At 36.7% G+C, this 114114-nt stretch overlaps 1 protein-coding gene across 1 annotated transcript; it reads right to left on the bottom strand.

Moving 5' to 3' along the window:
• Positions 1–19110: 19110 nt before the first annotated feature.
• nfasca (neurofascin homolog (chicken) a) lies at positions 19111–87397 on the bottom strand. The gene is given in 35 exon segments (XM_051913296.1): positions 19111–23408; positions 25460–25477; positions 27161–27172; positions 28427–28496; positions 28990–29118; positions 30673–30822; positions 34868–34987; positions 37329–37613; positions 41580–41609; positions 41884–42001; positions 42003–42058; positions 42229–42348; positions 42465–42675; positions 43884–43999; positions 44085–44307; positions 44391–44461; positions 44614–44811; positions 45686–45787; positions 45920–45961; positions 46332–46462; positions 46916–47063; positions 47209–47375; positions 47920–48031; positions 48120–48263; positions 48352–48483; positions 48583–48767; positions 51152–51263; positions 55977–56024; positions 56361–56531; positions 57910–58032; positions 59190–59380; positions 60439–60544; positions 65433–65606; positions 73119–73177; positions 87120–87397. Coding segments are annotated over 33 exon segments (4164 nt in total). The 5' UTR covers positions 65527–65606; positions 73119–73177; positions 87120–87397; the 3' UTR covers positions 19111–23179.
• Positions 87398–114114: the final 26717 nt, after the last annotated feature.

Below are 114114 nucleotides of genomic sequence, written 5' to 3'. Positions count from 1 at the left end.
TTGATTAAAAAAACTAGTTTCAGGCAAAAGTTGCTCAAGGGCCTAATCCAGTAATAAACTAATCTTGAAATTGACGTTCAGATGCCCATGTGAAGGAAAGAAAAAAACACAATGCATTGAGAGATGTTTGGCACAGATGAAGACAAAGAGATTTGTTAATTGATTGTGTTGTCTGCAGCATGAAGTCATGAAAGGAGAGATTAAATATCTGTCAGGCCGTGGCAAATGATGCTGGAGCACGATGGTTTTAAATGAATTTATTCTACAAGATTCCAGGAAGTTCCAGACTCCTCATTTTCCCCTGGCTCTCTTGTACACGGACAAGAGGATGCGATCATTTTTCAGTGCCCTTGTCCCCTGAGACCAACACTGGCCGTCTAAACCGGACCTCGTCAGGTCGGTACTAAGAGCCTAGCCCCTGATTGACTGCATGCACTGGTCCCTGCTGTCGTATTAATTTTCATTTTGACTGCTGGAGCCTCTACAAATCTCATCAGTGCTGTCACAGACTGTGGCAGCGTGCATGTGATTCAGGCTCTGAGCCCGTGTGTGTGCTCGCCTGCCTGATGCGATACGTATTCTGATTCTCTTTGTTCAGGCCATGTAATGAATAGCTACTGATGTCAGAAGAAAACAAAATATTGTTTATGTGTTGCTGAAAAAACAGAAAAGGCGGAGATCTGAATGGCCCTTTGCCAAAATGAAAAGGCTACTAAGACTATATCTTGTCTTTAAAGATGCACAATTTCGCTTTTAAAAAAGTTTGAAAGTTTTAGAATAGTAGAAAAAGTACTTTTGACCAATAATGTTAAAATTTTTATTAAATTGCATTTTATTAAATCACAAAATTATCCATTTTTATAGAAATCACATGACTGGCCAAATGCAACTCCCTTTTTATGGACAATTTGTTTTATATTTTAACATATTTTTGGACACTCCCCGCTAACAAAGAATGTTTTGCTATTGTTCTTCTTAACTTATGTTAGTAAGTTATTTCTGAGCATTCTCTGAGCATTCAAAATGTCAAAATGTTTCCTGGTTGGTATTCTTAGCTAGTCTGAAAACATTATGGGAATGTTACTTTTGAATGTTTTCTGAATGTTCTGAAACCAGTAGAAACATGAAACACTGAAACATTGTTCCATGAATAATGTATAAATAATGTTTTTGTGAACATTGAGAACATTATTAAAGAGAACATTCTTAAAGACCTGATAACTTTGAATGAACATTCTATTAACTTTACTGGAAGAATATTTGTTCATAACTTTGAGAGAACCTTGCCAGAACGTTCTAGGAACATTCCATATTAGCTGGGCTTTTTGTGCATGACAGATTAAATGAATCATGGGTGAAAAATATACCTGCAATTCCACTGATAATGTTTGCTTTGCCATGATGCTTCATCCATGACAACAGTCGACTCGTATCCACCTGCAACATAAACAAAAATTACTTACAAAGCATGTCGACTACATGAACTGAATATTATGCTGATAGTGTTTCTGTCTGGTCATTCCAGGCTTACTGTATCAGCTGGCTCCAAAGCCTCTGTATGTGAGCTGAGCTCCATCTGTTGCTTTCAGAAGGATCAATAGTTGTGATTTCTAATGATGTCTAAAAGCTCTAGGTAACTTGAGCATTCTGCCCAAAGCCCCACTGCTTGCCTTCAGCTAACACTGAAAACCAACCCTTATGCCCATGCAGAAGTCACCCAATCGCTCTTCTGGACTGATCAGATGCTCAGTTCTGATTGTGTAGCACTAATATGGGAGATTAGAGAGTCATACAGCATTTTCATGTCGACATCTTAGCTAAAAAGTTAAAGGATAAATTTCCTTTTATTTCAGTGTCACAATTAAGTGAATATGGGTATGAATTTTAAATGATTTTCTCAATTTTAAATAATTTACCCAAGTGTAAAGTTGTAAACCCCTAATTGTCAGGTGTAGACCTATGTTCTAGGTTATGGACTCTTATTTTGTTATTCAGGTTCATTTCCTTTAGTTTCTGTTTCCCTGCAGTGTTTATTTTCGGTTTCCTTAATTGGTTACTTATTATGTCCTCGTTTATACCCTTGGTTTTGTACTATTATCACCTGTGTATCGTTATATTTGCAATGTATACTCTTCTTTGTCGGTTCACACAGAATACGTTTTTGCTTTGAAAAAATGTGAGATGTGGGCAGTGGAACGGGTTCAATAAGTTTAAAATTAAAAATAATGGAAAAGTAGTGCAGTGGGATGGAAAAATGCGTTCTGTGAGAAAGACCCCTAAGCAGAGGTTGTTCTTGTCGCCTAGCAGTTGTGACAGCTGCTGTTGATGAGTAATGTTTGTAGTGAACATTTTTGAAAGTTATATTAAAATGTCTGAAAACAAAACAGGGTTCACAAACTGTGTAAATATGTTCACCACGGTCCGGGTCCATTTCTGTATATAATTAAGAGTATAAACTATATATAGCTTAATCTAATAGCCTAATTAGATGTATGAAATGTACATCAAATTCATGGAAATATTAGGCTAAATAATAACCCCATTAATTACAATGATTATTAAATTTAAAAATAATAACACTAATCAAAGCTGCAAGCAGCGATGAAAGGGCCCTCGCACCCTCGGCCACAACCACGCGGTGGCCATAGGAAAACAGTGAATAGTGGGTGACATGCATGTAAGAGAATAAATACAGTTGAAATATGGCAAAGTCATTTCAATGTGCCACACTTCCTGCTGCCAACAGGTGGCACTTTGACTATTACTAAATATTGCCATGTAGATGTCTTCAGGCTAAGACTACTATCAATCCTGTGAAGTTTGGAGCAGATCGGACATTGTTTGCTTGAGTTACAACAACTTCCTGTTAGGTGGGAAAACATCGAACTTCAGTGAAAAGTAAAGATCTTCGTAATTTAATGTCGCAAAGGCCTTTAGATTAGACTGACCAAATATGACCTTGATCTGATTAAAGCTCTAGGAGGAGTTTGCTAAAGTACAACGTCTGGAAATGGCAAAAACTGCAAAAATTTTGCAGAGAAAATTGACTTTTTTGTAGGTATTGGGCTGTTACATCTGTCTACCGAATTTCATACCTGTACGTGAAACGTAGCGTGAATGGTGCTTAATTGAAATTTTGTAGGTGGCGCTATCGAGCCATTTTGCCACACCTAATTCTGAAACCCATATCAGACGTAAATTTTCACCACTTCTGACGCGTGTGCAAAGTTTCATGAGTTTTCGAGCATGTTTAGGCCCTTAAAAATGTGATTCATTTCGGAGAAGAAGAAGAATTGACTGAGCAATTACAAAAGGGTCCTCACACCATCGGTGCTCGGGCGCTAATAACAACATGTCATTTGGTGCCTTCTGTCCCAATTCTGGGGGGCTATCTTACCCCAAGTTATAAAAACTATAACCTTTGCTCCACAAATCCAAAAACATTGATGTGTCCACAAATCATTAACAGACACAAAAACTTTGATTACATTGTCGAAGATCATGAATGTTGAAATTCAGATGAAATGAAAAAATTAAAAATAGCCATTCATCAGATGTGCTTGTCACAGTCACCAGCACTAGCACTCCATTTCCCAGCATCCCTCCTGTTCCTCACCTGCGCACATTCGTTTGTCACTATGGACACTAATCATCTTCACAGCTGCACGTCATCAGTTAATTCCCCTTTGTGTATAATAGTTCCTGCTTCAGTTCTGTTCTTTGTCTGTTCACCGTCTTATTATGTTGTGTTGTTCTCTGCCTGCATGCCTTTTGGATTAAACTTGGATTTTTGATATTACCCTGTTCTTCTTCGTCTTCCTTCGAGAACACAGTGTGACAGTGCTGAGATGAGATTTTGTGTGGTCAGGAGAAAAAATTAAATTGGGGGGTGGGTCATCTTACCCCATGTTACCCTAAACATGTATTGCAGGACATCCATACAGTCCTGCATGCATATCTGAACTTACATACACAATCCTGCATAGAAGAATGAACTTATGAAAAAGCAAAAAAAAACAACAACAAAAAAAACAAAAAAAAAACAAACAAAAAAGTGTTTCATCTGCTAATTGATGGAACCCTATTCATTCTGTTTCTCTTTTCTCATCTTCAGGCAAGGGGACAATTAGCATTTAGATAGGAAGTACTTTACGGCATGGCTGGCCCTTTCTCGAAAACACTTCATACCCTGGAGACACCTAAACAGTGGCAGCAGCCTAAAGCAGCACTGCTACTCTTACCTGAAGGATGGCACCTGGACACGATCCTCTAGGGGCTGTCTGTCATATCTCTTAAATGGGCTCCATGGCCCCCAGCTATATATATACGTGTGTGTGTGTGTGTGTGTGTGTGTGTGTGTGTGTGTGTGTGTGTGTGTGTGTGTGTGTGTGTTGGGGTGGGTGTTTGTGGGTGTGTGTGCATGACTTGAGCAGAGACAGACTGAGTTGATCAGAGGTCCTGCTGGGCTCTGCCTGTCAGCCTGCAACAGTCTGTAAACACATTCCCAGAGCAGCTAGATGCATACACCAAAAATATGGTTCATTAGTCATATTCATTGGAGAGACTGAATATTTTTCCATTTATTTATGCATATATATATTTATATTTATATATATTTGATTTTTATATTTTTATATAAATGTAGGCCTATTTAATTGATATATTTTATTTAAATATTTTTATATTATTTGAATATGCTGAATCATTTTTGAAAATACACATTACAATAATTTATATGTAATTTAATAATAAATAATAATATAAGATAATTTAAATGTAATTTAATATAAATATGAAACTATAATCTAATAAGAATCTCGGGGGAAAAAACAACTGTATACTTTTATTAGGGAATGAACCATGAAGCACTACAAATGATGTAATCAAATAAAACAAATCAAATATGACAATATTCGTTTATGGTCATTGACTATAGGTAGCCTATACATACTGTATATTTCTTATTTTCATTTTAGTGAAAAATAATTTAGTAAAAGTAAAAGTTTGAGAGTGTATGGAGATCGACTCGACTGAGTCAAATGCATGCGATTCACTGACTGGTGGATCTTTCGCTTCAGAATTAGGTGTAAGTGTTCACATGGATTTTGACTATTAAATACGATATGTTTACAATGAAGTTTAAATAACGCTGACTGATGGCTTGAACAGAAGCATATATCATTGATTATTTACCTTATAGCCTATGGTAAATAAATAAGACGCTTTTTTAGCTGAAATAGGCTGGTAGCCTACCGCACGTGAAAGTGGCTCAACTATTTACGGAATTCTCCCCTCAGAGTTTAACTGTGCTGTTGTCGAGATATTTAGCTTCAGAATAAGACATAAATATGTCTGACATGAATCCACCAGTGACCACTAGTTGGCTTGCCTTTTGTACATCTTGCTCTTGACTTGTACACCGCGCTCTATTTCTTGAACAACATCTCTCACAGCACACATCGGAGGGGTGTGGGCAAGCGTGCCAACGAAGAGCTGTTTATCCCTGCCACCCGGGAACAACGGCGAAACGAAAAACATAAAGCTCAGAGCAGTTTCAGCATCTTTATCTTTAGAAAGTGTCAGGCCAGGCTGCCTGCAAATCCCTGGACTGGGAATTGAGGATGCGAGCTTTGGCAGTCGTAATGCCATCTGCCCGCTGGGCATATTGTGACGGCTCGCCGGGGCGCTGCCAGGGTGCAGCACGTGATGTGACGCGGAGTCAGCACACACCTGCGTTAAAACAGCTGGTAGCCTGGGACATGCAGGAAAAATAAGATGAGACAAAAATAAAAGAGTCTTGGATTTAGGTTCCGCTTCAGAGTGCGTTAGCAGACCCACATGTGCTAGGCTATGAATTCATATGAATATGAATTCATATTTACTTATATTTACTTATAAGACTTCATATTTACTTATAAGCCTATAAGACTTTCTGACAGGAAGTTAGCTCATTGATGCAGTGCAAGATGTAATTTAGAGTGGAATTTAACAAAATGTTTTTTTTTTAAATCTTTATTAAATCAAATTAATTATTGTAAGTAAGAAACAAAAATTAGATTTAAAAATTAATTTGCTCATTCATTTTAATATGAAATGCCTGTGAATTTTTTAATAGCAATTTGGGTAATACTTTATTTCGAATCAGCTTTAGACATTCTACTAACTATAAATAACTTTTCAGTCATTAGAGTATACACCGCGTTCCAAATTATTATGCAAGTGACATATCAGTAAGATTTCAGTACAATAAACATTCAGATTTTAGTTTTTCTAAGAAAATGTTTGTTTGTTTATTTATCCATGTCTTTTTAGATAACTGGTATCAATCTCAGACAAAATAATTTGCCAGGTCTATGGAAACCCTACTTAGAGGTTGTTTCACATTATTAAGCAAGTCACAGTTCTCCTGCAATATGGGGAGGAAGAAAGATCTTTCTGAAGATGAAAAGTATGAAATGGTCCATTGTTGTGCAAAAGGCATGAAAACAACTAATATTGTGTGAAAACTGAATGGAGATAAGTAAGATTTGTAATAAGATTAATTGTATTAAAAGGGAAGCTATAAAAAAGCCAGTGTTGAGCAGCAAACAGGTATTTGAAGCTGCTGGTGTCTCTGGAGTCTCAAGAAGCTCTCCATGCAGGTTGGCAGTTGTGCGGAAAGATGCATTTTAGCCACCACTAACCAAACCTCACAAAGAGAAACATTTACAGTGGGTGTAGAAATACATTTTCAAACAGTTTTATTGCTGTGGTGTTTTTTTGCAGCATGGGATAGTGCATAGTGCATTGTATTTCAGAAGGCACTATCCTCCTTTTTATACCATAGCTGAAAATGGCCAGTTATGAACTCCACATATCTTGCAAAAGTCATTGTAATACCCTCAGAGACCCTAAAGGGACCTTGCATCTCACTTCCCAATATTCCAGCCCAAATCATCACCCACTAGCTCCTTGCTGATGTCGCAGTCTTGTTGGAACGTGGTGGCCATTTACCAACCATCCAGAAATCCATCCATTTAGACCATCCATTGTAGTACGGCATTAGTCAGTGAATAAAACTATTTAAAAATGAGTCTACATGTATTTCTAAACCCACTGTAAATGTTTCTCTTTGTGAGCTTTGGTTTGGAGTGGCTGAAATGCATCTTTACGCACAACTTCCAGCCTGCATGGAGAGCTTCTTGAGACTCCAGTGACACCAGAAGCTTCAAATACCTGTTTGCTGCTCAACACTGGCTTTTTTTTATAGCTGCCCTTTTAGTACAATTAATTTTTTTTGACAGAAACTTTCCTTAATAAGCCTTTATCTGATCGAGTTCTGCTGTGCTCTGTGCTCACTCACAAATCTTATGATAATTTGATAATCTCCATTCAGTTTTCACACAATATTAGTTGTTTTCATGCCTTTTGAACAACATTGGACCATTTCATGCTTTTCATCTTCAGAAGGATCTTTCTTCCTCCCCATATTGCATGAGAACTGTGACTTGATTAATAATGTGGCAAATTATTTTGTCTGAGATTGATACCAGTTATCTAAAAAGACATGGATAAATAAACAAACAAACATTTTCTTAGAAAAAATAAAATCTGCATGTTTATTGTACTGAACATCTGCTTAAAGGATAAGTTCACTTTAAAATGAAGATTACCCCAAGCTTTAGTCACCCTCAAGCCATCCTGGGTGTATATGACTTTCTTCTTTCTGATGAACACAATCGGAGTTATTAATAAATATATTATATTAATAAATATCCTGACGCATCCAGGCTTTATAATGGCAGTGAATGGGACCAATGAGTATGAAGCTCAAGAAAGTGCATCCATCCATTATCAACATACTCCACATGGCTCCAGGGGGTTAATAAAGGCCTTCTGAAGCGAAGTGATGCGTTTAAAAATATCCATATTTAACAAGTCATAAAGTAAAATAGTTTCCGCCAGACCGCCTTCCGTATTCAACTTAGGAAGAAAGTGTAATGCCTCTCAGAGTTCAAAATGCTTACGCTACATCCTACGCCTTCCGTATTTAACTTATGCTTTCTTCCTAATTTTAATATGGAAGGCGATCTGGCGGAAGCTAGATATTTTACTTTATAACTTGTTAAATATGAATATTTATTAATATAATTCCAATTGTGTTCATCAGAAAGATGGCTTGAGGGTAATTAAAGCTTGGGGTAATTTTCATTTTAAATTGAACTAATCCTTTAAAAGTACAACTTATTCTAATAGCCCTAACCTAACAGTCTACTATACTCTAATGAGAGTTAATTGACATGTAGTTGCAAATTAATGAGAGTTGACATTTTTTGAAGAAAAAAATATTACATTCAGATAAACAGACATGTCATATTAAAGTGGATAATTACAATAAGTAAGAAATAATTATAAATTCAATAATAAAAATGTAATTATATCAATTATTATAAACAATAATTATAATAAAATAATATTTGAAGCAAAACAAAAATGGAACATTTCTGTATATGAATATATTCACATCATTTACCTTGGGGAATAAAGCAACTGCTTTGAAGCATGTTAAACTCCAATAACTCAAGGCACACTTGACTTTCTTCATTTTAACACTGGTTCCAGGAAACACAATGGGCTATAATCAAAATCTTTTGTATAGAGAAATGTGTGTTCGTACTGAGCTCTAGATAGATTACAAAATTAGCCATGCAAACAGAATTAATCTTTGTCATTTGAAGCAGCATGTGCAGATGGTTGCATATGTAATTCGAGTCTGATTAATTCTTCAGTCCTGATGTGCGTATTGAAAATGTAATAACATTCTGACATGAAAAGAGAGACAGTTCAGTGATGGCCACAGGTGGAGTGGACCCACAACAGATGAGCCACCCAGACCCTAAACAGACCACACCCCTCGGCTCTTATCACAGTGCATGAATCCCATGGGACACGACCCATTAAACCCCATTATCTAGATAGAGAGAATATGAGAGAGCAGGACCATTGATCCATCAGAGGAGGGGGGTGGAGAGATGGCTATCATCTCTTGTCTGCTGGCTGATCTTCCTGGGGAGGCTGACATTTTTGGAGGTCCTCAGAAGCCTGGAGGTGACACCGCTTTGTCACAGGACAGCTGCTTTGTGTCCATCTGACGTCGGTCTTGGCCCAAACCTCAGCTCATTGACCATTTTCCAAATGAACATCGACCTTAACCGGCTAGACGCCTTTTTCCTGATATCAACCAGAAGACTTTTAATTGTAGACTGAGATGAAGTTCCTTTCAGCATGGTGCCGTGCGAGAAGCTCTGCAGATTAAAGTGATGTGCAAACTCTATGAACTGCGTATCCGGAGGAGAAACGTGGCTCAGATGCAGAGATAAAAGAACCCCTGTGCGTGACGATTAACCAGATTGACAGACACTTGCTTTCCATGCACACTACTTGAATTCACTCTTCTTGACAGCTACATGTTAGAAAGAGTAAAGCTGGAGAACGAGTTAGATTTTACTGTACTTTGGAAAAAAAAGCACAACTTTTTTCAACATTGATGATAATATAGAAACCAGTTATAATAGTTTAAATTTTAATAATATTTCACTATATTACTGCATTTACAGTTGATTAACCCTCTGGTGCTGTTCAGTCATTTTTGACCAAAGAATTTATTTATTTATTTATTTTTTTTATTTATTGGAATGGTACAAAAGGTTTTGGCACACACACACACACACACACACACACATACTTGTATGTGGTTTATGAGGACTCTCCATAGACGTAATGGTTTTTATACTGTACAAACTGTATATTCTATCCCCCTACACTACCCCTACCCCTAAACCTACCCATCACAGAAAACATTCAACATTTTTTGAATTTCAAAAAAACACTGTTCAGTATTTTATTTAAAGCTGTTTGGTTTACGAGGACACAGGAAGTGTCCTCATAAACCATGTTTACGTTGTAATACCTATGTCATTATACACATTAGTCTCCTCATAAACCATGCATACAAGAACACACACACACACACACACACACACACACACACACAGACACAATCATGGATATGATTCGAAAAGGTTAAATGGTCCTGATAAAAAGTCAACTTTGTATTGTTCACCGCATTGAAAATAAAGGGGAGCTGAATTTCATCTAGTGGAAACATTTGGTACTGCGCCCAAACAAAATCTTACTGAAAGCTAATTTTTTGAGATATCAACCTCAATTATGGAGCACAACTTTTTTAGATTCATGGCTTTGATTTTCTATCAGTTTTAGAGTAAGACATGTTTTGGAAAATATACATTTCATATAAAAATTTGAAAATAGTTTTTTTATTATTATTATTTTTTTATAATAAACCTAAACTTCTATAACTTTTTAGTTTCACTTTTTGAACTTTTTGTGTCTTCTTCATGACAGTTTAATTTCAGATCTATGCTCAAAAAGTGGTTAACAGGCAATAAATGATTCATAACTATTCCATAAATATAATTTAGTACCATGAAATCCCCTAAAAATACAAAATATTAAATAAAAAACATTATCGAACTAAAATATAGTATATTCATTTTATTGGGAAAAAAAAAATATCTGTCATTTTTGAAAGCCATGTGAGCAGCACCAGGGTTAAATTAATGCAGCCTGTGAGCAAACTTCTTATATCTATATTTATATTCAATATACAATATATTCAAACCAACAGTTGTCCAAAATTATTCATCCGGCACCATGAACATACAAACTTGCCCATCATGTTATATTACCTTTGGATACCTTCTGACAAAGCAGAATTTTAATATTTCAAACCCACTGTACATTATTGAACTATTAACCAATTTGTATTGTATTGCCTACATTTTGTTACAGTCTATAAAAATAATTTACACAGAAAATAATTAAAAGAATTTAATGTGCAGTTTAAAAATGAAACAGGTAGAAATAAATGACAGTGGCTCACATCAGAAAACCCAATTATCTGCTGACATAGAAAACACCAGATGACAGCAGAAGTAATGAAATGCGTATTTGAAAGATTAATATCTCTGACTTTGAGGACCCTAAATGAATTATTAATAGCATATGTATTTATTTTAGACCCCCTTCCCTTCAGTGGGGTGATTAGTTACTCTTCATTTCTTCATGCTCAGTGGCGAAGGCACCCATGGCACCACACTGTCAAGAATCGGACAAGTGAAGAAAGGGGGAGGGAGGTGTGTCTCTGTGACATGTGAGCTAATTGACTTCCAGTGGCATCCACCCATTGTGCCAGCTGGGGCTGTTCAGTCTGATCTGCTTTCATTTGGCCTCAGGGACCAGAAACCCCCCCCTTCTCCCACTTCCCACCACAGACATGGATTTGAAAGGATGGATGTTTGGATGGACAGACAGAAGGACGGAAATTCGGAAAACACCTTTCCACCATGCATGTCATTAGCGTTGTATTGGTCTACTGCTCTGTGGTCAGATGTCGTAAGTGACATTAATTATTGAGAGCTTGATGAGTGATGGAAGCTGTACCTTTTAAGCACAGAGTGCCGCCTGACGTTCAGACCAGGCCCGTTTGACAAATGAATGGTAATAAGATTACTCACGGCTGCTTTTTGTTTTTCCTCCTTGATAAATGATCAGTGGGTGACAAATGTCACATGTCCCTGATTAATGTTGAAAGGTAGAAAGGTGCATTTATCACAACATAGTATCACTGGAATCTCTGGCAGCTTCCTAATTTCTTTATTTATTCTCCTTTGTTTATGTACATGAAGGTGGAAAAATGATGATTTGATTGTTTACTCGTGGTAGAAAGTAGAAATAATAATAATAAAAAAACACCATAGAAAAGTCTAAGAAATACAATTGTTGTAAAACAAACTCTTTGTTGTGTATATATATATATATATTTACGTTCTTAATGAATAATATTAAAAAAGACAATTCCAAAGTACTTGGTTGAAAAAAGTTGGTTTGACCCATTTCTCTCACAAATGCATTGAAGATACATCAAAGAAGTCATTGTCTGTTTGAATTGCATTCTTAATGTATCTTTAGATCCGGACAAAAAAGATGACAGTGACGTCATTGACCCATATGTGTAGTGGATATATCTAAAGTGACATAGTGTTTGATGAATGTCATACAAACACAATAAACACACACACAAAAGAAGGGATTTAATTTAGTGGACTGGAGAATGACTGATTGCGTATGGTGCACTCTCAGAGATTGAACACTATTACAGGCCGTAGAGTCTGGAACAGATGTCACCTGACAGACAGCTGTACGTCCATCAGCGAGGATCAATATTGGTCATGTTTTTGAGAGAGACAGAAGGAAAGGGTTGGAGAACAAGGCATGTTTATAGCCTTTCTAGTGTAGAGGACAAACCAGACACAGCAGCAACCACCAGTAGGCCTATTTGTTTTTCTGTGACACCGAAAAATGCTAATAGCTCCACAGAGTGACTGTGTGACCCTTACCTCATTTCTGTAGTCTGACATTCTTATTAGAAGAGCTGGCATTACTTTTCCATATGCATTTAAGTGATCAGTCATTTGGACAGTTAAGATGAACTGAAGTGTATGCTGAATGATGTCATCAGAGTAGGAGGGGCTTTGACTGATGACTGGCACTTATGATGTGTTGTGTACAGAATGTGTCATCAGACACATATACTTTTTAGACTCATTGTCTTACCATGTATATGGGAATGTTATGAGCACATTGCAAGCAACTGTGGAATTTTGTAATGATGGAATGAATCTTTATAGGCTACTGCAAATTAGGACTGAAGGCACTTTTAGGATTAAAACATTTAGATAAAACCTTAAATTTCAAAGTACAAAAAAAAAAAAAAATCAAAATGTACATGTTGTTAATAAACGGCTCGTTATTTCTATAAAACGGGTGAATTCAGATAAATTGGACTACTTTTTGACATTAAAAGTAAAAATTCACTCTATATTCATTTAAAATATTCAATTACTATATATATATAAATTTGCCAATATTAAATGCGAAACATTTAACTGTTCTAAAAAAATGGAATTCTTTACCATTCAAAAGTCTGGAGTTAATGAATGTTTATGAAAGAAGTCCCTTACACTCACCATGGCTGCAATTATTTGATGAAAAATACAGTAAAAAGAGTAATATTTAAAATAACTATTTTATATAATATATATATATATATATATATATATATATATATATACACACTTTTTTTTTCTGATAGCAAAGCTGAATTTTTATCATGTTTTCAGTATGACATGATTCTTCAGAAATCATTCTAATATGCTGATTTGGTGCTCAAACATTTATTATTATTATCAATGTTGAAAAAAAGTTGTGCAGCTTAATATTTTTGTGTAAACCGTAATACATTTGTTCCAGGATTCCTTGATGACTAGAAAGTTCAAAAGAACAGCATTTATTTGAAATAGAAATCTTTTGTAACAATATAAATGCCTTTATTGTCAGTTTTGATTAATTAAATGCATCCTTGCTGAATAAAAGTATTAATTTCTTAACAAAAATCTATTGACCCCAAACTTTTGAATGGTACATAAAATAAACTATTTGTTTAATATTTCCATTTTTCCAATGCAAATGATGTGGATGAAAAGAACAGTACCACTCCTTTTGCTTGCATCTGACCCTAAACTCAACATTTATTAAAACCCCAAGCTAATGGCACAGTTGACAAATCATAATGCGTAACTTTGATGACGGACATCAAGCTGCTTAGCTCTCAGCGAAACTCTGTGGTCTCAGTACCCCACTGACTCTGCCAGAGAGCAAAGAGCTGGGCAAAAAAAAAAAAATGGCAGATGAGACTGGACAGTCTTTCTGTCTTTACCTTTGAAGTTGCAGGTGGCTGTGAGACATGGCTGGACACTGACTAACTCCTCATCCCAACTGGTGTTTTTAAAGGAGAATGACACAATTAAATCCAGCCTTACCTGCTACAACATTCTTTGCTAATATAATTACAAGCAGATTTAACAACTGTTGTCTTCGAAGTGGTTGACTTTGCAGAACAGAGTTATTGGTGATTTTATTGCCCTTATAAAGACCCAAAGAGCTAATGTTTGCAGTTTACAGAGTGGACAGTTAGCCTGATGTCATGTAAAATATGGTTCACAGAATAATCAATAAACACAAATGGGCTCACTAAAGCATCAGGAACATGGATGAGCTCAAAGCTAAGTGTTCAGTATAAGTAAGTGTTAGGTCTGTTTCACAACACGTTTTATTTTGATGCCCATGTTAACAGATTAGAGTATTTACACGACTTGCATACATGTGCAGATCAAATCCTAAGAATATGTGTATATGTAAAGTATACTTATAGGCCTATATGTAAAGTACATACATAAAAATATTTATTTAAATTATTGTTTTTTTTGTTTGTTTGTTTTTTTAATTAAGTTATTATGGGTAAATTAATTGATATTTATTTATTTATTTATTTATTTATTTTCATGTTTGTTAGTGTTTGTTATTTGTTAACACTAAAATGAATGAAATAAAAATGATTTATTTATTTTTGTATTTGCTGGTGTTAGTTTGATTCAAGTAAATAAATAAATAAATAAATAAATAAATAAATAAATTTTTAATAGTTTTAGTATAATAACCCTAAATTTTAGCATGTGTACTTAAATTTTTTTTTAATGCATTTTGATGCGATAGGAGTATTTAGGTGCTTCTTGTTGCTTAAAAATATTTTGTGTGGTGAAGATCTTCTTGCTCAAAAGTTCACTTGTCTGTTTGCAATGCAAATTAAACTGAATCATGGTTTTAATTTCATTATCAGACTTTCTAAAATATTGCACACTATGCCACAACATGACCTGCATTGGCAAAATGAATCAATCAGGTTTTTGGCCATGGTATCTGAAGTCTAGCTCCTTGATGGAGGGAAAACTAAATTAAGTGACTTGAAATGCAGGGTACTCTGAATGATTAAACCAGACTGAATGATCCGGACAGGTTGAAATGTGACGACTGGCATGAGTTTGTACCACAGGAGCATCTGCCCGTGTTTAATCAAATCATCCTCATTATCTTTTGATATCTCTCTTAGGGTTCAAGGATGGAAGATTATGAGCATCTTTTTGGGGTTTCTGAAGCTATCAAATGGGCTACAATGATTCTAAAGGGAAGCTCACACCAAACTGCATAAACCTGAACAAAAATCTGTTTAGCTAACATTTAATTACTCAATAATTAAATTTGATTTAATTAAAACCAATTTCAGGTTAATGTTGCGCCACTTTCACATGAATCACTCGACTGCACTTTGTCAATGCACCTACATTAAGAGAGTAACTTAAACCCATTTATTTAAAGAAGTAATTACAGAATCCTATCTAGTACTGAAAGGTGGCTTGAAGCTCTGGCCATTGATATTTTAGCTAATGGTGTCTGTGAGAGATATATGTGACAGGTGTTTAAAAGGCCTGGCTTTTCTCTCAGACGGCGGAAGGCAGAGGGCATTAATATTTACCAGTCTCAGGGGGGTCAAGGCAAAATGTATTCATCTCTCCTAAATAAAATATGTCTGAGGTGCACTCTTTCCTGGATCCACAACAGATTTATCGTCACAGGCCTGTTATTAATTTCACCAGTGGTTTTTTTGTGCCTCCTGCCATCTGAGTAAAAGAGAGAAGTTGTATCAGCTACATTAAGCTGTGGAAGTCATTGTGGTCATCTGGATATGAACAAAATCAATGGAGTGAGCTGTGGCTCAGTGAAATGTAGTGTGTAACCAGGGGCCGCTTACAGTAGAGAATGATAAATGGAGATCTACATTGTTTTTAATAGTGTTAGCCTACCATGAAAATGAAAGACAGTGATTGTGATGCTCACTTTAAATAACTTCAGTAGAATAGATAACTTCAGGTGTTTTGTTTCAATCTTTTAGGCCTACTTTAGTTTGTTGCCATTTTGAAAACCATTAGAAAGTAAGTGATCCTCCAAAAATTTATAAAATATGTGTATTATATTAAAGGTTTGGTTTATATATACAGAGGTATCACTGGAATAACTAGTTGCTTAACAGCACAAATTTTACTAGCATATTGGCAGTTTATTAATACTTATAAAGCACATGTAATGCCTTAATCTGCATGACCATATTGTAGATCCCTTAACCTATACACTATACCTAAATCTACATACTTTGTATGTATGTATATATATACATACATACAAAGTTCTGTCATGAAACTCTAGATGGCGCAGGCTAATAGGTCCTTTAAGGTTCACATTTCGCGTCTAGGTTTATATATATATATATATATATATATATATATATATATATATATATATAACGGTTAGTTCCTTTCCTTGATTCTGATTGGTCAATAGCTGTGTTTTAATCACGATAAAACACGACAATGACCGCTTCACCCAATGGTTCTGTGTATCACTACACAACACCCTTAGCAGCCACTCTTAGCAACATAAACTGTATGTTCTCAATTGATATTGTTCATTGAAGCTTACTGAATTATGTAGAAGAGTATTGTGAGAAAGAGATTATTTATTATTTAGTACCTGCATTCAGATTTAGCATTTTCCTTCAGGTCAGTCCTATGTTCATAATAAAAAATATGTTTAAAGTCTGATGTATTATCTTGTCATTTTAACAGTTAAGGGGTTTTCCCGTGACTGACAGCGCTAGTCAAAGCATTTGTCAGTTGCGTCTTGTTCCGTTTTCAAAACAATTCAGTCTTTTCAATATAAAAGTCTTCGTTACTGACTGACACACTCATAAAGACAGTCTAATGGCGTAATAATGTAACTTCTGTTGCTGATCGCGGAAAGAAGGCTTTATATAGTGAAAGTTTACTTCATGAAAGTTGCATTGATACATATTTTTGGCTTTAATATTTGTATTTTGTGGTAACCATTTTATAACGCTTCATGTCGTGCCTAACAACGCCCTTCAGCCATGACTTATTCACGATACAGCACAGTCTCTTGTACCTTATTGCTTACATATACAGTAGCGTGTTTACCCACAACACAAAGCACGCAATTGCGTGATTTCTCCCTAGGGGGATCCCCCCAGTGGTGTAGTCTACGTGATGTATACCCACTAGGAAAGGCCAAGGATTTCCGTATATCCACTTAAAAAAGCGCGAGGATACGGATTTGGCACTCTTTGACGTGAAACATATTTAGTGACCATAAACTCATTGGTCAGCTAGAAAAATTAACTCTAGAGAGGAGCATTTAGCTAAATATATGCACCATATTACATATTAATTATATTTTTTTATGTTCTTCAATAGCATATGCATGTTTGAATAAATCCATAAAGTTGACAGCCACCATTTAAATGTTTATATTTAAAAAAACAAATTGGAGTAGAAATAATTTTAAAGTTAGTAGGCCTATTATAACTTTATTATTATAAAAACATTCCTTTAGTGTAATTTAAGTTTGTATACAAATTGGTTCATTTTAACCTTCAAAATTAAAGTAGTACCAGCTGATTCCCATGTGTATTATACAGCATTAGTTGAGAGATTTTTTTTTTCTTGAGAAAATTTGTCATGTACTGTACCTGATATACAGTATCCAAAATAACTCATATTGACTCAAATTGCAAGCTTGTGAATTGAAATGCATAACTATGATGACAGACTGGCAGGAAATGGTGCAAAACGGAGTCCAAGGGTGAACATGTGACGTACTGATAAGCCTCATCTTTCCATTATTGTTAATAATAGTTGCAACTTGCACTATTAAATGTGCATTGAAAATTGCCAGCTGATAAAACCTATGCTCCAGGGACCATATTCATATAATATCTAAGGCTAAATGTAGATCTTAACTGGCTGAATTAGATGGTGATTGACACTAAATAGTAGAAAATCAGTCCAGTCTCTCCAGCAGTAAATGTCATTGGCTTTTAAAGTCTTGTGTTGTTTATAATAAATTGACATTTTGATAACACACACATAAGCATTGTTTCAGAATGCTCTCAATTACATGTAGCTTATCAGATGCATACTATACATTAATGTGGTGGTGCTTATGGGGTGTCGCTCTGGGACGGGAGTATGAGGCTGAGAGGGAAAAAAGCAAAAATCACAGTATACTCACTACTCACTACAGACCCCTCAAATATATATATATATATATATATATATATATTTTTTTTTTTTTTTTCTTTCACGCCCTGTTGTAATTACCGTAGGCTCAGGATGACAACATATGATGTTTTATTCGGAGCTGTTCACATCCTCCTACTGGGAATTATGCATTTCTATGGCGACACTATCAACGCCTAAATGAATCTGCAGTGGTCAGGTGGTACAGCGGTCACGTGGTACAAGTAGAAGCTCTAAGAAAAGTCCCATCTTAAAAGCTGTAATTTCAAGCTCTACAAGGATGTGAATGCTTTTTACAAGTTTAAACCTCAAAATTAAGATAATTTCAGCATGGCGTGAATGCACCTATATACACATTTAGAAGATATATATTGCTGTTTGGATTTAATGCTTAAGAGTCTATTATTGGATCATTATTGCTGTGATTATTATGTTTCTAGCATGTTATATGTTTGGGAAAAGTTCTTTGAACCCTAATTGATGGAGTGTGTAGCATTTCTTTTAAACAACCTTTTAGGAAGACGTATTATGGCCATATTCAAGGATGGCAAAGCCAATCAGGCTCAAATTGTGAGAGAATGCTTAGTAGGGAGCATGAAGAATCATTTTCACACATGAATTGGCATCTCTGAGTCCAGACCTTAAATTCATTGAAAGTCTCTGGGATGTGCTGGAGTAGACTTTAAAGAGTTCTCACCTCTTGCATTGTCAATACAAGATCTTGATCAAAACCTGATGATGGAAATAAATGTTGTGATGTTATTTCCATCAACAATTTTTGGTATATTTGGTATTTTTCTTTGAATTTAATTAAATTTTAATATTTAATATAGAAGTCTGCATCCTGTTTGCTACGTTATTAAAATTCAGGAACTGAACTGGAATTTAAAAAGCATTATGATGTCGATCCAAACAGTTGAATAGTTGTATAAAGTTCACAGACCAAAATATTAGGTGTTAAGAAGTGGATGAACTATTAGTAATCAGAGGCAAGGACAGATCAGAAGGTTGAGAAAATGACACAGCTTTACTATAAAGAAAGGCGTCTCGAGCAGATTAAGTTGCAGCATCTCGTCATACACGCATACATGGTGAACAATAATGATTTCTATGGCCAGATTTACAGAAAAAAAACACTGTTAACCTGCATAAGCAATTTAAAAAAGTTGATCTGATGCACAAATGGCTAAAAATACAATAATAATAGTAAACATATGTATGGTTTTGCTGAATTTAAAAATCAAATGTGTCACGGGAACAGCTGTGGCAATTATTGTCCTCTGTTTTATGGATACTAGATTATGGATGTTACCAGTCAATAAGTACACAAATGATCTGACATTGGGAGAAAGACAGAATAAGCAATATACCAACAAATATATAATTGTATATATTTTGTGAACATCGCCAGTCCACTACAACCCTACAATGGACGGGGGGAACAATCTGCGAAGACGATAAAAGTGGCTGCAGAAGTTCAAGGCAAGGTTGGACAAAATAGGGTCAAGCCGACTTTGAATTGCCTTGATGTTAAACTGTTAGACTGTCTACAGTCTGTGAACACACCACAACGTGTCGTCTAAAGAGTTATCTGTGCATGTAAGTCCCTACTTGCTTGAACAAAAGCTGGTAGACTAGGCCTACTGTGCAGAAAACAACAGCGAAAGACAAACGAGGAGAGTACTGCTTTGAGGTATACTGGAGAGAAAGCATATCTGATGGATCCAATGAATTTCATTAACACGTATTTCTTTGCTGCGAAGGCATCGTATAGGACATCACATCCCAATCAGGAAGTTACGACCTGATATTCAGCCCTGGGCCGTGTCACAGGTGAAAGGCATTATGGGAGCCTGTGGTGCAGTAATACATGAACAAGAAAAGACAAACCATTTTCTCTTGCATAACACAATTCAAATGTTGTTTACAAAAAGGTATCATCCTCAGTGCAGAATGCTACAATGGTACAACTCTACAGCATTTGCTATTTACATCGTTATTAACGGTGTCAGCCAGGCAAAATTGAGACGTAATGAGTGACAAACAATGTCACTTAAATACAATTAAAACGAGAAGACACAAAACCAAGTCTCATTCGACTACCCAAGACCACTGGCTGAACGCAAATCCAAATCTGTGCATGGAGTCTTCCATTTTGGGATGCACCAAAAAGCATTTTTTATTATGAATTATTTACTTACTGTAACACAGTAAACCTGCTCAAAAAATTGATATTTACATGATGACCAAGGCCTTATTTGAGAAAAATAAATACACAATATTTCCATTTTATGTTATGTAGAAATTACATTAAATAAATTCTAATATATTAACACAATAGCAGTGAAATGACATTAATACTAAAAAGAGCAGCACAATTAACAAATAAGACATACTCCCTTTAATGGTGACATCACATTTCATTATTTTACATTGCCACAAACATGATCCTTGACCTCTGAAGTATGTTTTCATCCTACATTACACAAAGAAGCTTTCACAATGTGCTAAAATCACAGCTCAGACTCCAAATAGCTGTTGTGCAGTCAGCAATAAATTATTAATATATTAGTCCCTATTATTTTTTTTATAAATAAAATCAAGATATGTTGAGGGGTCCAAAAGTTTGAGCTCACTATAGTGAAAATGCATTAACGTTATTTTGATATTACCAGCAAAACATTTTGGGCCCTATTTTAATGATCTAAGCACATGGTCTAAATCGCACGGCGCAAGTACACTTAGGGTGTGTCCGAATCCACTTTTGCTAGTTTAAAATGGTCGGCGTGCCCGGTGCGTGGAAATGGATCTGCTGAAAGCACGCAAACAGACCACCTACGGGACAAGCCGGATTCCACCAAAGCATTTTTATGCACACAATAATAATCCTTTACATTGTAATCCTTTTATTTTTAATATTTGGCATGTTTGTGTGCTGCTGCGCATCCCTGTGTGTGTAATAAGCAGAGTCTATGTGCGCCTATAGGCGCATACTACTAACGCACTCTTTAAATAACAAAAAAATATTGTGCCATTGACTTTAGACCAGATTTTTGTTGGTCAATGGCACAGTCTATTTCAGTTGCCTCAAAATAGCAACACGCCAACAATGCGCCTGAACACACCTCGTTTTCAGACCAGCACGCCCATGGGCGGACAAATGGGGGCAAATGCATTTGCTATTTAAACAACGTGGCACAGGAAGTGAAAATGATAACTGCGTCGGGCTGAAACTAGCAAAAAACACTTGCATCGCGGCTGCTTCTGCATTGTGCCGGGTGTATGATAGAGCCCCCAAACTTTCAGAATATCTTAACATTTGCTTTGTTTCACTTTTGCTTTAATTACAGCTGCATGAACTCAACTAGTTTGTGTAAAAACAGATGATCATGTTCTCCAGCATGATTTGAGATTATTCAAAAGAGACAAGATGCTCTTTGGATCCAGAAGTGAATCTTCCATCTGTTAAAGTATCATAAGAGACTCACTCACCATTTCAAATTAATAAATGTTTGCTTAACATTTAATTAAATCTTAAAGTCAGCATGAAAGTTGCAAACGTCTTTTCTTCCCAATCGTGACGTATATCTGACTGAAACAACTTTGAATGAAAAAAAAAAAAAAAGTAGAGCGGGACTTGATTTTGTCAATTGGGAATTGATTGATTACAAAAAGGCACATGAATTAAAAAAAAATTATGTGCACAGATAAATCATTTATAATAAACACGGCAATAGTCCATAAAAAATAAGAATTTTGATTTCATGTAGACTTTAAATACATAAATTAGGTGATTTTCAATGTGGCCTCAGACTTTTGAACCTTACAATAAGTACGTAGTTGTGCAGAAGATAAATGAATGGTAGTAATGTGTGAGTACAACAAACTAACCACCGTGAGTGGCACTAGAGTTACAGTGGCATGTCTTCAGGGCAGTGTCTCAGCCGTGAACGAACACTGGATCAACCCCAAACAATATTTACACTTCTCTTTACTGTACTCAGTGGCTATATTGAGCTATTCATGTCTAGAAATCCTCAAATGACAACCCAGTGATGTATTGATGCACCCCAAACTTTTTTCAGACTCCTTGAATAAACTTATTCAGACACCGAACTCATCACCAAGCTGATTTAAAAAAAGAAATAATGAAAATTCCATCATCATTATTCTCTTTTGAGGACTATATAAAGCAAGTCTTATTAAAAAAAATGAATATATCATTGTGTATTTAACTCTTCGTATTACAACCTCTCCATTGTCCTTTGCGCTAAAATACTACCATGCTTCAAAATAATGTTTTTTTCTTCATTTACATGTGATGCCATCTAACCTCGGCCTATAAATATTGGTGGCATTTTATAGTTGCAGCCAGTGAAAAGATATTAACAGAGCAACAGCAAATGAAAGCATGACCAGTCCAGTCGGGCATATATAAGAATATACCCAGGACTAGATGTTTTTTTCTTTGCAAAAATCAACGTAAAAAAGGAAACATGAGATTCTAACGTCCAATATTAACCCAAAAGCACGATAATGATAATACATAGTGCATAGTTTTATAAAGCACAGCAAACCGTGCCAGCACTGTATACAGAATTCATGTTTTTGGACGCAATCTATCTGCGGTGAAAAAAAGGATCGTTCACTGCAGCAATATCAATATGATAAACGTATTTGCCGACGTTCTGCAGTTGAGTCGACACACAGTTGATATGTCACAGGTCTGGTGCTTGTATCTCCATTTCTTTGATGCTAGCTACAGTAAAAGGAGGAAGGGGCAGAGTAAAGATTTCCAAAATAAAAAAAAAAGAAGAGCATAAGCCACACGAAAGCTTAAAAGTCCGCCCCGTCGCCCTAAAGGCACACTAAAGTCTGTGTGGGGCATGGGGACGCCTCAAACAAAGGTTTCCGAACTCTAGCTGGCTCCCCATACCTTGTTCAGAAGGATCATGCACTCCAGTGCGTTCTATGTGAATACTCGTAATTCTTTCTGTATATATATATATTTATTTTTATGCGTGTAGTGGCACCCTCCAACCTGCTGGGGGCACCGTGCCCTTTTCTGGGTGCTATGCCAGAGAGTAGATGGCATTAACAGGTGACGTGGCTTCTGAGCTCTCGTTTCCTTCCGTCTCCTCTTTGTCCTTCTTAACTGTGTACTGGCCGATGAAGGAGCCGTCTTCGTTGAACTGGCCATCCCCTCCTTCACCATAGTCCACAAGACTGTCGTCGCTCTCTTTTACGTTCCCGTCAAGGGACGTTTGGCTACCCTGCAATGGTTTGTTGTCTTCGTCGCTGCTGTAGGAAGAAAGAAAAAAAGAGTTAGAACATACACGGGATGAAGGTTCGGCTGGTTAGCATAGACCGGTTAGCCCCTGCTGGTAGATGTCATAACTACACCACATGTTTCTCCATAGACAACCATTCAAAAGGAGGCATGTATCATGATTAAATAAATGCAAGCAACTCACAAATACTTTCATTATATTATAGCAGAGGTTGTGATTGTTTTTTTTTTTTTTCATATTATGATTTATTTTATATACTACCTGTCACGCCTGCCAGCTGGAGTCCCTATGATAGCCACCAGAGGGCACTCCTTCTGTCTCCTTTACTGCTTTATGAACTGCATTTCCCATAACCCTTTGCTTGGACTCATTACATTCTCATTATCTTTGCTATATTTAAGCCCTGTGTTTTCTGTCAGTCTTGGCGAAGTCTTGTATGTTGTTACACTGTATTTCAGAGCGTTATCCTGGTTTCCCGTGTCTTAGTTTTTTTGATTCTCTGCCTGTTTTCTGGATTACCCTTTTGCCTGTTTCTGCCCAGTTGCTCTCTTGGATTGTTTGACCTCTGAAAGCTGCATTTGGATCATCAACTCAAGTCTCTGAGCAGTCCGTAACACTACGATTCTAAAGTTTGGGCTGGTAATACTTGACAGTTTAGCTTTTTCTTCCGATGATTCCAACAAAACCATGCTGAGAAAAACATTTAGCATCTTACTTTTGAGAAACATCAAGGAGAAAAGAAAACTCTCAAGGTGAAAGAACCACAAATACTAAAGACAAAGACAAACTCTCAGCTCTTTGTATTCTATAAATGATGTCATGGCTATAAATGATTCATTGCTCTACACTATCACAAGTAGATCTTTTATCCCCCATCCTGTGCATGCCCAAACACATGCGACTCGTATATTAAAACAGACCTCTGCTGGGGGGTAATAGTGTCATGCATTAGGAGCTGGTACCTACATCAACCGAGAAGCACCAGGAAAACAGAAAACAAAGAAACACTAATCAGATCTTAAAAACCATTGACTTATTACAGAGGTCCATGTTTAATTTCATGTAATATCCACAGACCTTGTTGTAAACTGTTTTACAGATGGGCTGTTAAATCGAAATATTGTAAATAAACTGCTTTGTCCCCTCACAAAACATGGTTTACAACCAGGCTCCATGATATTATCCATTTCCATGGGTCATAAAAACGCTTTTACCAACAGCATATATCCTCTCTATAAAAAAAGCATTGATGTTTCATAAAAAATGTTTAAGTAGTATGATTCTACCAGATGACACGGTTCTGTGCATGCACTATGACAGCTGGAAAATCATTTACTCATTTATCTTTAGATTCAATAAGGCACATTCAGGAAATCTTGCTTTTCCCCACCAAACATATTTCAGGGAATAATGAAAATGGGTTTTTGATTTAATCGATCATCCCTCACACTTACAACATCACCTGCTTTTCACCTCCAAGAGTAGTTAAACTCTTTTTCAATGAGAGAAATGTATTTCACATTGTACATCACTTTTGAAAGAATATGTGAAAACAGGGCTTGTTTAATTCTCCTTTTTTTTAAAAGAATATTTAGAAAACAAATGGATGGATGAATGAATAAATAAATATGGCTGTCAGTCAATTAAAAATTTAAAATTATTTAATAACATTAATTAATAATAACATTAATATATGTAAACACATATCACTATATATTTTTAGCAGTAAATACTATTTTTCTATTTTGCACTAAATTAATGCATTAATTAATTTACAGCAGTCCTATTTTTTTTTTTTTATAAATTCACTAATAGGGTTGGTGCTATAAAAAATGTATATAATGAATTATGAATCATCTTAGAATGATTGGAAAATCATAGAAGAATATGAGTTAGTGAAAAAAAAAAATGTTATGCGTCTAACGCTTTCAATCATTTATCAATACTAAAGGAGAAGGACATATATTAATCGATTAAAATCAAAAATGCAAGGCAAAAAATGCTTTAGTTAATTATTGAGACGTCCAAAGGCAGGTGAAATTAGTGCAGCTCTTTCCATACCTTTCCCTTTCAAGAGACCTTCATTGGACCAACAGGATGGAAAACACCCAAGAATAAAAAATGATTAAGGGAGAAAAAGTGAGAAAAAATAATGAATAAAACAAAACATTTGTGTCATCAAAGAGGAAAAAGAAAATGATGCAGTGAACATAATTATAAACAGCCTTCAGCAAATAATCTGTTGTTAGCTTTTTGTTTATTTTCTAGACGTGGCATCCCATTGAATACAGATTACTGACAAAACCCAAGGGCTCTGATCTCCAGCAGACTCTCCTCTCAGATTGTAGGAAGTGCATTATTAATTCTGTAAGCCAAAGGGTACCGTAGACTCAACGAACTGAAAAACCATACATTTTGCTATAGACTTGCATGCAAATTTACATTCAATTGAGTTTCCTCTGAAGAAAGCAGAATCATTTTTATGTTTCATGCATGTTTCTGACCATGGTCACCCTGTCACTGAATGTTGTGTACTGCTCTTTCCATTGAACAACATTTCAAGGGTGTTAAACATTGGAGAAAGAACCTTTGTTCCCTTTTGGCAAATTAATTTAACCTTGACTTTACAGTACTGGCTTTTAAAATATTAACCTTACAATAAAAAACAACAAATCGTGATTATTTTTTTTTTATATACAATAAAGAGACAAAATTATTTTAAGAGGTAATAAAATGCTTAAGTACTTGACATTTTATTTCAGGCCAATGCTTTTAATACAAATTCCAATTCACTCTCAGAGATGAACGGCTTTTTATGAACCATGTAATAAGTGCACTGTTGTAAGTGGTGCAAGGTAATGTTTACAGGATTATACCTTGTCCTAACCAGACACAATGTGACAAGTTTGCTGTCCTTTAAAAGCAAAAATGCTGCAAGATATGGAAGCTAGTTTCCGGAATAAAAAAAAAAAAAAGTAACTGCAACTTTTTCTCCCACAATTCTAACTTTTTTTCTTGCAATTGCAAGTTTATATCTCACAATTCTGACTTATTTTTTCAGAACTGCAGTTTTGTCTCACTTTTGTCTCAGAATTGTGAGATATAAACCTGCCAGTGTGAGAAAAAAAGAGAAAAAATAATTGTAAGCTGCCTTTTTTGAGTTTATATATAGCAAGTCAGAATGTATAACTCACAGCTGCAAGTTTATATCTTTCAATTCTGAGAAAAAAGTCAAGATTGTGAGATATAAACGCGAGTTTATAAATATTAAATGACTTTTTTCCTCACCGTTGCGAGTTCGCGCAATTCAGACCTTTTCTCAAAATTGTGCAATATAAACTCACAATTACGAGTTATAAAGTCAGAATTTTGAAATATAAACTCACAAATGTGAGTTATAAAGTCAGAATTGTGGGATAAAAGTCACAGTTACCTTTTTTAATTCTGTGGCAGAAACAAGCTTCCATAGCAAGATGCCATACAATCATAGCCAATCCCAACGTATTTACAAATCTAAAAACATCCTGTTACTAGCCACAACTAACAGCTAGCTTTTAGCACTAGTTGCTTTATCGCATTGTGTTTGGTTAGGACACGGTGTGTTAACTTCCAAAAAATTGCTAAATTACATCCAAAAGAGAGGGACCAAGAAGTTTAACACCTTTGAAGAGCTCAAACACAACTTTAGACCCTGTTCTGCCATCCACATGTAGGCTAACCAATAACATGCTCAGGCTGAGACGATGTGCTGAAACCAAATACCTGTTCTCGTTCCTTAACAACCCAGCCGCCAATTTGAAAGAGGAGGGGGAAGAAAAGGGTTCATGAAGATGGAGTTGACCACATCATTCACATGTTAGATGGAGAGAAGTTAGTACTAGAGCCGCTGCATAAGGCTTAGTATAACTTAGATCTTAGCATTGCTAAGCTAATCAGTTACTGAAGATCGGTGGTCTCTGATCTCCTTAAAAAGAATTAGCTTTGAGAAAAGGCAAATCATTTAATATCACATAACTAGCTGTTAATCATGAAACTGCTGAGACACATGAGTGGTTTTATTAGTCCAAACTTGTTTTTCAATTAGTGGCTTAGAGGATTACACTGAATAAACCTATAAATCCATGGTACACTTCTACAGATATGTCTGTATTCAGCACTGGTGCAGTGTTGGAGAATCTCACTGACACTTCCCTTTACTCTCTGTACACAGGTTGTAATATCCACACCAACTTAAAAGATGTGGGCTTACACAAAAAAACCTTCAAAACAAACTAATGATGACATACTAAATTCTGTTTGTTTTGTAAGGGTTCACACTGCCTTAAATGCCAATGGATCCCGACAAAAGCAATTAAATGCCAACATTGTTTTTGTTAACTAAATCAGAAGTAAGCCAATTTAAAATATTAATAAATACTATAAAAGTAGGCCTATATAAATAACACTAAAGTAACACACTAAAGTAACACACTAAAGTAACACACTAAAGTAACGATGAATGTTGGTGTTTGTTGGGGCAGTGTGAGCTCCTTTTCAGAGTCGCACACTGATTTCTTTCTGCCATTATGGGACTGCAGGGTATGAGATTATGAGATCTGTCTGGTTTAGAGAGTAGAGGTAGAACTGTACAGGGAGGACTCATTTACAGTATGCTGGTGAGGAGGATGGTGATAAAAACCACAGTTTCCTGAGATTCTGGTGCATTGGTTTCCAGCTGCTGGTCAGTGAACTGAGACACATAACACACTAGCAAGCTTATTTTCTGTTTAAGTAAAGCAAAAGCCTCATCAACAAATGTTCTGGGGGTGTTTATGTAATTTGTTATTTAGTATTTGTTTGGTTTAAATGGTTAGTTGTTATATTTGTTTAAGATGATAGAGACATTTTCCCCTCTGCAGGGTGAGAGCTATGTTCAGGACCTGTAATAGGTAAAACAAAGTGACTCATCAACAGGTTCAATATTGTAAACAGCAGAACCTGAATAGCTGTTTATCTTTATGGTAAAAGTGATCGAAAGTGAAAACTTACTGATAGTCAAATGACCCATCTTGGTCTTTAGCGTCAACAGCATCTAAGGGGAGGTCTTTCTTATCTCTCACTGATAAAAAAAAAAAAAACAGCAGTACATAAAAACAGTAGAAAGATAATTTACATAACACACTTATATTGTAGTTAAAGGTTATTAATGTTAACAGAAATGCACATAGTAAATAAAATAAAATAAATAAAATTATAATAAAATAAAAAATTAAATTAAATAAATATAATATAATAAAATATAATAAAAACAAAAAAAATAAAAAATTACAAAAAATAAAATTATAAAAAAATAAAAAATAAATACAATAAATAAAATAAATATATAAAATAAATAAATTAATTAATTAATTAAATAAATATAAATAAATGCATTAAATAAATATAAATAAATAAATAAAATGAAATATATATAATAAAATAAATAAAATATAATAAAGAGAATAAAATGTTTAATTTTTGTAACCATAAATAAATAAATAACCCTGGTTTAATATATTCCAGTGGTTTCTGGAAAGTGATCACGCGTGTCTTGTGTATTTGCTGGACTTTACCTGGGTATTTTCCTCCACGACTCCTCTTGATGAAACAAACAATGAGCAAGATGAGAACCAATAAAGCCACGGCACACATCAGCCCAATGAACCAACCCTGAGTAGCGATGTCTTCCGTCTCCTTGTAGGCTGTTAACAAGCAAACACACAGAGGTGGGGAAGAGAAAAAGAGGCACAGAATAAAATGTTTAAGTTTCGTAACATTATATACCCATAAGCAAGAATGGCAGAAATCAACTCTCCCAGATCATCTTACACATTAAGAACCTTGTTCTCTTCCTGCATGATTTATTGAGTGAAGAGAACAGCTGAACACAGTAACACCAAATGGAGACCCTAATAAATCTCACTGACTTTCAGCAACATGGTAGGAGTCATTTGACAGCCATCCTTTATCAAAAACACATTAGCGGAGAGTGGATCTGGATTTGAATTACCCATCCTGATAATAACATCAGAGCACACAGGGTGCTCTCTCCATAAAGAGTTATCTGATGAAAACGGAAACCCAGTAAAGCCAGCAGCTTGGTTCAACCACATCATCCAATACTCTCCTTTTCAAAAACCACACTTTTTAATATCTGTATCTCGTGAAACATTTTAGAGAGTGATTCTAGAGGGTGGACTTGTTGCATGTGTTCTTCCAGTTCTTTGTTGAAAGGTTTTTGGATACACACTATTGTTCAAAAGTTTGGAGTTTTTAAGATTTTTGAAAAAAGTTTCTTAGGCTCACCAAGGCTGCACTTATTTGATCAAAAAATACAGTAAAAACTGTATTATTGTGAAATATTATTATGCTCAGTAAGATATTGATCATCATGATGATAAGGATCCTTGTAAATATCTGTTTTTAATGATTCTTTAATGAATATAAAGTTTGAGAAAGTGCAGCATTTATTTGAAATAGACATGTTTTATAATATTATAAATATCTTTACTGCTACTTTTGATCATTTTAATTCCTTTTGTGGAATAAAATGATTAGTTAATTTTTTTAACTATAGCAGACAAGACATCTTATGTGCTTCTCAAACACTTCGTTTCAAAACCATGGACATTAATAGAGCATCTGATAATATAATATAATATAATATAATATAATATAATATATAAAAACAACTAAAATGGCCTGATAATAGTGGCATTTTTTGTGTGGAAAAATCACAGAGGGATCTAACAGTGAGCGGAACAAACAATAAGGCTTATGGATTATTATGAGCTCAATCTTCTATATCCGAAAAACACAGAGCAAAACATCCCACCTAAAATGACATTTACACGGCTCAAGGATCCTTATCATCATGATGATCAATATCTTATTGAGCGTGCTCTAACAGAAAATGCTGTGAGATTTCGTCTTGCTCACACCACCTGAGGCACATATGTATCCTGCTGGAAAAATAAGTTTGATAATGCATCTGAAGCTTCAAAAAATGATCTTCAAAGATAAACTCACAAAATAACTTAGCAAGCATTAACTATGTTGATAATATTTACACACTTTTTAAACTTTTTTTCCCCAATTGTTCCCTGGGAATCGATCTCATGCCCTTCTCTACAAGTTACCGGTGACAGTAACCCATTGGTAAATATAACAAAATACAGTTTGTTGTAGTTTTATCTACTTCAGAAGGTCACATGTTGAAGCCTTTCTTCCTCCCTTGTGTCTTGGCTACCCCTCACCTCTGCCTGTCTCGAACGTGACATAGTCGCTGCTGATGGAGTTGTGCTCATGGGAATACACCCGCAACCGATACTTGGCCCCGGCCACCAGCCCAGCCAGCTTAATGGGAGGCTGGTGGTTTACTTGTATGCTTTTCATCGACTCATTACCTTCAAGGAGAGACACAAGAGAGGTGTCCATCAAACCAAGCCCATGAAGCTAAACTGACCAAAACTAAGCACAAAACACTAGCCTCTTCCACAAGATAGCAGGTCATGTTTATTAACTGAGGAAATGTGCTGCATCCCTTCCACTCTTAAGTGAGAATGTACAAAAAGAATATTTTAAGCAAGCTGGGAGCGAAAATACTGGAATATTGTTGCTCAGCACACATCAAAGTCTGGCACTGGTGTATTAGGGGCATCATATGCTTTAGTGACGCCTGTTAAGAGCTTTGATGTGAAGTTGCCGCTTAATATCTCACACTGGATTTGCTATAATGAACTCAGGTCTAGAGTGGAGGGAGGTGCACCTTGTCTCAATTATCCATAGACCTCATCTCATCTCTGAGGAAGTGGAGTGGAGTGGAGAGACAAATCCCAAAGGCATTGTGAAGAGGTGGACGTGATGTTCCACTGAGGTTCCACGATGTTCATAAGGAACCATCAGGCACCATGTAACTCATGGGTTGGCATGAGTTTGATGCAAAACCCTGTATATCCAAAATGTGGCCATATACAACAGCCTTTGAAGCAAGCAAGCAGCCATTTGATTATTTTTAAATTAAATTAAAGTGTCTGAAAGTGCAGACCTGGAGGTGCAAGAGCTACTAGCTAGAAAAGAAAGTACTTATCCATTTTAGACAATTCCCATTTATCCATTCAAAACCTTTTAAATCTTTTGTTTTGTAGCTTTAGCTTTAATTTCAATGCTTGCAAAGCTGTGTATTACGCCAACATTCTGGTTAGGGTTTGTTCTGCAATTGATGTAAAACTTTGTTTTGTAAACAGAACATACTGATTTTTGACTGGCCAACTGGCATCTATTTAACCATGAAAAGCTGCCAAAAAAAAACCAGCAAAACAGCTCTGGAATTCTGAAATTTAATTTAAGCTAAGCAAAAGCACTATGGATACAGTTATAACAATTCTGACTAATAACAATATGACAAAATTATATTTAATTATGTTGCTCTGTTGTGGCTGATAATCTACTAATGGCCGATATTAAAATTCTATACTGTTTTGTCTAAAGGGAAAAAATAATAGATCCACTATTTTAGGCATTACAGAATTATTATGTCAGTATTAAAATTGAATATTCATTCTGAGAATAACGCTAAAGATAACATTTAGCAATTATTAAATTAGTGTTTCTAAAGTTTAAGTTAGCGTTAGATGATGATAAAAGTGTAAAAACTAAATGTAAATATAGTCCATTAAAGGGTTAGTTCACCCAAAAATGAAATTTCTGTTATTAATTACTCACCCTCATGTCGTTCCACACCCACAAGACCTTCGTTCATCTTCAGAACACAAATTAAGATATTTTTGATGGAATCCGAGAGCTCTCTGACTCCTCCATAGACAGTTATTTAACCACCACATTCAAGGTCCAGAAAGGTACTAAAGACATTATTAAAATAGTCCATGTGACTGCAGTGGTTCAACCATAATTTTATGAAGTGATGAGAATACTTTTTGTGCACAAAAACAAAACAAAACTAGCAACTTTATTCAACAATATCTTCTCTTCCATGTCAGTCTCCTACGCAGTCGACGTAAGCACAGTGCAGCGCTTCCGTGTTAAGTACTGGCCAACGCAGTTCACGTGAGCAGAATGACAGCATGCGTGTGATGCTGACGCAGGAGCCGCCCAATACTGAGCCGGCGTTCTGACGTACAACCTGGAAGCGCTGAACGTAAACAGCGTATGAGAATGACACATAAGAGAAGATATTCTTGAACACAAAAAGTAGTCTCGTCGCTTCATAAAATGGTTGAACCACTGCAGTCACATGGACTATTTTAACGATGTCTTTACTACTTTTCTGGACCTTGAAAGTGATGGTTAAATTGCTGTCTATGGAGGATTTCATCAAAAATATCTTAATTTGTGTTCCGAAGATGAACGAAGGTCTTACGGGTGTAGAACGACATGAGGGTGAGTAATTAATGACAGAATTTTCATTTTTGGGTGAACTAACCCTTGCACAATTAAATATCTAATATTGACCAATACCAATAAATAAGAAAAGTCTAATATCGGCCGATAATGTTACCATTATATCATGCATCCTTATTTGTGGCCTTGCAAGGCCTCATATTTCCTTCAAATGTTTATCTAGTTGTTCAATAGCTTGATAAAGGTGATAAAGATTGTCTTTCAAAGCCAAGTTATTCCCTACCTCTGCATCAGGATATGCATTTAAATTATATTTATATTACATGCACAAAATTGGCTGATAACTCTTCAATGTAGCAATGTCCTGCTTTGAGATCAACAAAACATCTCATATGAGCTGAGAAGCTTCTACAGCTAGTCTCTGACTTTAAGACACCATCACACACCATGCCTCACACTGACTGCATGCAGCTGCCACAATCTTGACAGGACATGGTGAGATGATGAGAAAGAGGAAGAGAGAAGAGGGAGTGTCATATAATGGTATGGTGAGTCTACATGGGAAGTTGTTTTGGTCCTGGTGTAATTTAATCCCATAATAATGCAGTATTCCTTAGTGTAAAACAAATGAGTCCAAAGCCGTGATGCACCTCTTGAATGAAACCCAGATTGCTTCAGTTAAATTTACACCTGCTGGGTGGGTTAATGCATCAGTACGTCCTGTACAACATGTTTCAAGGTTAAATATGTTATTCTGACTCTCCCCTTGAGGAGACCTTAGGTTTCTCTGAAACCTTTCCACCAAAGATAAAAAAACAGAAGCCCAAGGGGCATCAATCAGATATGGCAGACTTGTTGGCATAATCATGGGATGGGGCAATGGTGGCCAATATGAACAATAAGCCAAGCAGCTGTGAGCAGCCAGACAACAAGCGCTGCTGGGAAGCCAAAGGCTGAGGTAAGGGTGGAGTGAGCAATCACATCTGATGAGCCAAACAGATAGCTCAAGGATGAAAGAGCAAGCGAGAGAGAGAGAGAGAGAGAGAGAGAGAGAGAGAGAGAGAGAGAGCAAGAAAATGAGTGAGAGAGAGAGACTTTTGTAGAGGAATATACACTAGTCAAACACTAGTTACGTATTGCATGTCTCTTTCCATGCTGTGACCGGCTTAAACATGCACAGGCACAACAGAACAGTTACGTAGTATGAAGAAATAACTGTTCTGATTAACATTCACCTGCGTAATAAAAAAGTTGAAAATTGAAACGGCGCAAAAGAGTATAGGCAGTGAATTAAAATATATATATATATATATATATATATATATATATATTTGTCTAGGTTTCCAGAAAAATCTAAAATAAATTAATAAATTAATAATATTATCCTTAAAACAAAATACATTTTCTTATCATTTAGGCCAATTATTCCTTTTTAAGTATAAATGAAGTAAATTTGCACCTAAAAAATAATATTTGTACTGGTAAAAAGAGAAAAAAAAACTGCTAAAATATTGCAGTATTTTTAGTATATTACAGTATTTCATATAATAAGAGAGGACTGCTGTGTGCCTCAAAATACTAAAATTCTCTGTGGCCCAATTAGAGTCAAACAATCAGTCTCTTTTTAAGTCTCAGGGCGTCTCTCCCCCTCATAGATTTAGTCAAATCTCTCCCTGTTCTTAGCCGCCAGTGAGAAATAGAGCTTTCTAAAGGGAACATGCATGACTGCTGATGACACAAAGCAGGATGTAGTATTGCAGTTAGACAAATGATATTATTCAGTAACATGCTGGAAGACTGATATTAGAGACATTTTAGGGTTAACGAGCTACACAAATACTGTGGAAAAAGAACATTCCAGAGATTCACAGCAGGGAGATATCATAAATGTTGAACAATTCAAATAACTTTTATAATACCTCCCTTTCAAATAAACCTGAGCTCCCTGTAATGTTTATTGCGATGTTCTGTAAATTTGCCATAAAATGAGGCCCAATTAAACATTATGAAAGGATGATTTGGGTCACCAGTAGACTCAGTAAAATGTAGCGTTCCCTTTATAAGCTCTCGGTAGGTGCATCTGGCTCTTACTGTCCAGTGTGAACTCTAGCACAAACTCGCTGTTGTCAACGGAGAAGTTGTGCTTCCAGCTGACGTTAGCATAGTCATTGTTAGCATCCACGGTCAGATTCCAGATCTTTACATTCGGGGCTATGCAGAACAGGTGGGAGAGGAGTACACTTTAATATTTCGTAATACAGACACTGGTTAGGTTACATATGCTTAATGTTAAAGACCCCATGAAACCTAAATTAGATTTTTTGTATCTTTTTGTTAATGTTGATTACTTAGCTTTAAGGTCATCTATATGCTAGTATAGTATAAACAAAATGTTTAGCAGATATATACACATTTAAAGGGTACAGACTTTCAAGATCCTCCAGGAAAACAGACCGAAAATACGGATATCATCCTGTAATTTGGTATATTCAAATTTTTAATAAAATGCTCTCTAGAATTCCCTCTTAAGGCGCAGTCACATTAGCGAAACTCGGACTTACACTGTCTGTTATCAATAGCATAGCGATGCATAAAGTAACACGTACAAACAAAGTTTTTTATTGCTACAGTAAATACAGAAAATTGCCGTGATCAGAGTTTAACAAACTTGAATCCAATGCGAAGTCTTGGTGGGGAAATATTTCATCCCTCACACGAAATTCCACATGCAAATTCCTATTGAAAGGATTGCATTTCGCCCACGGAATTTTGCTGAGCAAAGGTAAACGTGACCGAACTCTTATGGCCCCGATATACTTCAAGGGAAATTGGAGAACGAACTGTTGGGATGTAATTTTTAAGAAAATCTGTCCAAAACAAAGTTTGTTTGTAGTTTATCTCAACAGTTCAAAACTTTCTGGTAAAAGTCTGCGCCGACTTGGTACTTTATACGTTTGACGTTTTGATTACAATTGAAATTTTGCATGAAGTTCAGATTTCCCTCGAGCCATACGCACTTTTGTCTACGTCAGGGGTCTCCAAACTCGGTCCTGCAGAGTTTAGCACCAACCCCAATTAAACACACCTGAACCAGCTAATTAAGGTCTAAATAGGCATACTAGAAACTTCCAGGCAGGAGTGTTGAGGCAAGTTGGAGCTAAACTCTGCAGGAAAGTGGTCTTCCAGGAACGAGTTTGGAGACCCCTGGTCTACGTGATACGTTTATGTGTGAAGCATGTTGTTCGGATCTTGACACTTCTGTCTAGTTTGGTTTCAGTTCAGTGTAGGAGTTTATGCTCCATGTTTTGTCTCTTGTTGTGAGCGCACAGGTTAAGTGTTCATACACTGGCCATGCACTCTTGTTTTGTGTGTTTTTGTAGCGCCTATGTTTTTATTGGCCATGTGTTCATGTGTTGTTGTGTTCTATGTGGCATGTGGTTTGTGTTTATTAACAGCCACGTACTTTCTTGTCTTTTCTGTGTTGCATGCAGCTGTGAGGGCTCTCATTGGCTGCGTGTTCACTTCATGTTTTGTGTGAGCACATGGCTTTGTTTTGTTTGTTTCTATGTGCCATGTGCTCCAATGTCTATTGTCTTAACCTGCCCTTCTTGTTACCTAATTATTGATTTATTTGCTCCACTTGCTCTCCTTTGTTGCCCTCCTAATTTCCTCTCCTATTTATTCTCCTAGTGTTCTCAGTCCTGTGCCAGATTGTTGAAATATATATCCATTGTGTCCTACTGTATCTGTCCTGACCTGCTGTGTCCAGCCTGCCTTGGCCATTGAGGGTCTGTTTTTCCTCTATGGGGTAGTTTTTGTTTGTTTTGTTTTATTTTATTATTAATAAAAATTCCATTGTTCCCTGCATCTGAGCTCTCGCCTTATCCCTTCACACACACCTGACAGAAGCACATATTTGAATATATTTTACATATTTGTAATGGGTGCCGTCGGAAGTTTCAAAAACAGTATATCATTGCTTAGCCATTTCAAACTTCTATTTTAAAAAGAACTTCGCCATGAGTATATCAGGGCCTTTATACCATCAGCTAGCAATAGCAAGAAGCAAATCATAGTTTCATACTGTAGTTCAAAGCAAACATTAACTTAAGCTTATTAGCTATTAAATATATAATTATATCCCACCAAAATTTACTTTAAATTACTGTCACTAAATATGTCACACAGCAAAGAAAACTTTCATGGGGTCTTTAATGCAGCTGAATACCTTAGCTAGAAAATGTTATTTGCTAATATGTGTGATATGATTTTACTAAATATCTCATAGTTTAGTAAGCAACATCATGCATTTAATTTTCTAATGCAGCTAGACTATTTGTAAAGCAAATGTCAATACTAATTCTGTGTAATCTGTGTATTGTATGTCTGTGAGGGCACAGGGCGAACATCAATCATGCCCCTGTCCTAAATGGTCTGTTAACTGAGTCAAACATACATAATAAATGTCATCTAAACAAGAGGACACGCTAATTTCATCTACTTTGTCTGTACTGTGGGCTTTTCCAATGCACACTGTGTCTTTATCAGATACCCAGCATTTTCCAATCCACTGTTTTAGGAGACATGGGCCGAACAGGAAGAAGTGTGGTGGAAGCTGTTGTAGTAGTGGTGGTAGTTGTAGTAGTTGTGGTGGTTGTAGTAGTAGTAGTTGTTGTAGTGGTAGTAGTGGTGGAAATGGAAGTAGGTTTGGGTGGAGCAGCAGTTGTAGGGGCTGGTGTGGCTGGTTCTGGGGTAAGTATTGTTGGGATTGGGTCAGTGGAGAGGGGAGGGGGAGGAGGAGGAGTTTCGAACATCAAGGCATCTGTAAAGTTAACGGCTGAGAGGAAGAACAGAGGAGGTTATATGGAGGTTCCAGGGTTCAGCACAAGAAAGACAAAGAGATGCGAGAAAAGACAAACAAGAATGAGTTAATCAAATGGAATTCCCACAATTCCCTTTTTCCAAAACAAATTTAGTGAAAGAGAGGCTATGTTCAGAATGGGATACTGGCATACTGCTTTCTGCATAATATCTATTGTATTGTACTTGCTATTAGTTTTATTCCACTCTTGACTTTTGTATGATAAAATGTGATATATATATATATATATATATATATATATATATATATATATATATATATATATATATACACACACACACACACACACAAACATACATACAAGTACCGTTCAAAAGTCCAGTGACTAATATTTATTAAGTAATTAATACCTTTTCAAGAAGGATGCATTAAATCAAAAGTAACAGTAAATACATTTATACGGAAGGCGGTCTGGCGGAAGCTAGATATTTTACTTGTTAAATATGGATTTCTTTTTTTTTTTACACAAACACATCACTTTACTTCAGAAGGCCTTTAACATTAATATTTCTCAGACTGTGTTTACCAGAAAGAAGAAAGTCATATTCACCTAGGATGGCTTAAGGGCTTGGGGTAATTTTCATTTGAAAGTGAACTAATCCTTTAAAAAAAATCATGGATTTCACAAAAATATTAAGCAGCACAACTGTTTTTAACATTGATAATAATAAGAAATGTTTCTTGAGAATCAAACCAGCATATTAGAATGTTTTCTGAAAGATCATGTGACACTGAAGACTGGAGTAATGATGCTGAAAATTCAGCTTTGCCATCACAGGAATAACATATATTATAATTTAAAATGTATTAAAATAGAAAACAGTTACATCACAATTCTTTTTACTGTATTTTGGTAAAATAAATGCAGTCTTGGTGAGCATAAAAGACTTTTTCAAAATCATTTGAAAAATCTTACCATCCACAAACGTTTGAACGGTACTGTATATAGCATATGTATGTATAAAAATATATAAGAATTACTAGATCTAGGTATTCCGGGCATACAGTGAAAAAGGTGTACGTGGCCAAATGCTATTCTGAACATAGCCAGTATCAAATTTCTCTGCTCATGGTAGGCATCTAAATACCATGCTTCTGTATAACCAGGCATGATGTCATGCTTCAAAGAATATTTGCATCTTCAAGACACCATTATTTTTTAATGCTTACATTGTTTGTTTAGCTTGTAGTACATTCTGAAATATCTACTGAAATGGTGCAACAACTTTGATATTTCCGAGCATGAATGTCAGCACGTCATGCCGCTGAGGAATACTGCAGAGGTTGCATAGAGGGTATCTAAAAATTGATTGTTGTGCACCACCAAGGGGAAACATAGGGTCACTACAAACCACTGTGCTAAAGCTGTGCAATACTATAGAGACAACTGCAAAATGCTACAGTATTCTCAGATCTCTTGGCATTTTGAAACTATGAAATATAAAATCATATCTGGGACTTGACTTAAACAATAAACTTGCAGTGCTGTCAGTACATTAAGAGAAGATGTGTGAAAATCAATTAGAACACAGTGGATAGAATCATTACCATGGAAGATGAAAATTATTCATTATTGTACATCTTTGCTTATTGAAGCTTTTACCTTGGAAACAATGACGCTTTGAGTACCATTAACCAACTCCATAACAAATATATAAGCAGTTTCCAAACTCAGCTAAAAAGTGAGAGCAATCCATACTATGTTGGGAAGGGTAAGCCAGACATGTCAGAGAGTCCCGGAGCACTTGGCGACATTAAGATTTGGCAGACCAAGACATGCTAATGGATGTGAATGTGGTTTCAGATCAACACAGCCAATCAGCCAACAATTCAGTGCACTCTTACCTGTATGTCTTCGTCTGACTGACACAAAATAAAAAAAATGCTTGGTAAAAGAGAAATAAAGGTGGCACAAGCAGAAGCGGCGGTGTGCATTGCAAAAGCAGCAGACTAATGGTGAGCTGATTTAACATGTATTCTTTTTAATAATTAATCAGCACAACACTCACTATCTGCAGCGTTGCCTTATCTAATTCTCACTTTCATGTATCATTGCTTGACGTTTGACCTGCACATGTACAAGCAGCACATAAACATCAATCTGGAGGAGGTACTGAAGACACAGTAGAAAACAGCTCATAATTGCTTTACTAATACACTTATTTACTATTCTGCCATTTTCGTCATGGATGGATTCACAGCCAAACATCATCACTCCATTTATACTGCTCTATACGCAGATGCACCTCATCCATATATTAGCATAACTGCATTTCAACTCAGGCTATTTTTCATTGTAAGCTTACACAACATAATTTGCATGATTGAAAAGAGAAAAATTCTGCCATTTTTGTAAAGCTTAGTTTTGCATGTTCACAGCATTAATTAACTAGGAGAATACTGATAGATTTGACATTTTGGGGTATTAATCATAATTTTGCATCATTTGCATCCACTTTGACAGAGCAATTGGCACAGGAAAGTAGTCATTTACATAATAAAACGCACACTGCTCTCTCTCTGACTATCTGCAACATGTATATTAAATCTAAAAATGTTATTTTAATAAAGAAAAATAATGGTTCAACAGGTACAATTCAATGGGCTTATTGTTTAACTGCTATCCTTGAATACAATCCTATATTAATTCAGTTTTCATGACAATTTGCCCTTTATTTCCACCAGAGAAAGAGAAAATTGACATTTCAGTACTATCAACACAAAGCGCATGGTTATTGGAACCAAGCAGATCTCGCCCCCCATTTACTACCATAGCAGGAAAAAAATACTAATGTAGTCAATGGGGGGCGAGATCTGCTTGGTTACAAACTTTCTTGCAAATATCTTCCTTTGTGTACAGCAGAACAAAGAAATGTATACAGGTTTGAAACAACTTGAGGGTGAGTAAACGATGACAGAATTTTCATTTTTGGGTGAACTATCCCTTTAACTAGTCAACAGGTTATCTGTTTCTACAGTGAGAATTGTTGAAGAAATTGGTATTAACTACACAGACAGTTGTTAAATTGGCTTGCCATTGTGATTAGCTTCTATAACAGCGTTTTCTTCATAAATGTCCATATTTGATTTTTTTCTCTTATCACCTGAATATTAATTTCCCTTCCCCTAACACAACGACTATATCAAAGCATCACCACCAGGGGTCTCTGTTTCCCAAACTACAAAGTGTTTAATTCTGGCTTCTGGCTAGATTTTAAACCAAAATGATGAGAAGAGCATGCTGGGATATGCCAAGCAAGGCAAGTGGTAGGAAGTGATGTCAGGGCTAAAGTAGTGAAGTGCCATCAGGGATTAGGGGTCAATAAATCACAAATTACATCAGAGCCACACATGACTCTAACCAAAATAGCATCTTACCAGCATTATAAAGAGATAAAAGTTTAATCATCTACACTGAGAGCAGATTCAGTGACTTCACAAAAGTGCAAGAGTGTAGCCCATCCCTGAAAGCACACAGTGACATGGATGAAGGCAGACAGATCGGGACAGGCATTAATAGACAGTGCAGTTGAGCTGTGTTTTTCCATCAAGGGAAATATAAGAGTTAAAGGTGAAGTGTGCAATTCCTGCACTCGAGGCACCAAGCAAAATTTCACAAAAATAAAATAAAAAATATATATCTTTTCAAAAACAATTTTAAATACTCTCCCCACTAAAAATATCTGTAAAGAAAGATACATTTAGAAGCAAAATTATGTAAGAAAACTTTTGTCCACAATTTTGAGAGCATAATTTACACTAAATTTTATCTCAAGTGTGGCTATGAGTTTAAGTACTCAGCTGCACTGTCATATATTTAGATATGTATTTGAGGGAAAGAGAGACAGAGGCTGAAGCAGAGACAGATTGCAGGGCAAGAGACAGACGGGCAGGCAGGCAGACAGTCCATTCCCCCATTACCTACAACTGTAGAGTCAGTATCTGGGGTGCCTTCAGTCAACACCACAGGAAAGACAGGAGGAGAAGAGGGGAGACAGGTGAGAGCAAGTCAGAGAAGACAAAGAAGAAATGAAGCAGTTAAGAGAGAAACAGATTGAGTTAAAGACACCACAAAGCATCAGGAAACAATGAGACAGAAAAGTATTATTAGAAGGAAAGAGAACAACAGGGTGGAGCACAGACAAGAACACCCAATGATTCTGCTCTCAGATTCACTAACAGCCCACAGCGACAGAATACAGAGCGACACGACTTTCTTGCTGACCTTCATTCGCAAAATGTGGCGACTCCACGGCATACACCTCTCCTGCGCCGACCTGTGTGCGAGCTGCTAGGTAGAACTTGAACCGGGTGAAGCGGTTAGGCAGATTCATAACGAACTCCTGTAACATTGGCTGGAAAACTCTGGACCTTCTTCTCTCCCATCTGCGTCCCGTTCACTAGAGTAGAACAGGATGAACAAACACTTTTTTAAAAAATGATAACAAAAATCTGGGCAAAAGTTGTGTAGTGTATTCCAGCCTTAAGATAAACTAGGCATGAAACTTTTTGCATTCTAAATGTGTATTTACTCATTTTTGAGGCTTCCTATGATGTAAGGTGAGCTCACCTGTGTGGTATTGGAGTGTGTATCCAATCAGGATGCCGTTTGGCTCCAGTGGCTTGTCCCACTTCAGGTGAACCACATCTGTGTGCCTCTGAATCCTAAAGTACTTTGGAGCCCCTGGCTCTATGAAAGGAATATGAAAGCCATTCGTATTCTGCTTTTTTGTTACTGACATCACATATTTGATGTCTCCTCATAGCTAAATCTACACCACTAAAGCAGAGCATGGTGAATCCTACCTCCCTCCTTGGTGTAAAACTCCACAGTGTTGCTTTGTGGTCCCTCATATTCTCTATTAGCCACCACCATGTACATCTTATATTTGCTGTATGGAAAAAGCTCTGTCAGGATGCCAGAGGGATGTTCGGCAGTGGTGAAGAAACCTTTATGCAACTTTGTCTTATTCACTTTCAGGCCCTTTATAAGGCTGGCCTCCCGCCAGTAGTACAACTGAGAATATGATAAAAGAGATGTGACTTAGCAATATATATATATAATTTATATATTTAAACATTTTTCCATATTTATCCTTTAAATATACATCCTTTAAAGTCTACTTTAATATTTATGTATATACTGTATATAAAATATATTTATTTAACTTTTTTTGTGTGTGTGTGTGTGTGTGTGTGTATATATATATTTATAAAACGGTTAGTTCCTGTCCTTGATTCTGATTGGTCAATAGCTGTGTTTTATTCACAGTAAAACATGGCTATGACCGCTTCACTCAACGGTTCTGTGTATCACTACACAACACCCTTAGCAACCACTCTTAGCAACGTAAACTGTTCTCAATTAATACTGTTCATTGAAGCTTACTGTATTATGTAGAAGAGTATTGTGAGAAAGAGTTTATTACCTGCATTCAGATTTAGCATTTTCCTTCAGGTCAGTCCTATGTTCATAATAAAAAATCTGTTTAAATGTCCGATGTATCATCTTGTCCTTTTAACAGTTAAGGGGTTTTCCCATGACTGACAGCGCTAGTCAAAGCATTTGTCAGTTGCATCTTGTTCCGTTTTCAAAACAGTTCAGTCTTTTCAATGTAAAAGTCTTTGCTACTGACTGACACACTCATAAAGACAGTCTTTGCTGCCATCTAATGGCGTAATAATGTAACTTCTGTTGCTGTTCACGGTCAAGGGACTATTTTTTCCGGCGGAAGGAAGGCTTTTAGAAAAAGTTTACTTCATGAAAGTTGCATTGATACATATTTTTGGCTTTAATATTTGTACTGTGTGGTAACCGTTTTATAAATGCAATAAGGTCCTCTAGGCTAGTGCGGTATCGTGAATAAGTCACGGCTGAAGGGACCCTTCAGCAGTGACTTATTCACGATACAGCACAGCCTCGAGTACCTTATTGCTTACACACACACACACATATATATATATATATATATATATATATATATATATAGACAGATAGATATACAGATAGACAGATAGATAGATAGATAGATAGATAGATAGATAAAATGAATATTTTAACACATTTTTCCATATGTGTGGTTTGAATTGGTTGTGGAAAATCTGGAGATCTGCATGAAAACATTTTTAATTTTAACATAAAATTATGCACAAATATGTGCAAATGCATGGTTAGTGAAGGAGATCCTGTATGTTTTTGTGTCATGCAGATGTGTGGTCACTCACCTTGTACTCTTTAAACTCTCCATTCACAGTGCTGGGGTCCACAGACACCCAGTGAACATTAACTTTAGTGCTGTTGATCTTCGACACCCTGAGTTCTGTTGGTGCAGCAGACGGTTCTGATGGGAGAAATAGTATTAGTAAAAGATCCACCACTCTGAATGACTATAAAAGTGTCATTAAATATGAAATGTTAGAACTTACTGTCTTCCCCAGAATAACCAATGACTATGTTTGACTCTGGGCTATGTCCAAAGTCATTAACGGCCTGTATTTTGATCTCGTACGGGACATAGGTGTCTGTATCAGGGATAATGTGCTTTGCTCTGGTTGTAGTTATGTTATTCCACTCTTCCTCTGTGTCTTTTCTTCTCCAAGAGACCACATATCGCAGGTTTGGCCCATTCCTTTCTGTGTTGCGAAGGGCCTGTAACATGTACAGATACATTAGTTTACTAAGAGTCACATCTGTCCCCTTTTTCAAGGTATTTCAAAACCCAATTCATTTACCTGCCATGTGATCTCCATGTTGTTCTTCTTGCTTCCCCAGCCTTTAAGACCACCTGGGATAACATCAGGAGCTGAAACAAATCATTATATGTTAGTATGTCTCAACTTATCATTTTAATATAATACTAATCAGCTAAAACGTCTATGGCTGCATAAAAAGCACAAATGTACACAAATGTTTTGAACAAATTCTCCTATCAGGGCGATATAACTGATCACTTACGGGCTCCGCTGGTCTGATAGCGTGCAGAGGGGTGGCTGGGTTGACTCTGGCCCACGGCATTGATTGAAATCACTCTGAACTGGTAGTTGACAAAGGGTGACAGCTGCAGGTTAACTGAGTTTAGGTTGCCATCATATATAGACAGGTTCTGCCACTTCCCCGGCTCCCACCTGTCCTCTTCAAACTGGACGAGGAAATCTGTAGTAATGCAAGGAAACAGAGTGGGATGATTACAATATCTGTAAAAACTGAGTTTAAATTCCTTATATTAGTCATTAAAAAGGAAGAGGTAGATATATCAGTCCTGCACAGAGAGGGAAACTCAAGTCTGAGTATTTTAATGGTAGACTAAAAACAGCAATTATATTAAAGATAACATTATATTTTGATTCAGGTAGAACTCATATACTTAAGGCTGAGAGTCAATACAGAATCTATACACTTGTAGATGGCATCATGGCGACTTTGCAACCATGTCTCTAGATTTAGAGATTTTCAAAAAAGCACCTAGCAACAAATCTAGTGACTTTTTGGATCACACTCCTCATACTCGTTATATCATACTCACTATATCATACTCATTTCGTTGTCTGACAGAAAATATGTAAATGAGAACAGAGTTATTGGACATTTGGCTATATATTGTATTAACATACAGTATGTGGACATGGATTAGAAGAGAAAACAGATGTAAAGTGCTGACATTAGGCAGAATAAAAATATAACACAATTACGTCACAAATATGCTAATTGCATGCCGTCATCTAGTGACATTTTGTGACTTTTTGAGCAGGTTTTAGCTTTGTTCCTTTGAAAATAGTTGGCAACACTGATTATGAAAAAAATCTTTAATCATTTACTCAGAAGTTTGCAATGGAAACACCATAACAGCACAAATTTTAAATGCTTATTTTAATAGGTCATATTTGCGTGACTTGTGTTTTTTTTTTTTAAAGAAGTAAGTAAACACAAGAGCACCATTAAAAGCAGTGAAAGAGGTGATGACTAACTTAATTAATTTAACTTTAAAAGCCTTTAAAGACGTAAGACTTAATCTGAACTTTGAACTTACGTGTAACAGGACTGTTATTTTCATTCCCAGGCACCCAGGTGAGTCTGACACTACGTGCTGAAGGGTCCGAGAGCTCAAGATCCTGAGGAGGGTCGGGTCGACCTGGAAGAGAACAGTATACTAAATTAGCCATGTTAACTTACAACAGCACTAATTATTCTCAGAGGTTAAAAAACAGATTGATTGTTAGAGGCTTTAATTGGACATTAGAAATAACTGTCCTAGATATGTTACCTGCAGAGGCACTACGATTTGAGGCAGAAGAGATGTCATCCTCTATGAGGTAAAGGTCAAAGGTCAGAGGTCAAGGGTTAGTGTGACTATTAGTAGATATATAAAATAAGAAACAATAGCTAACGAAGGAGGCACAACAGTAGTAATCTTCAAGCAAACTATTAAGAAAACATGCTTTATTTTCCATAACAGGAAATGTGGAGTTATTTTAAGAGGGACAGATCTATAAGTAAAAAAAAAAAAAAATTTAGGGAAGTTTAATATCCTCTGGATATGTGACATGTGACTGTTCCACATGCCCATATCCACTTAGTATTTATTATGAAGTAAGTTACTAGCCATTAGCAACATGAGAAAAGTGCATAAAAAAGGACCTACAGTTATTGTAAGGTGTGTGTGAAAGTGTGTGTACCTATAACTGTAAGGCGAGCTGAGGCAGAGTCCTCATCTATCTCAGTTTTGGCAATGCATGTGTAGGTTCCTCCATCTTCTGGATTGACATTGTGAATAGTCAAGGAGTCATCCTCCTTTTTCAACCGACCACTAAAACATACAGGAATTTGATGTCAGTACCGTTCAAAAGTTTTGGGATAGTAAAATATATATGTATATAATAAAAAAAAAAAAATTATATATATATATATATATATATATATATATATAAAATAAATGCTGTTCTTTTAAACAATCCATTCATCAAAGAATACTGAAAAAAATTCAACATCGGTAATAATAAGAAATGTTTCAGCAGCAATCAGCATAGAATGATTTCTAAAGGATCATGTGACACTGAAGACTGAAATAATGGCTGCTGAAAATTCAGCTTTGACATCAAAGGAATAAATTACATTTTAAAATACATTAAAATTATTATTATTATTTTTTTGATTAAATAAATGAAGCCTTGGTGAGCATAAAAGCCTTCTTTCTGCTAAAAGTAAATTTGGTATATAAGGGTGAAAAATAGTGTATAAATGTAATGTTATGCGACATTACATCCAGCTGAAGCTGAGAGGTTTGTCATCTTTCAGCCATGTGACCGGGGCATAAAGGGAAGGATCATGTTTAACTCGACAGTCAAAGCGAACCGTGCTCCCTCTGGGTTGTGTGACATGCTCGGGGGCCCGCACTATTCTTGTGGGCTCTGAAATGAAGCGCAACACAGAGTAAATGAAGGCATTCACGGGTTCACACATGGGCAGTAATGTAATGTGTTTTCTTGATTAAAATGTCACGGTTTGTTTGCGAATGTACAAGTTTGACTTAACGATTAATGCTTCCGATCTCACCTTTGACCTCCAGGCGCACCTGATTCTCCATCTTGCCCAGGATGTTGCTGGCGACGCAGGTGTAGGTGCCTTGGTCTTCTGGCCGGGCTTGCTTGATCTCCAATGTACCATTGTGGTACAGCTTGTACTGACCACCATCCAGACCACTGCCTAGGCCATTCTTAAACCTGAACACACATGTATATTAGATTTTTTTAATCAAATTTTTATTCTAATACACTACCGTAAGATTTTTTTTTTTTTAAAAATGAATACTTTTATTCAGCAAGGATGCATTAAATTAATAAAAAGTGACAGTAAAAACAATTATAATGTTACAAAAGATTTCAAATAAACGCTGTTCTGTTGAACATGTCAGTTTCCACAAAAACATTAAGCAGCAACATTTTAACATTGATAATATTAAGAAATGTTTCTTGAGCACCAAATCAGCATATTAGAATGATTTCTGAAGGATCATGTGACACTGAAGACTGGAGTAATGTTGCTGAATATTCCAGGAATTACATTTTAAAATATATGAAAATAAAAAAAAACTGTTATTTTAAATTGTAATAATATTTCACAATATTATTTTTTCACTGTATTTTTGATCACATAAATGTAGCCTTGGTAAGCAAGAGACTTCTTTCAAAATCATTTAAAAAAATCTTACCGACCCCAAACTTTTGAACGGTAGTGTATCTGACAAACAATCAAATGTAAGCTCACCAGCGCAGTACAGGGAACGGTGAGCCAAAAAAAGGGCAGTCGAGGAAGGTCCTGTTGTTTTCAATTACTTTGATCAGCTGGTTCTTTGGTCCTAGCATTCGCGGTGCCATGTCTGGGAAGAAAACAACACTTACATTTCACAATCTGTGCATTATGTGCCATCTTTGAACATTTTGAACAATTGACTCCATTGTTTTTACCCAGGATGCTGACAAAAGCATTGGCCAGTAGGTAACCGTGCTCATTGGAGGCGTTACACTGGTACACCGCGCTGCTGCCGATCTGGACCGAATGGAACATGATGGTGTCACCAAGAACTTGCTGGTTTGGGTTTGGTAGTGAAGCTGTTACACAAAGAGCAGAAAAAAGTATGCATTACTGCTTTGTGGATTATGATTCCAACTGTTAAAACAAGAAAAACAGTTGACTCACTTTCAATAGGTTCCCCATTCACCAGCCATTGGATAGTGGGTTTAGGGTTCCCATTGGCACGACACACCAACCGTCCATTCTCATCAGGGGCAAGCACCAAATTGGTGGGCTTATCTAGCCAATAGGGTGCAGCTTTTCAGGGCAATAAAAAAATTGTAGAAGTCAGATAAAAGAAAGAGCATATATGTCATGAACAAGAAGCATCAGTTGCTTTTTCTCTATAAGGCCCACCTTTGACCTGGACTTCAACGGAATGGCGAATGCTGCCGATCTTGTTGCTGGCCATGCAGATGTAGCCACCAGAGTCTTCTTCGGACACATCGAGGATGCGTAAAGTTTTATTGAAGTTCTCAAGCTTGACTTTTTTTGCTGGCAGGTCTCCTCCTCTTTTGAACCAATTAATGGTAGGAGTTGGGCTGGGGAAAGAATTGATGAAAAAGAACAGGACATTACTTAAAGGGTTAGTTCACCCAAAAATGAAAATTCTGTCATTTATTAGTCACCCTCATGCCGTTCCACACCCGTAAGACCTTCATTCATCTTTGGAACACAAATTAAGATATTTTTGTTGAAATCCGATGGCTCAGTGAGGCCTGCATAGCCAGCAATGACATTTCCTCCCTCAAGATCCATTAATGTATTAAAAACCTATTTAAATCAGTTCATGTGAGTACAGTGGTTCAATATTAATATTATAAAGCGATGAGAATATTTTTGGTGCGCCAAAAAAAACAAAATAACGACTTATATAGTGATGGGCGATTTCAAAACACTGCTTCAGGAAGCTTCGTGACTTTGGCGCTCCGAACCGCTGATTCGACACGCTGATTCATAACGCTCCGAAGCTTCCTGAAGCAGTGTTTTGAAATCGCCCATCACTATATAAGTCGTTATTTTGTTTTTTTGGCGCACCAAAAATATTCTTGTCGCTTTATAATATTAATATTGAACCACTGTACTCACATGAACTGATTTAGATGTGTTTTTAGTACATTAATGGACCTTGAGAGAGGAAATGTCATTGCTGGCTATGGAGGCCTCACTGAGCCATTGGATTTCAACAAAAATATCTTAATTTGTGTTCCGAAGATTAACGAAGGTCTTACGGGTGTGAAACGGCATGAGGGTGAGTAATTAATGACAGAATTTTCATTTTTGGGTGATCTAACCCTTTAATTGTAATTGAGAAATCTAAGAACATACTAATATTGAAGTATTTGTGCTTTTAGTAACTGAATATGTTGTACACACCAGTATTGTTATTTTTAACTAAAACTAAAACTATTAGAAAAACTTTTCAGCAGTCGTAATAAAGCTGAAATAAAATAAAATATGAATGTTAGAACCTAAAAAAACTTAAATGAAAATTTGACATTTTACCTTGGCAACTAACTGAAATAAGTTTGAGTTGAAACACTAAAATTACTAAAACTGAAATATACAGTTGCAAGAAAAAGTATGTTGAACCACTTGCAGAATCTGTGAAAATGTGCAAAATTTTAACAAAATAAGAGAGATTATACAAAATGCATGTTATTTTTTATTTAGTACTGTCCTGAGTAAGATATTTTACATAAAAGATGTTTACATATAATCCATAAGACAAAAAAATAGCTGAATTCATTAAAATGACCCAGTTCAAAAGTTTGTGAACCATTGATTCTTAATACTGTGTGTGGTTACCTGGATGATCTACGACTGTTTTTTTGTTGTGTGATGGTTGTTCATGAGTCCCTTGTTTATTCTGAGCAGTTAAACTGAGCTCTGTTCTTCAGAAAAATTCTCCAGGTCCCAAAAATTCTTCAGTTTTCCACCATCTTTTGCATATTTGAACCCTTTACAACAATGACTGAATGACTTTGAGATCCATCTTTTCACATGGAGGACAACTGAGGGACTCAAACACAACTATTAAAAAAGGTTCAAACATTCACTGATGCTTCAGAAGGAAACACGATGCATTAAGAGTCGGGGGTGAAAACTTTTGAACAGGATGAAGAGGTCCAAATTTTTCTTATTTCGCTTGAATATCATTGTTTTTTCATTTAGTACTGCCCTTCGGAAGCAACAGAAAATACTTGCATGTTTCCCAGAAGACAAATTAAATACAATTTACCTTGATCTTCAAATTCCAAATGTTTTCACCCCCCATCTATTAAAGCATCATGTTTCCTTCTGGAGCATCAGTGAATGTTTGAATCTTTTTTAAAAGTTGTGTTTGAGTCCCTCAGTTGTCCTCAGTTGTGTGAAAAGACGTATCTCAAAATCATTCAGTCACTGCTGTAAAGGGTTCAAATATGCAAAAAATGCTGGAAAACTGAAGAATCTGCAGGACCTGGAGATTTTTTCTGAAGAACAGAGCTCAGTTTAACTGCTCAGGACAAACAAGGGACTCATGAACAACCATCACAAAACAAACAAACAGTCGTAGATCATCCAGGTAACCACACACAGTATTAAGAATCAATGGTTCACATACTTATGAATGGGGTTATTTTAATAAATTCAGCTATTTTTTTTGTCTTGTGGATTATATGTAAACATCTTTTATGTAAAATATCTTACTCAGGACAGTACTAAATAAAAAATAACATGCATTTTGTATTATCTCCCTTATTTTGTTAAAATTATTAACATTTTCACAGATTCTGCAAGTGGTTCACATACTTTTTCTTGCAGCTGTAAATAAATTACAGCTAAACAGAAATCTACTTCTAAATAAATAAAAGCTACTTCTAAATATTAAGAAATACTATACCATCATATAAATAATACTAAAATAACACCGGTATACACTCACACTCCAGCTGCTATACACTCCAGAAGAAGCTGTTCCCCTCGGAGCACCATCTTGGAGCTGGACAAGCCCTTCGGAGACAGAAAGGTAGGCTGGGTTTCTGGTACATTACGTGCTGTGGAAAAGAAGGAGAAACTTGTTAACATGCACAAAAAAGAGACAGGGGATTGAGTTAAAGGGTTAGTTCACCCAAAAATGAAAATAATGTCATTTATTACTCACCCTCATGTCGTTCTACACCCGTAAGACCTTCATTCATCTTCGCAACACAAATTAAGATATTTTTGATTAAATCCGATGGCTCAGTGAGGCCTGCATTTAAAGCAATGACATTTCCTCTCTCAGGATCCATAAAGGTACTAAAAACATAAACAGTTCAATATAGTAATGGGCCGATTTTAAAACACTGCTTCAGAGCTTTACGAATCGAATCAGTGACTTGGATCTACTATCAAACGGCTAAACTGCTGAAATCACGTGACTTTGGTGCTCCGAGTCATTGATTCGATTCGCAAAGCTCTGAAGCAGTGTTTAGAAATCGGCCCATCACTATACAGGTGCTGGTCATATAATTAGAATATCATCAAAAAGTTGATTTATTTCAGTAATTCCATTCAAAAAGTGAAACTTGTATATTATATTCATTCATTACACACAGACTGATATATTTTAAATGTTTATTTCTTCTAATTTTGTTGATTATAACTGACAACTAAGGAAAATCCCAAATTCAGTATCTCAGAAAATTAGAATATTACTTAAGACCAATACAAAGAAAGGATTTTTAGAAATCTTGGCCAACTGAAAAGTATGAACATGAAAAGTATGAGCATGTACAGCACTCAATACTTAGTTGGGGCTCCTTTTGCCTGAATTACTGAAGCAATGCGGCGTGGCATGGAGTCGATCAGTCTGTGGCACTACTCAGGTGTTATAAGAGCCCAGGTTGCTCTGATAGTGGCCTTCAGCTCTTCTGCATTGTTGGGTCTGGCATATCGCATCTTCCTCTTCACAATACCCCATAGATTTTCTATGGGGTTAAGGTCAGGCGAGTTTGCTGGCCAATTAAGAACAGGGATACCATGGTCCTTAAACCAGGTACTGGTAGCTTTGGCACTGTGCCAAGTCCTGTTGGAAAATGAAATCTGCATCTCCATAAAGTTGGTCAGCAGCAGGAAGCATGAAGTGCTCTAAAACTTCCTGGTATATGGCTGCATTGACCTTGGACCTCAGAAAACACAGTGGACCAACACCAGCAGATGACATGGCACCCCAAACCATCACTGACTGTGGAAACTTTACACTGGACCTCAAGCAACGTGGATTCTGTGCCTCTCCTCTCTTCCTCCAGACTCTGGGACCCTGATTTCCAAAGGAAATGCAAAATTTACTTTCATCAGAGAACATAACTTTGGACCACTCAGCAGCAGTCCAGTCCTTTTTGTCTTTAGCCCAGGCGAGACGCTTCTGACGCTGTCTGTTGTTCAAGAGTGGCTTGACACAAGGAATGCGACAGCTGAAACCCATGTCTTGCATACGTCTGTGCATAGTGGTTCTTGAAGCACTGACTCCAGCTGCAGTCCACTCTTTGTGAATCTCCCCCACATTTTTGAATGGGTTTTGTTTCACAATCCTCTCCAGGGTGCGGTTATCCCTATTGCTTGTACACTTTTTTCTACCACATCTTTTCCTTCCCTTCGCCTCTCTATTAATGTGCTTGGACGCAGAGCTCTGTGAACAGCCAGCCTCTTTTGCAATGACCTTTTGTGTCTTGCCCTCCTTGTGCAAGGTGTCAATGGTCGTCTTTTGGACAACTGTCAAGTCAGCAGTCTTCCCCATGATTGTGTAGCCTACAGAACTAGACTGAGAGACCATTTAAAGGCCTTTGCAGGTGTTTTGAGTTAATTAGTTGATTAGAGTGTGGCACCAGGTGGCTTCAATATTGAACCTTTTCACAATATTCTAATTTTCTGAGATACTGAATTTGGGATTTTCCTTAGTTGTAAGTTATAATCATCAAAATTAAAAGAAATAAACATTTGAATTATATAAGTCTGTGTGTAATGAATGAATATAATATACAAGTTTCACTTTTTGAATGGAATTAGTGAAATAAATCAACTTTTTATGATATTCTAATTATATGACCAGCACCTGTATTGTTGAAAAGTCATTTTGTTTTTTTGGGGCACAAAAATATTCTCGTTGCTTTATAATATTAAGGTAGAACTACTGAACTCGCATGAACTGTTTTAAATATGTTTTTAGTACCTTTATGGATCTTGAGAGAGGAAATGTCATTGCTGTGAATGCAGGCCTCACTGAGCCATCAGATTTAATCAAAAACATCTTAATTTGTGTTCCGAAGATGAATGAAGGCCTTACGGGTGTGGAACGACATGAGAGTGAGTGATAAATTACATTATTTTCATTTTTGGGTGAACTAACCCTTTAAGAGCAATTTCACACAATTATTATAATCTAAAATATAATGTTGACTGTTATGGATTAATGTTAGATTCAGCTTGCAAATGAACAATAAACTCTTTCATTAATACTTTGTTTTAATTAAACATTAGTAATGTGTTGGTAAGATAGAAGCCTGTTTCCACACATTAAGTAAGTAAAAAATATAAAGGTAATTTTGAGATAAATGTTAAACTAAGAAATTAAGTCACATTGTGAGATATACAGTCACAGTTGTGGGAAACAAAGTCAGAATTAGCTTTTTTATTTATTTATTTATTTATTTATTTTACTCTGAGGTGGAAACAGGGTTCGGATACTTACGGTACATGTATCATATGAAGAAAATGTTACATCTTCATACAGGAAATACATTTTTTTTATCAGTTATATTTTTATTTTTAAACTTTAAAGAATTCAGCCAAAACAAACTGTCACATTATCAGCATAAGAGTATGCATAAGCACAAAGGTTACAAAAAATGTATATATATATATATATATATATATATATATATATTATAAAATTTCACAAAACTTAAAAAAAGTTATTAGGCAATTATTATTAGGTATTAGGCAATGTTATTACTGTTTTAAAAACAGTTGTGCTGCTTACATTTTTGTGGAAACCGTGATAATTTGATAATTAAGGATACTTTGATAAATACAAAGTTCAAAAGCACAGCATTTATTTGTAATACAAATATTTTGTTAACTTCATAAATGTCTTTACTGTCACTTTTGATCAATTGAATGCATCCTTGCTGAATAAAAGTATTAATTTCTTTTAAAAAAAACTTTCTGACCCCAAACTTTTGAAAGTTATATCTTATTTCAAACAAATATAAAAAAAGGCATCACAATACACTGTTGTTGTTGTACCATCATTTCTGTAAAATAATTTGAAATCTTTATGCAAAAACAACATAAGCATGAAAGAAGAATCAAGAGCTGTGACGACAGACAGATGGTTAGTTGTGGACATAAAACCCTGGTTATGTGAAGACACGGACAATCTTCTCCCTGAGGAAGACTTGATGAGCATGGCAGTATTAGTCTCTATTGTAATGTATATCTAGCAGTAAGATTAGCTCTCAGCTATTAGCATTGCAAACAGTGCTCTTGGAGAGGGAGTGACAACAGCCATTGTTGGTGACATTAAGTAGGAGGACTGGGAGATTAGACTATGAAGCTGCCAGGAACACATGTTTCACGCCACTGTCACGTGTGTGTGTGGTGACAGCGGTGCCAGTTCTCTGTCAGTGCGACCCCACAATGCCCTGGTATAGACTATACGTTTGAGACAAGAACCAAGATAGCTTTATAAGCTTGTGTCTGTCAGTGAACCGTAGTCCTGACAATATCGGCATAATGGATTTATGGTGAATCTCAAAAAGCCTCAATCAATCAGTTAAAAAAAAAAAAAAAAAAACAGTATTTTAAATGTCTATAAAAATATATTTCATATATTATATAAAATATATTTTATAATAAAATGTATAAATGTTATATATATTTAGTCCTCAATTTTTTTTTAATTCTTTAAAATTCATTCATTCAAAAAACTGAAAGATTATGAATATTTAATTTAAAAAACAAAACAAAATATTATTTAAATGAATATTAAATATTAAAGTATGTATACATCATAGTAGTTAATAAAAAAAATTAAAAAATCTCATCATAATACAATGAGAATCATTCTGTAAAAACATTTTAAAAATATATAACAATTTTTCCCCCCAATTTATGAAACAAATGTTAAAAAAAGAACATCCAGAATTTGGGAGAATAATGGAATAATAATAATAATATATTAATAATATATATTGATTTTGGGGTGGAATAGGATCTATGGCTTGTTTTTGACAGGATTTGCGATTTACCCATTTTCTTCATATATTCAGTACCACCCTTAGGCCATATCCTTGGAAACATATGTGAGGATTTGCACATGGTTATCATTGGATTAATGTTGCTGAAATATTAATGAGCACCTCTTGCCTCTTGCCTAATCTCCTTACTTCCATATCCAGATCTCCATAATGAGCAACATGATTAGGATAATTAAAGCAATTACCAGAGAAATTGGAATACTGGTCCTTCAAAATATGACAGAATAGCTGACCCCAAAAACGGCTTAGACTGATGTATTAAAAAACTAAGTAACCTAAGCACAGAGTGGTAAGTTCTACGGTCAATAAGTATTACGTGGAACATTCTTCTTTACATTGTGTATTTAAGTAACAGGCACACTATCTCTGCATTTCCTCTGCTGTATGTGGTTAGAAACAGCAGTGCTAACTCAGTTAGTGTTCTTTTACAGAAGCACACAGAAAACAGGCTAGCTGTGTGGAACTCACCACCATACAGATCAGTGGAGTTGAGAAAGGTGTCATTATAAGGTTCCTCTGCGAATAAAGTTGCAGTTTAATCAACACACAGTCAAATACAGAGGAAAAAAATACACTTAATTGCAACTGGCAAGAACAGAACAATACTAAATCAAATGGAAGATGTATAATCCCTTTAAAATCCTACTGAAACTGTGATAGTTATCAATGAAGGCAATCCAAATAAAAAGAAAAGACAACTATCACAGATAAATGTCCATTGAGATGCAATACTACCTCCTCACCACTAGATGGACCACAATATTCACCATAGACATCAGCACAGCAACATATCAGAGTAACATTATCAAATTAAAGACACATAATCCTGAATCATCAGACATTTCTACTCACTTGTTTGCACTTTAAGGGTGTAGGGGTTCTTCTGCTGAATGGTGTGTGTGAACTCGAAGCGAGCGTTACAGCTGTAGTCAGTGTTAGCATCTTTAGCCAGAACATTGGAGAAGAACAAGTCACCATTCAGGCCCATTGACACCCTCTTGTCCTGTGCTATGGGCATAATGGCTGTGGAGAGAGGAAAAAAAGAGAAGAGAATCAAGACTCATTTGTTCAACTTAATTTGATGTGCAATAGCCGACAGGCAACAGAAGAAATGATGCTCAAGAGGAGCGTGAGGATCACAGGCATGATTATCTTCTTCTGCCCTGAAACATCACAAGGCTCAGCAAATGTGTCACTCAAGGGAAAAGAGCAGTGTGGAGGAGTGCGAGATGAAGACAAGACGTTCTGCACTAATCAACATTGAGTCTGGATTTAATGATGATTTCTAAATAGTGTAGTGATCACATGAAATTCTAGTGATGGATATTATCTTATGTGCAAAGTAGTTTGACTGTATCTTAAAGGTGAAGTGGGTATTGCATGATCTATCAGTACCAGATGATATTAGAGATGTTTCTAATGTATAGTATCAGTTGTAATTGTATATTTAATTATGCATGCTCATTTCCCGTATTTTTACATTTAGATTACATTTGCTGTCATCTAACACTCATTTAAAGTTAATCTAATAATTAACACAAATTACTTAAAAACAATGCAATATTTAATTACTGTTAAATGTAATCTTTAACAAATCTGAAGAATGAATATCCATTTTAATACTGTACATTATAATATTGTTTTCAGTGTTTTATTTGTAATATATTTAGACAAAACAAAATTTTATCATCATCATTTATACATCATCATCTTTTATAGGTTATCCACGTACTATTATTGGCCACAATTTTAATATTGGCTCATCCATCAACATTTTTTTTTTATGTGGCAGAAATGAGCTTCAATACAACATAGAAACACTGGTTTAACCAATAGTGTTAGTTTGAGGCAAGATTATTTGTTTGACCATTGAAAATAGAGTGTTCAACAAAGTTCTTTATCGAATTGAGTATACTATACTCAACACTATGAAAGTATGGAAATTCGATCTGGAAGTTACTATCTATAAGATCTGTATGTTTAATCCTTCTCATTTTCACTGATAATTTCAAAAGAGCAGTTTACCACTGTACAAATGATGACAAACCCAGTCAAAACTTGTGATAAATGCATTACAGCATATGTGTCTATGTTGCTTGATTCTAGGTCTGTTGAAATGTTTCAGTGCCATGCTTGTTTCTGCTCTCTCAGCTTTTTGTCAGGTAGTGCAGATTTGCATACATGCATTAGCTCAGCACTAATGCAGTAACGGACACTGCTGTGCAGAGGACACAGACTGAGCGAGAGAGAGAGAGAGAGAGAGTAAAAGGAAGTGAGAGGGAGGTTTGAGGAAGATGCAAAACAGAGCGTGAAGGTGAAGACTGAATGACAAGGTGATGGAGAGGAGTAAGGTTAAGATATGAGATACAATCAACTGCAGGAAGTGATGAACAACACTCACAGCTGTCCATCCAGAAGGTTTCAGGAGGGGGGAGACCAGGAGGAGGGTTGCAGGGCAGGACAAGTGATGCCCCCTCACGCACAACCACTGGCTCCAGAACCTCTTTCGGCCACAGCGGAGACTCTGAGCAATGGAGACAAGTTCAACAGATCAGGGAATGTAACACAATGACATCACTCTATTGCAAATGGTGTGCATATTATTTTTAAAGGGATAGTTCACCCAAAAATGTTGTCACCCTCATGTTGTTTCAAACCTGTTTCTTCCTTATCTTTTTAGCTTTTTCCTTACAATGAAAGGGGATGCTGTCGAGCTCCAAAGAATTATAATAAAGCACCATAAATGTTTAAATAATAGTAGTCCGTACACTGTCTGAAAAAATCTGCAAGAATTGTACCTTTAGAGCACAACAGCTAAGGGATAACGTTGTACCTTATTTACCTCTAAATATTCTACAAATTAGTACATATTACAACTCTAACATACTAATATGAACATTTTAGTGGTAGATAAGGTACAAAGTTGACTCTTTAACAGGGTACTGCCCCAGTGAAAAGCCGTTGTATCCCTTAAGGTAAAATTTGTGCACATTTTTTTTCTGACAGTGTATGACTCCATATGACAACATATCACAATTTTTCTGAAAGCATACAATAATTTGGCATGAGGAAGAAAGCAGAATGTCGGACTAATTATTCAAATGACGGCATTTTTGATATCAAAGATTCACTGGTTGCTGTGTGTTTTGTTACCAATTGCATTGTGCAAAATTAGAATATGCTGAAACAGATCAAATATGAAAGCTAAGGCTGAGGGGAAGATTATCGGTCTGTTCCTAAGTCAATGCTATGAATGACTTCAGAAGACTTATAGCATCATGTGAACATTTTCTAAGACAAAATCATCTACTTTTGTGTTCCACATAATGTTCTACAAATGTCATTAACCTTTTACTATTGTAATTTTTAATACAAATGCATTTGTATGTTTTAAAGTAGCAGAACTATAGAACTACAATATACACAATCCCACATGCCATCTCATATATTGTCATTTTTGTCAATGCCATAAAGCTGCTTTAAAAGTATACTGTATACTTACATAAAGACTATTGTAACACACAACCAAAATAAAAGACATACGGGTTTGAAACAACTTGATGGTGACTGATATGATGGTGAATGATGACAGAATTTACAATCCCTTTACAGTCAGTGCAATATGAGCATGCTTTGTACAGTACATGCTGTGCTTTGACATTACAGTTAACCAGCCCTCACTTGACACTCGAAGCAGGATTTTGTTGGAAATCGCTGTGCCAAAGTCATTGGCGGCGTAGCATTGGTACTCTCCTTCATAATCTTCAGGTTTCCCGCTGCTTCTGATCTCCAGAGTTCCAGAACGACTCCGCATGGTCACCCGCGGGTCCTTCCCCACGTTAAAGAACTTTCCATTCCGCCGCCACTGAAACCTGCAGAGACCGGTCACAAACAGGATTTTAGCCAACTTCACGCTGCTTATATAATAGGTCCATTGTTGGAGCTTTTTAATAAGGGGATTTACAAACACATCAAACCGACAACAAGAAGAACATGAATAGCAAACCAAACCAAAGTTGACAAGAAATGGATTCATGGATGAATTCACTCTATTTTCTAAATTCATGTTATTGATCTCATTGTGAACAATTCATTGGTGCATATGATTCTTTTTAATTTGTAATTTTAATAAAAATGTCATACTCGATCTTCCAGTGAACAGACAGACTTCTCGTTTCATCCTCATAAACCTGCTCTTTCTTCGTATTCAGATCTGCATCCATCCAATCAACAGCCAATTTATAGAACTAAGTCTTCGCCCTACTTTTTTTTCCCCCGTTTAACTTGGATGTACGTCACAATATGGAAAAAAAGATCTTCCGTTTTAACTGCGACTTTGAAAACAGTAGGATTGCGTGCCTGGAGTTGACCGGGTGCCATTATTCTAACCTACTGAATATTCTGTGAGCGTGAACACTAAACTGAGCGTATTATTAGACCACAATGGTTTTGCGGACCAAGCTGAGTGGAAGGTATTGTAAAGCCCAACAGACCACCAAACAAAAACAGGCCATGTGAATGGCCACACTGTGTTGAGCTGGTCAGGCCTGCTTTTCACAAACAAGCACAAGGGACCGGAGCCAGAGTGAGCGCCCCTGCATATCTGATGGCATGAGAAGGGTACAAGCGGGAGGGAGGGTGGACAAAACTGGCATTGCCACTGTCAGGTTGGGGCATTGGGTGTCACTCTCACAAAAATGTGCTGGTCTTTGTCATGTCGAGACTAATGGCCGTCGGGTTTAATTAGAGGGCGACAGAAGAGGAAGAATGAGAGAGAGAAGGACAGGATGAAGTTAGGTGGAAATGTACATATATACTGTACAGTAAGTGGTTGCTGACAAACTGGAAATGTAGAAATGGTGAGAGATGGAGACAAAAAGACAGAGAGGACAAAACGGCACAAAGAAAAAAAGGTTTCATCCATTCTCACGTTGGCACTGGGTTCCCCTTGGCCTCGCATTCAATGATGATGTTATCTCTGGGGTCCACAATGTAGTCCTTTAGTGACTGCTTCACAATGGTGGGGGGCTGTTTCACTGTGGAGGGAGGGACAGAGACAGTGAGTCTTATCTCAACAGCACTGTGGAAGAACACTCAACTCAATCTCATGTATACATATGCAAGCGTTGTATTTCTTGCTGCTGTCTACAAACTAAACAAAAGGTTGTTCTATTCACTTAGTAACAAAATATAGACAATTAGTATAGAAAGACAATGTTTTTATAGAAAAACATCACTTATTCATTTTTCATTACATACAAATTCCCTGCCACTTGTGTGTTCGTTTACTTAATATACAGGCTTATTTGATTATGCTATCAGCTAGCCATCATGCTAACCAGCTTTGTTTATCACGTTACCATGTTTAAAACCAATTTACCCCCAAAATAAATGCAAAATGTGTTAAAAATTGTGTAGAATCAGTCTGTGCCTCGCAAAAAGGTGTAAGAATTGCAGGATGCAGCTACAAACAACATTCAGTGGACACAATATCGCTTCAGCTAGTAGCTACTATGCTACATAATACAAATTTCGTCAATGGACTATAGAGTGCAACAGTCAGGTTCTAGAAGTAAAAAACATTCACTTTCTCCATAGCGGAACTGATTATTAAACTTATGAACCTTTAAAGACATCCTGTAAGCTATAAGGTTGTTAATCGATGGCAGGCCTATATGCTTTTGTTGATGTCATCAGCCTGCATTATTTCAACTTATTTTTAAAAAACTGTTTTTAACTGCAGAATTCCTGTGGAAAACTACATTACCTATGATTCTGGAAAGAAATCTCCACCAATTTAGGGTCTGCCCACTCTTAAGAAGCACTGCAAATGACACAGGCTGTGTCTGAAATCGCATACTTTCTTGGTACTTATTTTGAACAAGTAATTAATTTGCCATCGCTAAGAAAATATGTTCTAGATAGTATGAATGTGTGTAGTATGAATGTAATCCAGATGTACTACATTCGCCATGTTGTCATTATCATGTGACCTACCAGTATGTGTACTGTATATTGTCAGTTATGTCACTTCACTGCCATTCACTAATCCTCTCCCATGGCCACATGGGATAGTAAAGTGTCCATCGTATGCACACTGCAGAATCTTGCCGGAAGTAGTAGGTCATCCGGGTACTTTTTGCCTACTCTTCAGACATACTTCTTACTACATACTATTTTTCGCAAACTATATAGTAGGGAAGTATGCAATTTTGGATGCAGCCATAGAGTCAGTTTCCCTATGCTCTCAAACTACTTGTATGTTTGAAATATTTGTATGTACTGAATATGTATATTTTGTTTCTATATACATAATCAACATATTTAAATCAATAGTTTTAAATTTCCAGAGTTTTTATCTTGATTGTCACTCACAATGCTTCTGGGGGTTAGAGTTCTTTCCCTAAAGCCGTCAAGTCTTGTACTTTGTCTTGTTGCCTAAATTTTAAATACTTTTTTGTTTCAAATCAAAGTTTGTAATGTTTTGATTCACCTCAAAGCTGGATGGTTTGGTTCATGACCTATAGCTCTTTCACAATAATTTTTAAAAAATACTTATGGGCAAAATACTTCCGAAACAAAGGCAGTTGAAAAGTGGGCAGGCACTGTTGCACTCTATTGCATTACACCACATTGTACCTATTAGTCTCTGTGTTCACTGTATTAATCGTGATACACGATTAGCCACAAGATTCCTGCTCTACTTCTAGCTGGCTGAGTTGGCTGAACTGTGGGTATTCTGGCACAGCTAACAAACCCCTGAAGTAATCCTTCCTCTCAAAGACATGGCCTGCCAAACAGACACGCTCTTGGGCTTACATTAGAATATTAATCAGCTTTAATAAGTAATAGACTTTATAATTTATCAGGAGTAACACAGTGAACTTATGCGAATGCTCTCGAGACGGTGTTTGAGGGTCTTTTCAATGTTTTTTGTGGACTATATTTGCTCTAATTGTAAGAGATTAGGCAATGTCCAACAGCAATAATTCTATACTTTAGATTTCTGATGAGATAAGTTTTGTTGTAAGCTATATTAAAACCAGCTGCTGATTTAATGAACAAGTTAATCTGTGTTAATGAAGCACTTACACTCTTGCTGGATCTTTGCTGTTAGTTCCAAGGAGGGGCGGACGGAGAGAAAAACAGATTAATTGTGGGAATAGTTAAAAGAGAGAGTGAGGAGACATGGGAGATGTTAAATAATGACTGTAGAGATGACAACAATTAAAACATTTAATACAGTTCTAAAACAAACATATTTATTTTAGTTAATGGCTGCTAAACTGCAAACTGAATTGCTACAGTTATTATACACACAACACTATGTCTACTTATTAAACATACTGTAGTAATACCAAAACAAAAAAAGCAACCAAACAAATGAACCTACCTGTTAATGGGCGCCCGATGAATGAAGCGGAGAGAAAATAGCAAAAAAAAAAAAAGGAAAGGCATATTAATAAGACTATTCTGTAAAAAAAAAAAAAAAAAAAAAACTACATCATACCAAAAATACATCACTGTCACATTAGCAAATCATAATCAGTGCATTTGTCCTCCCCATATGGCAGCATATTTAATCTTGACTGTCTTTCTTTGTCAATCGGTTAAAGCGACAGGCCCTGCGGGGGGTTCGCTCACATTCAATAATAACCACAATCACTATGATGTATGTTATCAGAAGAGTCAAGAATTGCTTTTGCGATTGTGCTTTGCTAATTAAAGGAATATGACCTTCATCCTCAGGTTATAATACCAGAAATCATCCATGTGTCTGTGGTGTTTTTCATTGGATAGCGACAGGTGCATCTCTGGCTCTGTGCCATTCATCATCTGACATCAATCATAGCTCATAAGCAAGGTCACGGGGGATGGGACGTCATGAGCAACATATGTGTTAGTGTGTGTGAGCGCATGTGTAAGGTCAGCTGGGAGCTGATGACAACCCTCGTCAATAGAAATCACATTTGGGGAGGGGGGATATTAGGAGTGAAGGAACATTAGGGAAATAATGGAGAGATGCTAAAAGTTACATCTCAAGTTCAATTCAGCTTTTAGATCAGGGGTTTTCTAAAGGGTGCACCAAATCAGATTTCTGAAGGATCATGTGACACTGAAGACTGGAGTAATGCCTGCTGAAAATTCAGTTTTGCCGTCACAGGAGTAAATTGTATTTTAAAATCTATTAAAGTAGAAAACAGTCATTTTAAACTGGAATCATTTCACAATAGTTTTTGTATTACTGTATTTTTGATCAAATAAATGCAGACTTTTTTTTGAGAATAAGAGACTTCTTTAAAAAAAACATTAAATAATCCAACTGAATCCAAACCTTTGAACAGTAATGAATTTGTATTTTAAGCATCATAAAGTATATCAATCATTAATATGGTATTATAAACTCAATTTCATCTTATATGTATATAAATATATGTAACTGCTATGTCTCTTTATCCAAACTGGGTCTTGGTTTGAAAATGATCTCCCCTACTTATGATGGTGCGTGTAATATGGAGTATAAGCAGTACAAATGAAGACACAACACAGCCACTAATAGCGTGATCAGATGCTTGTCATTTCCCAGTAGCCCCTGCTGCTGCATACATTCAGAGAGGTCAAGAGGTCAGAGGGGCATTATGAAGTGCTCAGAGACAGGATCAGTGCTCCAATCTTCTCTATCTACACAGATCAATAGAGTTTCACACAGACAGGGCCAGAGCCTGTAGTGAAAGCTGGAGAAAGAGGGGGGGAAGAGTAGATGCGAAAGACAGAATGCGAGAAAAAGGCAAAATGAGAGAAAGAGAAAGGAAAGCGAATGATGGTGCCTTGGGAATACAGGCGGAGAAGGGGAGCTGGGAAGGTGCTGACAGCCCCTGGTCAGACTGAATCTCCCTCTATTGTTGAAGCTGGTGAGCATTGAGCGCCGCTGGGGTTGTCTCGCTCTGTATGAGCTTTCAAATCATTTTTCATATGAGTTAAAGCCAAACCTGGACTGCTATTATTAGAAGGAAACTGAAAAAAAATGAAGGGGTAAAACAGACGCGGTAAGACAACAGAAGGCGGAGTGGATTTATTGGTTTCTTTGTTGCAGATGCAGTGCGGATATAATGGATTTTCCTCATTTGTTATGTTTTTAAATGGTATGACTATGATATAGACCAGTGTCTCACAGGATGGTAGTAGAAGTGTGCAAAACTAGTAAAAACAGTATTATAACAATCATATTTTGCGCAATCAATTATTGTGAAACAGCACTGATGTCCAATGTAAAATCTGGATCCTGAAGCAAAACTAGTTGAGAGCCACCATTACAATTTAGTGTAGTGCTGTGTTTTTGTCTCAGAAAATATCCTAATAATATTATATAGTCAGGTTCTGAAAGCTTGTTTCTTGCATAAAAATATATGGAAAAGTTGTAAATGGATGTCGCGTCCATTATTTAATGCATAACAGCAGAACAATGACACCATTAAGCCACAAAGAGAGGTTTAAAACCCTCATCAAAAACACACTTAGTGCAGAGTATATAATTTATGTTGCGAGTTGAAGTGGCACACTGTGCAGGTCTAAATATGCGTGTGTTCGTATATGATGGGGATGGGACTGCATGTGATTCTCTGTCCCTATATAGAGAACATGATTCCACCAAATACAACACGTTACTGAATCAACATCTTTGTTGATCCTGGAACAACATTCCAATCAACCAATCAGATTTGAGGGACAAGTTTATAGTTTTATGTCAAGTTTAGGCTTACAACCAGGGTTAGGTGCTTCTATATCAGTTATCATTTTCCTCTGATTTTAGGGATAAGTTATGGGTAGGATTAGGTTTAGGGGTAGGACAAAGGATGTTGTTCCAGCATCAACCAAATATGTTGATCCATATATATTTAATTTATGATTTGGATAATGACTTACGGTCCAGTGGGACTTCAATTGGAGCCGCTTCCTTTGACAGCATCAAGATTATTGACAACACAGCCAGTGCCGCCCACCGCCCCTGCGTCCACATCTCTCTCCTCCGATTGGCTGACCCGTCCCGTCCCAGCTCCCTACTGATTTAGTTGCACACTTTTAGCTGCGTTGTATGATCTGTGAAAAGAAAAACTGCTTGTTAAGGAACTTCACTGAATAATCATTTTGAAAATTACTGTGACATTTAGGATGTGCCACTGGCCTTCCAAAAAACCTACAAAAAAAGACTTCTCATAGAGGCTTATTTATTCAGATTTTACAGGGAACGCTAAAATACACAGTTGTGAGTGTGTACTGCAGGCGTGGGCTGTGTATGCGTGGAGGTTTTCAGCTGGCCTACATTTACACTAGCATTCCCTGGAGCCGATGGCCCTCTTACAGATGAAAGCAGCATCGGTGCATCACACCTACACAACACCATACAAACCTCCAAATCAGGAAGAAAATGATTTTGCTGGTCAATCCCCTTGACAGGGGCACCGAACCCCAAGATGGAGGACAAGGCTAAAATACAAACCACTGAGGTCTGATAGCAGACGTTTACTCCTCCGGCTTTAGCTGTATGCTCTGGCAGCTCTGTGTCTCTGCACTGGTACATCTGTCAAATCCTGCCTTCATAAACCTGACAGTCTCTCCAGACTTTCCTCTGCACTCTCTCTCTCTCTCGCCTTGAATAACACACACAGTCTGGAGGTCAGTGACAAACCCTTCCCTGCAGATACCATCTACTTGGAAGAGTTTATCTTAGCGCCATTATGCAAACGAGCAGTCGTGGCCGTATAATTCACATGTCTCGGGTGGTCTGGGTATCGAGACCCTTTATTATATGCAAAAAATGCAATTTCAGGAACATGATCGGTGGTTGGAGCATGCCTTATACCTCGCCGCCTCCTTTCTCTCTTCGCTCTACTGAACACAATGAGCCTGGAACAATATTCCAGCATTCTGCTCTTATGGTTTGTTGTTTGATTAATCAGATATTACAAACTGTACGTTCTCTGTCAGTTCAAAGTGTGAAATGAACTAAACAGATGGAAAATGAGAATTGGATCAAGTGCAACATTTTTTCAACACACTGATGTGATCATTATCAAATATCTGCACACAAACCATCTGCTGCATGAATTCAAAGTACCTCATCTGCCCCAAGGGATGATAACACATGCATCCGCTTCATGTCACTCAGTCAAGAAGGGCTAAAACTGATTGTACTGTAACATTAAATACTAGATGTGTGAATAAGTGTTGGGGAAACTACTTTTTAAAGGGATAGTTCACTCAAAAATGAAAATTACCCCTTGATTTACTTATCCTCAAGCCATCCTAGGTGTATATGACTATCTTCTTTCAGACAAACACGATCTGAGATATATTTCAAAATATCCTGGCTCCTCCAAGCTTTATAATGGTAGTGTATGGGGGGTGAGATTTTGAAGCCATAAAAAATGTATCCACCCATCAAAAAAATAATCCATACGGCTCCAGGGAGTTAATAAAGGCCTTCTGAAGTGAAGCGATGGGTTTTTGTAAGAAAAATATCCATATTTAAAACTTTATTAACTATAATAACTAGCTTCCGGCAGACGGCCATACGCACCGATTTGCAGCAGAAGAGTAACCCCTGACCCGACATATGACGCAATGACAAAAGGCGGAAGCACAGAGGATAGGGCAAAACAAAACACCGGTCATGAATTAGAAGTCTAAAATGAGATATTTTAAAGAGAAATGTCGGAGGATTTCGATATTAGAGTTTGTTGCCCAGCCCTATTTGTTGAAACCGTGAGAGACGTCTAAGCTTACAATATTCCTACATCCTACGTCATACATCGCGTCAGGGGTTACTTATTTGGCGCAAGTCGACTTGCGCATACGTACAGTCATATGCCGGAAGCTATTTATTTTAGTTAATAAAGTTTTAAATATGGATATTTTTCTTACAAAAACCCATAGTTTATTAACCCCCTGGAGCCGTATGGATTATTTTTATGATGGATGGATGGATGCATTTTTTGGGCTTCAAAATCTCACTCCCCCTTCACAACAATAAAACTTGAAAGAGCCAGGATATTTAAGAATATGTCCGATTGTGTTCATCTGAAAGAAGATAGTCTTATACATCTATGGCTTGAGGGTTAGTAAATCGTTTTCATTTTTGGGTGAACTATCCCTTTAATTGTAGATTTTTTTCTAACAATACTCAAAGTTATTAGGAGCATTGCTACTTTTAACTATTCCACACTTACTGTTTGTGAATGTGAAGAGACAAATAATTGAGAGTACACAAAAAAATAGAAATATCCAGGGAATTTGTCTCAAAAACGTCCTTCATCTTGACCATCATACCCGTCATAACTGAGTCCAGGTGGTTAGAAAGAGAGACAGTCTGAGGCCTGGAGAGAAGATGGGCTTAAGCCAGAAAAAATCTGCCAGAGAGGTCACTGTCAGCCCAGGGACCCCAGTATCCTTTTATTTCTCGTTCAAACTCTTTCAAAGAGCCAAAACTCTTTGGCTGCCGGGAATCCTATAAGCACAATTACAGGAACCTGCGCAATCTTTCACCACTTTGGTGTCAAGGTAAAAGTGACTTGCCATAATAGGTCTGATACATATACACGCACATACACACATTTATATAGCATACATGCCTCCAGGATGAAACTCTGGCAAGAGTTCTTTGGCAGGCTCTGCTGTCTGAGAAACTCCCAATATGTTGAATGTCAGTACAGCAATGGCCTAACCCAAATACAGAGTCCGACATTGGAAACCAACAGCATTGCCAGTCTCACCCCCAATCCTACTGAGGCATTTCAGTTCATTCTAATGAAGCGAACAGAGATTTAGACACATCTGATGAAGTGCTTTGTGCTCAGCGAGCTGTAGTATATTGAGATTACAGAGAAGCATGTGGGCTAATAGCATGTGTTAAAGCCCCATTCTGTGACCCCAACGATGATTCATGGCACACATCCAAGATGGGGCGGAACAAGGTTCGCTTCCTGCCAAAGGCCAGACAAGCCATGGGTTAGTCACTTACTGATGTCCTTCATTTAATTCATAAGGTCTATAATTCAAAAACAAGTGCTAAATGAAAATTATTTATTTACTCCCTTTGGGGAGTAAATAAAAATTTGACCAGAACCATTGAATGGTAGTCTGAGCCTCGCTGTCTCAAGCAAAGATACAAATGATCTACTAAATCTTTCCATGACTGTGGAAGCCCATGTTCACCTTTTATTAAAAAAAAAAAAAAGTAATTGTGACATTATATCTTAATAATTATTTCTGGCAATTGACCCTTCGCAAAGACCCGCCCCCCTTAGGTACTGTTGCTTTGTCCAACAAGCCATGGTGCTGTCACGCCACACAGAGTGAAAAGTACATCGCGGAGCAAAGAGGACACTGACACCACGTCGACAGACAAGACAGAGCAGGTTACTTATGATATTAAACAAAGTCCCAGCTTTCAAACTGTGTAATTTTTTAAGAAAATAGAACAATAAAAACCGTTTTGTGGCTCTTTAATGTGTCGTGACAGATCACTGTAGTACCTCAGCTCAAGCGGCTCGTGAATCGATCATCTCTTCCTACTAGTTCATTTATAGCATCAAATAAACATGAATGAACATGAGAAGGAATGTTGTTTCAAACGCAGAAAGACGTCAGTACAGACCATTTTTCAAGTTCAAGTCCACCGAGGTTAATCTTCTAACTCCGGACTGCTTTGTCGGACAAAATGGTGGATTTGGCGTTATGATTGGTTAGATCGCTTGTCAATCAAACTCCCGGCGAAGGGTCAATTGCATCTCATAATGTGATTTTATTTCTTGATTTACACTTTATCTTACGATTACCAGTGTTGTTTTCATTAACTAAAACTATCAGAGTTCATTTTCGTTAATTGGAAAAAAAAAAACAATACATGTTTAACTTAACATCAACTTAAAGGGTTAGTTCACCCAAAAATTAAAATTCTGTCATTTATTACTCACGCTCATGCCGTTCCAGACCTGTAAGACCTTCGTTAGTCTTCAGAACGCAAATTGAGATATTTTTGTTTAAATCGATGGCTCCGTGAGGCCTACATAGGGAGCAATGACATTTCCTCTCTCAAGATCCATAAAGGTACTAAAATCATATTTAAATCAGTTCATGTGAGTACAGTGGTTCAATATTAATATTATAAAGCGACGAGAATATTTTTGGTGCGCCAACAAAAAAAAACAAAATAACGAATTATTTAGTGATGGCCTATTTCAAAACACTGCTTCAGGAAGCTTCGGAGCATAATGAATCAGCGTGTCGAATCCGCAGTTCGGAGCGCCAAAGTCACATGATTTCAGCAGTTTGGCCGTTTGACACGCGATCCGAATCATGATTCGACACGCTGATTCATTACGCTCCGAATCTTCCTGAAGCAGTGTTTTGAAATCGGCCATCACTAAATAAGTCGTTATTTTGGTTTTTTTTTGGCACACCAAAAATATTCTCGTCGCTTTATAATATTAATATTGAACCACTGTACTCACATGAACTGATTTAAATATGTTTTTAGTACCTTTATGGATCTTGAGAGAGGAAATGTCATTGCTCCCTATGTAGGCCTCACGGAGCCATCGGATTTAAACAAAATAAATAAGTTTAAGTTGACTGAAATTACTGAAAATATAAAACTAAAATTAATTTAAAATAATAATAAATACTATAATAGTATATAAATAATGCTAAAATAACACTGACAATTATCTGGTTATTAGGACTGTGAGGCATAAACAGGAGCGTCCATAGGTGACACATTAAATCAAACAAAATTACATGGAAACAAACACTTCAAGGCTCAAAGTGATATAAGTGATACAAAGGTATGTGCTGTTTGATACAAATATGCAAGGGAAAGAAAAAATATATATAGAGAGATAAAAAAATTATGGCCACTAAGAAATTTTTATTGACCTAAATTTACCTGCTATTGTCTGGAGAAGTTAATTTTGGATCCCGGCATATATAAACTTCAGAAAAAAGCATCTTGAAATCACTGCTAGACCCTTGTTAACTCTTACCCTTAGTTAAATTATTTTAAATTAGACCTCACATTTAATTATGCTAACACCAGCTCATCAACTGCATTCTGGGATTCATTAATGCTATATAATTAAACAGCCTGTGTGCTCATATTTGCATGGATGTCTAGATGCATCCATGTTTCAAGTTCGTATCCTTTCATCAACAACCAGAAAAAATGATCATTTTTACTGCAGAACAATAGAAACCTTCAGATGGAGTGTTTTTACCCAAATGGCTTGCTGAGCTGAGGGGAGTGAGTGAGGTGAGGTGGGCTTCAGTGTGGAACTGAAACAGTGATTAACAACATAATAGTCCTGAAACCCACTTGAGCTCCATCAGAGCAGGTGAGTGGGCATAATGTCGGACTCTTCACTCGTTAATGGTCACGGTTATCACAGCTTATTAACACATGATGGCAACAGCACCCACTGGAAGACCTCATTCAGAGAGAAAAGTGATGCATTTTGAAATAGTTTTGATGCATTTCATGGCTGCACTAAAACTTCAGACATCAAAAACACATGTCCGCATTTATACTTTCAGCCAAATCTGACTTTTAATAGATATGTGGTGGTTGTTACATGTGACTAAAAAAAAAAAAAAAAAAACAACCTTTTTTTCTTTGTATTGATTTGGGCCACGTATGCTGTTCTAAACTTAAACATATCCAATATCTGGTCATCTGGCCTAAGTCTAAACATTTGTATCCGATTGTCCTCATATTTCACAATTATATGTCATTAATATCCACTGTACTATATATTCGTTCATCTGTGCATGTCTAAACAAAGTACAGTAAATCTCTAGCAATGAGATTTCAAGTGCACATTTCAAGTCAGCATTTGCTGACATTCTTCCAAACATTAAAAGAAAATAGCATAAATCAATATGCAAATGGATGAATTAAAAGACTCTCACTGTCTCATATAAGCATTTGATAGACCTAGGGTGCACATATTTTACTGTAATGTGAAGCACATGAATGAAAATTAATTTTTCCATTAAATTACTTTTCTGAATTAGTCAAATGCAGCGTAACAAATGGTATGAGTGAGCATCTTGAATTTTTCCATAAGTGAATATCGGGTAAAGAATAAATTAATTTATTGCAACAGCTACATATAAATCAATATTTTGAAGAAATGTACATTAACATTAAGTGGCTTCTTTTGATGTTTGATTTCACTATTTCTATTAAACACAGACAATAATGCTATGTTTGGTGGTGCTCATAGAGTAATGCCTCAAAAACAAAAATCAGGCTTTATTAGAACCTTGTTTTGCTAAATTACTTGGTAGTCAGCTGCAGGTGGTATGAGTGGGAGGGGATTGGCATCTGATTGGACTAAAACAGGACTTTTTCTGTAAATTTAGGAAAAATCTTCTCATCATCTACATGTCTTGTATGGAGTGCCCCAGGGATCCATTTTGGGACCTTTATTGTTTTCCCTTTATATGCTTCTCTTGGCCCACATTTTTCAAAAATACAACAATTCATATCACTGTTATGTGGATGAATCTCAGTTTTACAATGTGCTTTATAAATAAATGTTGCTGCTTTTGTTGTTGTGTTAAAATATTTGTAGTGCAAGGTTAGTTATCAATATTGTTGCTCTGTTTTACAAGAAAAAAAATGGAAATTTTAAATGCACATATATTTTAAAAGTAAATTTTGTCAATATTAATAAACTAATTATATAATAATCTAATTCTGATAACCTTGCAGCATAAATTACCATTAAACCATTAAAACAACTTGATGCATATCTGTAAAAAAAAAAAAAAAAAATCCTGAAAACTAAATGTCACTGTGAGGGCAAATGTCCTTGGTGCCACTGTAGGTTGAAGGTCTAGCAGTCTGGGGTTTCATCTCTCTCTCTCTCTCTCTTCATGTCCCTAGTGTGCTGATGGTAGTACAGCCCCAGGCAGTCTTCTCATCCAAACACACACACACACACACACACACGTTACCCATACTCCCATTCTATAAATACTCACATGCCCATCACAGCCAATTACCCTCAGCGGAGCCGTGCCTCTCCGCCCAGACGCCCCACTCACTCCTCCTCGGGCCCCCTTCAGCACTGTTCCTCACTGAGACAGATTCTGAGGATGCTGGACTAGATGCCCCCTACAGCTGTCACTTACACACACCATATGCATGTTTTAACACTCCACTTTCAATAGACATGAAAAACGTTACACTTGTTTTACCCGAGGGCATGAAATTTTACCGTACCGTTTACTTATATGTCCCAAAGACATATATGTTCATGTTGACACTAGAACATTTATGTATATGTGATAACATCAATGAGTGTTTAGCATTCTGTGAATAAATATTTTTGAATAATGACCAATGACTGCTAAATGGTTTAACTGACCATAAAAAATAAAATAAAAAAATAATAGTAGAAAGTGGCTAAATATTGGTAGATAAAGTAGATAAATATCATTAGAATTCGACAATCATATACTTTTTAATGGCCAATGATCAATAAATGGTATAAATGACCTTAAAATAAAACACCTGCAGAGCAATCAGGATAATAGGTATAAACTTACACAAAAGGGTTGGAAATGTGGCCAATGTCAAGGCTGATGATGGCAGAGACTTCTAAGACCTGTGAAGACAAAAAAAAAGGGGGGTTCATGATCATTTCAAAACATGCGTGTTTTTTTTTTTTCTTTCTTTTTTTTCTCTCTGTTCACCTGCACTTCATTTATTATTATTGCTCTAATTTTAGTTTGTACCTATATACCACTGGTACTTAATCGAGAAGTAACAGAAGCAAAACTCATTGTCCTCTGCCTGCAGACATGAAGGCTTTACTGCAACATACATGAGGCATTACACTTCATTTAAGTATACCATCAAAATCTCTGGTCCTGAAGACAGCTGAGATTACGGAGTTCTGGACAAGCGCTGTGTAATCTTGACCTCTGAGGCATGGGAGCTTGACCTATGTCAAACAGAGGGACTATAAGGCCTTTCCTGACTTGACATAATATTGAGAGAGGAAGTGAAGGAGAAAGATCAGTGAAAAAGAAATAAGAAAGTGAAAGTGACGTGAATAATATAGAGCGATGGATGAACTGCTGATAGAGAGTGAATCCTGCTGACAGCTCGTTCTCCTGTGGCACGCTGCACAGAATGATCTCTACGGACATTAAAGACGCTGAGTAGGTGAACAAAGAGGAAATACACTCTGTGTGGATGTGAGCATGCTCAAGACATGCTAGAGATGTGTGACTTGGGGACAGCTTGTCTGTGTCCATTACATTTCCCAGTTGCACAATTCTGAGAGGTCTACAATACTTTGCTTCATAACATTTGACCTAACACGATTCCTAACACCATTTGTGCTATGAACATAAATGATATATCATATAGCTTGCTGATGAGAGGTGTGCCATACCTTTTTTTTTTTTTTTTTTTTTTCTTCTAGTAGCCAAAATATCAGGGAGACTTGGCAGTGGGCTATTTTTACGTCACACTCTAGTAACTGCATAGAAACATGCTCAAAAACAGTCAGGACACCCAAGAAACCACCCAGAACATCCTATCAACCACCTATTATAGCAATCCATACATAGCTACATGCCCATAACACTAAGCACACCCTAGTAACCACCTGGCAAACCCCCAAAAACCAACATAACATGCAAAACAATTAACAGCATCCAGAACATCCTAGCAGTCCCCCAGAAGACTGTTTAAGATAATGTAGTCACACCGTGTAGGTTTGAAAGAGCACAAAACTTAATGTGGCCTAATATTCTACACAAACAGTCCATCTTTTGAATGATATATTGTGCTGAAAACGACTCTCTACAGCTGGCATTTCAGTATAGTCAGATCTGAAATGGTGAAGATAACAGTTGTATAGTTTTGTGTGACAAATGTGGACAGTTCTGACATAAAGCACAGGCATGAGGACATGTCAACCCAATAGCAACCCACAAAATCCGGGAGGAAGGTGTACTTCTGCTTTCTGCTTTGTACTTTTGCTTTCGTTGACAACCAGACAAGCAGTCAGTCACGCAATCATAAACAGTCTCTTGCTCACACTTCACTAGACCTCTTCCCAGGAGGCAGCCGTGGCTCGTCTGTAAGGGCAGGTGGGGCAGTGCCCCAACAAAACATTCATCCAAAACAGACCTCTATATAAACTGAATCAACAGTAAATTGTTCAGCATTCTGCAACAAATATTTTTCAAATTTCCTTGACTATTTTAAGAATTTTAGGACCCCCTTGAAAATGAGATGTTCTCAAGGGGCTACCTTTGCAATAAAATTCAAACTAAAGTTATAAAGTAAGCAGGATATATTAAAATTTAGCACATGGCTTAGCGTGTTTTATGATACTAAGCGGTGTAGCCAGTGCCTGAGTCCTCCCCAGCTCTACAGCGCCCCACAAAGTAAATCTGTGGTGAAAAATTGAACTACAGAGAGCTCTACTTTAGAGACACTGGGGCAGATTTCAAACTGCCCCACTTGTTTTCATGTTACATAAACCTCATTCCAGACCAAGATGATATTAATCTGCTTCAGCTATGTGTATGTTAGTCTAAATCAGGTCAGTAACTAGTTGGCATGTCTATTCTTCCTATGTGAAGTAGCGTGTCAAATTAATGAATATAAATCCTTTAGTTTAAATGTGTTCATGTGAATAGCCTTTATATATTTATGTTGTGTTTGCTTTATGTTTGAGAACAGACATGTGTTTCTCTTCCTGACTGGAATTCCTCCACAACTTGTAATACTTTAAAACAACATTTGGAGGCAATATATACTACATTAACACTACATTAACACATTAAGCTTCAACACATGAAAAAAATAAATAAATACATAAAAACAACCGGCGGCAACAGACTTGGCAATACAGATTCAAAGATAGTGTTCTATGCGTGTGTCACATGATAGAATGCTATTCTGAATAATGCAACCTCAGATAAACCTTTTGTAAAAAAAACCCTACAAAAGGTTTATCATAAACCGGCACTAAGTACCAGAAACAGACCTAACATTTTCGGTCAGGACTCAGGAGCTGCTACTGCCACAAAAGGCTTTTTCCTGCCTCCCTTGAAGCACACTGTTTACATGCTTCTTTACTTTTACATCTATTGTCTGTTTGTCACCCAAATATCTCTATTGTCCAGTAACATCTGCTCTTTATGGAATACACTTCCTGTCTGACCTCTGACATTATCCATTACTGGATCTTTTTAGCCTTTACAGGTCAGAAGGCCACAGTAATAACGGCCTACACAGATGGGCAAAACAGTCCAGAGATTTATAGAAGAAAATATGCAAAGTCATCCTACTAAAGCTTGGTTGTGGATGGCTATGGACACACTTATGCTTCAAATGAAACCAAAACTTGCCCTAAAGATGAAAAGAAAAAAAATGGACAAATAAATTAGAAACATTATGAAGACTTCAGGGAAGGTAAGAAAGAAGGTTGCAGAGCTGTGTGGATCTCATGGTTGGCAGGAGCGATGGTTCAATGTTGCAGAATGACCTAGTTATACCAGGAGAGAGGATGGAGAGAATAGATGCAGGGAGGGGGTGGCAGGGAGAGGGAAGGGAGGGGATGGAGAAAAGGGGGACCATGGAGGAACAGAATGAGAAGTAGTTTGGTGGAAAGAGAGAGGAAGTAGGGGGAGGAGGGAGGGATGAAGATGGTGGAAAAGGAATGGAGTGAAAGAGGCATATCTCCAGCCCTAAGGGGAACGATAAATCAATCCCGCCTCTTCCTGATTAGAGCCGAAACTCTTCCTCCTCTGCCTCTTCCTCCCACTCATTACTGTCAATTACCGGAGGTAAATCCAGAAATAATGTACACCTGCAAAAATCTGGAAAATGACACCTTTATGAGACATTTATGCATAAACGTTATGCTGTGGATTCATGAAACCACTACCCTTGTGAGCAGAAGAGGCAAGAGCTGTGTGGATGTTTTACCGGAAGCTGCCAGATGCTGACCTACTCTACTGAAGGTGGCACGAGGAGGATCCTTGCGGCAAGGAGAAGATCTGGGTCATGATGCTCTGAAGAGCTTGTGGTGACAAAAAAATAAAAAATAAACACATTTTTGACAGCACTGGTTTTAAATGACCTGAAGGCTTAATCGCATGAAAGTCAAAGACTTAAAGGGTTAGTTCACCCAAAAAGGAAAATTCTGTCATTAAGTACTCACCCTCATGTTGTTCCACACACGTAAGACCTTCATTCATCTTTGAAGCACAAATTAAGATATTTTTTTGATAAAATCCGATGGCTCAGTGAGGCCTCCATTGACAGCAAGATAATTACCACTTTCAAATGCCCAGAAAGGTACTAAAGACATATTTAAAACAGTTAATGTGACTACAGTGGTTCAACCTTAATGTTATGAAGCGATGAGAATACTTTTTGTGCACCAAAAAACAAAATAACAACTTTATTCAACAATATCTAGTGATGGGTGATTTCAAAACACTGCTTCATGAAGCTTCGAAGCTTTACGAATCTTTTGTTTCGAATCAGTGGTTCGGAGCATGTATCAAACGTAACAAAGCCTCGTTTACTGAAATCATGTGACTTTGGCAGTTTGATACATGCTCTGAAACAAAAGATTTGTGAAGCTTCATGAAGCAGTTTTTTGGCGCACAAGAAGTATTAAGACATTAAGGTTGAACCACTGTAGTCACATGAACTGTTTTAAATATGTCTTTGGTACTTTTCTGGGCGTTTGAAAGTGTAAATTAACTTGCTGTCAATAGAGGCCTCACTGAGCCATCGGATTTTATCAGAAATATCGTAATTTGTGTTTTCCGAAGATGAACAAAGGCCTTACGGATGCAGAACGACATGAGGGCGAATTTTCATATTTGGGTGAACTAACCCTTTAAATACTTTTACTTATTTAAAGGACGGCTGATTACTGTTTGGAGTCAGTAAGGGTTTTCTGGCATAAATGAATATTTTTATTCAGCAAGGATGCATTAAATTGACCAAAAGTGTCAGTATAGACATTCATAATGTTACAAAAGTTTTTTTTTTTATTCTAAATAAATGCTGCTCTTTCGACGTTTCAATTCATCACAGAATCCTGAAAAATGTAACAAAAATATTAAACTCTTTTCAGCATTGATAATAATAAGAAATGTTTCTTGAGCATCAAATCAGAATATTAGAATGATTTCTGAAGGATCAAAGATCAAAACTAGAGTAATGGCTGTTGAAAATGTAGCCGTGCCTTCACAGGAATGAATTACATATTAAAATATATTAAAATATAAAAGTTATTTAGTAATGATATTTCATAATTACTGTATTTTTGATCAAATAAATGCATCAATGCACATAAGAGACTTCTTTCAAAAACATTTTTAAAAAAAACATACCGACCCCAAACTTGAGTGGTAGTGTATAAGTCGATAACATCAATTAAAAAGAACAGTGTTGTATAGGATATTGAAGAGCCAATATTGAATATTTCAATGTAGATTTACTTATATCATCATATACATAGATGAATCTCTTGAAGAGACTTTCACCACACATACACAAACTCTTTTATAACTCCAACTAACCATTCAAATCCATCTCAAATCTAATCATCATCAGAGAGATATATTATTAAGAGCACTTCATATTTTCTTCCCTGTGTGAACGCCACCTAAGAAAAGGGTCAGGAGAACCTGAAACAATTCAGCGCTTCCCAAAGAATAGCCAATTTTGAAAACATGCAGTTTGTACACCATTACATGCTCTGAATTGGATATACGAAGGGAGATTCTCCTTAGTTTGCTCACTGTTCATCACATACTAACCTAGAAGTGTTTTTTTATCTGCCTACTTCATGTCTACAACATGCTGTGCGCCACATCTGAAATATTTAAGGCCCCCTTCCTCTCCTATAACCCTTAAAGAAGACCACCCTCTTACATCCTTTCAGCACAGCTTTAGTCTCTTCCTTTCTAAAGTGAAATTGGATTCTGTCTAATCTCCGCCAGCACATTCTGTTTCCTCTCATTTCCTGCTGTTTAATTCAGTATTTATCCAATTGCAAAAAGGTCACACATTCAAGTAAATAGTCCAATGGAAAACCTTCTTTGATGTGTTTTTGTATTGATTTGATATTTTATCTCATTTATTCTGTTAAAGTGCATTATAAAAATCTGTTTTGCTGTGTGGATGCCCTGTAACTCAATAAGATGAGATGAGTTTGTGCCTCGGGAGAGACAGCGATAGGTAAGAACGAATCCTACCTAGCACACACCCTCCTACAAAACACTGCTAATGACCCAGTAACCAATTCACATATACTATCATGTTTATAAGTTACTTCATTTCTTTCTGTCTTTCTATCTTTTATTTCTTTCTCACTTTCTTCCTGCCCCCATCTGAACACAAACGAAACCCAATAGCTTATTATACAAAGTTCCTGCCATGGCCAATGGTAGACGACCTGGTCACTAGGGCTCCATAGCAACAGCATCGGGTGAGGGGTGTTTGTGTGTATATGTGTTTGAGTGTAAAGCTTGTCCCAGAGGAGGTGTGTACTACGCCCATTACCAAGGTAAGGTTGTTGTTTTTTTTGTTTTTTTAAGTCAAGAATGGAAGGTACAAAATGTACAGCCCTTTTATTTACATTATCAGGTCTGTTAGGCACCGTGTTGTTAAATCAGACTCAAAGGCTTACGCAGGCATAAAAATGGAAAATAAAAATGAAAATGGTGTAAACCGCACCTGTGTGCTGTTGCCGGGATACTGAGTAATAAAGGTTCATTAGGGGTGCAGCAGATGTGTGTTACTGCACAGAACAGGATTCTGGTCATTCAGAAACGCTTTGCTAAAAATATACCAGACAATATATTTCTGAATGAACAGCTTTAGTGAATTCAAAACAAATAGACACCATGAACTAGCCTTAAACACTGAATTCTCTATGTTTTATACATATAGATTGAGAGGTCACATACAGGCCACTTATGAATATTTAATGCATGCTGATTCCTGTGAAGCTCATGATAAACCCAATTCTATCGACAGCATTGGAGAAATAACTTAAAGATCACAGATGAAAAAAAAAGTATATTTAATATATATTATATTGATGTATGATAAAACTCAATCTAATATCCTCTTCCTTAAAAATAAAGGTACCACTGCAAAAATACTTTTAAAAATATTTTTTAATCAGTTTAATGTTGAAAATATGTAAATATCTTTACACCACAGATGAAAATATTACAAAAGATATTAAGACTCGTTTTAAATCACAAATCAGCACAATTTTTTCCTTAAAACAAGATAAAAATGTTAGTTTTTTTGTTTGTTTGTTTGTTTCTTTGGCCAGTAGGAAAAAAAAAAAAAAAACCTTATTCAAGAATATAACGTTAATATTAATGTAATTTTGCTGCTCAATTAATTCAAATGTTGTTTTTTTTTTGTTTGTTTTTTTAAATTAAATAGACAAGACAAAAGCACACAATGATTTTTATCAGTGAAGATGCACAGTGATTAGGAGTTATGGTTTACAAAAATAGCTGCTGGGATTCATTTCCTGGATGGGTCCATCTGCCTGGGGTTACCGTGGTGATTAAATACATTCTGGATCTCTTAATGGTTGTAGCTGTGCCATCCCACCTCCTGGGACACGGGTCCCCCACTCCTCCCCGTGTCTTTTGCTCCTCCTCTGTTTGCACTTATCATAAGGAGGGATTGGTGGATAGCGTGATAGGTGTGAATATAGTCCCTAGAGACTCTCGCTCGCTAGATGATAAGAAACGGCCGTTAGTATGTGTGTGCATGCATACGTGTGCGTTTGATTGAATTTGCATGTGTGTTTGAGTCTATGTGTGAATGAGTGTGTGACAGAAGAGGGGGGTCCGAGAGACGAGCTGCTGACAAATCCATTAATTAAACCTCAGAAATCTATCCACTGCAAAATAACAACTAGAAGAAACGCCCCTGGAGCTAATTTAGGAGGGTGGGCTTTTCATTCTTTTGTGATTATTCTGGACACACGCTGCCATTAAAGCTCTCGTAATAGAGAAAGCCAACCAACGAATGAGATGTAAATGGAGAATATGTCCCTCCTCATACAGACAAAGAGCAGATATGATGTTTTAACCTCAATGATTAATAAATAATTCACCTCAAATTTTGTAGTGGAATCAATACAAGATAGAACAGTGATTCGCAATCAGTGATTATTCAAACCCTATTTCAGCAGGTTCCAGAGAAGCATTTGTGAAGATTTCTGATTTTCTGATGGCTTTGTTAAACCTATAAAAGATTAACTACAAAAATAAATAAATAAATAAAATATTTAAGTAATTAAAAGTGTGCTTTGTATGATAAATGATTAAATATAAAATTTCCAAACTAGAAATGGATTAATTTTAACCATTTGTTAAATATTTAACTTACTGTGATTATATTAATGTATTGACAGCCCAAATTATTGTACAATTCTATCTAATTAACCCATTTTAATTAACTAATATTAACATATATAGTTAAAACACACAATTCAATTAGCTAATTACAAATTTTAACAATTGTAATCAAAGACTATAGAATAACACAAGACGCGTCACTCGTATTGTTTTGAATGGGATAAAATGCAACGCGCAATATGGCGGAATAAGTCCCGCCTTCTAAATAAAAGGCAATCGCCGATTGGTAAAGTCATCGCATCACGGCAGTGGCCGTTAGAAGCTCCGGTTCCTATAGAAACAGTCAGAGACGCACACTTAGGACTACCCATGCGCATTAGCGTGATCCAGCCTGAAAAAAATAGTTTTTTTTTTGTCATGATTCGAGCGTTTAGAAACAAAATTTATGAGACAGTTGTTGTCAGATTTCATTGGTGATTTTAAATATGAAAGTTAATCGAAAGCTTGGCAAACAGCTTTGGAGAATTTGATGTTTCCCCATTCAATAGAAGATAGGAGATAGGAGCTGCACTTGCATGCCCCGACAGGCGTTTCAAAGATGGCCGCAGAGTGAAATGACTTGTCTTAAAGGGACTTTGTTCTAATATACTGTATTGTATACATGTATATTATATACATCCACATTCATTTCCTGTGACTGTAAGAGATAAAATCCATCAAAAATGTGAGGAATAAATTCAGAAGTATGATTTATAAGTCTCTAAAAAGCACTGACCTGAATTATGACCTCGTGTTGTAGATTTGTACAATTATTTGGGCTGTCAGTTCCGTAAATAATCACAATAAACTATATGTTAAATATTTAACAAATGGTTAAAATTAATCCATTTCTAGTTTGGTGTTGATGGAGGGGTACTGGAAAAAGGTTGGGAAATTTGTGGTACAAATGCAACAACAAAGGCTTCCCAAAGAAGACAAAGCTTTAAAACATGACAAACATGCTGCTAAGAAACCCATAATCACACATGAAACACGTTTCACACTAACACTCTTTGCTAATCATATTCAAACAAAGAGACAATCCCCCAAAATACTGCTAATTACTTTGTGCTTCACTTCATAGGATCCAAAGGGTTCATGAGCTGTTTTTCAAGTCCCTGAAACAGAGGGAAGACCAGCTTTGTGGGAGACCATCCCTGTTCTAAATCATTCCGATTGAACTTGTTCCAAACGCCATAGGGTCAATGCAGTTGGTGCATTCAGGCACTGAAGATAATATATGCGCATTCTATTTACGGTGCCTTCTTAATTTTGTAGTTTATGCTAAAACCTAAAGCCTCGAGATTCACCCTTCAGTCAGATCTAAAGACACCAGCAAATCACAGTGAACCAACTTCTGATGAATCAGTATTCCATGCCAGCCTCTGCTGAACTTCCTGTCTGCTTCAGCTCGTACTATTGCCCTCAGGCGCTGTGATTGTGTGCATGAGGCAACATGAGGTCATAATTCAGGTCAGTGCTTTTTAGAGACATATAAATCATACTTCTGAATTTATTCCTCTCATTTTTGGTGGATTTTATAGGCATGTAATACAACCTATCTCTTACAGTCATAGGAAATGAATGTGGATTATTTCTACATGCTAGCAACATGTTTCTGTCGTCGTCCGTCATGCAACATCCATAAAACATGCTCTGACAGCTTCGAGCTGCAATAATGGCTAGGAACGGATCAAAAATTGAGGAGACCAGAAATATATTCAAGTTTTGATGGTGTGCTGCTAATACTGTAGTCTTTTCCTCTAATCCCACAGCCAAGTCTCTTTAGATTAGCCTTGGTCTTCTGGTGATCTTCACAAAAAAAAGAACATTTATAGCTTTTCCGTGTTCCTCACAGTATGTTTTTGAATGAAACCAAGGCAATGTGTGCGTGATATTAAATTACATCACATTATGTTACTCATTCACTCACACACTTTCACGCAGTTCAAGCGCAATGCTCAAGGGTCCAACAACTGTTCCCTATCTGGGATTCGAGCATCTGGCTCCATATTCTCTTCACAATGTTACTTCTTACAGTATGATCTTACTGTAGCCGAGCTCTAAGACTATTGCATTAAATTTCAAAACAGAAGCAAAGGTCTGGAATCGCTGACTAACAGCTGAACCATGCTATGGGTGCAATTATGCTGCATATGATGGTAATTCTGCTGAGATTGCCACAACAGACTACGTAGATTCACTCAGCATCACACAGGCGGCAGAAGAGCTTAGCTAGGGTTGACACGAACACAAGGGAAACGATTAATACTCCAGAAGAGCAGCGCCAGTGTCACCAGTGCTAAATCTCTCATTATGGAAAGCAGAAGGCTTTTTAAAGGACACAGACCTGGACTAATTGGAGACGTTTTGGAACAATCCATCCATGTCTGCCCCAAACTCAGGATGTAAATGGCTTTTTAATTCTATAACAGGGTATTTATCCACTCTGAAAGACGGAAGAAATTACATGGAAGTATATTACTGAATTTAAACAGTGATTTTACAAAGTAATTCATCCTTTTGTGGAATCAGAGCACATTGCAGTAGTAGAAAATCAGACTTGATACTAGTTTGGCGAGGAGACCAGGACTATGTTTACATGTATACAGCATATTATATATATAACCGATCAGGCATAACATTATGACCACCTTCCTAATATTGTGTTAATCCCCCTTTTTCTGCCAAAACAGCCCTGTCAACAAGTCAACACCTCAAACTCGTTGTTGTGCTCCTAAAACCATTCCTGAACCATTTTTGCTTTGTGGCGGGGTGCATTATCCTGCTGAAAGAGGCCACAGCCACCAGGGAATACCGTTTCCATGAAAGGGTGTACATGGTCTGCAACAATGCTTCGGTAAGTGTCAAAGTAACATCCACATGGATGGCAGGACCCAAGGTTTTGCCAGCAGTACATTGCCCAAAGCATCACACTGCCTCCGCCGACTTGCCTTCTTCCTATTGTGCATCCTGGTGCCATGTGTTCCCCAGGTAAGCGACACATACGCACCAAGCCATCCACGTGATGTAAAAGAAAATGTGATTCATCAGACCAGGCCACCTTCTTCCATTGCTCTGTGGCCCAGCTCTGATGCTCACGTGCCCACCGTTGGTGCTTTCAGAGGTGGACAGGGGTCAACATGGGCACCCTGACTGGTCTGCGGCTATGCAGCCCCATACGCAACAAACTGCGATGCACTGTGTATTCTGACACCTTTCTATCAGAACCAGCAATAACTTCTTGAGTAATTTGAGCTACAGTAGCTCGTCTGTTGGATCGGACCACACGGGCCAGCCTTCATTCCCCACGTGCATCAATGAGCCTTGGCCACCCATGACTCTGTCGCTGGTTCAACACTGTTCCTTCCTTGGACCACTTTTGATAGATACTGACCACTGTAGACTGGGAACACCCCACAAGAGTTGCAGTTTTGGAGATGCTCTGACCCAGTCGTCTAGCCATCACAATTTGGCCCTTGTCAAACTCGCTCAAATCTTTATGCTTGCCCATTTTTTCCAGCTTCTAACACATCAACTTTGAGGACAAAATGTTCACTTGCTGCCTAATATATCCCACCCACTAACAGGTGCCGTGATGAAGAGATAATCAGTGTTATTCACTTCACCTGTCAGTGGTCATAATGTTATGCCTGATAGGTATATATATAAATAAAAAGTATATATAGATATAAAAAGATATATATAGAACTTTTTATATGCATTAAGCAGGATGCTAGCATTTCTTCTGAAACTTGTTGTAATTCTGAAATTCTGAAGGTGTGTGTTGGGTTTGGAATGAATCTGAATGAGCCACTGTGGGAAAATTTTGAATGTCCCTGGGAGGAATTGATGGGTCTTTGAGCTTTCAGTCTAAATATTTACAGTGAAAGAGCCTCTCTGTGCATTATCTATGAGTACATTAACCTCCTCCTGTTTAGCCCACACAAAAGGATGGGCTTTCCAGCCCCCCATACACAGAAACGCATACATATACACACTGATCTACACAATCAATCCCTTGTATTGCATGTCCGGTTGTATAGCTGATTCAACAACACTGATGATATTACATTATGGTGATATAACACCATAATGTCATTGTCACAAACCGCGATGTTTTTGCTCTTTTTCAGGTGCACTTATCCAGAACTTCACTCTGCATGCATCTGGTTCTGGTCTACTTCGCTAACAATATTTACACTAAGGTGTGACAGAAGCTGTTTTGTAAAATGACACTGGCCCATTTATTCCCATGTGTGTTGCAGAGATACACATGGCAGAACAAATCCTGACATGTCGCCATCAGCCACATGTGAATGCTGCGTATCAGCTCATGAAAGCTGATGTTTCCTGGAAAGTCTGGACAGCCAAACGGCCTTTTTCTGATTGCACACGTGACTGCTATGTTGTAAATACGAAACAGCTGCTTTCACCACAGCGGATATTACAATAATGAAATGTGAATTTTTGCGTAATTGCGTAATTTTTTCTGACATTAATGAGAACAGACAACAAGTAAGCCATTTGACTTCTCCTAAAGACTAAACACTGTGGCACTTTTAAAATATTAAAAATGCGGGATCCAACATCTGGCAAATTCTGGCTTAACCAATCGCAAGAGTTTGGAGGCGGGACTACCTGTCTATACAAACAATGCAGACCAAATTTTGGTGTAAATCACTTATAAAACTATTTTTACATTAATTGTTGCATCGAATTGAATAAACAGAAGTGGTTTAATGAAGAATTTGTATAAAAATACCCCTCATCTTTATATTTACGGTTTTAAAATTACACATTAAAATTCTCCTTTTATAGTAAGCATTGAATACACTAATAGTTGAGTATTTTAAACTGTTAAAAAGTGCAAAACTGACACAAATCATCAATGGGTAATCAGAGAAAAGCCAGATGAAGAGAAAGAGGGGAAAAAAAAATATGTTGAGAATGAAAGCAAATTAAAAAGAACCAAAAGAAGAAATGAAACACCATAAAAACTTTCATTAGTGTGCTGTTTAATGGTCTGTGGAAATAAATAGTAAAGTCTTGTTAAACGGTTACAATCTCTCAGAACTTACACTGAGACAAAGACAGACACTGCAGAGTATCAATCTACGTGGAACAGACAATGACAGCTCACAGAGTGAAATCGAGGTGTGCTTGAGGTTGTCAAAGGCAGCTGGCGTGTGTTGGTGGATGTGCTTCAGTAAATGAGAGTTTTCTTCTACATGCCACATCCTCAGCTAAACACAACATGCATCTGACTCACAGCTCTATTCTAATTTTAAGGTAAAACAAAGACTCCAGTGAGACATGAGAGAGCAGTGAGACACGCAGAGAGACAGAAGACTTTAGAACGAATACGAGGGCAATGCAACAGAGTTCACAAAGGTCATCGCCAGAGCCACTGAAGTTTACGAGACCCCAATCGCGCAACATGTAGTCCAGCGCCAACTCAGAGATCAATATGTCCTCATCTGCAGCAGGCCACTCATCAATAAGCGCCAGACTGATTTAGGAAATGACTAACTCATAAAATCACATGCATTGTGCTCTTTTCATATTATTTGACAAATAATACAAGTCTACACGTGGACACCCATTAAAAAAACTCAAAGGCCCTTTATTACAATAGGGTGCAGCCACAGTGACCAACCAAAAATCACAGATCAAAGGCACACAATTATTGTCAGCGAGACAATAACACTGCAGTGTGACTAGTTTAATAAGACTGCTGGAAAATATCCAAGTTTGTCAATCTCGCAAATATTTACTTAATGTAATATCTCAAATACGTATTTGATTTAATCTGTCAAATATTTATTTTATTTAATTGCTCAAATATTTAATTTATCTGCCAATTTAAATATTTACATTTTATTTATTAATTAAAAGCTTAACATTACTTATAGAATAAGCCACAAGTCTAAACGTGTCAGAGCAACAAAGCCCAGCATAATGCGGTCAGCATGTGGGATGAAATACACACAAGAATGAATGAAAGAGAACAGAGACATGCAGGCAGAAAGAAAAAAGGGCAATATTCAGACGGCTATTATCAGTGTCTGCTTTTGAATCCAGACAGAGACACACCAATGAATACATAGGAAAACAAATCCAATTTACCTTTCAGGCAAAAAGGTCTCCGTATCTGGTAGGAGTGAGCTGGCCTGTCATCTCTATTATAGTAGATTCCTCTTTCATTTGGGCTGGCTTGGTTTAAAATCCTTTGACTAGAGGAGTTGGTCACTGTGGCTTACAAACTGTGCCATCAAGAAGCAAAGCATGTGTAGTTCCTTAATGACGTGTCTTCTGGGGGCTGTTATGTCTCTGTGCATCCTTTCCTCAAGCCCTTACTAACTGTCTCTGATGTCCCCTCTCTCTTTCTGCCTCCCTCACACACAGCAAACACAGATTCCCCCGTCTATCACCTCCTACTTTGACTTCTCCCCACCCACCTTATGAATAATTAATCACCATGTGGGCAGACCCCTCCCCCCTTTGAAAAAAGATCCACACACACGTGCTCACACTAAAAGGCATACACACGACAAGGAAAAACACAAACACATGACTTATATGTAAAAATCGAGATGGCCGGGTGTGATGCGCCCCCCCCATCTCCAAGCGGGCCATCGCCTGCTCTCAGCTGGGGGGAATTTAGCATTTCTCAGGCTGGGGTGGAAGATTCTCCCCTCCTCCGGGGCTTTCCCTCTGAGCTTGACCTCTCAATCTCGTGTACGTCTGGACCCCTTTTCGCCTGCCCTCATGTCACCTACTGACAAATCAATACGATGTCAACAACATGCAAATGCTCGCTGTATATGATTAGAGATGTCTAATATGGATAGAGATCGATAGATTCCAGTGCCAGCCGGACAGCGAGAGTGAGTGTTGAATGATAAAGATATTTATGGTTCATTAAAAAAAAAAAAAAAATTAATTCTACCTTCATTTAAGATAATAAAGTGCATGTTGACATATTAACAAGTTCAAACACTTTCATCATTAAGAACAATCTAATAATGTACACACCTTCTGAGATGAGTCTAATTAAAATGAGGTGATGGAAAATCTGACAACAGCAATAACTGCAAGTATGTCATCTTCCAATCTAGTGGTTTGTCATTATTATATTCAAATATGATCACAATGGAAAGTTTCTTATGCTTACCAAGGCTGCATTTATTTAATCAAAAATACAGTAAAAACAGTAATATTGTGAAACACATAAAAATATAAAACAAGTATTTAAAATTGTATTAAATTTAAAAATGTAATTTATTCTTCTGATAGCAAAGCCGCATTTTCATTCTAATATGCAGATTTGCAGATTGATTATTATCAATGTTGAAAACAGCTGTGCTGCTATACATTTTGTGGAAACCGTTTTTTCCACAAAAAAACAGCATTTATTTGAAAAAAAAAAAATCTTTTGTAACATTATTATGTCTTTACTATCACTTTTGATCAATTTGATGCATCCTTGCTGAATAAAAGTATTAATTTACTTTAAAAAAAAAACGTACTGACCCCAAACTTTTTAACAGTAATGTATACCGTGGGCACCCACGCAGTATCATGGCATAAGTGTCAAAAAACCAGTTTTGTACCATTTTGTACCATCATACAGGGCAGTCGCTCAAATTTATGGGGCCTGGCTGGGACAGAAAAAATTATGGGCCGAATGACAATATACAAGGTATATTTAAACATTTTTATGATCGTTTTTCATGAATACATGGAATATATGAATGAAAGTAGTACTGAATCAGAAAGTTTTCAAGAAAATCTCACCTCACTGTCTAAATGAAGCAGACATGTCAAGCCAAATTACTACAGCTTACCATAGACCATCTACAAGCCAAGGACTGCAGGTGATTGACAGTTTAACTCTAAGAAGGACCCTTGATCCTGTGTCTCCAAGGTGGATTTGCAATTTGGAGGTATTTAGTTCTCTATGGTAAGCACATTAAATTACGATAAGGGGTCTCCTCTGTGACCGCATATCTATCAGCAGGAGTTTCACAGAGAGCACAAATGCAAAGATAACAGCTCAATCCCTCATTTCAATGCAAAGCGAGATTAAACACTGTAGCAACTTCACTATTCCCCAGTTTGCCACAAAAAAAACAAACAAGAAATGTCGAGATTAAACAGTGTTTGTTGTTGGCGCGTATTTGCTTGTGACCTCAAACATGTACAGTCCAAGCACAGTGAAGTACAGAATGGGTTTCCCTTATTATGAGAAATGTTTCACATTTTTTCCTTTCCAATGACGTCTGCTGTGGGGGCTCCATGTTGGCAGATGCAAAACAGAGGGAGTAAGACTAAATAAAAGGTTTGTTTCAGTTCTTCATGAAATTACAAGGAGCTGATCTAAATCGCTCTGGGGAAGCAGTGAGATGGAGAAAAGACAAATCACTAAATTTGCATCACTAAATTCGATCTATTCTATTCTATTTGATTCCATTCACAGATCAAACAAGGTACTAAAAACATTGTACAGTCTGTAATAGATCTGCAGTAAAGTGACACCCAGAGATTTTAATTCAATGACTAGTACTGAGGTTAAGAATCCTGTATTCATCTGACGCTGACATTAAAGACTATGAGCAAAGACATTCCTGCTGTGTTGCCGTGCCAAAGCATACGTTCACAGAGGGCCCGTCTTTCAATTGCATCAGGTGTAACGCTAATTGCATTGTTTAAATATTTAAACCAGCTTGCGGGACACAAAAGGAGAGGGATAGGGAGGGGCACGGGTTAAAAAGAGCAAGAGCGGGAGAGGGGGTGGAAGAAGAGAAAGAGATGACAGGAGAAGAAAGGGCAGAGAAATATGGATGTATTTGAGAAAGATAGAAAGGCTCTTGTTGTTTGTGGAACTCCAGGACAGGACATGAGCAAAACAAAGGGAAGCAACAGTGGAGCATCATGGATGTTTGAGCAAAGTAAGGCATCTTTTGTCGGTGTCGGGGGAAATGAAAGATGGAATGAGGAAAACTGGATGTTCCTCTGCTGTTTTGTTTTTCTCCTTTCCCAGTAATCAACGGGGCGGCTCATTAGAGACTAACGAGAGGTCTGAAGAGCACACTTGGGAAGGCAGGGAGCTGCCAAATTTATGAGAGAGGCCATGTACAAAAGCTGTCAGTAATGAGCTGAATCGGGTCCATGTGATTCCCGCTGGAGTGAATCCCACTCTGACATGTTCGGTCGTGTAAACCAGCGGCTTTTGAGCACTTGTTTGTGCGTCAAAACACCATAAAACAATCTGTATAGCCAGATGAACATAATGGCAGCTTTACTGGTATTTATTCTCAGTTAAAGGAAGTTTATGATGACATACACTACCGTTTGGGGTAGGTAAGATTTCTCTAACGCTCACCAAGGCTACATTTTTTTTAATAAAAAAAATACAGTATGTGTAAACAATCTGTAATTTTTTCCTGTTATGCAAAGCAAAGTATTCAGCACTCATTCAGTCTTCAGTGTCACATGATCCTTCAGAATCATTCTAATATGCTAATTGTGTGGTCAAGAAACATTTCTTACTATTATCAATGTTGAAAACAACTGTGCTGCTTAACATTTTTGTGGAAACCGTGATTTTTTTGTCAATTTTTGAAAAAAATTTTTTTCAGGATTCCTTAATGAAAACTTTTGAAATAGAAATAAAAAAAATTTAAATAGAAATCTTTACTTGTTTATTGTCTTTACTCTAGCTTGTGATCAATCTAATGCACGCTTGCTGAATAAAAGTATTCATTTCTTATATTACTGACTCCAAACTGTGTACAATGACAGTTCTAGGAATAAATAACCAAATATTCATTGGATGAACAATTCTTTTTAGGACATCTTTTGTCTTGTTCAAAGACATCACGCCTAAGAAAGATGCATGCTGCATGTTAGCTAATGGCACTTGGCAATGATCCTGCTCTCAGTGGTTGGTCAGGTCAACAAAGTGTTAAAGTCATCTAGATGAAGTAGTGTCCAGGTGTATACTGTATGTAGTTCCCACGCCTCCCATCTGTTTATGTGATATATCACTTCCTCAGCCAATGAGAGGCATTATACATCACAAATGAGCCAGTTTTCTCTACATCAACACTGTACAAAACAAATTTGATACCTTTGCTACCTACAAACCCCAAAATAGAGTGAGTTCACTTTGAATAGATGTTAACTATTCTGATTTGTCCATATAGAGCCTGCTAAATGTATTTAAAGGGATAATTCAGCTAAAATGAAATATCATTATTTACTCACCCTCATGTTGTTCCGAACCAGTACAACTTTTCTTTTTTTTTTCATAGAATAAAAATCAGTGGTGATCAATGTTGTTTTAAACAGTTCTTCAAAATATCTGTTGAGTTCCACAGAAGAAAGAAAGTCATACAGATTTGGAATGACATGAGAGTGAGTAAATGATGACAATTATTATTTTTGGGTGAACGATCCCTTTAAGATTGACACCTAATGCAAAAGGATTGTTGGAAGTACAAATATGATGAAAAGTGTCTCTAGTTCTCACTGATCCTGTTGATGAGGTCTGGGAGCTCTTGGGGGACAGCTGGTCTTTCGTTTATCAGGTCCATACCTCTTCTCACACACATTCTGTCCTTCTCTGTCCCACCCTCCATTGATCTGAAAACCCCTCTCCACTCAACCTGCTGTGTACAGAGCCAGTCAGAGGGTCAGATTAATGGCGGTCCTTTAGAACAGCTGCTGCCGAAGGCAAAGCAGATACATCCACATTAGTCTTGCAACTCTTGAGACAGTCCTTCCTTTCTTCCATAATTCAATTCACTCTCTTCTTACATTTATTTAACAGCCACATAAAGAGCAAAAAAAAAAATCAAAGAAAGAAAAAAGTGTTTTTATGACCCGAAACAACATAAATTCTATTCGGATCAATTATATTGATTCGCTTCCATATATCCTGAAGCTCTTCCTTTGGGCAATTTAAAGTGAAAATCTCTCCTTCAGTTCATATGTTCCTTGCTTTAACTTCGATCCAAAAATGTTTAAAACAAAAATGTAAAGATTTACATTTAAGGTGTGGTTACATTAGTGATATTTCAGCAAAATTTTGCTGGCAAAAGAGGTTCATTGTCCACTGTCCACAATAGTGTAGCAATGTATGTCACTTTCAAACCAAGCAGCTTTTGTTGGTCAGTGAGTTCACATGACCAACTTCAACATTAATGAAATTTGTATGGGAAACTTTTTACCCCATACATGTTTCCCATACTTTTTGAATGCGCAGATTACTATTGAAATAGATTTCACCAGCGAAATTTCACTGAGCAACAGTAAATGTGACCACACTTTAGACAGATAAAACAGCTACAATACAGCTTGACTGAGTGTATTTATAAATAGAAAGTGTCTCATTAACAGGGTCGTGACATCATCAGTTATGTAAACCATTAAATAGTTGAAGGGTCATAGGTTAAGCTCATGTCCCTTGTCCAACCACAGAGCAGATGTCAGGTAGGCCACAGCCTTGACACAAACACAATATCTCTAACAGCAGGGTACCTGGCTGTCTGAGTTTCCCCCAATAAGCCGCTGGCACAGGGGTTAGATGAAGCAGGAACATGGGCAGACTCTGTAATTCAATGAAGACCCTGAACAGCAGGGCTATTAGGAGGTGTATATTAGAGTGTTTGGATCAGAATGTTCTCGGTGATGTAGACGGTTTCTCTGAAGAGCGACTCAACAATCACATAAAGATAGAGAGAGCAAATCACAGAGAGAGGGGAAAGAACTAAGGAAGCAGCTTGTCAAGAAGTGAAATGACCTCAATATAAATTATGCTCCATCTATCATATTTATGAATCCGGTCCTTTATGCTGATTGGCCAATGCAGCATTCCTGTCAGGGTCAAAACTAACAAAGACAGATTCTGAATGTTTTGCCATATTATTTTGTACAAAAGAACAGGAAAAGCTGATGATGTGAAATAGCTGCTTATCTACAGTAATTACTGTTTATATGCTGTCAGCACCCAAATCAGGCCTGTATAAGGTCTGCATGTATAAAAACACAAATATAGCATTACAAATTACAAATTTTCAGCCTGGATTATATCTAAATAAATAAATAAATGAAATAAAAATATTTTCACACTACTTTTAGTTTGTCCATGTACATTCACAAATTCAAGCCAATTTTTTTTTTAACTGTATGAGCATCAACATTTTCTATGTGTTTAAAAAAGCAAAGGAAAACTTTTCCATTTTAGTACACATTCGCTTTTTTCATGTACAGACGACAACATTGTCAAAACGATCCCTGTTCACAAGGATCCACGAAAACTACTAAAAACGCTACGTTATGCACGCCAGGCCAGTAGTTGGCGACGTTATTTTGTAAAGAAACATCATGCACATATAGAATGAAAATGTAATACGCTTGCAACAAGGTAAATTGGATTTGTTTAATGACGTCACCGTTTTCACAAATTCACGTTTTTGTTTACGTGGAGACGATAATGGTATCATTTTCAAAAACTTGCACTTTGAAACCTGATTTCAAAATCTGTCATTTTGAGGCCGCCAAACTGCTGTTGACGTAAATGAATGGCCAAAACGCATAAAAAGTTTTCATTTTTTTGTTGAAATGGTGTCGTGTAAACAGCCCCTAAATAAATTCTTACACGATGCGAGCCAATCATATGACCATCAATAGGGGCTTTCGCACCAAATAGTTCTAGGAACTCATTTATAGGAACTAGCCACTAGGATAGTTCCCTGAGAACTAATTTCACCCCCAGGCCATGTTCCTGGTTACATTTGCACCAGGAATAGGAACTCTGAAGCGGCCGACAGTGGCGTCTTTAAGCATGACATTTACAAACGCTAAAAACCAGTGAATGGAGGATGCCGTGATCGGAGCTGTGTTTGTTGTGTGTCGTGGTTTTCGTGATAACAAAGATGGAATGTAAAAGCATAATTTACGCGACTGAAAGTGCAAAAAGTGGGACTAAGAGACAAAATCTCCTATGACAACTTTCAGTACTACATATCACTGAGGTGGAGAAAAGAACACAACCCTGCAGACAACAGGTATATGCCGCTATCGATGTTTTCCATGTTCGTGAAGTAAATATATTTACACGGCTTTTTAAAAATGCCAGTGTTTGACATGTGTTTGACCAATCAATGTAGATTTATGTCACTGATAGTTCCTATAGTGCTGGTTTAGACCCTACTCTGAAGTGGGAGCTAATTTAGTTCCCCCAAAAGGAGTTCCTAAAATCATCCCTAGTCCCATCCCTAGTTCCTGCAGTGCAAACATGGCAAAATCATGGTACTTCAGGAAAAGGTTCAAAAGCCCCTCATGATTTCCACACAATTTCTCCTGTCAGGAGAAAACACACGCTAAATGTGCAGCATATAGGCTAAGTGTGAGAGTCCAGATTTCAAATGAAAGTAGCTAAAACTGGTAGCTAAATGTCACTAGATGACATAATAATGGCAAATTCATTGGTTTATATCAATATATGAATATGGATCAGTGGGCAAAATAAGAATCTAGATAAGGTTTGTCCAAGCAGTTGCTAGATTTGTCCCTAAACTTTTGAAAAAAGTCTTAAAAGGTGCAGGGAAGTCACTAAATCTAGTGACAAAATCACTAAATTGGCAACACTGTTCCAGATCTATGTCAATCAAGTAAAGCAGTTTGAGAAAAAACACAAGTGCATATGCACACTTGACCTATAAAAGCAAACTTTTGTGGGCTAGACACATCGAAAACATATGGATGAGGAGGAAGCACGCCACCGATCAGGGCTCTGAGCATTTAACTGTGTCAGTCGAAGAGTCAACCCCAGGTCTGACATCCAGTGTGTTAAACCCTGGGGTCGTGGTTCAGTTTAGTCTCCAGACCTACTTTACATCTACACTGACAGAAGGCTGAATCAGAGTGAGTGTTAACAAAAAGCCCTTCCTTGCTTGACGGTCAAACGGCGGCTGTCGCACGCAGGCACATTGACCCTTCCCCCTCGGTTCTTCAGGAGCCTCTATCAACAGGAGGTGTTGTCATTTCTTCAGTTAATTGCTGGCGGAGCCCCGATCTGCCCTCAAGAAGTCTGGACAAGGGAGGGAAAGCTTTGGTCTCCTGCCAGCGCGCGTGCGTATCCCCCAAACGCACACACACCACCAACGTCTAAGAATACAATGGGGCAAAGCAGCTGGACTGCAGAACCACAAGACAGTCCTGCATATGTAATTACAAAACCAAGACAAGCCATCTGTGCCATAGAGATCATAACATCTGCTTTAGATCAATAACTTGCACAGATAAGGGAAGTGGATTTTTTTTAATCCAAAAGATATCCTACATCAATTCAAAGCTTCCTCTCTACGTATGACATAACACACTGTTTAAGCCTATGAATTAATACAATAGGCCTTGAAAATGATGTAACCTCCCAGTGGGACCCAATGGACACCTGTTCTGTTTGAAAACACTGATAGCAACTTGTAACCCTATATAGGTCTCAGAAGGTCTGCGGAGGGTCCTTCAAAAAGACTAAATAAATGTACATTGTTTTATTCAGATATGTAGCCCTTTGTAAAACAGCGTCAGCATCTATAAAGGATCAAGGAAGGACAATACAACTACAAGGACATGTGTTTCTGTCTGGATATTATACAGACTTGTGGCACTAATTACAGGAAATTAACTTATTGCATTATCCTTCAGACTGAGGAGAAAAGACAAAGAAAGTACATGTCAATTTATCTAATTTAATGTAAAAAAAAAAAAAAAAAAGATCAAAGCTGCATTTATTTGATCATAAATACAGTAAAACAGTAATATTATGAAATATTACTACAATTTCAACTGTTTTAATTTAAAATGTAATATATTACTGCTGAATTTTCAGCAGCCATTACTCCAGTCTTCAGTGTCACATGGTCCTTGAGAAATCATACTAATATGCTGATTTTAAAGAAACTGCTTAATATTTTTCTTGAAACCTTATTATATTTTTTCAGGATTATATGATGACTAAAAGAACATCATTTATTTAGAATAAAAAAAACTTTTGTAACATTTTGAATGTCTTTACTATCACTTTTGATCAATATTTGATCCAAAAAACAAACAAAAAAACAAATTACATTTTAGCATATATATATATATATATATATATATATATAAAGAGCCATCACAACAGCAGTCTCATATCCTCCTTAGAGCCGTGGGAAAAGACACGAAAAACAGTGTCACTGCTTACCATAAGGTTATTTTAGATGCGTCAAATTACAGACACCCCCCTCTGAGAAACACCTGCAGGCATGGTTATTATTTCTAAGGACAAAACGCTTGTGCCAAACCAAGGTTATCACATCTCAGCTAACTAGATGGAACAAATATGGGAAGAGATATGCATGAATCTTAAAAATATTACCATAACACTTTTGAACACAAATTTTAGGCTCATTTAAAGAAGCAGTAATTAATGACATGAGTTGTTAAACAACAAGCAGGTTACTGTGTTTCTGTGAGCATTAGGTGAAGCTCTGAATCCGACCTACATGTAGCAGGCAGAGGAAATCCTCGTGGCAGTTTTATTTCCAGAATCAGTGCTAGTTCACCCAAAAATGAAAATTTGGTCATTATTTACCAACCCTCATGTCAATATAAACACATATTCTTTTCTTTAAAAAGGTGAGTTTATGGTGTTTAATAATTGGTTAGAATTATAAGCTAATACATCTACAATTGGAGTTAAAGATATTTTACTCTAGAGAATATTTCATATTCTCTTACAGAGACACTTTCAACTTCAGGTACAATGAGCTTGATAGAGAGTGTCATGCAGAACTGGGATATTAAATAGATCCCTAAAAACGCCATTAACGAAAAATTACTCTCTAAATTGACACACATAAATTTTAATGTCTTGTGTCAACATAAATCTTTTATGGCATCCCGCTCCCCCATGTTAGCTTGCCCTCGTCTACCACCTTCACCTTCGGCTATTTCATCTCAGCAAGCAACTGAGCAATCGAAACTAACCTTAATTTAATGTTCTCCAATCTAAATTAAACCCTGACATTTAAAGCTGATCTGCAACGATGCATTTGGTTATAAACACAGTCACCTTCTGGGTGACTCACCCACATGAAAGCCAAAAGGCAAAACAGTGTGACACTTCTGCACGTTATGACCTTCAAAACAGCCGTGGTGACACTGACCTTTGGGTTACGGCCTTGGAGAAGGAAAAATAAACTGCATGTTGTAACCTCACTAAGATAAAGAGCAATCTGTGTCATCTGCGAGCAATCACAATGACTAACAGATCGATTTGCATGCCTTAAAAGGAGATGCTAGTCTAATTAACAGCGATGCAAGGAGATGAGGAAGAGTGATACAATGAAGAAGAAACTGAGACTGATGGTTGATGGACATCCCGACATTAACAAACCCTCATTTCCTGACCTTTGCTGAGATTAGCCATTTAACAATGCTCAGGATAGGACTGTCTGAACACATTAGCCACTAGCCCATGGTGACCCAATTAAAACACCATAAATGAGGAGCAGCAGCATGTAACTAGGAGTCTAAACAACTTAAATGACATGACTGAATAGCCCTTATTTGGCCGGAGGTCAATATGACCTGTATTTTGTGGGGCACAACAGAGCTATCATTTCCAATGTGGAATAAAAGCTAAAATATTACAATAATTGCCAAGACATCAATTCTTGACAAATTAATTTGTTGAGCACTTCTTCATTCCTTTAAACAACCATTATTATTGAGCTGCAAAAAATACAGCTTTTTAAATTATAAATCAATATGGCAACACTTTAGTTTAGGGTCCAATTCTCACTATTAACAAACTATTAACTACGACTTTTGCCTCAATAAACTCCTAGTTGCTGCTTATTAATAGTTAGATGTTAAATTTAGGTATTGGGTGGGATTAAGGGATGCAGAATGGTCATGCAGGGCATTCATATCTAAGTACTAATAAACAGCCGAAATCCTAGTAATATGCATGCTAATAAGCAGCTATTTAATACTGAGAATTGGACCCTAAACTAAAGTGTTACCACATATATTTTTAAATATATTATTCTTGTAATGTCTGGTACTATTTTGTCGCCAAATACTGACCATCAGTTATTCATTGTAAGCTAACAGGTCTATGATTTCTTTCAGCAAATGTACAAATGAATAATTAAAGACTTGCTGTTTTCATTTAGCTCAGTTCATGTCAATGCAGGTTACACGCTAACGGTTTATCAGATGGCATGTTTAAATGTGTATGCCAACAAATCCCTGGTTGATTAAAAATTAAAAGCAAAAATATAAAAGCCAAAACAGGTTTCCCTAACACATGGACAATTTTTACATTTACTTTCTTTGTTGCTCTCTTTCGGTCCTCAATATCTCATAAGACCCGTAGGCCTAAGAATTCAAATTTCCTAAAGTGCTGATTCATTTTAAGATAAGATTTCTCATCCATCATAATCTCATTTTGACTCTTTCATACAAAAAATGGTACGTTTATATTAAATAAACTCATAACAAATACAGGCTGTGCAGACTGATTGGGCCTTAGAGGCCAATTTAGCAGGAGCTGTTGTCTCAGAGGCTAATATCATATTTGATACTGCTTTGTGTGGCCGTGTTCTCTCACTACTTTGTTTGTGGCGAGAGGTACAGATGGGAGTGTGTGCAATTTGGCTGGTCTTTCCCTAAAAACCCCACAGCATACATCTGGCACAGAAAATCTTTCTCTCTCCCATGCATATGCGCTGTCTGTTCGTGTCACGGAGCACTGAGGTGAGGTGAGATGTGAAATGATTTGTACAAACTGAGCGTTTATAATATCGAAACGGTAAAAGCAAATCAGGAAAGTGTTGGGAAATTAATACTTATTTGTTCCTTTATAAAACAGGATTAACTGGATGTATATTTTATTTCTATTAATTTATTGTCTAGCAGCTTGTCTAGTTGCTTGTTATTTCAGTACCTGACAGCCCACTTGCCGCACACACACACACTTTTTTCATCTTCCTTATTTGCTGACATCAAAAAAATCCTCTCACAATGGGGGAAAACTCCCTTGCCGTGCTTTCTCTGTGCTCCTGTCCATCACGTCACATATTTGGTGCACTCCACAAAACACACTTCAGTATAAATCTGGTTGAACCAGAAAAAACTGTCAGTCAAAGACTGTTTTCTTCTGTTTTTTATCTTACCAATCATTCCCTCCCCTTTTATGTCAATCTGATCCCCCCTCTTTATTTCTCTCTTTCTTGGCCCACTTTTTACTGAACAATGGAGACAATCGGGCGTCCCCTGAGGGCAGAGGAGGGCGAGTTTAAATATCAAAAGCCCACAATGGACACCACGCCAGACTCCAAGGAGCTCCATTCCCTAGCCCCCACTGTCCATCTGCTTATAACGGGAGAAATGAGGGAAGAAGGATAGATAGTGAGAAAGGAGACATAGTGACAGACTTTCGTCTCTCGCTCCCTTCTCGCCTTTTTCCTCATTGTTTTGAACAACTCAGTCGTGCTTCTCCCTGTCAGCTGTCAAATGATGCCATTCGAGTCCCTCATATGTGGAAAAATGACTTGAATGATGAATAGATGATGCAATTTTTACAATGGATTAATATGACAGATTTCTATTTCAGAATATATGGAACTTTAGTTTACATTTAGTTCATGTGTCCCTAGGTTATGCACGTCCCCTGATATACTATCAAATCTTCCCCTTTTAAAGTAATAAACTATTTCTTAAATCTGAGAAACATTGTCATTATGACATCAACTCTACAAGTTAAAGGCACAATATGTAAGATTTTTTGATTGAAATATCCAAAAAACACTAAAACAACGTTATATATTTTGTTAATTTGTGTACTTACATTATCCCAAATGTTTCCAAGAATGTTTAAATCCAGAGAAATAAGCAATTTTAACCAGGACACAGACCATGTCCGTGCATCACCTATCAATGACATCATACTGCATGAAAATATACATGGTTTTTGTGGTATATTTTTGCATTACCCTTGGTTTTATTTTGTAGAAACCATGGAAACACCAAAGACGCTTTATTATATCACGTGTTTTATTAGACCGGTGAGCAACTGTTTGAATGGATACATTCATTGACAGAAAACTAATCATGTTATATAACACAGTCTTATTGTTTAAATTTCATTTTCTTGATTCACAGCGAGTACCATGTTTTACCATGGCTAATATTGATCTAGCTTACTGCAGTGTGCATTAAGTGTCTCATAGCATTAAGTGTCTCATGATAAACAGCGTTGCTTTACCCCACATACGTTTCACCGGAAGAAGCGGCGACTGCGACATAATAAAAGTTCTGCTGCTCTCGAGCCGTGTGTGTTGTGCTCGTCTCTCATTAGCAATCACTCCTGCTCTGCTTCATACTACAGTAACATTAATAATCCCATCCATAAACATAATTTCTGCCCAAGTCCTGTCCCGATTCTTTTCCACCGGCTGTAGACATGAAAACAACACCTCCCATGATTCAACGAAATCAAGGCGTCATCAAGCTACGTCTTTGTTTTGAATAAGCGACCTCTAGCGGCAAAAATGTACATATTGTGCCTTTAAAATTCTATTATTTTTATGTTACATTTGTTACATTTGTCAGTACAGGACAATTTTAAAAGGTCTATCCTGTTACCATGATGTTGTATAGTAAGTAAATATTAAAAAAAAAAAAAAAAAAAAAAAAAAAAAAAATTATATATATTTTATATACTGTTTTTTAATATACTGTTTTTCTTTTACTAATATATATATTATAATATATATATATATATATATATATATATATATATATATATATATATATAGTTAAAAAAAAGTATATTAAAAATACTGTTAAAATACAGTACATGTATTAAAATATCATAAAAAAAATAGATGAACCTAGTAGTTTCACAACCTTTAGAATATGGAATTAAACTGTAAAATCGTCAAACCTGTGCATTATTTATGCTTCCATTCTGAAGGTGCGCAACCGTTCAATGGTGCGGGGAAGATTTTTTGGAGGGCAGAAATTATACATTTTATTCAGCAAATACACATTAAATTGATCAGAAGTGACAGTAAAGACATTACAAAAGATTTCTATTTTAAATAAATGCTGTTCTTTTGAACTTTCTATTTATTAAAGAATCCTGAAAAAAAGGTTTCCACAAAAATATTAAGCAGCTCAACTGTTTTGTGTAATAATAACAGCATTGATAATGATTAAAAAAAAAAAAAAAAAAAGTTTCTTGAGCACCAAATCAGACTTCTGAAGGATCATGTGACACTGAAGACTGTAATGGCTTCTAAAAAAAAAAAAATCAGCTTTGCCATCACAGGAATTAATTACATTTTAAATACATTAAAATAGAAAAGATATTTTAGATTTTAAATTGTGACAATAAATCACAATATTATAGTTTTTTTTTTTTTTTTTTTTTTGATCAAATAAATGCAGCCTTGATGATCATAAGAGACTTCCTTCAAAAACTTAGGGTACTGTAGTATACTCAAAATATCAAAATATATTAAAACACATTAATTTACTGTAGCTTGTGATGGCACAATGCAATTTAACACAAACACATTTTTCAAGTTTAAAAATCCACCAGAAATCCCCTTATCAAACTGTAAAAGCAATGGTTTCACAGAATGACACCTCATCCACTGTGCGTCCAACCACCCCAAACGACATATGAGGACACAAACAGTCCTCTCTTCTCTCTCTCGAAACCTCCCTCCCCTCAAGCCCCAAGGCTCAGGTTTCCTGACAGGAATGAGTCTTCATTTTTTCACATCATCCTTGTGACTGACTGCATGACACAGATACAGAAAGCTCAATCTCACAGTAATTGCAGAGTGGCAGTACAAGACCGTTGACATAAATGAAGAATCATCTGTAATATCCCTGAGCTATATGTCCCAAGTGACTTAACATCAGTCTTGACACATCAGAAACCACGCTAATAAGAACACAGAGGCCAATTTGAAGCTGCCAGGCAGTTCTATAGTAGGCTAAATGTGGTTTTCCATTCTTAACAACATCAAGTGCACCTGGAAGTAATACCAAAACCTCACACCTTGACCTCCGATCCCATCACCATTTATAAAGATGCTTGTTATTGTCCATACTTCCATTCACACTAGAGAACAAGACAAGGCATGTGTCATGTTTTCTTCATTGTTTACGGCGACAGGTGTTTCCACCTGGGCAGGTTTTGATGGGGAAATTCCAGGGCTTGCTTGCTGGCTGTCTGTGATCCCAAGGGATATACAGATCTAATGAAGACCTCCCCTTCACCCAACCACTCTTAAACAAGCTGAAATGTGAAAATGTGTCATATCAGATGACTCCATTGCTAATTTGATCAGAGGGTTATTGATTTCTAGGCTAACTTAACTGAGTGTAATCTGGTAAAGAATGATTTGGCCATATGGCTTTGAATTTGGCATGGAACGTTTTTTTAAAGGAGTGGTTGATTATGATTTCACTTTTAAATTTAGTTAGCGTGTAATGTTGCTGTTTGAGCATAAACAACATCTGCAAAGTTATGACGCTCAAAGTTCAATGCAAAGGGAGATATTTTCTTTTAAAGAATTCGCTGTTTAAGAACTACAACAAACAGCTGGTAGGGACTACAACGAGCTTCTTCCCAGGTTAGTGATGTCACTAACACTAAAATTTACATAAACCCTGCCCCCGAGAACACACAACAAATGGGGCGAGGCCATGTTGAGCTGCTTTAGAGAAGAGGAAGAGTTGTTGTAGGAGAGTGTTGTTGCCATGCTGTCATTTTACGCCGGACTGCTTCACAAACGAGGGTCAATTCAACGCTGAATTGAAGATTAACATGATGGCACATGCTAGTCGATGAGTTGAATCAACTACATAAATGTATCCACTAACCTTTCCGAAATGTCCAGTTGAATTCTAAAAGTTGTAACTTCTTCCTGAGTCTCTCCATCAGTGTCCGACTCCGGTTTGAACAATGTAAGGGCTGAACACTGTTACTAACTCATTTTGGCTGCGTGAGATTCTCCAGCTTTGTTGTTGTTGAGCAACCGAAGCTGTTAAAGCTCCGCCCTCTTTTGGAAAGTGGGCCGGGAGCAGCAGCTCATTTGCATTTAAAGGGACACACACAAAAACAGCGTGTTTTTGCTCACACCCAAATAGGGGCAAATTTGACAAGCTATGACAAATGATCTGTGGAGTATTTTGAGCTGAAACTTCACAGACACATTCTGAGGACACCAGAGACTTATATTATATCTTGTAAAAGGGGCATTATAGGTTTTAATCAAATACACAATTCAATTCAAATATGGACTTATTTTTCACTCATAACGACAGCAATCCTGCTGAAATTATTACATTAAAAGTTGTGATCTGAGGTTTTGGTGATGACAGCAAAATACTTAAATGCATTTCTATATTCTTTTTAAAAATATTTAAGAACATACTGGCTGGAAGAAAATGACATATCAAACAGAAACACATGTAGAGGCACCTGACAACCATTAACAGTTCATTTTTCACAGGTTCTTTATTGTCAACTTAACTAACCTATTGTATTAATTACCAGCCAATCAAGTACAGTACAGCTTTACTTCATTGGAAGTGCTTCTTCAACAAAGGTTCACAAATACCTACTACTGCTCTCACGGTCTAGTTAATGGTTAGCTTTTTTTTAGCTAATGTTCATCATCCAATCTCCAGCATTCTTTGTCTTCGGGACCTCAAACATCTGTCATTCAATGACTTTTAACAAAACAAATCCCCAAAGAGTTCAATTCTGCACTAAAGAGAAGAAGTCTTCTGTTAAAAGATTTCCTCCTTTCAGCCATAAACAATACTGTAAATCAAACAAGAAGCCACATGAAAGGTATACTGTAGCCCTTTTCAACATCATATTTATTATGTACAATGTAAAACCTGTGTCAACACATGCGATTAGAAAGCCTCTCTGATGTCTGTGTTTTGTTAAAGAAAGCAGCATCCAACTCTATACTGAAAAGATTTTAAATGATTCACCATGACAATCATTGGAAGGCTTCTTTATTTTTGTATTCATTATACTTCGCAAATTTTCTTTTCAACAAATCTGTTCATCTGAACTATACTTAACTCAGCCTCTATTTAATGTTGATAAAGGGTTTGATTGCATCATGTACTTTTGACTCTTTAAGGATTTACCATTTAAGAATGTGGCTATGGTTCATTGTCCATCTTCGATATTTGTAATGAATGGAGACTTTGCCGCATTGGTCGAACTACTTTATTTAAAATAATTCAAACCACTAATTTGGAAAAAAATAAATCACATTTCACTAATTTAAAAAAACAGGTCAACTGCATCAATCCCGATGTCAACATATGTTCCATCTGAAGGGCCGCAATCCTAACAACTACATTTATTACTTCTACAGGGCAAAAGACAATGCAATGTAATAATACAAATATATATATATATATATTATATATATACACACACACACACACACACACTCCATCATTAGTCTCATTACTGTCCTCACTAATTGTCCTGGACAATATTTTCTGTATTTCCCATGCTTAATTCATGTGCTTAATCTATTAGCAGTTCCTTTGGGAAAACTCTGACCCTGATGCATACGAATGACCCATTGCTTCAGAAGCCTGTGCAGGTGCAGGGCTGCTGGCTTCACAGAGCCAGGCTCCCTGCGGGTGTAGGGTACCATGTGCGCCCTGCTAAAAGTCACAGAGAGAGATAGCGCAGACACAGAGAGAAGTAAAAAGCCACTGGAGGACTGTTACAGTTATAGATAGTTCCTACAGTGCATATAATGCTTTGAAATAAGAAGAATAAGGATGCAAACAATGCACTGGAAACGCTTTGATGTTGTACATCAAAAACACCATCATATGTCACAGAGGTCATTGTTGGAAAGACAGAGGTGAGCGAAACTATAGATCAAACAAAATATAAAAGGACGTCTGAGACAGCACTTGTAAAGGTGTGGCAAATACAACATGGACAATGTCTCACATTCAATGATTTTGTTGGATATTTACCTACTGATGCATGATAAAATACTCAGAGTGCACCAGACAGGAAGAGCTTTAAAATGGAAACAGGAGTGAGTCATGCAGTGAGATGCATGGGCTACTTCATGTTCTCCATAATGATATTAACTGAGAATCTCTGCTGTAGCATGAAAATTATGAGGAACACTGGTACAGAGCAGGCCAGAAACAATATCAGTCAATGAATACATTTAATACAATATATATATATATATATATACACACACACACAATATATATTATATATATATATATATATATATATTAAATAAATATTCTGAAATTCATTAAATATTTTAGATATTTATAATTATATGTATAAAACATTTTAAGGGATTATTTAAAACTTTATATTTGGAATAAATATTCTATGAAATTACATATTCTATGAAATATATATATATATAAAATTATGTAAAATATGTAAAATATAATATTTTACATAACTATATACATATAATTAAATATATATATGGTTACGCATTTAATAATGTGACCTTGGACAGACAAATTGATCACAAAATGATTCACTGTGAACTGTAGGCCAGAGATATGCTTGATATTACATTTACATTTACTCATTTGGCAGACGCTTTTATCCAAAGCGACTTACAAGTGAGGAATACAACAAGCAAGTCGTCATGACGAGGCAAGTAGACACAAAAAGTGCTCACAATACAAGTCTTAGGCAATGCTCAGAGTATCATAAGCTACAATAGAGAGGGATTAGAGGAAGTGAAAGGATAGGTATAAGAATTTTTTTTTTTTTTTAAGTGCTCACGAAAGCTGTCTTTTGAATATTGCCATTGATATTAAAAATAAAACAAAGAATGTATCGATTTCTAAAACCACTTTTTCAAAGTTTAATGATTTCATCTGACAAAATAATGTAATATCTTAAATTATCTTAATATGGGGGATCAGCAAATATTGATATATGTGATTAATTAGATTAATTAATCAGTATATAATATCCAATAGAAAAAAAAAAGCATCAATTAATATCCTTAATTTGTGTAAGTAAGTCTAGGTTTAAAGTCACCATGAAATCAAAATTGACAAGTCTCATTTATTTATTTATAACAAAATGTTGCAGTTACTTATTATAAATGATTTATCCATGCACATCATTAGTTAGCAGCAACGGCCAACTTCCTATGATCCAACCAATTCCCAACATACAAAATCGAATCCTACATTTCAATTTCACTCTGATATCTATGTCACAATAGCGAAGAAAATCTATTGCAACTTCCGTTTCATGCCGACTCTAATGTACTCTAATGTGCTCAGAAAGACCTCTTAACTCATTGCTGAGAGAAAGTTATTCCTGTACAACTTTAGATGCAGCTGGTAATCTGTCCTCCTTGTTTTAGGCCAGTCTGAAATCCATATCTATCAACTGCCTTGACTCAGCTGAATCCAAATGAAGAGCACTTTAGGGGCTATAACAATCTTCCATTAGCGCTCCATCCAAGCACACAGACACAAGGCCCTGGAGCCGTCTCCTAAAACATACTGCTCTAAAATACAACCAAATGTTTCAGATGACCCCATTGTTTCGGTCTTTCGCATTTTCTCATCCTCTCTAAGGAAGAAACAGAGACGGACAGAGATTGAGATTCTTTTCAGCTTCTCCTTTCCATCCAGTGTACAACAGTTCAAATCAGCACTGGGCCAGACTCCACTTCCAGACGCACCTATCTCACCCTGCCTCGCCCCCCTCTGGAGAAAGCTGCTGTTGCACAGCTAAAAATAGCACATCTGGAAACAAAACCCTGAGAAGTACAAGGTGAGCATCCCATTGCAGTGTGGGAAACCTGAGAGTAGTTGAATCTGAGCTGCAGAGGAGGGGAAAGACAGGAATGCTGGGGGAAGAAATGAAATTACGTACTGTACGTCATCTCTTGACCTTATATCAATGCAGTCATTAAAGATTCATCGCATATTATGCATCAAGTCAATAAATCTTTCCAAATAACCTAATTAATCTTTTGTTTATTCATCTTTAATTCATATTTGAGAGCAAAGTGGAGTTATTTACATACATTTGACAAAAAATGTGAGCTTCCCCCATTTAAAGTTTCCTTTAAGTGGCAGAAGGTGCTGAGAGAGAATAGCAGGTTTCTCTAATGCTGTTTTAATTGCAGGCTCAGTGGGAGTATCCACAGGGTTTGAGCCACAACTAACATGTTGCCAAGTAAAAGGATTTCTTCAAAATTTGCCATATGGCAGAAAATACCTCTATAGGTATTGGTGAGATAAAAGCATGTGGTCATTTGTGGATGATCCTCAAAGCTATTCCTATACAAAATATAGAATACAGCAACATTATAAAAAAACAGCTTAATAAATCTCAAAATGTGTCATGTTAAACTATAAATACTAATACATTAATGTTTCCTGGTGGTTAAAGTGTAATACAATCAAAGCTTGCAATAGAAAATGAGTAAAATATCAGCATCTTGTGGTGTGCTGAAGTCACTGCAACTTATAGAGAATGTATGTTGAACTAGAAGCAAACTGTGTTTGATGCAGTTGAGTTATATTATAAAAAATGTAAATAAAGAGTGCAAAAATAGCACAACTATTCGTTTTAATGTTCACTCTAAAACTTTTATATTACATGCTGTTATACTACATTTTGCATGCAACTTTGATTCAATCTCCATTCACTTTTTTTATATGTATATTATGTTACCATTTGAAATGCGGGTTGTACTGTTTGCTCTGAAAAAGCTAAGATTTAATCTGACACTGTTCTCATTAAATTACTCTTTAGACATTTCTAATCAGGATAGACTAACGCTGTCGGGTTGCCAATGGTTATCATGTTTCCATTCTAACTTCTAAGCTCTATGAATGCAAAACAATATGGCAAAGACTGCTGAATGGGGGATGACATGCACATCTCAGGATCATTCAGACCATGGTCCAGTTCACTGGGAATATGGGCCCAGGCCAGGTCACATGGCCACAGATATCATCTGATGTGGGCAGCTTTGCATCTTTAATTCATGACGGGGAAAAAATGAGTTTGGTTAGTGGGCTAATTCAGCTGCTCTGAGTTTCCCCAGCTGCAATCAAAGATTAAAAATGGAAACCTTGTCCCTGCAGGCTCACATATATACAGTTGTAGAATCAATGATCAAACAGAATTGTTTACAATCACAACTATGCAAGAGAAGACCTAGATTGTCAGATATACCAGAATACTTGGTAAGATAGATAGATAGATAGATAGATAGATAGTAAAAAAGTCAATTTACGATAAAAACCAGCAGCTGTGGTTTCCCAAAATTTACCATAAAAAATACAGTAGCAACATTTTTAGGTTTTGCAGATTTAAATTATATTTACAGTAAAAAAAAAAAAAAAAAGAACACATTTATTAACTGATATAATGTTAATTTACCAACCTATTGAAGAACTAATATCTGTTTTGTACCATTGTAATAGACAACCACCAAAAACAGGTGGTGATGAGAAAATCACATGATGAATCAAAGCTCATCACAAGCTGACAAGGTAGATGCTAAAATTTAAAAAGGTGCCATTCACACAAACACTAAACACCATCATGGTACCACACATGACACTAAAGTAATGCAATAAAGATTCCTTTAACAACATTAGATGTAACATAAAACCCTAATGTACATAACTGGTAAGGGGGAAAAAAACTAAGAAAAAACAATTATTTAAACGAAAATACATCAAATGTGAATCAAGTGTCATGCAGGGAATTCTGGGAATGTAAATTTATGTTTTTTTCACTGTAAATTATACAGTGACTTGTTCTTTTTTACTTCCAAAACTGTGAATTTATCAAAAAAGTACATTAAATGTAAGGTTAGATCTATTATAGTTAATCACTGTATATAGTAAGGAAACTTGCTGTTAACCAATTAACAGATTTTTATTGTAACATTTTTACAGTCTTTTACTGTTAAAATCACCATTTTTTTTAGAAGGACAGATCAAGTAATATAGTAATATAGATAGAACAACAGACCGACAGAGAGAGATAGACAGACAGACAGATGATAGATAAATAGATAGATAGATAGATAGATAGACAGACAGACAGATAGATAGAACGACAGAGACAGACAGATATATAGAACGACAGAGATAGATAGATAGATAGATAGATAGATAGATAGGATAGATAGATAGAGACAGACAGAATAATATAGATAAAACGACAGAGACAGATAGCCAGACAGACAGACAGATAGATAGAACGACAGACAGACAGAGACAGACAGACAGACAGACAGACAGACAGACAGATAGATAGATAGATAGATAGATAGATAGATAGTTAGATAGATAGATAGACAGATAGATAGAGACAGAATAATATAGATAAAACGACAGAGACAGATAGCCAGACAGACAGACAGACAGACAGGCAGACAGACAGAATAATATAGATAAAACGACAGAGACAGATAGCCAGCCAGCCAGCCAGACAGACAGATAGATGGTTTGACGACATGTATTTAAGGCCTACAACTTTTCATCCTGTCATCAAAGCCAATATAAGACACAATTCATTAAAACATATATGTAAGCCTATGATGTTTATTGACTATATTCAGAAGATTTTCAACCTGAACGTTATATGTAGGCTACTCTAAAAGTTATTTTACCCACACAGGCCAAGCTAACATCCTAAGAGAAAATGAATTACATTACAACGCTATTTAATAACAAAAGTGCCCTGAAGGTTCCCCTTTGCTCTTTCATGTAATGAAACAGCAAATGTTTGTCCTGTTCGCCCAATATCCTTGAGCCAAAAGAAGCGCCCTGGATGGGTCGATGACACTTTCACTCCCTACAGCATCCTTGCCCAACATTCGGCCTCAAAACAACTAACTTGACAGCCTCGAAACGCCCGAGTTTATTGATCTAAATATGGCTGGTTACTTTAAATGAAGCTGCGCTTATATTTATCTGCCGTTTAATAAAATATAGCGGGGTACTTCATAACACAGCGGCTGTGATCATTTGCGCAGAGCAGCAGAAATAAGACTGCATCACTCTGAGATGCGCAGAGAGGCTGAAACACGCGGGATGCGCGAGGATTACTGAAGCAGCAGCGGCCGTATTAAAGAAACACAAATCCAGTCTGCTTTTATCCCCTGTGGAACAAGGCCAGTTGCTTGTAATTCATTAACCCTCACAGCCCTGTGATAACATCACCCCACTTACCTGTATCGCTGCCGGTTTGACCACATACGATGCAGTGTGATTCTCCCATACGCACTGTAATGCGGTAAAGGCGCGGGTAATATCCTCCCTTGCTTCGCTCTGTCTGTACGTCCCTTCAAGCAGAGCGCGCGCTCACTTCCCACGCTCGCTCTTGTGGGCGCGCCTCCGATTCCAGCCGGACAGGTGTTGCGATCATCTGCATTCGTGCTGCACTACTAAAACTTCATACAATTGAAGCGTCAGTTTAATATCACTTGATTAATGCATCTATTAAGAATAACAACAGACCTTCTTTCAAAAACATCTCACCAAACCCCAAACGTTTGAATGGTATAGTGTAGTTTACTGTTGTTTAATGAAAGAAATAGATAGGGGACATTAGTGCACTGGATTATTAAAAAAAAATATATCTTTATCATGAAAGACTGTGACACACTCATTCTTCATCAATGGCCTTTTGTTCCAAACACACAGTGCTCTTTGACTGGGAACTTTACATCATCCATTACAATATAGTGACACACTGGCCCAGTTCAACAACACACATGTAGTCACTAGCCATACAGAATATCCCCTTGAATGCATATCCCCATTTATGAGTATTACAAACATCAGAAATGTACAAATATAAACAAATAGACATAGTATGACAACTACAAGATATGATCTGCTTACCGTGTTTTACACAAACACTTTTTTTTTTTTTTTTTACACAAAAGACTATTGCAATATCCGTTTCATGCTGATTTTAATTGTAAAGATAGAAATTAATTGGAGACACTCTGTGGCAGGTCTGGTAATGTAAAACACTACTCTTAAATGATATTTAAAATGCCTGTGGACCTTCAAAAAATAACTACATGTAGCTTACAAAACAATGTTATTTAAAGAATTATGCACAAAAATGTCTCTAAGGAGTTTAAAGTCCATTGGAGAAATATACTGAAAGCTGGTAAATCTAATCTCGCATGCAGCCAGCAGTTTGTTCCAGGCTCTTCAGCTTGCAAAAGTCAATCCTGCATACTAAACCTTGAAGACAAAGGCCTGCACTGCTGTTCCCTCATTACATACAGATTTGCCAGGCACTGGCAAACTTCTCTGTGATGCTTGGAATATAAAGTAAAAGCACTCAGTACCCTGCTGTCAATGTTTGAACGTAGCTTATGCCAAGGTCACACAATGTACAGGTCAAACTTCCCTGCAGTTGCTGATGTATGTGCACTGACTGCACACGTGTACTCTCTCTTGTGTGTGCACATATGCTGCCTCTAGTGGCCACAAAGAGCATTACATCACGACTAAAATTGACGGTCATGTTTATTTTTGTTAAACCACTAAAATAGTACCGTGGTATTGGCCTGGTACAATGGCATGTTTTGTGGACACTTACCATGGTATTGGCATATTGTAATTATTCAGTACCAACAGAACTGTATCAAAATTCCATTAGCATCTGAAAGGAATACTGTAGGTACAACACCACCACAGCACTTTTAGGGGATTTTTTTTTTTTATCTTTTATTTTCTGAGTAAAACTGAGTAAACTAAGTGTAAGTGTAGCAGCGATTACTCACCATCACAATGAATTACCATTTTCTGTTATCAATATGTTTACACAGCTGTTTCAGCCATCTAAAGCAGTGGTTCTCAACCGGTGGGGGGCGCGAGTAGGCTACAGGATGGGAGGGGGGAAAAAACCTGAAAAAAAAAATTGCAAATTTTTTTTATCACTACACTATCGTCATAAAAAGTTATATTTTTGTATATACATAACTCCTGAATAAAATTAAAATGTGTTTGGACTGATTTAAAAAAAAAGTTTTGAACAAATTTGATTGGTCTGTCGATAGTGAGCGCAAATGCAGGTGATAAGCGGTTTTATTAAGCGAGTCATTGAGTCGTTCATTCACGATTCGTTCAAACGGCCGATTCATCAAGAATGAGACAGATGTTTGTGAATGGGTCATTGAATCTTTGACTCAAACGATTTGTTCAAAACACTGAATCATTCAAAACACAATTGAGTGTTGCTGTGAGATGCGCTATGTTGTGATCTTTGTTTGGATTCATCGGATCTGCTAAAATAGACCAAAACAGTCATTATTTCGTCTAAAATGTAAGTGACTTAATATTATTAACTTGTTTGTTGAACTGTCATATCAGTGTCACATTTTCAATCGCGAGGTGATGGTAAATTAAGTGATGGTCAATTGTCAGCTCTCTTGGTCGTCAGGTCGTGTGATGTATGTTGCTGAACTGTATCAAAGACTATAGAATAACACAAGACATGTCACTCGTATTGTTTTGAATGGGAGAAAGTGTAACGCTCAATATGGCGGAATAAGTCCCGCCTTCAAAATAAGAGCCAATCGCCGACCTGTAAAGTCATCGCGTCACTGCAGCGGCCGTTAGAAGCACCGGTTTCTATAGAAACAGTCAGAAGCACCTCCGAAATGAGGCACAAGAGACGCGCATTTAGGTCTGCGCATGCGCATTAGCTTGATCCAGCCTAAATACTGTTTTTTTGGCATGATTTGAGCGTTTGGAAAAAAAATTATGAGACAGTTGTTGTCAGATTTCATTGGTGATTTCAAATATGAAATTTAATCGAAAGCTTGGCAAACAGCTTTGGAGAATTTGATGTTTCCCCATTCAAAGAGATAGGAGCTGCATGATGCCCAGGATGCCCGAGAGGCGTTTCAAAGATGGCCGCCGAGTGAAATGACTTGTCTTAAAGGGACTTTGACTGTATTCAAATGTTATAAATATAAAAATACCACATTTTGAAATTTAACTGCAGTATGTCAATTTAGTTTATTTGTGTGTGCTGCGCTCATAGACTTTAGAAAATGGCGCTCATTTGTTTGATTTCTCCTCGAGAAGCTGCGCAAGCCTCAAAAGTTTAAGGTCCTTGCACCCTGACCGAGTCCGAAACTCGTATTCGTTTTTTCATATAATCGTCATTTGGTGGCTCTCAGTTGTCAAAAACACCCCTCAAAATATTTGATACGGATGCGAAAAATGCAGAAAATCGAACCATCCGAATTCTTATGACGGACGGAAGTTTCAGAGGCACTGGGGCCCCAACTGCAATGAACCAGCTTTGGGGGGCCCAGCTTGCAAAAAGGTTGAGAACCCCTGATCTAAAGAATCAGATACATGTGAAATAGCAAACAGTGTTATCTTAGTATATTTGTGTAGTATAAATAATATTATGAATTACCTTTTATTTTTATATTTTAATTTTTAATTTTATCTTAAGTTTTAGTAATTTTAGGTGCATTTGTCATTTTATTTATTTTTTAATATTTCTGTTTAGCTTTATTTTTAATTCAGTTTTAGTTTTAATAGCCTACTTCAACTTATTTTACTTAAATATAAACCTCTTTGATTTCAATAAACAAAAACTATTTATAACAATAACAACACTGCTAGACTCTGACAAACTGATTAAGGTCGGATTGAAACGGAAGTTATGATAGATCTATATTCTCGTCGCTTTATAATATTAAGGTAGAACTACTGAACTCGCATGAACTGTTTTAAATATGTTTTAGTACCTTTATGGATCTTGAGAGAGGAAATGTCATGCTTTGAATGCATGCCTCACTGAACCATCGGATTTAATCAAAAATATCTTAATTTGTGTTCCGAAGATGAATGAAGGCCTTACGGGTGTAGAACGACATGAGGGTGAGTAATAAATGACATTATTTTCATTTTTGGGTGAACTAACCAGCAATCTCTAGTGTTGACAAAGGGCTCTTACCACAAGATGGCGCCA

The sequence above is a fragment of the Ctenopharyngodon idella genome, chromosome 11, assembly GCF_019924925.1.
Source record: "Ctenopharyngodon idella isolate HZGC_01 chromosome 11, HZGC01, whole genome shotgun sequence".
NCBI classification, from domain to species: Eukaryota; Metazoa; Chordata; class Actinopteri; order Cypriniformes; family Xenocyprididae; genus Ctenopharyngodon; species Ctenopharyngodon idella.
Note: the sequence above shows the minus strand (reverse complement) of the source record. Positions and strands in the feature narration are given on the sequence as shown.